At 33.5% G+C, this 121,896-nt stretch overlaps 21 protein-coding genes across 21 annotated transcripts in view; 11 read left to right on the top strand and 10 right to left on the bottom strand.

Moving 5' to 3' along the window:
* Positions 1-1,963: 1,963 nt before the first annotated feature.
* Positions 1,964-6,567, top strand: TRIADDRAFT_52457 (uncharacterized protein; the record flags this gene model as incomplete). Its single annotated transcript, XM_002108910.1, has 5 exons — positions 1,964-2,041; positions 3,839-3,925; positions 4,796-4,909; positions 6,123-6,239; positions 6,505-6,567. 5 exons carry the CDS (start codon positions 1,964-1,966, stop codon positions 6,565-6,567), a joined length of 459 nt encoding a protein of 152 aa, XP_002108946.1.
* Positions 6,568-8,686: 2,119 nt separating this feature from the next.
* On the bottom strand, positions 8,687-13,770 carry TRIADDRAFT_63553 (uncharacterized protein; the record flags this gene model as incomplete). The annotated part of the gene is made up of 20 exons (XM_002108175.1): positions 8,687-8,822; positions 9,424-9,543; positions 9,611-9,685; positions 9,758-9,834; positions 9,930-10,015; positions 10,104-10,155; positions 10,279-10,377; positions 10,517-10,620; positions 10,752-10,802; positions 10,908-11,005; positions 11,276-11,352; positions 11,457-11,510; positions 11,582-11,671; positions 11,736-11,796; positions 12,061-12,173; positions 12,261-12,344; positions 12,518-12,660; positions 12,849-12,966; positions 13,078-13,208; positions 13,728-13,770. 20 exons carry the CDS (start codon positions 13,768-13,770, stop codon positions 8,687-8,689), a joined length of 1,812 nt encoding a protein of 603 aa, XP_002108211.1.
* A 1,189-nt stretch (positions 13,771-14,959) lies between these two features.
* On the top strand, positions 14,960-19,646 carry TRIADDRAFT_20368 (uncharacterized protein; the record flags this gene model as incomplete). Its single annotated transcript, XM_002108909.1, has 21 exons — positions 14,960-15,067; positions 15,329-15,386; positions 15,468-15,542; positions 15,675-15,715; positions 16,053-16,124; positions 16,269-16,355; positions 16,428-16,590; positions 16,696-16,776; positions 17,029-17,096; positions 17,263-17,367; positions 17,463-17,576; positions 17,657-17,748; positions 17,854-17,974; positions 18,065-18,211; positions 18,317-18,406; positions 18,492-18,587; positions 18,810-18,965; positions 19,041-19,104; positions 19,190-19,241; positions 19,355-19,514; positions 19,590-19,646. 21 exons carry the CDS (start codon positions 14,960-14,962, stop codon positions 19,644-19,646), a joined length of 2,007 nt encoding a protein of 668 aa, XP_002108945.1.
* A 1,604-nt stretch (positions 19,647-21,250) lies between these two features.
* TRIADDRAFT_19042 (uncharacterized protein) lies at positions 21,251-25,143 on the bottom strand (the record flags this gene model as incomplete). Its single annotated transcript, XM_002108174.1, has 9 exons — positions 21,251-21,484; positions 21,670-21,742; positions 22,010-22,104; positions 22,224-22,288; positions 22,408-22,550; positions 22,733-22,844; positions 24,191-24,359; positions 24,703-24,797; positions 24,948-25,143. 9 exons carry the CDS (start codon positions 25,141-25,143, stop codon positions 21,251-21,253), a joined length of 1,182 nt encoding a protein of 393 aa, XP_002108210.1.
* Positions 25,144-25,806: 663 nt separating this feature from the next.
* TRIADDRAFT_52453 (uncharacterized protein) lies at positions 25,807-29,716 on the top strand (the record flags this gene model as incomplete). Its single annotated transcript, XM_002108908.1, has 14 exons — positions 25,807-25,879; positions 26,111-26,198; positions 26,839-26,900; positions 27,385-27,521; positions 27,626-27,685; positions 27,769-27,885; positions 27,950-28,019; positions 28,096-28,154; positions 28,254-28,300; positions 28,377-28,483; positions 28,568-28,675; positions 28,742-28,821; positions 29,251-29,395; positions 29,550-29,716. 14 exons carry the CDS (start codon positions 25,807-25,809, stop codon positions 29,714-29,716), a joined length of 1,320 nt encoding a protein of 439 aa, XP_002108944.1.
* Positions 29,717-31,633: 1,917 nt separating this feature from the next.
* On the bottom strand, positions 31,634-33,475 carry TRIADDRAFT_19616 (uncharacterized protein; the record flags this gene model as incomplete). Its single annotated transcript, XM_002108173.1, has 6 exons — positions 31,634-31,723; positions 31,812-31,937; positions 32,014-32,085; positions 32,389-32,498; positions 32,951-33,031; positions 33,409-33,475. 6 exons carry the CDS (start codon positions 33,473-33,475, stop codon positions 31,634-31,636), a joined length of 546 nt encoding a protein of 181 aa, XP_002108209.1.
* Positions 33,476-36,790: 3,315 nt separating this feature from the next.
* On the top strand, positions 36,791-48,122 carry TRIADDRAFT_52451 (uncharacterized protein; the record flags this gene model as incomplete). Its single annotated transcript, XM_002108907.1, has 8 exons — positions 36,791-36,984; positions 37,351-37,456; positions 37,604-38,171; positions 38,240-38,352; positions 38,460-38,643; positions 38,868-38,956; positions 39,037-39,180; positions 39,294-48,122. 8 exons carry the CDS (start codon positions 36,791-36,793, stop codon positions 48,120-48,122), a joined length of 10,227 nt encoding a protein of 3,408 aa, XP_002108943.1.
* A 2,446-nt stretch (positions 48,123-50,568) lies between these two features.
* On the top strand, positions 50,569-53,916 carry TRIADDRAFT_19905 (uncharacterized protein; the record flags this gene model as incomplete). The annotated part of the gene is made up of 5 exons (XM_002108906.1): positions 50,569-50,671; positions 52,308-52,413; positions 52,889-53,194; positions 53,275-53,445; positions 53,520-53,916. The coding sequence occupies 5 exons, from the start codon at positions 50,569-50,571 to the stop codon at positions 53,914-53,916; spliced, it is 1,083 nt and encodes a 360-aa protein (XP_002108942.1).
* A 312-nt stretch (positions 53,917-54,228) lies between these two features.
* On the bottom strand, positions 54,229-58,088 carry TRIADDRAFT_20051 (uncharacterized protein; the record flags this gene model as incomplete). The annotated part of the gene is made up of 11 exons (XM_002108172.1): positions 54,229-54,309; positions 54,516-54,598; positions 54,731-54,875; positions 54,991-55,091; positions 55,221-55,284; positions 55,401-55,454; positions 55,619-55,723; positions 55,933-56,000; positions 56,158-56,315; positions 56,957-57,122; positions 58,004-58,088. 11 exons carry the CDS (start codon positions 58,086-58,088, stop codon positions 54,229-54,231), a joined length of 1,110 nt encoding a protein of 369 aa, XP_002108208.1.
* A 1,890-nt stretch (positions 58,089-59,978) lies between these two features.
* TRIADDRAFT_52448 (uncharacterized protein) lies at positions 59,979-60,539 on the top strand (the record flags this gene model as incomplete). The annotated part of the gene is made up of 2 exons (XM_002108905.1): positions 59,979-60,059; positions 60,150-60,539. 2 exons carry the CDS (start codon positions 59,979-59,981, stop codon positions 60,537-60,539), a joined length of 471 nt encoding a protein of 156 aa, XP_002108941.1.
* Positions 60,540-60,927: 388 nt separating this feature from the next.
* TRIADDRAFT_52447 (uncharacterized protein) lies at positions 60,928-63,452 on the bottom strand (the record flags this gene model as incomplete). The annotated part of the gene is made up of 12 exons (XM_002108171.1): positions 60,928-61,113; positions 61,209-61,309; positions 61,495-61,606; positions 61,962-62,039; positions 62,190-62,347; positions 62,447-62,483; positions 62,640-62,693; positions 62,762-62,853; positions 62,937-63,039; positions 63,077-63,174; positions 63,244-63,311; positions 63,388-63,452. The coding sequence occupies 12 exons, from the start codon at positions 63,450-63,452 to the stop codon at positions 60,928-60,930; spliced, it is 1,152 nt and encodes a 383-aa protein (XP_002108207.1).
* Positions 63,453-63,637: 185 nt separating this feature from the next.
* TRIADDRAFT_52446 (uncharacterized protein) lies at positions 63,638-66,434 on the bottom strand (the record flags this gene model as incomplete). Its single annotated transcript, XM_002108170.1, has 12 exons — positions 63,638-63,760; positions 64,231-64,337; positions 64,415-64,507; positions 64,629-64,665; positions 64,735-64,854; positions 64,973-65,056; positions 65,353-65,403; positions 65,569-65,658; positions 65,729-65,789; positions 65,905-65,996; positions 66,053-66,187; positions 66,408-66,434. The coding sequence occupies 12 exons, from the start codon at positions 66,432-66,434 to the stop codon at positions 63,638-63,640; spliced, it is 1,020 nt and encodes a 339-aa protein (XP_002108206.1).
* Positions 66,435-69,281: 2,847 nt separating this feature from the next.
* Positions 69,282-72,041, bottom strand: TRIADDRAFT_52445 (uncharacterized protein; the record flags this gene model as incomplete). Its single annotated transcript, XM_002108169.1, has 5 exons — positions 69,282-69,458; positions 69,560-69,751; positions 69,871-70,212; positions 70,455-70,523; positions 71,997-72,041. 5 exons carry the CDS (start codon positions 72,039-72,041, stop codon positions 69,282-69,284), a joined length of 825 nt encoding a protein of 274 aa, XP_002108205.1.
* Positions 72,042-74,365: 2,324 nt separating this feature from the next.
* TRIADDRAFT_52444 (uncharacterized protein) lies at positions 74,366-75,599 on the top strand (the record flags this gene model as incomplete). Its single annotated transcript, XM_002108904.1, has 4 exons — positions 74,366-74,499; positions 74,954-75,167; positions 75,365-75,430; positions 75,540-75,599. The coding sequence occupies 4 exons, from the start codon at positions 74,366-74,368 to the stop codon at positions 75,597-75,599; spliced, it is 474 nt and encodes a 157-aa protein (XP_002108940.1).
* Positions 75,600-82,578: 6,979 nt separating this feature from the next.
* On the top strand, positions 82,579-83,911 carry TRIADDRAFT_52443 (uncharacterized protein; the record flags this gene model as incomplete). Its single annotated transcript, XM_002108903.1, has 4 exons — positions 82,579-83,017; positions 83,349-83,410; positions 83,554-83,736; positions 83,849-83,911. The coding sequence occupies 4 exons, from the start codon at positions 82,579-82,581 to the stop codon at positions 83,909-83,911; spliced, it is 747 nt and encodes a 248-aa protein (XP_002108939.1).
* A 2,469-nt stretch (positions 83,912-86,380) lies between these two features.
* On the bottom strand, positions 86,381-87,083 carry TRIADDRAFT_20386 (uncharacterized protein; the record flags this gene model as incomplete). The annotated part of the gene is made up of 4 exons (XM_002108168.1): positions 86,381-86,481; positions 86,592-86,616; positions 86,728-86,826; positions 86,931-87,083. The coding sequence occupies 4 exons, from the start codon at positions 87,081-87,083 to the stop codon at positions 86,381-86,383; spliced, it is 378 nt and encodes a 125-aa protein (XP_002108204.1).
* Positions 87,084-99,369: 12,286 nt separating this feature from the next.
* Positions 99,370-102,100, top strand: TRIADDRAFT_63552 (expressed hypothetical protein; the record flags this gene model as incomplete). The annotated part of the gene is made up of 4 exons (XM_002108902.1): positions 99,370-99,480; positions 100,548-100,663; positions 100,811-100,887; positions 101,862-102,100. 4 exons carry the CDS (start codon positions 99,370-99,372, stop codon positions 101,888-101,890), a joined length of 333 nt encoding a protein of 110 aa, XP_002108938.1. The 3' UTR covers positions 101,891-102,100.
* A 919-nt stretch (positions 102,101-103,019) lies between these two features.
* Positions 103,020-104,239, bottom strand: TRIADDRAFT_63551 (uncharacterized protein; the record flags this gene model as incomplete). Its single annotated transcript, XM_002108167.1, has 3 exons — positions 103,020-103,390; positions 103,561-103,701; positions 104,173-104,239. 3 exons carry the CDS (start codon positions 104,237-104,239, stop codon positions 103,143-103,145), a joined length of 456 nt encoding a protein of 151 aa, XP_002108203.1. The 3' UTR covers positions 103,020-103,142.
* Positions 104,240-106,418: 2,179 nt separating this feature from the next.
* Positions 106,419-107,270, top strand: TRIADDRAFT_20105 (Rab7 protein; the record flags this gene model as incomplete). The annotated part of the gene is made up of 4 exons (XM_002108901.1): positions 106,419-106,471; positions 106,548-106,674; positions 106,753-106,971; positions 107,052-107,270. 4 exons carry the CDS (start codon positions 106,419-106,421, stop codon positions 107,268-107,270), a joined length of 618 nt encoding a protein of 205 aa, XP_002108937.1.
* A 2,523-nt stretch (positions 107,271-109,793) lies between these two features.
* TRIADDRAFT_52438 (uncharacterized protein) lies at positions 109,794-117,214 on the top strand (the record flags this gene model as incomplete). Its single annotated transcript, XM_002108900.1, has 23 exons — positions 109,794-109,924; positions 111,329-111,413; positions 111,915-111,986; positions 112,194-112,274; positions 112,449-112,653; positions 112,768-112,823; positions 113,073-113,288; positions 113,471-113,580; positions 113,718-113,786; positions 113,890-113,955; positions 114,053-114,097; positions 114,260-114,296; positions 114,376-114,429; positions 115,106-115,141; positions 115,230-115,304; positions 115,403-115,495; positions 115,557-115,692; positions 116,188-116,304; positions 116,372-116,444; positions 116,547-116,656; positions 116,744-116,822; positions 116,939-116,984; positions 117,071-117,214. 23 exons carry the CDS (start codon positions 109,794-109,796, stop codon positions 117,212-117,214), a joined length of 2,136 nt encoding a protein of 711 aa, XP_002108936.1.
* Positions 117,215-119,042: 1,828 nt separating this feature from the next.
* The window catches only part of TRIADDRAFT_49758 (uncharacterized protein), a gene marked incomplete at both ends in the record, with an annotated part of 4,345 nt that continues 1,491 nt past the window's right edge, over positions 119,043-121,896 (bottom strand). Inside the window, 12 exons of the mRNA XM_002108166.1 lie at positions 119,043-119,113; positions 119,168-119,219; positions 119,380-119,467; positions 119,548-119,626; positions 119,743-119,762; positions 119,894-119,986; positions 120,056-120,131; positions 120,210-120,310; positions 120,397-120,419; positions 120,489-120,600; positions 120,685-120,711; positions 121,417-121,491. Coding sequence (XP_002108202.1) covers positions 119,043-119,113; positions 119,168-119,219; positions 119,380-119,467; positions 119,548-119,626; positions 119,743-119,762; positions 119,894-119,986; positions 120,056-120,131; positions 120,210-120,310; positions 120,397-120,419; positions 120,489-120,600; positions 120,685-120,711; positions 121,417-121,491 — 817 coding nt within the window. The remainder of the gene's footprint in view (positions 119,114-119,167; positions 119,220-119,379; positions 119,468-119,547; positions 119,627-119,742; positions 119,763-119,893; positions 119,987-120,055; positions 120,132-120,209; positions 120,311-120,396; positions 120,420-120,488; positions 120,601-120,684; positions 120,712-121,416; positions 121,492-121,896) is intronic.

The raw sequence follows: 121,896 nt of genomic DNA, 5'->3' as shown, positions 1-121,896 counted from the left end.
ATCTACGCCAGTAGATCAAAGGTCACAATAAAGAAAGTATATAAACTCATTATTTTAACAATAAAGTTAGTTCTTCAACTTAATTACTGGGTCTCCTTGCTGAGTGCAGATCTAGTACTTGTTACAAAATTTGGAAATTGTAGCAGCATCATTTTAGAATTAAAATACCTATCTTCCTTTTCTAAATCAACCTACCTTTATCATAACATGGCATCACTTGACCATATGAGAATATAAAAATAGATTAAATGTACTGGTACTGATCTAAATCAATGTGTTACATATTCCGAAACGTGGGAAATGCTTATTGGCCACTACTCTATATTTTGTAGACCATAAAAAGCATTACAGCTGACTATGCAGAAGGTATATGATTATTTCAAGGTAGATTAGCAACTGATATACTGTAATAAGCATTATCGTTCATATATACGCGTATATATAGATCGTGCATTTTAGCTATATGTTAGTATGAGCCGTACCTTCATGACATAAGCCCTAATCGTCTCTTCATTAGTTATACTGTTTCGAGCACCTGCTGTGCTATACTCATTCAAATAATTGACTAGCTGAAATACATATGAAGACGAAGAAGTATATACTAGACTTGCTAATACGCGTATATCTTCACATGACGTACTACAAACAATGATATGGTCAATACAGTATATAATAATATTCACTAAAAATTGTATAGTGGGTAATAAATCTTAGATAGTAAATCTTATTCATAATGGAGATTAAACATTCAAAGACATTCAGTGTATTGAAAATAAGATTACAGTTAGGAGAGAAATATAAAGAAATAACAGTGACAAACTACAATTTACTCGCGTACCATATACAACATAAGTAATTTAAATTACATTGTAATATACGAAACACAATCGTGATCGTAACGATTACGAGTATATTTTTAGACGGACTACAAAATATAACGACAAACCTAATTGATAATTTGAAAACTCCATTACGTCAAGGGGTTTACTGAATATTCACATGACTCGGCAGTATTTCATTAGGAAAGTCAAATACAGCAAATTACTATAGTATGAACTATAATTCTTTAACCGAATTAAACGAATGACCATTATCTGATACTATACAGCGTTAATATTATTCGCCAATCGAGGTACTTAGCAATGCACATACAGGACGGAACGTAGGGTACTCAGGTACTGTACATACAGCACAGAAGTATAGTAATACACAGGTATGTAGTAAAGTAGTAAAAATATTTTTCTTCGCAAAGCAAGATACGATATAACAACAATTTTACTAGTTAAGAAGCATTGAAAATATTCTAAACTTAATTAAAGGATCATAATTATAATAGCATCTGCTGAAGTCCAGACTTTTTCTTTTGTTAATTCCCCTTTAGACACATTATAAAAATTGAACTTTAAATAAATTAAATTTAATTGACTAAATCACGTGACGCCGTGAGGTATTGAATTAAATTTTGGACATTTTAAAAGAAGACTTATTGAAAAGGAACAATTCAACATATGTATAAAGGCATGAACTACATTACTACAGTATATAAATATCTTGAAATCTTGTAGACTTCACATTCAACTACTACATACGCGTACTTCTAATTCACCACCTTGAGTCATAACTATTGGAAATCGTCAGCGTAAGCGCAAGGTGATAATAGCAGTGTAATATAAAACTATCTTAATAATAATCAATAAAATTCTTGCCTTACTTAATTTAATATTTTAGGACTTTCAAAGTTAAAGTCTTACGCAGTTACTCTATTTTAATAGATCTTTAAAATTGTTGTAAATCTGTTTAAAGGTTACATTTCTTCAATCAATAAGACAAGATTACTAATGTTTTTAACTCAAAAATCTTTTGTTACGATACCATGACATTATCGAATTATCATCTCACTAATCATATCTACTTATCTACTGCAGAATCAAACTTTATAGATTATAATCATTACCGATAAACCATGCCTCGAGTTGTACCTGATCAAAAATTTAAATTTGAAAGTGACGAACTTTTTCGCAAGCTTAGCCGCGATTCAGAGGTATCGGAATAAAAATTCTTGTCTGGCATTTTGATTTATTCCAATAGTGGCAATAACAATTTATCGGACAATAAGTTGAAAAATTGTATTTCTGGCTTGATTAAATCACAAAAATTTCGAAATAAATTTCTGCTATCATGTAATTACTGGTTGATAATCTGGGTTATAAAAATATTTTAGCAATTTTGACAAAGCGGAAGTATATCATCATTTTTTATAATCAGAGGAACTGACTGACCTTATTCTTATTCCCCCCGTGTCGGTATGAATACCTTTTAATTGTAGCAAATCTTATGTTAGAAATAATATTTTGCATGGTTTATTTTAAGATTTGATTCTTTCATACTTCTAATTCTGAGATTACTTTCATTTAGTTCAATGTAATGGGGGTATGGTAGTTCAAGGTTAAACTCTTTTCTGATTCCATGTTACAAGGATAATTTATGTATATCAATTGCATTGGGCATAGTAGTTCCTTCTTTGTTTGATTTCAGATCCTATAAATTTATGGCTATTATGGTTATTTTTATTCCAAACAAACTGTATTTACTGCATCAAATGGTGTTCATTTCATAAGAACTAAATAATGTTAAATTAGGGATTACTATGGCACGACTGAGTAAGACTAAGTAGTCGTGTCTATAACCGAGCTAACGCTTATGATTGAGGTAATCTTTGTACCATGACGAATACGTATATATCGGATAGGATCACAGCTTACATTTACAATAAGTTTACAGTTTGTATGCACTAGTGTAATGTAGTGAAATCTAAAGTTTATAACCCGTCGTCGTCAAATTACAGTACTGAAATGAGTAAGCTTGCTTACTATAATGTTGCGTAGACTACGGAGTGAGACCCTTTAGGATAAGGGTATTTATTGCAATGGTAGACTACTGTATAACAATAGATCGCAGACTTCGAATAAGATATATTGTAACATATTACTGGGTTACCGATCATATTTATATTTTTGTAGTTCGTATTAGATATCATATATAGAAAACTGGTAAATTATGATGATACATCACAGAATTCAAATAAAATCACTTTAATATCTCATATTAAATTACTGTAGAGGTTTAATGAGCGTATTAAAGTGTTGTATCAGTATTTGATCACAAGCCTATTACTAGTTTTCATAGATCTCATTATTTTGTATTATCGTAAGAGTATTTTGTTATATTAGCGAAGTTATTACTTTAATATTGATTATAATATATATTCACATATTGCTCTCAAGCATTTAATCTTATTTGTCGCCTTCACTAACTAATTATGTTCGGACCGTATATTTCAAAAACAATTTCTGTATTTTTACTTATTGCCATTTTATTGTATAAAATTGATACAATTCTCTACTTACCGTACTCTGTTATTCGATAAAATGGCTATTAATCATTACCTACTGTAATTACTACCGCTTTGCTTGAGAGATGAAATAAAACTTTTTTGCAAGTAATTTCCACCGGAAGCTTATTTATTTACAGCTCATATTTTTAATTATTATCATCTTTTTATATCATACGATCGATTACTCTGTTATTTAATCGGAAGGATTAAGTAATTACTATCGTACGTATTATTATATGAAACTTATTATCTCTTCAAGAAGTAAATGAAGCTTTCCCTCAGCGATTTCTAGTAGAAGATTATTTGACTACAATGGCGCTAGTTATGCATATTCATAGCGTTGTAAAAGCAAGAGCGCTCGAAGCCATTAATCCTTCAGGAAACTGAATTACTATCCGTTATTTTACTAGTAAATCTTATTGTACAATTCTCTGCTGTAAATAGATTAAATACGCTGGTTTCCCTGATCGTTCCCATGAAGAAAGAGTCATGCGATTTCAATCGGATTGCCGAGAAGGTTATTCGATTGTGGTGAGTTTTCTTGACTGACTAAATTAGGTAATAGTAGTCTAAGCTATGATTTGATACTAGTGATAGACTTATTTCATGAAGATTGATGAAACTAATTCGTATGAAAGGATCACAGTACTGTGTTGCAATATCTTCATATGGTCCTACAGGATAATACATGATAAAAGTACATGAATGGTGTTACTGATACTGTACAATATCTTTCTTACTCATTTATTCTTCTCAAATATGATCTTTTTTATAATTATACGCTAGATTAATGATTTAGTTTTAATTTTCGTTATTAATTGGAGCACGATATCTTGCTTGATATGTGGTCATTAAGCTTTGCTTATTACTGTAGAAGTTGATGATTTTTTACGGTTTTAAAATAAGAGTATTTTAACTAGATAGGCCGCTCATGGAATATTGTTCTCTGCCGACTCACGAATACTTGTAGTTTGATAATGCACGTTAGTTATCATTATGCAAGTAAATAAATCAGGCTTCTGCAGTAATAGATTGAACCCGATTGAGGTAATTTTAAAACTAGATGTAAATCTACTACCTTACTCTTATCGGCTTTGCTAAAAACTCAATCCCTTACCACATACTTGAAATTAATCTCAAAACTTTATAAGCGAGCATGCTCCTAACATAGTACATTAGATTATGCTAGTCTTAATCAATTAAATGAAGCGATTTCATAACTGCGTTAAATCTCCAGTTTAGATATCTGGAATATGGGTCATTCTATGCATTCATGTAATATTACTAATTCTAATGCCTTAAAATTTAGCCCTTCATGTATATATACGCCTATATGTATATGCGCTGAATTACAGTATATCTAGTTGGTTTACTTAAATTAAGGAATCTATTTCTTTATAGACGTTTGTTTCTACAGGTACCAATTTGGAACTGCATTGTAAATCAGCTTATAAAGATACAGAAGATAAAATGGACAGAGATTACAACGTTGACATCGATAATAATGCTGGAAAGGTAATTTTTATTTCGATTCTATTCATACCTCCTAATTTAATATAGAATGTCCGAGGGAAGATACAGTAGTTATAATACACAGCTCATTAAAGATACAGTAAAAATTTTATGTCCGCAGATTCTGAACTATTTTTCTTTATTACAATTAAAATGACATTACCATGATGGGCTATATATTTCACAAGATAGATTAAATGGTAATAAAAGTTTGTAAAAACAAGACGATGGATTGATAGTTTGATACTGTATTGTATAGTTACTAGAGACGATTATAGAGCACCATTATTAAAATCAATTTACGCAAATTCGAGTAGAAAATACGGAATTATAGCGTAATGAGAATTTTAGATCAAGTAGCAAATATAGGTGTACACTATGACTTTAAAAAGCCAAGACATTTATAATGCTGTTGGAATGATCAATATCTAATCAATTAAAAGTGTGACAATCCTTTTTATTTCCGTATAATTTAAAGAATAAATCTGCAGTAGATTCATTTTTAATATGTGTCATCGTAATCTATTATACTACAGTATATAGTACATGAGAAAACTATATACTGTATTGTTATACCAGAGCTGTAAGCGATTACGTTTTGCCGTGAGTCGTATCCTGACTTGCTTTTTATTACAAGAGGTGGATAATGAAACATACATGTATCCATATGCTTTATCATAAAATTAATATAATTTTACTAAGAATCTTTACAAGCAAGGACTTCTAATTATGTAAGTTCACGTCTAGTATGGATTAAATTTAAGCAAAAATTTCAAATGAAGAATATTAAAATCTTTTGGATTTAAATCACAGTTCTGATATTATAGCTACTGTATGCTGCATGTTTTATCATTTTTTTGCATAGTTTCTGTTTACATTTCAAGATAAAAGTAAATATCTGTATCTTATATGTGTTTCCTAAAAAAAGAATTTCATATATACGAAGCAAAGTGCCTTGTACCTCATTAAATTCCTTCATAATGATATTCTGCACCATTTTATGGGTGTTACAATCGTTTTTTGTCATAATAATTAAGGTTAAATCGAGTAAAGTACTTAAAATTGTCATATTTATCTATAAGTGTAAGGTCTTATGGTGCGGTGACTATTGGGGGTAGTAATATCCCATACTGCGCAACCGTTATTTATCGTTGCTCAATTAATGTAAAATTTTCATTTTAAAGATATCTGCAGGTATTTTTTATTTCTAATATAGATATATTTAACAAGCTCATTTATTATGAATGGTGTGTGCGTAAAGTGGAAGGGATGGTTAGACGTTCAACGCTTGGAGGGTTTAGGATGTTTAGAATTTAACGAAGAAATGGCCAAGGTGATAAATCAGAAAGATTAATTAGTTTTAATTGTTTAGATTGATAGAAGGTGTTTAAAATATACTGCTTAACTGTGTATAGGTAGACCTCTAAAGATCCGTAATAGGATAATATGCTCGTTTATTGCACTACAATAATTTAAAATCTTTAGATATATATTCGATATTTTGGAGACCCTGCATAGTTAATATTGATTTCTTAATGTTGCATACCTTACTTATAAGTTTTATCTGAGGTGATTGTAATTACTTATTGGTATTCTAGGTGGAAGATCGGCTGTTGCGTGAGAGTTTACAATTATCAAATGATCATATATCGACTTTTTGAGTGGTGTCTATGACAGCGAACGAGTAAAAAGTATAACCTTACAATAATCTATATGATTGCGGTGGCGATATGTAGTACATGCTGTGTTTCCAAAATAAAACTTTGCCGAATACAGAACCTTATATATTTGTGACTTTTGTAAATTTTAATATCGTATCGGATATATGAGTAATGAATGCTAATTCTTATAAGCGATAGTAAGCTATTATAACGGGAAAACATATGTATTTGTGTGTACAGTATAATAAGAGTGGATTATTGCAAATGTACGTTACTACTAGTAATAGCAATGGATGGTATTTCTAATTATTAACTAATTGTCTCCAAGTTAAATGATAAAGGTTGGTCGAACTTTCTGCATACGTCTATCGTACTAGTACTATATAATTAACAGCGATTATAATAAATCTTAAAGCGATATCCATGTATACGTACTTATAAATTTTATCTATCAAAATAACTAGTTTCGTAATGCCCGTTGTAGATTATTATTATTTACTGTACGGTATAGTTAATGTTGTTCACTGACTGCAACTACATATTACACTCAGTTCTCATAATATAGTACATGCACAACAGTATAATTTACAATACTGTACTACAGTACATCAAAACCAAAAAATTACTGCATTCAACTTGCTAAAGGCACTGTAGTATACCGCAGCGTTGTTGATAATATAATAATTAATGTTATAAAGTTTTAACTGAGACCTAAAGTAACGCGTAACTAAAAAATCATGCAGTTTTAGCACAGCGTAATTTCTCCATTAACAAACTCATATTGATTATAATTAATTAATTATAAATCAAAGTTGGCGTATCTAAACTTATACGTAAAGAACTTATGACGCTTCTAAATTCTACTAGAGGTTATTATTGTCTTCAATCGAGCAATAAACTCATTAAAAATTGGTTCCTTCAGGAAACTTACTTTCGTTACCAGATATACGTACGGCGCTGGCACGTGCCACCCTAGCGTGTTTATCCTGATAAGGTAACGTAAGTACGTAAATAACTGTAATCTCTTACGCCTAATAGAGGTTATTGTTGTCATCAATCACGCAATAAACTCATTAAATTGCTTCATAGTTATCATATACACCACGCGTCACTTGCACGTAGGCTCACCCTAGTAGCCGTTTATGGGAATAATGCTATCAATAATAAATATAATTTATAAAGAAGCAAAGACAATATTCCTAGACTTTGCATGTTATACGGATCCAGATAATCCAAGAGTATTTCTATCATAGCTTCTTATAAACCTTAATAACAGAAATATTTGACATTTTAATTTGTAGAGCGGTAAATGCCATCGTCATAGTATTAGTAGAGTGGCTTCGTAAGGGTCAGTCTTAGATGCGCACGTATTCGAACCTCATATGTACTGTATGTAGAACCTTCTAGAATGCTCATTCTATGTATACAAAAATAATTACTAATAAGTTCTAGAATATTCCATGGTAGATTATATATATGAGCGTTGCTGTCATATTTTATTAGTTCGTATTTATAAGTCTTAATAAAGTTCTATACTTTGCTAATACGCTGTCTCTACATTTGCTCGAGAACTTATTGCAGCCATATTGCAATTGTTTCCGTTTATTCGGTACAACAACAGAAGCACTTGTTTTGAATTGTATCATCGTGTCTATTGTACAAACTTGATAACGTTTAAGGATCAGAAAATGTAAAAGTATAAACATATTATCAGCTAGTAATCCCTACTGCCACGCCATATTTAAGTATCAATACCCTAATATGAATAATAGATTGCTTTACGGAATCTATACAAAGAAATTTGTTTGAGGCGTATGCATTACGAGAAAGATAATGGATACAAAAAAATGAAAATGAAATATGTTTACAAAGGTCGTTGTTGAGAACAAAATATTATAAATTTACAGGTTGAACCAATACAGTACTCGGCTATTTAAAAATAGACTGGGTTTACCGTAATGAATAGTTAATTGATGCAAGTAGATAAATTCAGACTAATAAATCGTAGAAATTAAGTAATTTAGAGTCTACATTAAACATATGTAATTTGGCCAATACTAGCAGCAGCGCGTATGCAACATTATTCAGATAGAATAGGTACTTCTAAATAGTATCACTGTTAATCGATTGCTGTAGCAAAAGCTAGCTGCAGTTCACGAAAAGTTCCTCCAATCTTTCCAGAAATCATAGCTTTTTCAGAAATAACGGTCTTAATGTTAGATAGTTCTTCGTAGCAAATTCTACATTTTTCGAGCCTGTAATAAATTTTTAAACTATTAACGTAAATAGCTGATAGCTTAGCATTACGCAACATGGATAAAATAAGTTAGGACAGAAATTGCTGCATTAACCACAACGTATATTACTTAGGGTGTTCTCTGTCATAGTAATACAGAATATTGGATTTTTCATTACTTTAACTCTGCATAGAAGAAAATGATAACTCCTACATGCTCAACCCGAGTTGTGAAAGTATATATTACGGTAAAGATCTTACACTCACTAAAATTAATCGCATAATTGAGATAATATTTATATAGGGTCAAAAAATTGTTCTTCTTATGGTATATGAATATTCAGTAGCGACAAGTCTACGAGCTAAGAATAAAGTTATTTTATTGTCTCATAGTAAAATATAAGCAAGCACTTTTACGCTGAGTTAGGGTAGGTATCTACATCGATCTTTCTGAGTGGTTCAAGCATCAATTTGTGACAGTCATGTTAAAAATAGATTATCAAAAGCTTTTACGGTCGAATTTAAAAGAAAAGGCGAAGCCATCGAGAATTTATAAACTTGGATAAAATATTTAAAGAGAATACTGTATTAAGTAGCTATAAGTATAATAACTGGCTAACCTTTCTTCTCTTGTAATATCTACACCAGTTACGAAATCTGTAGATCGAAGAGTGGATTTGATTAAAGATCCAAAGTTTTTGAGGATTAACCGAAGCACTTGGCAGGCCACGCGGATATAACTGGGTAGCGTGGAGTATACGAAAGCATTAGCATATATCTAACTTCAAGTTTATCATTTAAGCTTACCACTCCCGTTTATCTTGAATTAGGGTTTTTACTTGAGGTAGCGTATAAGCACAAATATCGAGGGTCCATAATTTACTGCGCATAATCAGAAATAATAGTAAGCTTAAATAGTCTGATGCAAGGGTCTAAATTAAAAATAATCCTTACTGGTTGCGTATCAATATGTTTAATAGGTCTACTAGAACGGCAGTGTCTTGAATTTGAATGGCTTTATCAATTGAATCCTATCATGCACAAAAGGACGATTGTCATATCTTAAATTGCCTGTATCTTATGTTATAATAATCTAAAAGTAACTAAAGAAATTTTAAGTTTTTACCTTTATATTTCCGTTCATCCAGGGCTCATGGATAGCATTCAAATTCTGAATTCGATTACCGATGACTGAACAGATAACTGAATGATCTGGTTATAAATAATAGGAATCAATTCAGGAAGATGTGGTTAGGGTTATTGGTTGATAAGAGAAGTCAACAAGCGTTTCTGTATTTACCTTTTAATAATTCAAGTAGTATTTTATTTTCATCTATTTTGGAGTCTGTTTTCTGTAGTAAATATAGATTGGATTGAATTATTTATCATCATATGCACATATAATTCAAATCTTCTAAATAACAAAAACTTTTAGAACCAGCCAGATAAGTGCAAAATTATCCATTCGGACTTACTTCAGTAGGAAAAAGTGATAGGTCTATTTCCGGTGCTTTTTCTTTTAGCGTAACAGATACGGCTTCCGATGAAATAGCAGAGCTTACTCTTTTGTTATTCTAAAAATAATTGATTATTACGAATTTCAGAATACCGTGACTAGATTCTAAAAGAGCTGATTAACTTCATGGACTAAACTTGCTTAATTACAGTAGCAATACTAAATGATGCTGAAATATCAAACTATACGTTATATACCTGGCAGGACTGTAAGTCATCTGCATCGGTAGTCTTCTCAGATAAATTTTCTACTTCGCACTTTTCATTCGATTTCGACTGTTTAGTATCACCTACAGCACCAACTAAATAATTGGTTGGATCATTAAAGCATCTGTCAAAGCTGCATAAGAATGTGATGTCTGAACTCATTAATAGCAAGGGTATTGAATATAGCTAATGAAGTAGACAAATAGCTTTTAATAAATTACTATACCTTCGGTTTTGAAGGGATCTACAGGGATATCTTTAGGATTGCTATCGCGTGCTAAGAGTTAAATTACAATTAATGAGATTTATATCTAATCAAGCTGTTTTATGGTAATATTATAATTACGAATTTTAGGTCTAGAAGTAAAGGCGTCCTGGTAACCCGGAGAGGAAAGTCGCTCAACTTCGCCCATATCGGTTAAGGATTGTCGCTGTGAAGTGGGGGCTTTTTCAGAGTTTGGAATTTCAGACGTTTCCAACCTTCAGCAAGCGTATTAATTGTTAGGTCTAGTGTATATATATAATGAAACTAAAATGCGTTAATTTGCACACTTTGAAGGTTTCGTTGACGTAGTTGCAGGACGCTTCATATATTCTGGCGGTTTGCTACGTAACAGTACATTAAAATGCATCAGGGGTTGTTACTATGATAAAATATCATATGTATGTCTTGCTTATGTAGTAATACTGTTATATTTTAATTAAAACTTATTATAGACTAGACACAATTATCGTATTGAAACTTTTTACCTAGCTATGTCGACTTTCGCAGTATGATCTTGGGTGATACCCATGTGTTGTCCACTAGAGCCAGTCATGTTCAATTTCTGTAGTTAAATCGCATAGGTAGGTAAAAGTTTATTAAGATCGGTATAAAATAAAATTTACTGTAGTTTTATGGTATTACTTTAAATAATACATTTCATTTCACCTCTATATCAATAATTGAAACGGAAACGTTCGCTTGATTGAATGATGCACCGATCTAATGTAGTGAAAATAATAAGGGATTAAGACAAGTGTATGATAATATAATTATGATAGATTCGCGCATACCAACTGGTTAGAAGTAACTGTGAAATCTACAATTTTTTCCCATCCAACTTGCACAGTATCATAGCATCGTATTGGTTCCCAGTTATATACCTACAGACGGATAGACTTGATTTTAATTGCAGTGCTCCATAAAGGATCTTCGTGAATAAATTACCTTCAAAACATCTTGCAGTCCGCTAAAAATAACTGAACCATCTTCACTAAATTTAATTCTCCTAAGATTTATAGTTTAAAATAAAAATATCTTAATCATTAAGCTCTTTATAGATAGAATCTTGCATCAAATATTATTCAAGAAGGTTTTAGTGACCTAATGGCACTCGATTCCTGTTCCGTTGAAGAAACCAATTGAAACGTTTCAAGGTCCCAAAATTTTACGGTCCTAATTGGAAATTGATTTAGGAGGCGTAACTTTCATTAATTTATTACAAAACTATTGTAACTCCGACGGTATGAAAGAATAATTAAGTCTGTAATACCGATCTGAACTTCCTGTTGCAAGTAAAAATTCATTGGGATGAAATTCTATAGTGTTCACTGGTCCATTATGTGAGAATGAGTGTAATATCTTACCGGCAGTTAAATCCCATAACTATTTTGATAAATGAATGTTCAGAATCACTATAACTTGGTAATAGTGTATTCATGAAATATTATAAGAAATTGCATTCAGACCCACCCTAGCGCTACTATCTGCACTGCTAGAAACAATCCATCTCCCATCAGGGCTAAATTCAATTGCAGTAATTCCATCTGTATGACCCTGTAATCATTAAATTTATTTCAATATCTATGTGTCCAAGCCATAATTTTTAATATATGTACAGTCTTTTAGCATCTAGCATAAATCGTAGGCATAAATCGTAAGCATTATGTAGAAGTCCTACATTCTAATCGACGAGGAATAAGTCGCAGTCTAACTGACTAATTAGTAACCTTATAGGTAAATATGCAACCCTTTCTTCTGATATCCCAAAGTTTGACATTCGTGTCAAGTGAACCGGATGCCACAAAATCACCATACGGATGAAAATTGAGACTCTGAATGTTTGATTTATGACCAGTTAAAGTCCTAACAACTATATAAGTTGGTAATTATAAGTCATGTTGAAATCGTGAATTTTTTCCTATCCAGGACTGAGAGTGTTAACAATAATAGCAGATAACGGAGCCTATAGCGAATTATCTTTTTTACCAGAGGAGGCGTCTATAATCACAAATTCAGTACGGGGTCATAGAGGATTAGGTTGATATTATAATTACGTACTCTTAGCAGAATCTAGATCCCAAATTTTCAACGTTCCGGATTTCGATCCCGCCATTACTAATTCTTCAGTCGGATTAAATTTTACACACTCAACAGGTGAAGTGTGACCAGAGAGGCTCTGAAAATGCAGGTATCGAATACAGGAAAAATTACAATTTATACAGTATAAGTACAATTGTGATACCGGAAATAAGATATTCATAGATTGTGTAATAATACTTGTACATACCATGATTACATTCGGTTTACCAATAGCCCACATATTGACCTTGTTGTCTTCTCCACCAGTTACCATAACACGTCCGGATTTAGAACCCAATGATAAGCAGTTTACTGATGAAGTATGAGCAACGAATTCTTCTGCGAGGATAAAAGATAACACTGTAGTGTATCTAGACATATTTCGGATAAATTTATGTAACAAGGCAGAATATTATATACAGTACAGTAGAATAATAATAAATTTCTTATCGTATTCGCTTGTATTATGCTATACTTCAATGTACCATAAGAATAGTATTATATATAATTATTGAAATGCTGAAAATAAAATATAGAATTCGATAGTGATACATTATAATAAATATGTAATCAGCCGAGGAAATACTTAATTAATTTGGGAATATTACTGATTATATTCAATTTATATTTATAAGAGTTTGCATTGACAGGATAATAAGATGATGTAACAATATCTTGCAGAAGTACTGTTGTTAAGAAATGCTGAAGTTAACTGTAACATAATTTCGATTGATTAAAATCCAGGCTTACACATAAACAAACTGTTGCTGAGTAATCATGTAGAGATCAGTAAAATAGCTACATGGAACATGAGTCGATCGGAATGATGTTCTTAAAAGTTGAAAGTTAATTAATTACCTAGCTTCCAGGCGCGCTTGCTAGACTGAGACTGGGCAGCCATTGTTCTAGTTCGTAAAAATCGATGACAAGTTTAACTGGCTCGAGATACAGTAATAGGGATCTTCTAGCACGATTATAATACCAGGTGTAATCGCGAGATCAGTGAGATTTATTATATATCAGTAGCAAATACGTACAGCACTTGATACCTCTGCAGTTTACGATAGTGCAAGAGGGAAACTCACTCACTACGAAAGAATGGCAATAATACAAATCTTCGGTGATTTAGGTTTGGACCGTTTGGTACAGTACATTACACAGTGTACTGTACTGTACAGTACAATACAGTACAGTACAGACTGTACTGTACTGTACAGTAGTGCACTAGCATCATGTCATACTGTACAGTACAGTGTACAGGTACTGTATGATATGATGCTAGTGCTAAGTTGCTATCATCTAACTTGAGCAGGCTGATGCTTCATGGATTTAACGGCTGCTCAACTGCTCAGGTTTTAATTAAATGTCTTAGGTACAGACCAATACCTTTATGATCTATATAATTTACAGTACAACACTAGTGCAGTAATACTATGTAGACTCTACAACGTACTGTACTGTACATCTGATTACTGCGCACAAATATCACTGAGATTTTATTTCTGTAGTAATTTCATAATTCTCTAATTTGTAGCCGCGTACTAGCGCGTAATTTTTCTGGGCAGAACGGTCAGAAGACGGTGAAGCAAACCAAGAACTAGGGAGTGATAAAAAGTAGTAATTAATTTTCATTAGGATTCACTAAAAGTTGATGCAGTATTCTTATTGGAATTACGCAACTGGATAAATAATTCTGCATTTTGACCGGTTCACTTACTAAATAAATAGGTAATTTTCTGATGAATTATATAATCTTGTACCGTATGTGATCTTCATACGGAACTGTGCGAGTGATCTAGAGACTTAAGATCACTCGGCAGATATGTCGTATATTACGTAAAATGCGTTGATTAAAGTTAATGATGTCTTTACGGTACTGTGCAATATATAATAATAGTGTAAATATGAAGTTTAAATGATTAGCGTTACCGTATGGAGCACATCCACCTATCAGGGCTGCAATGAATTACCATCAAATGAATTGAGTGATAGGGCGAATGACTGTTATCTTACTTCCGTATTATTGTAGTTAAAACATTTCCAGTACTCTGTCGTAAAGGATTGCAGGATTGGCACTATTGCACATCATTATGGAGCAGCTACTGCCCGTCATTAACAAACTTCAAGAAGTTTTTATCGCTATTGGCGCCTCAAGTGATGCTATTCAGTTACCTCAGATTGTAGCTATTGGAACTCAGGTAAGGATTGTATTGTTTTAACAACATTTTAGTCGGAATGGGGTTACAGAACACTACGTGGGGCACATGAAGCATTTTGAATGCGGATTGCTACAGTATTGTAGTGAATATGTTTTTATGTTACCTATATTCAGCTTAGATTTACGAAAGTTTGCATAACAGAAGACTACTGTACACTGTACAGTATAGAGCATATGTGAATGCTTAAAATGAAGGCATGCATTCTTAGTGGTTATATTTCTCAAATTTATGAACTTATAGAGTAGCGGTAAGAGCTCTGTTCTGGAGAGTATAGTTGGAAGGGATTTTTTGCCTCGAGGTCTGTTGGTGCATGTTTGCAACTTTTGTTAGAGTAATGACTACTATAATTATCATATTTTTAACTGTGTTTCATGTGTAGGCACCGGAATTGTCACCAGAAGACCATTGATATTGCAGTTGATTCATGCTAATCCAGAAAGCGAAGAAAAAGGTTGTACTGAATATACTGTAAACTAGTACAGTATTAACGTACAGTATTGTGTCTACAAATTTAATCTCATTCGGATCAATTTTACTACAATTCAATCTTTAATCAAACTTGTATTTAATTTTCATGGAATGACAGATCAACCTGAAGAGTGGGGAAAGTTCTTACATTGTGATTCGGTTAGTTTAGCATTCTGTTTGTTGGATACTTTCTTTAATGGCCTTAATCTACCAATACTATACCATTATAATTTTGAATGATTACACAGCTACTGCATAATACGGGTACATAGGACTATTCAAAGTACATTACTTCTCTGAGTAGTTCACTAGTCATCTAACACAGTAAATTGATGGAGTTGATAGGGGCTACCGTACGGCGTTTATGGATGATATTACTGTACAGTACATGCTCTTCAGGGCGGCAGATTATACAGTATAGAGCGACAGTTAAAAATAACACTGAACGATTATTAGATTACTTGCAAAGAGTTGAAAATTCTTAAAATCCATGTAGATATTTACTGACTTTAACGATATCATGGTTGAAATTACCAAAGAAACAGAGAGAGAATTGGGCCTAGGCAAGGTGACTACTGTCGTTGATACTTTGAGCGATACGAGAGTGATAGATACACAGTGTAGCACCGTAGCAAGACAATTATGATTGATTCTTATTGTGAAAATCTAAATTTTCTTTTAAATCTACTAAAATATAAAAATTATATCGAAGGGTATATCATCGAAACCGATTCAATTAAAAATCTATTCACCTAACGTTCTTAATTTAACTTTGGTGGATCTACCTGGACTTACAAAGGTTTAACCTTGGGTGAAATGTAATACTCGTTGACAGATTCCTACTGTAGATATTCATACTTTTTAATTATAGGTGCCAGTTGGTGATCAACCTCCAGACATTGAAAAACAAATTTATGATTTGTGTTATGAGTATATCAGTAATCCCAATTCTCTTATTTTGGCTATAAGCGCTGCTAATGCTGATATGGCTACATCAGAGGCCATAAAGTTGGCTCGCGAAGTCGATCCTACAGGTTTTCCATGATTTTTTCTATAAAATATGTCATCAATTTAAACTCAAGATTGTGTGAATTTACATAATACTATCTACTGATTATAATAAATATTTATCTTGTTAGGAAAGAGGACGTTAGCTGTAGTCACGAAGCTTGATCTCATGGATGCCGGTACAGATGCGACTGATATTTTAACTGGTCGCCGTAAGTTCTGTGCTACGTATTTAATAATTTTCAGTCTAATGTAGATTCTATAGTAGAGGAATGCTTGATACTTAACGTACCCTTGGTATGTATGTAGATGTATATATTTTAAAATAGCTATCGATGTAATTCTGTATCCTTAAACCTAAATTTTAACAGTGTTATTTAATTTGCATCGATTATAACTCTGTGGCCTTAAACTTAAATTTTAACATTGTTATTTTATTGCTCTTTGATTCGCTATAACGCCAGTCATCCCCGTAAAATTAGGGATTATTGGTGTGGTAAATCGTAGTCAGCAAGATATCAACGTTAAGAAGGTAATAAATTTTTGTCATGTTTGTGAGACTAGCCAATTTAGCCCTCGGTACAGTCCAGTCCTAGACTGGACCTCCTGTTTAGGGTAGTCATGTTGTAATTTAAAATTGTATACATGAAATCCCTTAAAGATATTTGTTCTTTATTATTTGCATACTATCATTATAGTCCATTAAAATAGCCCTCGGTGATGAAGCCATATTTTTCCAGAAACGGTACCCTGGATTATCTGATAGAAATGGAATCCAGTATCTGGCAAAAACCTTAAATAAGGTATACGTAGGTTCCTAAATACAGTACATACGTACTAGTATTGTAATATGAAATTGTGTAGTATTTTTTACAATACTATGTCTTTATGGATACAGTTATTGCTGCTTCATATTCGTGATTGTTTACCGGAATTAAAGACACGGATAAATCTGAAGTTGGCATATAGCCAGCAAACACTCGCTACTCTTGGTGTACCTATAATAGAGAAGGTTTGCATATGTTTGATTAACTGATTTTCTACGATGTATGATCGTTTAATTGTGTTAGTGGTGTCTTGTTAATTTATCAGGGACCTGAGTTATTAAGGGTTATTACCAAGTTTGCTGCCGATTATTGTGCAACTATAGAAGGGACTCATGGAAATATTGAAATAGCGGAACTGTTAGCTCACAGTTATAGCCTACTATTATTGGATTTAATGTTTTCATATTAATTTAAGCACTATGTAAATGGCAGGCGATTAATTTTACATTTTATTGTTTTCAGCATTGGTGGAGCACGAATATCTCATATTTTTCACGAAGTTTACTTTAAGACCTTGGAAGGAATCGATCCTTTAGGGGGCTTATCGACAACTGATATCCTTACGGCAATAAGAAATGCTACGGTACTTTTGTATTACGCTACTACATGAAGTAGATTTATACTATGTGACAGACCGTACAGATGAATTTTCTTTCATACAATATACAATTAGGGTCCGAGACCCACGTTGTTTGTTCCAGAGTTAGCCTTCGAATTACTGGTCAAGAGACAAATCAAGCGACTTTTAGAGCCTAGTCTAAGATGTGTACAGTTAGTCCATGAAGAAATGCAGCGAATCATTCAGCATTGCATAACTCCGGTTAAATGATATCTAAAATTTGCTACAAGTGTATAATCGCAGTGTAGCGTAAGGTATTCTCACGATTTTGTAGGTAACTAGGCATACTGTATGCGTATTTAACAGGATCTTCATAGATTTTCTAAAGTTCACAATAGAATTGTCGAAGTTACGAGTGCTTTGCTTAGAGAACGCCTTGAACCTGCTAATTCGATGGTTAGTAAATTACTTTTTTATAGATTTAAGATTTTACAGGAATTTATCTATTATATTATTATTATAAGTTCCCTTCTTTCTATAGGTTGACAATCTCATCGCTATCGAATTAGCTTATATCAATACTAATCATCCTGATTTTGCATCGGGCCATGAAATTATTGCAAGGATGATGTCGGAGGTATGTTTATATATTATTCAATACCGAATGGCCTGGATTTGAGATAATAAATAAAACATTAACAGGCTGGTGAAGAGTACAAGAATAGACGTATTACCCGGGTATGATAATTGTGAAACTCAGTTATTTAACATTATACTTCTATCAGTAGTATCTTTTGATGTCATAAAATCTATTGTAAGTTAAGTTATATACCCCTGTATTTGTTAAAAGAAACCTAAGCCTAGCGTGGAAAAACCTCCGGTGGAGTTACAGACGACTTTCGAGAATAACAATGACCCGTCTAGTAAAAGAATAATTCCATTTGGTTATCTGATGAACGGAGAAAATGCAAGAAAGGATGATTCCGACGTTAGCTTCAAGTCTAAATCAACTATTGTTAAACAATTTCTATGAAGAGGTTAGCCTACAAATGGCAATGCTAACATTAGTATAAAAATAAAACCTTTGTAGGAAAATGCAGCAAGCTTCGGGCGGGATTTAACTGATCGAGAAAGAGTAGATGCTGAATTAATTAGTAAGTTTTTATATTATTTACAGCTATTTCTTAACTATGTGAATTACAAATGATGCTGTAATGTCAACTCTTGGTTCGTTCTTAGAGCGTCTCATCAGGACTTACTACGATATCGTAAAGAAAAGCATACAAGATAGGTACAGCTATTCTAAATACCTTGGATTTCATTACATTACTGCCCAGTAGATCTTGAGATACATTTAAATCTAAATCTTCACTTGGATATTAAAAAATTGTTTTAAACTGCTAGCGTACCAAAAGGGATAATGCATTTCCTAGTGAATAACGTAAAGAAGCATCTACAGAGTCTATTAGTTGAAAGGCTGTACATTAAAGAAGAAATCACTGAATTAATGGAAGAATCACCACACGTAATTGAAAAACGGAATCGGACTATACATATGATTAAGGTATTATTATTCGATTTTATATGAGGTCTATATGTATTTTGGATTCAAAATATCTGGTAATATATTATTATGCAGGCACTAGAGAAGGCGTCTCAAATAGTTAGTGACGTTCGTGAAACTCAGCTTTGGTAACAGATATTTTTTACTTATTAATATAACATTTTTGGAAATTAAAATAGAAGTGATCTGTAATGTAACCCGTACTTCCACCAGAATATTAAAAGTTTGTTGTACTTTTATAGATTAGTGTTTGTTTACTATTTTGTGTAGCCCTTCCGCAGGTGATAACAAGCATTTTAATATGCAAATCTTTGTATTTACTTGACCAGTTATCGTACTATAAAATTCCTGTATTGGAATATGCAATTTTGAATTCGAAAGATTCGATACAGCTTATAGATATCCTGTTGTAGCGCATATTATTATTGAGGTTAATAATAGCTTAATATTGAACTATTAAATTCTAACTTAAAATCGGCATTGCTTTCTGTCTGTGTGTATAGGTCGCAAGTTAATACTCATAGTAAATATATGTTATAAGTGAAAATGTAGCTATAATTTTAGTTGTCTTTGTGCCTAGTTACCGAAACTATAAATACATGTATTTGGATGTGATTTATTTCCTAAATAAGCTGACAACGAATTTTTTCACAATAGTTTATGTTCTAAATTCAATCTGTCTCTGCTACATTAGTTACAATGTGATTAGTATTTAAAACGTAAAATACTATCGGATAAGGACTGCAAGTACCGATTTAAATCTTCGTTCCACATCATTCCGTTTATGTATGCAGTATACCATGTATTAAATTTACTATTGTTACAGTTGCGTGATGGATACGAGGAATCATTAGCAAGATGTAACTTGTAACATTGGATCTTTTGCCAGATATGGTTTGATGATATTTCCTCTCTTTGCTTATAGTTATAGCTATAGACGTTGTTAGGTGTAGACTGATTCGGCTGTTCGACTACGTTAATTGGATATTCATGATATAATGAAGGAGATACGTTGTGGCTATACAGGTTCTGCAATAGGTCGTCATGGGACTTGTAAATTCGTTTTTGATAAAGCTTTGTAGACTCTATTTGTGCGTCTTCAGTTTCAGTTTCCTGAGTAGCACCAGTAACGCCAAAATCATCGTATTCAGCTTTCTGCATGTCTCTCAAATCTATTTAAAAAATATTTTGATATTTATAAGTACATAAAGTATTAATTCTTTGGAGAGCAGAGGTATTACAAAATAAAACTTTAAGCCCTTCATCGTTTAAATAGCAGCATACTATTGAAATGGTAATAGTTTTTATCCAGCTTTTCGTCGTATACATCTAGAGCAATATTCAGAAGTGGAGATTTAGTTTCATCTTTGGGTAAATGCTCGTTAATAAACGGAGTAACTCCATCGATTTTATCTGTTTGATTTTGATTTGCAGTAGATAGCTGTAGTATTGAGCGATGTTGCTCTCTTAAAAAATTTTTCTCAGTCGTACAAGTTTCAAGATTCGGTAACGCACTACCTGAGATAGAAGCTGACAGAGGGGTTAGATCTGGGATAAATGGTCAGTTTATGTTGTAAAGATCAGCATATTCATCAAAAGCAAAGTTAATATCAGTAACTGATACAGCACTTCGTTTCTTAGCTAACTATAGAAGGTATTTTATGTACTACTTACATGGGAGTTTACTAATGTCGATATCAAAAATCCTGGCAAAATAAAACAATTTTTGTCTTTCATCAGCGGTTGTAAGGGTGATGGCAATTCCGGAACTTCCTAGCGTAAATTAGATTAACGCCCGGCTTTGTTATACAGTATTTCAATTGGATATCTAACTGGAATGGGGTAAAACAATCTACTGTATTACCAAATCGACCTGCTCTTCCAACTCGATGCAGATAAGTTTCGGGATCATTTGGTAAATCCAAATTTACAACTAGGTCTATATTCTCGATATCTACTCCTCGTGCGGTCTGAAATAGGTTATAAGCATTAGAAAATACGCGCTATTGGTGCATTACTTAAATTGTATACGTTTGATTTCGTTTCTATTGATTCTAGTCATTGCATATGACAGTATGTTTGTAAAAGTAATTATAGTATACCATAACAAAATAGCTAGAGTGTTAGTGAATATTCAAATACAGTATAAACTTACCAGGTCGGATGAAATCAATACACGACAAGAAAAATCGTTCATTTTTTTTATAGCATCCATTCGATCCTTCTGGCTTTGAGCGCCTGCGCATTTAAATTCTAGAATGAGACTTAAAATCCTACTGCAAAAATGATCGCAGCTACACTTAGTTTAAGTATACGTTACATTTTTTCTCTTACCGTACCATATATATATATAGAAGGCCAGCCGCAAGCATTTAATGCTTTATTCACTTCAGTTGCTCTGATAAATTATAAATAATATAATAGAAGTTGGCAAGGATCGAATTCGAAGCATTTAATAAGATTCTATATTGCTATTTCAGAAAGATATATAAAACAGTATTGCTCGTAATACCGACACTGTTTGGTAGTTTGAAAATACGAGGCACTGATGAAAAGGGATTTTAGTTAAGATATAACTTAATTTGTCGATCTAAAAGAATGATACGTTAAATTTATGAGTGTGTTTCCGAATTTTTAGGCTACCGTGTAATGTTATCCTTAAAGGCGAGTATAAATTGAGTTAATAAATGTTGAAGTAATATATCATACCTTAAGTGAGAATATTTTATGAGAAAGTGCGTACGACGAAATCTTACAAAAATATTGCTTTACGCCTAATAATGAAGTATGTAAAGCAATATACCGAGAATTTACTTAGTTTTAAGTTTCTACAATATTTTCCTAGGTATTTCTATGCTATAAATTGATTGTATAAGTAATCTACAAACAGAACCATGAAGAACTGGTCTTTTGCTATCCAGCCTTATAACTTGTGGGTTCTTCATGCATTTAATTAATAATTTTGTCAAACATTCAGGATATGTTGCTGATAGCGCCAATATTTGCTTTGATGTCGGCAAATGCTTAAAGATTTGGCTACAATGTGACAAGTAATTTTCGACATGAAATCAGAATAGTTGAAACAATAATTATTATCTAAAGATACAATTGGTAGTAATGCTTTATCTACAGTATTTTTCTGAATTTGGAATCTATAATGTATAGTATATAATCGGTTAACGGGTAAAAATTAAAGATAAAAGTTTTATGAGTATTACTTAAGCTGTTCCGTGAAATTCTTTTCGAGTAGCTTATCAGCTTCATCTAGTACGAATAATCTAATAGATTTAGTTGCTAAAGCACCCGATTCAATCAGTTGAAGGACACGACCTGTAAAGCAAATTCTTTCAGAGTTACAAAATGTACGTTTACAAGTACGCGTATGTCGCACAGGCACAGATTTTAATACTGCAACGTAGATTTGAATGCATATTACGTATTAAACAGCAGGTAATTTTTTATATAACAATTATTAATTGTTTATAGACTGGCTTTCAATATTTGCTGGTAAAGCAACTCGTCGCATTAGCCATGGACTACTAGTAAGAAGGCCTTTTACTAGTAGGTCTTCTTCTGGTAGTTCATAGATTAGCATTACAATTAGCTTTAGCTTTTACCTACGTTTGTTCTTTATATCAGTACGATAGGATAATTCGTTTGATATTTGCTAGATTTTATCTAAGCTTAGAAAATATCGATTATATTGTACTATTTTCTAATATAGGAAGATGTGTACGCGTATAATTGGCATTGACGGTCGGATGAGCGTTTTTCGATAATTAATTAATTGCTTTGGGCTACCGTTGACACCGCTTAGTTTGATATGCTCGCACACTGGATTTAAACATGAAAGAGTACCTGTTTGAAAGCTATCTTAACGCTTCTCAGGTAGCTTGTGTTGGGATTGAGGATCAAAAGTATTATACTATGTATCGAAAGACTATGCCCTTCTTTGCTACATCTAAGTACAGCGATGTTACTAGTGCTACAGCGGCTAAAGGTCTTGCATGAACTCTTACTAAATACTCATTGTATGTACAGTGCTGTAAATCTTATAGAAAAAGACAGAGGGAGCAGCTTATCCAGGTAAACTTTCGCTAAGCACGCCGAATCTCATATAAAAAGAATCAAATGTTGATGTCTTGAAGTGCTTCGTGTTGAAGGTATTCAATTTTAGATTTTACTATTAATGTCTAAGCATACGAGTCAAAAAATTTAAGCTCCTTCTGGAAGTGCTATATACCGTATTAAACGTAGCAGTAGATAAGTGAAGCCTCATGAATTGAAATAGACTTCGTGTTGAACTAGCATTTAAAAGTTTGATAGGGTAGAGATTGATCGATAGCTACAATATGACCTCCTTGGCCTATAAATTCACCTAATAATGTAACCTCCTTTGATGTTTACTGCATGTAGACTGACAGACTGTATGAATCCATTCTTTCCCCTGTGCACTGTGCAGGCGCTGTACTATCTTTACAGTGTTGGCTTGGTTTTAGTAATGAAAACCACGAAGTTATAAACCTAAGCCGAATTATGATCAGATGTGGTCTTCGGTGGGACATAATGCATTAGCAGAGCAGTTTCAGCGAGGTGGAGGAAAAAAGTGCAATAGCTTCAGGATATACCGTACTATTACACCAATATATTATAACATTTTGCGATTTGTAAGTTACCGGGCGTTCCGACCGCTAAGTGGCAGTTTTTAGTTTTTTGATTATCCAATTTAACCGGTAAGCCTCCGATAAAGACTTGTGATGATAACCCTCCAACAAATTTACCAATAGTATTCACAACTTGGTTAATTTGTATTGCAATTTCTCGCGTCGGTGCTAGAATTAAAACCTAAATAAATATCAGAACATGTTCGTGATGCTGTTTCATAATTAATAATATATTAATTACTATATACTGTCGTTGCAAGTGGTAAACCATATCGTACATTTCTACATTTAAGCAGTACAATATGCAACATACGTACGCGTATATACGTATAGTCGTAGGTAAATACAAAAATTGTTATCGACCCACTGTTAAGTACGATACAATTTCTACAGACATTTATTATATTATAATTAATTATAAGGAAATCAATTATATTATTGAATTAAGTATATCTTATGAGACAAATACATAAGTCACTGTTGTGATATTCGAAAGGGAAATAACCTTTACTGCTGGACGTTACCTGAGGGGAACAAATAGTTAGATCAACGATTTCTAAAGCAACGACGACAAATACGCACGTCTTGCCAGTTCCAGATTTCGCTTGTGCGATTAGATCTTTATCGAATAACAAGTGACAAGGAAGTAAATATTTTGAGTGTCTCGTATTGTATTGCACCTTTAGTTACCTCAGTATGATAGTACTACGTATTTGAAAATTTAATTCACTAGCAGAAGTAAATCAGTAAGTCATACAGAAATGGTTACCTAATCCACAACGTGCGACTGGAATTGATTTTAATTGTATCGGAGATGGTTTAATATATCCAGCATCTCGTAAGCCTCGTAAAACATTTTGTGATAGCAGTAAGCTTGCAAAATCTCCGGACTCATATGTGTTGACATCAACAGTCCTTTCTCTTCCTTTGTAAAAAAAATTTTTCTTTATATTAGCCCTTGGCATTGCATAATCAGCTAGGATTTACAGCTTTTATCGATTCCGATTTGTGAGGACAACGAACATCGATCTTTAAATCATAATTATAATTAAATTTATATATACAGTATAATATATATGTTATACAGTACGAGTACTTTACTCTTTACTCTGGGAACTCTTTATTATACAGTACTGTACAGTATACTACTGTACTGTACTGTACTGTACTGTACAGTACATCTTTCGTACAACAAGTACGGTAGAAATATTACTCATACTGTACAGTACAGTACTGTACAGTGCAGTACTGTCTGTACAGTTAAGTACAGTTTAGTACTGTAGGAGTTAAAGTAGCGTCCTGTACTGTACAGTGTACAGTACCGATGATTTTCTGGCTTCAGTACAGTACAGTACTATGACTGTACAGTACTACTCATTGAGTGACAGTAATATCAGAGGCAGAGATTCGAGACAAACTTGAAAGTATTAGTACTGTACCGATTGAAGGACTAAACTAGTAAAACAGTAACAGCACAGCAATAAGAAAACTCTCGGAATCCTGCTCGCGCAATAACACGATAGCAAGCCCGAATTTACTGTGCACCTGTGCTATAGAAGTAAATTATAGACTGTATTACTCCTGTGCTTTTCCCAATAACTTCGATTGAAGCACGGCAATGAACCATCATGGCACTCTTGGATGACGCAGATTTTATTATAACACATATTCGTCACTCTTGCGTTACTAGTGACGATACTGGTTAGTTAATTCAAGCTTCGTTATACTACTATACACTATCGGAAACTATAAAATGTAACATGTAATCCTAACTACCGTAATGCCATTATGGCATTGCATAGTGCTGTAAATTATGGTGTTCTGTAGAGTTTCACTTTAACTTAATTATTGTAAAATACTACTTACTATGTTATTACGCTTTTGTTGCCGTAATATGCTAGATTAAAGATTATTAAATGATTGTATTTGCAGGTATGAGCGAATTAGTAATTGTAAATGAAGATGATGAAATAATTACAAAGAAAGCCAAAAAATGTATTACGAAATTATATAATAGTAGGTATGTCCGGCATTACTATATGGTAAATGTATAATATAATGTACTGAATTAAGTACTGGACAGTACCATGATGTTATATTGGAAGTCCATAACTAGACTATTTAGTTCAAGGGTACTGCTAAAATTTTAGTTAAGGTAGCTGTACGCGTATTTCGAATCAGTTACTAGACGATGTTGAAGAATGCGGATTAGACCTGACCTAAGATAAATTACGTACTTTAATTTCGCTTACATCTAGAGTTTGTAAATTATATTATGCCATTATATAATTATCACCCATTTAAGCTTACTTAATTATGCTGCATTTATTTATATGTTAGATAGTGATAAGTACATAACTTTTACTTCATACATTAGCGAGGATAGGATGTTTCAAAAATATTCCCAATCCTTGGATATATCCGCTACTCCGAGCCTTAGTCTAAGATCTAAATCGTTAACCAAGATTGAAAAAGACAAGAACAGGTCGTAATGTTGCTAGGGTTATGATATTACTTGTTTTAGTGTTAGCAGTACACGTACTGGATATGTTAATATGATTGAATTTAACTTAATAGTATAGAAAGGGAATTGATGATATGATCATACAGTACACCATCACTATCATTTCGATTTCTTACTATTTTAACATTTATAACAGCAAAGAACATAAATTGAAATGCCGGAATGTCACTTGGAAAGATAAACCACGTGATCTTTCAGGTTTACATTTTCATAATGCCATAATTTAATTACTTACATGTATGTCAAATTGTAGATTGGAGGCTTTATGAAGCTGACTGTAATTTACAGTAGTCGTATACTGTACACACCTAGAACTAGATAATAGCCTAATAATACCAATAATGGTTACATATAGCAGTTTGAAAGCGTCGCTGAGCCGTAATTTGAGTACTGTAGGTATTACTTTTTTGGTGCATAGATTACTAAATCCATGACTAGTGGTACCGTAGTTGCTACTAGAAGCTGTTTTACCTTAGCATGTATCAGCATACGCGCACCAGTATAGTTGTACGATGAATGTGTGAACGGACTTAAGTTTATGATCTAAATTGTGCTGTGCTGCTTAATGCTGTACCTATAATGGAATGCGAAAACGTTATTGCTGACGCTTTTTGTATCGGAAAGTGACCCCCATACATGATTTATTTTAAATTTAAGTTGTTATACTCAATGAATTTAATAGACGATGAAATGGCTGAAATGTTCAAAAAATATGACAAACCATTTAAAGCACCAAACCAGTCTATATTAGCTTTATTGTTGGAGCAAGTTGGCAATGTAGACAATCCGTTCAAGGATTACTGTAAATTTGACGGAGAGGTGATGACGTTTACATTTATGAATACGATCATAGTACATTAGAGCTTCCTTGAAAATCAATTTGTATAAACTCAATTTGAATGTTTTCACTTTGGACTATGAAGGGAAATGTTGGAGAAGCTGCTACAAAGAAGATAAATATATATTTTACGATGCTGCCTGAGGTATTCAACAAACACTAAGGATATATAAAGTAATGGATAAATTAGTGCTTGAGTTACAGCAACTAGGCAACAATTTTTATTAGGGAGAGAATGGAATACCCATGACGATCATTGTGACTGGAGACAATGCTTGCGTACAAGACGCTATTGGACTTGCCTTGTGGAAGTACACCAATGAAGGAAGAAAACCTCCTCTAAAGGTATATTAGAAATGTGAGGTTAAGTAAAGTTATATAGACAAAATTAAAATTATATTTTTTTTAGTCGAATTCTGCTCATGGATATGCTTTACACATTGCTGAGGATGATGGTGAAGTCGACATGGATTTCCCTGGTGCAGTATATAATTTTTAAATCATTTTTCTGAAAAACTTAAAAGAAGAGTAACTCTTTTTATATGCATCATACAGCGCTTGATCCAAAAGAAAGTATCTTTAGATTTGGATTTACTTCGCTTGCCTTGGTAGAGGTACAACGTGTAATATAGATATACTCTTAGATGATTTAAAAAAGTATATAATATAACTTCACACACAAAATGGTCTAATACAAATTCTGTGGAATATAGAAGGAGACTCCTGAGGAGCAGAAGAAGAAAAACATTGTTGTCAAAGTGTAAGTATTGTAGAATTATGTCTTCTTCATTGTGATTTGGTATGCTAAATGGGAATATTTACGTTCTTGTATGTAGATACTTGCCTTTTAATGGTTTTTCTAGTGTTCAAGTGGACCGGTTGGATGTACCAATGAAAGATATTTTAGATAAAATGATGAGAAAGAGAAGACTTAAAAAAACGGGTGCGACAAATAAAAGATAATACTCGTGCAATGCTGGTAGTGTTCGTATTTTGTATTTAATTTACTTCTCATTTTTTTATAAAGGTCCGGAGTATATCCTTGAGAAAAAGAGCGAACCAAGGGTAACAATCGACTTATCCAGGACTTTGGAATCAATGGGAACTCTTGAGTTTTGTTTAATAAGACAAAATAGTAAGTTACCAATTACATCATTTAATTAGCTCATTAGATAGAATCCCAAAGTACGACTTATTCTAGGTAAGCGTAGTCAAGATAAAGAGGAAGATATAGCAGGAACATCTAGTATTCAAGCCTCGTTAGCTAGTCATCAATATAAAGTACGTCTTAAAATGAGTAACTTGCTTTAGAAAACCTAAAAGTGATGCACAAATATGGCCAGTTCTAACGCCAAACTACTTTAGTCTTACAGAGTTAACATGTTTCACAAATTTCGGGCCAACACGGAAATTCAGCTGGGTGTGTAACAGTATAGGATGTTTCTCTGTTTAAGAACGTAAATTTATGCATATGAACAACAATCTACATTTTAGGATTATGAGGTACTTTCTAAAAAATAAGACAAGAAAATTTCTCTCCGTTAGGTATTTACGGTGAAAAAATTGAAATTGATCCGGTCGTTCACCAAAGAACGTCTAAATTTTGGTCGAAACAGAAACCAGTTTGTATTATGGAGTATTTTTATTATGGTGTTGCCGTCATAACCTTTACCATGATTAAAGCTAATTGTGTTTGTTTGATTGATTTAGGTGTCATTTGATATTGATTTGGTTGTCGCATGTGAAAAGATTGGAGAGCCTAATAAGCATAATAATCGACAAGCATTTCGTATTGTCAGATTTAGTGCTAATACTTATAAATATACTGATTTTGATGGTCCAACTGATATTACAGGTGAAGTTACAAACCATAATTTCTGAATAACATATTGGGGAAATACTACCCCGGTAGACATCTGCCCTATCTGGCATTAAGATACTGTTATATTGATAGCGATTTTTAGCATCACATTCGTTTCAAGTATAGTTGTCATTATTCTACATTTTAGATGAAATCGTAACAAAGATAACAAACATTATTGAATCTCGGTCTGGCATCTATAGAAAGGAATATTTAGATTTGGCTGCTGAAAGAGGGGAAAAAGCATACAAAGCAAAACGTGGTACCTCTCTATCATCACTATCTATATCATCAATTGTCAATAGCTTACAGTAAATGAGAAATATTATTACATCCGTCGACTACGATTTACTTACTCTGTAATTATTTTCTTTGAGTCAGTATTGCTAGCGTGTACATTAAGCATGTTGATAGTTAGCTATAGCAATGTACCTATATAGATTCTGTACTGGACAACAACAGCCTTCATTGTAAGCTTCAGAACGTGAATAAATTTGGTTACTTTGGTATTTCCAGTTAGGTCAGGCTGGTTGAGCTTATTTCTTTGTGCGGTGAAATGTTACCATTTTATGTAACATACCTATACTGGCACTTGTGTCCATTTTGATATACGTTTTTGTTACTTGAAGAAAAATTCTCTTTAGCATACCTTATCATCGTCTAAAGATTTTGCATTCGTACTTGTCGAAAGTGTATCACTGGTTACATTTATACGTTATTACAGTTACAAAATTTCGTTTTGGTGTATATGCTATGTTATCTGCAATCTAGAATAAAAAATATTGTCAGTAACAAATGATTTAATTTTCATTTCACGTAGGAGCCCTTAATTTATCGTTTAGATCGCCCTAATTCAATTTTCATTAATTACATGTCAATGAAAAAATCCTCAATATTAGTATGTTATAATTAATTTCTAAGTCCACAGTAATAACTAAACGAAGTCAAATCGGTGGGATTAATACGCTTGGATACAAAGTCAACAGTCAGTAAATCATCCGTTTACCATTGATTATAATTATCGATTGAATTTTGATAAAATCGTTTCTGTTGTACACATGTAGAAGTGGCCATAAATAGTTCTACTTTTCCCCAATTACTTAATCATGTGGTACGTATAGTATCACTATTAACATCCTCGTTAAGTCGTACATATTAATCATTTGTGATCCGAATACTTCATGAACATGGTATTAGTTTTTGGATCTATTTAAAGATCAGAACTTTGTTAATTATATCCCTGAACCTATCTGTCGATATTTGTAGCACAGAATTAAATTATGAGCTTAATTGTTATCATTGTAAAAATCTGGATGCAGTCCATATAATTCACTCACCAACAATCAAAATGCACCAAAGGGTTTCTTAACAGATTTTTGGTCAACTTGACCCTAAATAAGATATTATAGTTAAGCACATTTAACCTAGTAACATAACATAATGATATAAGTTAGCCCATGTAGCAAATTAAGTTAAGGGGTGAGTATATAATAGCAGTTAATCTTCCAAATAATTAATTTGTCTTTCGTTATCTTTCTCCTGTACTTGTACAATACCTACGTAGAGCTATATCATTGTGTAAAGGTAATCAAAATTGCATCTTACATCGATTTAAATTCAGCATATGAATATTAGGATTTAAACTATTTCCAGTTCACCAGTGCTCAAATTTTAAATTTCTAGTTTGGACTGTTAACAGTTCCATTCTCGGCTCATTTTTGTCAGTAAAGTAAATAAAAGGGTATCAACGCAGGAAAGCTTCTTTCGGAAATACATACGTCATGCATATTACGAATTGCATGAAATGGTAATTATGCTGTATTTTGTTACTTCAATTTCTGGATTTAGTGGAGTAATCCCAAAATTTCTGTAATAGTTTAATTGGCCAGTAAATAATGGTTACGTTTCGTATCCTGGTAACGACCCTCGGAATCTTAGTGCTTTACGCACCTAATCGAAATCATATACAGATCATGATTCTAGCATGTATCAATTCTCCTTTCATTTGTTGATTGTAGCCCGTAATTTATATTGAGATGGTAATAATAATTAAAATTCGAATCTGCCATTCGCATGTAAAAGGACTAGATAGTATTTCTATTATTTATTTATTTTGAGTGCTATTTTTAAGTACGATTTACAGAATGAATAGTGCAAAGGGGAAATTAGAGATTTATTTAGTGTTTTATTCACAAAGTAAGAAATAATTAGTGTAGCCAATAATTTTGCATATCAGTTCATTGTTGATAGTTCGTTCGATAACCAGTCTAGACCTTCGTACAAGCCTGTTCCTTGTGTACCGCACGTTGCTTGGATAAACCACTACAATGAAAATATATTATAGAGAGCTACAGTCTCCGTTTTCTAAACTTTGATAGCTCATAATGACTTCATAGTTGTTAAAGAGTACCTTTCTGGAGCGAATCTCATTCAATCCAAGCTTATCTTTCATATCACTAATATTCAAGGCATTAGGAAGGTCTTGCTTATTAGCAAAAACAAGGAGAACCGCGTCACGAAGCTCGTCTTCGGAGAGCTGGGAATCATCGGAAAATAATAGAGTTTATATAAGACCTGATATATAGATATATCGATATGCGCTATAACATTACCATTCTTGATAACTCATCGCGTGCTTCGTGTAGTCTTTCGCTATCGTTGCTATCGACAACGAAAATCAACCCCTAGAAAACGAAAATATCGGTCCGTCCGAGGAAAGCATGCACGCCAGAAAAGTATCAAGATATATATTGACATCATTAAAATGTAGCAATAAAAAATATATCAGAGGCCTTAAATATAGACACTTTTACTTTAGTTATGTATGGAAGGTTTCAAAGTATATCATACAAAGTCGTAAAATTTATATGGTGCGTTATAACATAGAGTACACCCAAAATGTAAATTAGCTAATATACGTTCGTAAAATGTAAATAAAATTCCACTAGGTCGCTAAAGAAATTGTAGCATTGCAACTTTATTTTTACCTGCGTATTCTGAAAATAATGTCTCCATAGAGGTCTTATTTTGTCCTGACCACCGACATCCCACACTGTAAAACTTATGTTTTTATATTCTACCGTCTCAACATTAAATCCTACATGAAGTTTCCATTTATTTTAAAGAAAAAGTATTATGATGTCTGCAATGGAGTGTGAGTTAGATAAGTATTAGTATTCACTGATATAACTATGTATTTACAACAGTTAAGACCTCGTGACACAGAGGGCACGCAACATTGTTACGCCATCAGAATATTATAGTAAAGTACTGTAGCTATAACAAAGAACATAGGATTTACGTATTGTCGTAAGAATTAAGAGGTTAAGGTAAACAGTAAAATCTTACTGGACTGGCAGTAATTATTGCACTGTATAATTTACAAAAGATCAGATACTTCTATTGCGTAAACTATCATGTTACATTTACATTTGCACTTTAGAATTAAAGCTTGTTACGGTAATGTAAATATCAGGTAAATCAAGATTTCCTTGACACTTTGCCAAGCGAGGTAATTGTTCTACTGTACGTTTATGATCCGGTTTATACCGATTGTAGGTATTGTAGTGACCACTTCTCCAAGTTTTAGCTTGTATAATATCGTTGTCTTGCCAGCTGCGTCCAAACCAACTGCGAAAATATAATATATCCGGAGTCAGTACACTAATACACACGCGCACTAATTATTAATTCTTACAGCATCTTATATGTAGCTTAGAATTTTCAGTTTTCTACTATTTCAGGCCGTGAAAAATTACTAGACTCTTATTGTAAGATATAAAGTTTATATTTACGAACGCTAACACCGTAAGTTGCTGTGTAGATAATACAGTACTGCAATCAAGATAGAATTTATGCTAAGGTAATACGATTCTTTTGGCGATGATTGACGCTCTGTATAGTTTCGAATAAAAGGAATACTGACGTCTTTAAGCTTATTACACCAGAACGCGTTATAGTCTGTTAAGTTTTCAAATAAATATTTTGAAATCGTGGTAAAAACTAACCCATTAAGATTCTCATTTGCTTATTTCCAAACAATCGAGTAAATAGGCTTGATAGTGTTAGTCCCATTTCGCTGCAGTATTAAGTAAATTGATAATCTGAAGTAAAAAATTTGAAATACAAATCAGACCAACATAAGCTATTTCAGCAGATTTTTTAATTGTGATCCGATTAGAATACAGTAATATAGTTTCTATAACACAACGCATACTAATTAACATCAAACAATTCTAACTTCTCCGTAAATTTATAACTCGGTTTTGTTATCCTTCGCAGATGACTTCTAGGCCGCAACCGACGTGAAAGCGCAAGAAAAGGTAACTTATTACGAACTGACTATATTATATTATTATACAGGAATAGAGTAAAAACAGTATTTTACGGTACTGTACAGTGTACAGTACTGTACGGGGACTACGTGTACAGTACAGTACAATAGTGTACAGTACAGTATAAAAACTTTGAGTACCCTACAGTACAGTACTATACAGTACAGTACAGTACAGTACAGTACTAGTGAGTGCACACCGCACAGTACAGTACAGTACTGTACGTACTGTACATTACACTACTGCGGTGGCCCAAAAGCAACAACTTTACAGAGCAGAATCTGTAGAGAGTTGTGAAAAAAGAATTTCGACACACAGTACAATGTATTGTAAACACAGTACAAACTGTACACTGTACACTGTACAGCAGTAGAGTGCAAATTCTACAGTACAGTGCAGAATTTTACAGTACACTACTGTAGAGTACTGTACAGTACAGTATACAGTACTGTACTGTACTGTACTGTACGCCCGAGAACCTGTACTACAGTGTACACTGTACTGTACTGTAGAAGCCCATGAATCGATTGACTGTAACTGATGAGCGAAAAATGATGTAATTTAATTTATTTAAAGTGAATTATATTATGAATTGTGAATTGTGAACCGTGGAGCACTGAAATCGTCGCCTGAAGTAACGGAATTAACGGTAATATCCGTCTCCAACAGTTTTTATAGACTTTAAGCCAAGATTGTAGCAAAGTAGTAGGCAATGTGCAGCTGCTACTGTTACTGATGTCTTCTCTATAACTACAGTAGGTAGAAAAGCAACTACTTGATTAGGGTTAGATAACTAATTTTCATTTACTTTCCACTATAATTATTAATTGAAATTTATCGGCGACGAAGCAGTAGGTAATAATTTACGCGTATTATGTAATGAAAATTGCGTAGCGTCAATTTATACTCTCATAGTATGAACAGTACGAAAATACTATGAAAGTATAAAGTATACGAGTCAGATGTTACTGTTGATTACAATTCTGTATAACCATATATTAGAGTCTGTTACAACTTCCAAATTTTGTAACAAGTACTAGATCTGCACTCAGCAAGGAGACCCAGTAATTAAGTTGAAGAACTAACTTTATTGTTAAAATAATGAGTTTATATACTTTCTTTATTGTGACCTTTGATCTACTGGCGTAGATCACAAGATCATCACTAAGAGAAAGGTTTCCCTAGTTTAGATATTATAAATAGGATATCATACCGAGTATGGCAACATGAGAATACATATATAGATAAGCTTAATATAGTACCATAACTACATCTATATACGCATGACGTGATAATAACATCGTGATATTTAACCATATATAGAAAGAAGGTAACATACTAATTATGTAACTATTACAGAACGTGACAGAGTCGGACTTATAAATTGCGTTAAATAGATTTCGGATTGGAGATAGAATTGGGCGTGTGAAAGAATTTCGGATTTCAGAGTAAAAATTTGATACCGTGTACTGTAAAGCATTGCTACAAGTCTATTTGTTTCTGCGTTTGCAAGTGAGCCTTGAGTTGATTGGCTACATTCATGTGCTACTATAAGAAAATAACCAGCAAAAAAAACTGACCCTCATATTTATCAATGAACGGTCATTTGCTGCCCTTCTCTTTTTAGTAGTCCCTGGTATCTAAGTCGCTGTCATGACTGAAAAACGAGACGGAATTTCTAATCTGTTTAGTCCAGTGTACAGTAGTACAGTACTGTACACAGTACACGATATGAAGTTCCTGAACCTCTGACAGGTCTACACGGTACGGTATAAAGTTACTGAACCTCTGTTAAATGAGCACATTATCGTAAACCGTCAGTAAAGCGACGGGAGTTTGCACTAGTTATGTATAATTTATCACCAATGGTATGTTGATATTGCAACCTTTATAATATCACACTAGCGCACTCCGCATTGCAAAGTAGTCAAACTTTAAGACTAAGGATTTCTTGCTAATATAGCGGGAAGTGCATAAAGCAGGCCACACCTGTCGCTGAATGGCAGAAAAAGACTTCTACTCTAAACGTGCATGCACGTATATGATGTATCAGAGTACTAGTCATACTATAAATAGCAGGTGATATCTTACATAACGAAGTTCGGAAGATGAAATCTAGTCATAAATGGTAATCATTACTTACAGAAGTCTTAGCAAATACCTGTATACTTAGCCTTGACAAAAATAAAATAAAAATAAACGGCACTATACCGTATGTTCTCGCCGTACTCTTATAGGAATTTTATTCTACTTTACCTCCGTTCTCTCCGAATATATTTGAAATCATATTTAGGGGTACATCCCAAACTGCATCGCGAATAACAGGAAGTTTATAAATAACTGCATGGTGACGTGCCAGTTGCATACAGTACTATACAAGAACAGCACTTGCTATTTCGAGCTGATTGCAAACAAATGTGGGCATTGATTGTAAATACGGTGATACCTATCAATTTACCGTTCCATAAATGGGAGAGGAAATCTTGTCCTGCCAACGTATTGGCTTTATTAAGCATACTGTACTACGTACGTATTTATGTACGTTTTAATGAAGTCAGTGTGAAATTCTGATTTTAGAATTTATTTAAAAGTAAAAGTTCTTAAAAAAAAAAGACTTTGGTACAGTCATATACTGTATACAGTACTGTAAAATCAGTCATAATACGTAAATAATGTACCATAGTAACGGTAAGTTATATAGCTATACAGACCTGGGACTAACAAAGTCACTTTGATACACCTAGTAGTCTATGAACGGTAATAGCTAACTGCATGAGCTTATCCGCTCATGATTGCTATCAAGGCGTTACTATGGTAACCTTAGCAAGTCGCTGCTACACTGCTCTTCCTACAGTCAGTATGACCGTTTCCTGCTTCAGCTCTAGTAACTTGGGCTTATTATTGTTGTCATTACGTTTCAGTCCTTCGTCGACTATGTAAATTGATTCCGTTATAGACTTCTAGTCAAAAGTATTAATATACGCTAGGAATTTAGTTATAATACGACTTGATCGCATACATACGCGAAAATTGTATGCAAATTTAGGCGATAAATATGGCAGTTCATGCAACTAAAATTGCTATAAAAAAAGCTAAGCTGCAAAATGCTGCATTTTATGGTGACGTGAGTAATCATAATCCGGTGCTATTGGCTTTCGAACAGGAGCTTGAATGTTTTCTTAAATTTTTTCGTCCAACAACTTACGATGATTCGATAACTAAGCAAGCCAACAATATACAATCCAGAAGGTTATTTCGTTATTAAATTTGTTATAATTTCACTGTAACATTGTAGAGTCATTAAAATCAGTAATTCTGGTCAAATTTTCGTTGAATACCGTTATTAAATATATATAAAATACAATATTATGTACTCTTATCTAATTACTATAAAACCTACTTTGGAACATTGTATACTGAAGTACGATACTGTTTTTCGGAGTTGAGATTCTTTTCTTTTCTTCGCTTGCTGTTTCCTTTACTATCATTATACGAGAATACTTATGCTGTATCTGTACCGATTAGTATTAAGCTGATACTTATTAATATAAGGGTTTACGTTATATTTACATATAAATTCACTCAGTATATATGTTACTACAAACAATCATATAGATATTCTGCACTATTCAAAATATGGAATAATTATGAAAATCGACTACCGCGTAACCTTTTTTACGAAAGATTGCTTGACGTTGGTGATTTCCTACTAAAAGAAAAGGTAAATAGGCGTAACTGGTTCTACTTTTCAACTGAACCGTTAATATTTTCATATGATAATGTATATATAGTATAAGACATGATGCAGTTTTGATTGGTTTTAAAGTCGTTAATAATAGTTCAACTTTGGTTCTTTCATTATTATCAGCAATACCAAATGGCATTTAGTCTCTGCTATTCGAGATACCTTAAATTACATCATAACGCAGAATTGTTCGCGAAGCGGGGAATTAGTAAAATAAATGATTTAATACAATTAGAACAGATGAGCGCGTTGGGAGTTTCTATCAGCAATGATCAAATCTTTAAGGAGGCCTTAATGAAAATGAATTTAATGATATTTCGTCGGATATGTATTGATTCACGTAGAAAATCTAAAGGTCAACTCAGGCCACGGTTGAAACAAAATTTGTCCGACATTAAGAACCAGGCCTGGCCAAGAACCTTGACGGAAAGATTAATTAATGACACATTTATCGGCAGCTCCGCTCATTTTCTTGCTGTTTTGGAAGGTTTACAATACCATTCTCATCGACGTACTTTGCATATTGGATCTGTCTCATTCGATGCTGACGAATTCGAAGTATACAATGAATTATTCTATGCTGGATTAGAACTTCTGTACCACAGTAGGGATAGAGTAGCCATCAATATCAACGTTATTGATCATAAAGATGATTCAAGGAGAGTCTCTCAGATAGATTTAGCAATAAAAGGTATGTGATCTTTCAGGATTTTTAATCTTGATAATTCATTTCTATTCTAATTAAACATGGATTTAAAGGTGGTAACGGAGTGACATTAATTGCGGCTACGAGGTTTGTCAAGGCGGCCTTCTCTTTTGAACACTGGGACACGTTTAATACTCTTTGTGACCCAATTCTTTCCTTCCTTAAGGTGATTAGGCGTATATTCGTCACAAAATCTACAGCAACATGAGATTTTCATTATTTGTAGAAATAACCTGTCACACTAAGATGTCTTTATATTATTTATACTCTTAGGATCGAAAAGATTATCACAGCCTTGCAGATTATAAAATTTTACAGTTAATGATATCATACAGAAATATAATTTTCAGTCAGACACATACGGCTAAAGCTGAAAATTCGGCTAATCAAGAAGAGGGTACGATGCCTTTTGAGGCTCTCAATGATCAAGATGCGAAGCAAGATCGATCCATTAGCGGTATTAACAGTAAATAAATAACCAATCCGAAAATGCATTTACAGTACAGTATTAAAAAACATTTCCAGGACCTGAGTACATGACGTATCTTGTTCAATTCATGGTTAAAGATACGTGCATTACTATATGATTATTACTTATTGTTACTGAAACTATTTTAATATTTACTGTACGCCTTTTCAGAATCTTTTCAAAGTTTCCTATATAAATAATCTTTATTTCAGGTATTCCACCCAATAAACATTCCTGTCTTTTAGATGATCTTTTGAGATTTGCAGATGTTATCGAAAGCTGTTTAGAGATACCCTATCAGGTAAAACAGGCACTGTCCTTAGGGTGACGAAAACACATACAGGTAGCATAAATATCGTATGTTTATTTATTTTACTTTAGGAAGCGTTAAAAATACATGACTCTGAGGTGATTGCAGATGCAGCGCTAATGCTGCGATCTCACTGTAAGTCTCATTTCAACCGTGTGGTTTCTCCTACGTATGATAATTGTCGTCATATAATTAACGATGATAATTCTATCAAGGTTAGTCGCTATAAAATATTTACGGATATTTAAATTACATTTATATTCAATGTACACCACTTTAGTTTATTGCATTTTTCTGTTTATTCATTATTATGGCCATATAAATGCAGTGGATTCGACTACTAGAAGTTTCTAATCGAATTATGAACGTCAGCAATGCCACTCTAATAGATCCAATAGGTGCGGGTGAAACAGCTTTGCGCTTAGCATTGCTTCTAGAGTGCGTGGCCGAAATGCCTTCTGCCGGTATGGTTGTAGGTTATCAAACCGTAATCACTTCAGGGAAAAATAGTGATCGATCTACTACAGGATATCAGACTTCAAGTAGTGCTGCACTTGGTAATATAAGAGTCAATTCTAATACAGCACCTACTGTAACACTAAGGGAAGCTAACAAGAGCAGTAAAATTAGTTACAACGGCGACATCCGTACAGATCGTGAAAATCTTGGTAGCAGTTCTGCATTAAGTAATCGCCATAATGACAGTTTTATAAGGGGAAGTCAAAATAAATATGAAAATAGTGTGCAGTTTGAAGGCAGCATGATTCGAAATCCTATCAAACCTACCCTAGTTGTTGAAGATGCAGATATAGAAAACGAAGCTAACCGAGAATCAGTAACAGAACTGAGTAATTTATTAGACGATGTTTCCTCGTACCCTTTAAGCTTCGATCCTACAAGTGCATATTACTGCTTGATAAAAGCTGGAAATGTTTTGGAAAATGTATTGCAAGAAATAGATAAATCAGCAGATACTTACATTGCAGCCGCAAGTCGGATGTCAGATAACGGCAATGAGGCTAAGCGACAGCATAATGAAAAAGAATCTCATGTAATTAATGGAAACAAAAATAAAAATACCCTTCACAGTTCAAAGGACAACGCTCCTCCTCTGGACAAGACTGCAACACAATATGACACAATATTATCATTGCAAGCGGAAATTTCTTTCGTTCTGTTGCGTATCCTCTTAAAATTATCTAGAATACAGATAGATGTAACGAGAAAGACAAAAGCTAAGATTCGCCGTCCTTGCAATACAACGCCGGTTAAAGAAGAGATTAACATGCCGTCATATTCAGAAGAAGACATTAAGAAAAAATATGGTAGCAACACTTTTACCAAAGCTTTATTCCTGATGCAGCTTGTTGGGCTTAATCATGAAACGGGTGCTACCCTTAGTGAGTATGAACGTCAGACCTTGGAACACAGTTACGAATTGTTATCTCAATTACAGAAAAATGAAGCAAATACGGTGATAAGTTCTAAGTACCAAGAAAAAACTGTCGAAGGCACAGTTCCACCTACACCTCAGCTACTTCATCGGTCTGGTCAAACCATGATATTCAAACCTGCACCATTTGTTCCATCTGATGGCAGTAAAATCGCTTATTACTGCTTATTTGGTCGGAATGCCAGCGGAAGCAATGTTAAAGCACGATTGGGCGATTATCAATTGTCCGGTACGGGCATCTTAATCCCAGCTGATAAAAATTCATGTGAAATTCAGGTTACCGATCTAACACCTAACGATCGCTATACTTTTGCATTTGCGGCTTACACTATTGATGGCACTCTAATTGGCAATAACGTTGGCATCTCTACCCGTCCGATTGTTGCCTCTAGTCCCGCGCAAGTAATGATGGGCTATGCTCTCCTTTGTCAGGTGGCTTATCAAGTCGGGGCATATGCGATTGCTAAATCATGTGCTACTATATTATGGGAGAACTTTGTTGAAGATATACCAACGAAACCTTCTCAATTCTACATAGAGCGAATTAGTGAAGAAGTTGTTGTAAGACTACGACGGCTTAAAAAGTTAAAAGTTATAAATTGTTCGCATATTCTTTTACGTCAGTTCTTTCAAACCATTTTTATTGACTCGGATTGTCATATTCGTGAAAAGTCGTTATATTGCAACACATTGTGCGATGACGGACCACTGTATCCAGGGCAAATAGCCCGGACACGTGAATGCGAACACATGGTAATTGCATTTGAGATTGCAGGATGGTTGAATGATTCTATTTTGATGATACAAGTGTTGGTTCAATGCTATGGGCTATTAGCACCATTTATACAGCTGCAAGTCCCATCATTTGCAGTAATTCGTATTCTTTTAAGGTGCCACTGTGTTATGCACGAGTTGCCACCGGCGACATTTCGAAGGCGCAATCCCACTACGACCGATTCACTACATCGTATGGTAGCCAGTATTGATTATTTTGTTGCCCTATGTTTACGCGTAACTAGACAAAAAAAGTTAGCTGATTCTATTAATGAGGCGACGAAGAAACTATTATCAATTGATAGCACACCGGAAACCCAGCCAACCGATAATGATCATGAAGAAACCATTAATTTGAATGAATCTGCCAATGTCGCAACTGCTTCGCAGATAATTGATAATAAATCGATTGCGTCACTTTCTAAAGTGGTTGATGGTAGGACACTTTATCCAGCAGGTGGATCATTATCTCACAATACCCTATATAAGTCAAAAAAGAAAAAGAAAAAGCAACGAAGCGGTAAAGAAAAAGAAAGTGATCCATATCCGAACGAAAAACCTAATGATGAACTGAAAGCTCTAGAAGCTCTTATGGTACATATGAACAGCTCAAAAATGCACGGGCGCGAAGAATTGACAGGTGCAGAAGATGAATCAGTTTTATACGCGTATATACAAAATTTACCTGCTCCGTTGGCTTATCGTGAAGTAACCAAGTTTCGTCGTCGTGCTCGGTTTCTTGAATTTTTTGTGCATATTGTGGTCAAAGCATCGCAAGAAGGCCATGCGGAGCTTATACTTGAATGGTCAACGGAAACATTTCATTGGCTTCAAAGGCGCAATGAAATGATACTTGTAAAAAATACAAATGTTTTACGTCAAAATGCGGGTGGTGGAAATGAGGATAGCAAACGGTATGGTGCAGCAGTTATCGAATATTCACATCATCAACAGCAAGATTCAACAATTTCACAGAAATATTTACGAAGTAATTTTGTAGACGACAAACCTGATTCTGCGCGTCAACAAAATGACTACTATGGTCGCACAGCCGTGCGACCGAGTCATTTAAGGCGACATGAGAGAAGCACAAGCAGAACTAAGGAGAGACGAGAAAGGAATGATGATGAAATGGCTGCAATTCAAATTTTAAAAAATATCTTGCCAGATTTTTGGCGTGCTGCGTGCCGCCGTCGACGGTTGCGACAAGTTAGCAGTGAGGAAATGGCTTGGAGAAGCCAGCTAAATATACAATTGGGTTTATGTAATTTTACTATTTTGATAAATCGATTGGAAGCATGGCGAAAATTAACTGACTTCGATTTCGCACTCTTAAATAACATCATTGATTACGATTGGTTAGGTTTGCTTAACATTGGAAAGGTCTTAATAGAATGGGACGGTAACCCTCTCCGATGGTTTATTGATGAGAATGATCACGAAGTCAATTCTGATGATAACACAGATAAAAGCGATAAGCATGACGATCGACCAGCAACTGTAGCTGCAACTCGAGAACCAGAAATTATCAACAACTTACAGCCCTCTCCGGAGAAAAATCTGAATGGGCGCTCTGAAGTTACTAATTCTGCGCCTATAGCTAAGAAATATCAACGAGGTCAAAGAATTGTCGATGAAGCAGAGAATGAGATGTACACTCAACAATCATTGGATCTAGTAAAAAAAATTTTTACGTGTTTTTCACGAGCAATCACTCTAGCACACCGTGGTAGGCATTGGATACTATTGCAAAATGCAGCTCGTTCAATGTGGAATTGCATTAATAGTATATATCAGCATTGTTTAGCGTACTACTGTGTATACGGAAATGAATTTTCTCCTGAGTTACCTAATGGTTCCACACCATTGCACTTTGATAGTGTTAGAAATATTCTCTGGCGGCACTGTTACCGACTTGCCGATAATATTCTTGATATGATAGAGCAGATTCAAGGCGAAGAAAAAGAATTATCTAGCCGGCGTATGATGAGACTGGATATAGTTGATACTGATCATTTAACTGGGTATTTTGGAGAACTTAAAAACGAAACGGGTGGCTCAGGTCTTTTTTTCGAGAGCCCCCTCGATGATGGAACAAAATTAGATTTGAGGTGGGTTTCGAAGGTGATATTAACTAGCATACAGCACATATACCTGGAGGGTCGATGGGAACACTTAGCTGATTTATGTATAAGATTTAACAATATAACAGGAAACAAGTACGCCAACATTATCGTTCCTCTCCAAGTTGTTGCACAGCGAAGAATTGCGGCTCGAATATTAGCTAATCATGGCCAGTTACCTGATTCTTATCGTACGACAATAAAAACAATGTATAATTCTTCTAAAAATGTAAATTCTAATACTGTAAATCAGTCAACACCTCCAACGAGATCATCCGATATGACGTTTGATCGTATAAACGTTTACGAGAATAGTAATGATGCGCTCAAAGTTACTAATATTTCACTTGACGTAGGGAGGAGTTTAGGAGTATTACGACAATATCTTAATAGCGCTAGCTACACAGCAAGATGCGTGCAACATTGTCGCCAATTATTACTTCGATATGTAGCTGGTAGAATACGATCAAGAAATGGTCACAACACTCCCTATTCAGATGGATCAGAAAATACATTTCATGATCAAGAACAAGTAATTGATTCTCCCAAAGACATTTACAACGAAAAATTTAAGAGTATGCCTAGTCTGCATTGTGTTCCCTTGAAGGAGACACAATTTAATGTTGTTTTATCTGCTTATCAAAAAACTATTGAACTCCTACAGCATCAAAAAGATAATGGCCTAATTGCGCAAATGATGCAAGAATTAGGCAATTTAATGTTTCATGCAGGTGATATAAAAATGGCCTTGAAATGGTGGTCAGGGTCTCTTGATGCCTTGTTAAAAAAGCCTGATGCTTTAGCCAACTGGCGTGGTATATTTCGAGATAAAGCAGAGTCAAGACATCATTATATTGCATTGGATCGCTGTGGAATATGGGGATGCCTTAAAGTCGGTATCATCGCAGCTGATATTGCACAATTTATTCATTCCACCGATCTTGGTATACGTCTTGACTGTTGCCTGTTAGCAGCAACTTTATTCAAAGGTTTATTTGCAACTTCACTTCCTCATCCGTCTGCTGACACTGACTACGCGTTTTATGAGATTGGAGATCATATTTCGCCTGAACTATTATCAGGTATCGATCTTTTCTCTGACTATTTTCGCTGCGATGGAAGCTCACTTCTTGGAGCCTTGCGATATGTTGCTTATGAGTTAACTAGATCAAATTATCAATTAAGAGCTTTTCCAGTGCTGATACTGTATCAGTACTTAGCAACTTACATCTGTCGTGATGCTAAAGCCGCGGTTGAGGCAAGGATACTTCGCATAATAGCATTAACAGATCTTGGCTACTACACCGAGGCGTTACTAGTATTAGGGCAAACGCTGAATGGCGAAAAAGTCCCGAAAATAGAAGACAGTCATTTTAGGCAGCCGGAGTCAACCGCTACTCTTTTGCGATTTGTTAGTGCAAGACCGTTAACGGACGAAAAGAATTATAAAATTATCTCTCAGTTACTTGAAAAACCGATATCAAGTGGTTTATCAACTTTATATGGAACTTACTTAACCAATAAATTGCGTTTGGCTCAAGCCCATTTAGCCGTTGGTATTGCAAAATCTATAACTGTTATACCAGCACAGCATTCGTCAGGTGATTCAGATTTTTATATTTCTGGTCGTGAGTCGAAAACGAAACATAGACGGCAATCATCGTTATTTAAATCCTCTGCCGTAGCTTTTACACGAAATATTCAATCAGTATTGTTTAGAAAGCAAGATGAAATTCTCCACAAGGTACCCCTCAACAAAGCTCGTTCAAACAGCTTAGCCGTTAAAACGTCTAAAACTAATACAGATACTAAACATGGGCCTATTCCGAAGCTTGAAATAATTCGACATAATATTGTAAGAAATGCAGAGAAATTACTAGTGCAGATTTACGAAGAGGTAATGGAATCAGCCAAGCAAGCGTTAAAATCAGAATTAAATGTCAATAATATTGAAATTAGTCTAGTATTAAAAAATCTTAGTGCCCTTGAACTGGATGCTTTAACGCAGGTTTATCTTTTATTTGCCGATATTGCCCTTTTAAGGAATCAGTCATTAGTCAGTGCACAGTTGACATTTGATTGCTTAAAACTGATACAAGAATCTGTTATTTTAAGTGATGAGGACTACGGAGGTAGTCAAGTGTACTCTTCACTTTCTTCTGGTATGTACGCAAAGTCGAATCGAGCTAGGAAAAGTTTTGAGGATTACTTTAGAATGTCTCACCTTGATATGAGGCTGTGGTTGAAGTGTCGCCTATGCCTTGTTGTAGCACTTAATGAATCGTTCGGTACCTACAATAAAAACAGTGTAGATCAATTATTTGGCGATTGCAAATATCACATTGAAGAAGGAATTACTGAGGCTCAAGCCTTTAACGAACATGAAGCTGCTATTCAATTTGCGACACAGGGCATAATATTTGATTTAAAGCAAGGGAAAGATAGTAAATTAATTCAGCAAGAGCTAGAGGACGTTATAAAAGTTGCTCAGAATCTTCAAGATACGTCTATTAACACCCAATTATTTTATACATTGGCTCTTGCTCAACAAACGGATTTATCTGGTATGCAAAAGAATTATTACACGTTAAATAACTTAAAAGCGCGTTTTAAGGAGTACCAAGTTGTTCACGAGATACTACTAAATCAGTTAATGAATCTTGGTATTCCAATACATAGGCATAAAACCGAATCTCATTTTTCCTCGCCTTTCTCACCGTTACCTAACATTTACCTCCCTCAGTTACTACACTTAGCTCAAATTAAGCTTAGAATCGGTCATATCATGGCCCAGATTGTTGCTGTTGAAGCAATGGAAAAAGATATTAAGCCATCATACAATGCTTGGCTGCCTGTTGCTAGTATTTTGACAACTGCCCTTGAAATATTAAGAGTATGCACTCATAGAACTCCAAATGTTGAAGCTGAGATACTGTTATCTCTTGGTCAAGTACAACGACAACTGTATAATTTACATAAGATGGATGGACAGATTGTAGCTTCTACATTTGTCGATGCAATAAAAGTTAGTTATATGGCTAATCACGATCACACTCTTATACGCCAAGCATACCTAGAGATGGCTTTAGTCTACTTAAAACGTACAGACGATGAACTAGGTGAAGAATTTGAAAATTCGGATAATGCAGAGCTCGCTCAATCAAACGTTGCAGGCACATTGACAGATAAGGGTCAACCGCTAACGAGCATATATGCAGATACTGATAGAATTTCTGCGCAATCCCAATCAACTCATCAAAAAGACACACGTTACGGAATTAGAACAAAAGGCAGAGGAAAACTGACTCGCGATCAAATACGTGCTGCTAATTTATTACATCAGTTACCCACCAAAGCTCAAAGCGAGTCGACTGACGTTAGAATAAAGCAGCAGAAGAAAGAAAATGACATAAAACTGAAAGAAGAACAGGAGAAGCAGACACAAAGAAGTGCCGAAGTTTATGCTGCTTGGAGTTCTATTCGTGCAGCGAGTTTGTCTGCCAGTGCTCGTCATTACCTTAGCAGTCTATCTAGTAACATAAGTTCTTTATCTTCATCTCGAATCCCTGTTGATGCTTACGCAACGATTCCTGATTTCGCTTTGTTGGATCTTCTAGGAGACAAAATTTTAAACCGAGATTTAGTATGCGATAATGAGTCGAATTATCTTAATTGGAGTCAAATTTTGACTTATTATACATGTCTGCAGCGCGAATGTTTTAACGCATCTACCGTTACCGTTGTTGAATCTCAACCTATTCCCGCCGATAGCGATTTAGGAGTCCAAGAGGAACTTGGTATTAATATTCATGACTCACATCTAAGTTACATTGGAGAACAGTCACGTATTAGAGTTGCAGTCATACGAACTCCAATATTCCTGAACAAGTCAGCTGCTAAAGTTGCCAGTATGCATACATTCTTACTAAACACGCTAATGCTTTATAAAGATAATTGCTGTTCGGTATATCCACCAATGATGCTCGATCTTTCACCTACTAGTCCATCAAATAATAGCATTACAACAGCCATCACTTATAAAATTCCAGGATCGATGTCACTTAATAAGGAAAATAAGTCTGTTATTGCGAATGGTCAACTTCTGCAAGGATTATCTATTACATCATCTACGTCTTTATCGGCAACAGTGAAACAAGAAGCATCAGATTCTAAATTTACTATTTCTGGATCTAATCTGGTTACAAGAGAAAGCAATGCATCCGTAGCAAGCGATAACGAAATTTGTTTTCAATGGTATAGACCACCAATACAGCGAATAAATTATCAATTGAATGGAAATTTGGAAAATAAATCAAATGTACTGGATAAGCCATGCATTATTCTATTATACGCAATTAACATGAAATCTATTCCAGCTTCTGATCCTGTTCAAGGAGCAAAAAATGTACATTGTGGTCAAATTGTTATCCCATATTCAGACGTAGTAGTAATTCATAATGGCTTGATAGAGCTAAAGCATGCTGTTGAAGCCATTATTTCATCAAAACTCCCTAAATCTCCAGATCAACAGAGTTCTCCAGGTAGAAGACGAAGATCTCTTAAACAATTGGCTGGAATTGTTACAAATCAAGAAAGTATAAAAGCACAGTTAAAACAGTGCCAGTTGGAAATCATTCGACTATTAACTTATTATAGTAATGAATCAGATATGTTGTTAAGTGATATTGATATTTCCTGTATATCAGGTTTAGAAAGCCTTTTTAATCCGAATCGAGGTCACATCTATACTGGTGGCGAACTATTTACGTGGCTATCTGCATTATTAAAGTCACCTATTTCCGAATAGCATTCAAATAACTCTATAATAAAGGAATTTATTAATGAAAGTAACTGGTAATATCAGCATTGTTAAGGTCGTCTGGCACCGAATAATTAATTCTGTTATAAATGAATTTGTATACGAATGCTACTCGTATTTTGTATAAATGGAGTTGTAATATGCGTATTGTAGTTCGAAACATAACTCTGTAATAAAAGGATTTGTTAATGAACCTAACTGGTAATATCAGTATTGTTAAAGTCGTCTGGCGCCGAATAATTAACTCTGTTATACATAAAATTGTATATGAAAGTTATTCGTATTTTGTATAAATGGAGTTGTAATATGCGTATTGTAGTTTGAAACAGTTTTCGAAGTGAACTATTGACAGGTGTAGACGTACGCAAAACTTTGAGGAAGACTAGTATGTTAGTATTGAAAGCGTTATCGGTTTTGAAATACAATATTATAACTCATTAGTTCTCTAGTCTCACAAAATAAAATTGATGACATTACTAGCATCTGGTATAAAAAGCTATATAAGTTTATTACTGCAAACCTAATAATGATGGTTAAGGTCCTTCAAATACCTCAGCCCCCGTGTACGAATAACTATTTGGTATCTAAGTATTTAGATAGATTATACATATACTGTATATCTTATATCCCACCCTACCTCTGATAATTTTGGAAGGCACTATCCAGCACGAGATTCGTGCTCACGTCGTACCGTTCTCAGTACTTCACTTATCTTATAATATCTACTATTTACTGTACGTTAGATATCATGTACATACAGTACAGTACAGTACAGTATGCACCAAATTAGCCTTGGCCCAGAACTAGTACTAAACGAGCCGTCTGTGACTGATAAAACAGATGGACATTGTTCCATCCCTCTAGTGTTATCCTTTCGCCTTTTATAAGGTTTTGAGGTTGAGGAATCGCTTACATTTTGCTAAAATTTCTGCTTAAGCATTTACGCCACGATTCTCTTACATCACTAAATACATACATTTTAAATTAGTCTGATTTTGGAATGATTTGCGATACTTGATTTTATCATACTGTACACTGTACTGTACTGTACGCGCTTTGACAAATCGCACTAAAGCGGGTGATACAGTACACGGTACTGTAAGTTAGATGACGACTAGTGACATTTTAATAAGTAAGAGGAAAACTCGAAAGTTCCCAGAACAGTATTACATAGTACTGTACTGTACAGTATGCAAGTACTGTACAGTACTAACAGACAGTAACAGTAACAAATACCAATCTCTGATTGGCTAGTTTATTGGATTGAATACTGTACAGTGTACAGTACGTACAGTACAGTACAGTAGACCACATCGGAAAAACACTGTACTGTACAGTACTGTACTGTATTGTTACAGTACTGTATGGTACAGTACTGTACTATTGCACTGTACAGTACATGCAGTCTTCGTACTGTACTAATACAGTTTAAAAATATAATATACAGTACAGTAAATATAAACTAAAAAAAATAAATTAGAAAGACTTAAAAACTGTAATAACGATACATCCGTGCTTGAGTTTGAGACTGGCTCGCCGTGGGCTAGCAGAACGAAGTCTGCAGTAAAAAGCTTGGATAAACAACGTTTCACTTCGAACGATCCTCAAATGCTACTCTTCAAAATCTGAGTAACGGGATGATATGTAACCTCCGCAGTATCACAGTATGTATCCTAACTGGGAGTGCCTTAGTATCCCTTTATTTGGCCCAAGTCACTTTTTTACAAAATAGAGAACCTGGTATCCAATTCATGGATTTAAGAGAAAGTAAATAGATACTGTATTACAGTACTTAACTGTAAAATAAAGCCTACTTATTTAAAGTGTCTCCGGTCTAGCACTTTGCCGTACTTAATTCTGTATAAAATCAGTAAGTGTGTTTAGGTACGCGAGCGCACTATTGCAGCATAGTTTAATATACGGTTTCTCTGCAATTTCTGCGAAAATGACGTAACATCGATTATAATTGTTCATATATAATTATAAATTAAACCTGGACCATGGTGACTGCAGTAAATTCGTGTATTTAAGGAAGTTTCATATTCCTAATCATTTCATAAACCTGACCTCGAAAAATATCTACAACGGTTTCTATCAAAAAAATTAATGTCTATTCTGTATGAAACTGTAGTGCAACGATTTACGTTCGTAGTACAGACTGGAAAGTACTGTAAATTGCAACCGCGTTCGCTGCATTTTTTGATTACAATGTCAAATTTGCAACTATGCATTCTGAATAGCGTACGCTAAAAAATATATTAGCAGTTTATCGAATATGTGCTGGACTTATTATAAGTATATTTTATATCCTTTTGCAATAATATAATTTTACAGTGTGCATAAGTAAGATTCAAATCGCATAATTCACTAAATGTAGTGATGACTTAACGCGTAAAATTCTTCATTTAAATATGTTACGTTGATAGGATTACAGATGATTCACGAAATTAGACTAAAGAGAAAACAGACTATACCTAACTTTGATAAAACGAATAAGACGTTAAGAAGTGTAGAAATTTGGGGAAAAGCAGCTATAGGTTTGTTATTAAGAGCATGCTACCTTTCGTAACCTGAGTTTGTATGGGTGGGCACATCGTAAAACGTATCGTACAGTATGTTGGAGTCTCTAAATTAAGTTCAGCTTTAGGTATGAATATTAGTCATCTTGACTACTATATCTCAACTGTACTAACATTATAATATGCATGATGGAACTGTGCAATGCTTAAATAAAACAGAAATAGTTATATAATTGAAAAATTTTATTGCATGATTTGTTTACGTTCCCATGATTACTATTTGTACTATAATGCATTTTGATGAGGATGTACAGTAATAGCAATCGATTAAAGTAATAGCTAGAGCATGAGGCAAAGAATTCTGATTCATTCTCATTAGTTTTATTTTTATATTATATATCAATATTACAGTAGACAGAGAGATATTATTTGCTTGCAGTGAAATACATAACAAGTTAGAGTTTTTAGTAGTAAATTATAGATCAGTAACGCACTGTATGTTTATTTCATATCTATGTAGCAGAATCATTATAATTATTACTGTACGTATATACAAGAACATATACTTGTGAGAACGGTAATCGTAGTGAAATTGGGAATGGAGCATTTGCTTTTGCATAGGATAATAATACAGCACTAAAAATATGATTAATGAGATTTTTAAGTGCTAATCCTCTGGAAAAATAATCGAACTTCAGACTTTAATATTGTATTAGGAGTTTATTAAAAGTTGATTTAAGAACCTTTTATTAGCTATTGTTTGCTAAAACTTTGCTATCGACATTTTTTACTTGCATTTAGTGAAATGTATCTCCTATTACGTATGTGTAGCCCAGTGACTGCTTGTATACTTCTTACTTGACTTGCTACGTACACATAATACAGCTGCAATTGGTAGGGGCTGTGCGGGTATAGTTATTACATTAAAAGTATCGGATCGACTGTTGTTTGGCAACCTCATGATATTCTACTGTATTAATGGAGTATAGCGTTCTGCAGTTCTTTCGTTAACTTAACTTCCTGTGACCATCATTTGTGCTTATGTGTTCTGTTGCTTAGTATAAATTAAAGACTATTGGCTAGCGATAACTTAGTAATGATTCTAAATTATTAAATAGCATTACTGGATTGCTTTCACAAGATCTTGTTCATGTTTGAAGGCTACTTACTAACGCAATTTTTCTTTAAAACGATCTAAAATGTAAGCTTCGAAAGTCTATCAGTAAAATTTTCAAGACATTAATGTTTTATAGATTCTAACTTCACTGTCGTTTGCTTTAATCATGGAGCTATAACTTCCAAATTATAATAGGCATACTATCACGTTATACAGTTTGCTACACTATCGGAAAGAGAGAATAGTGAAGCAGCCTATAAATTTACTTATCACTTATGAATTCTAATCTAATTCATTGCTGTACTTAATCAATTGCAATTGTTAGTGATGTATGTTTGTAAACTTTTGTAAAAGAGAGCATAGTATGTGGAGAAGGTACTCTATCTGTTCTACAGTTTCAAAGTTAATCTTTCTTTGTATCATCGGTGACAACGAGTCAGGTTAATTATCATACCTGGCTTGCAATGTACAGTACAATAATCTCAGGACTATTGCGCGGTGCATATCTTCATTTTTTATGATTCCTTGTACCCGTAGGGGAATATCTATGGCGCCATGTCTTTAACGAAACAATAATAAACAAGATTGATGAAAGAGGAGCAGTTTCAGTTGGAACTGATATTATCAACGATGTCGGATTTAAGTAAGATTTAAGTTACTTTGTATATTATATGAACGTGATTTGTATAATACATATTACTGAGTAGTCTCTTGACTTCCTTCGTAAAATATTGCATTGGTGTTATAAAACGATGATTTCGAACTGCAATGTAGAATAACATATTACTGAAGAGGGCTAAGCTTAAGTTCGTATTAGTATGCATATTTTCTTGGCTGTTAGTATACGTATGTGGTAAATGAGTTATCGAAGGTCGCGGTAAACTTCATTTAAACCGGTCGTTGTAATCGTGGCGTAAGTAGTATATGGTACAAATTATTGACTGAGATGCATTTGGAAGTAGTTGAGTGACCGCATAGAAACATGAAAAATTTTTTAACACCATTTTTAAAATGCGGTATGTGAACATGAATACCCATTGTAAATCGGGATTAACGTTAAGATATTTTATATTGTGGATAGATGACGTGCAAATACACTTATATCGTCCCTTCGCTAGGTTTTTATCCGGCCCTGGAATTATACAACAGAATTCGGGCAAGGATTCAGAGAATGTAATTCTGATTCTTAATGGGCGTTCGTCTGACAAAATTAAATTTGCGAAGACGTGGTTAGAGCATTTACCTTCATTAAAGAAATTACGAAATGTTGCTCTGGTAATGCTAGGTAACGAAAGGTGTGACAATAAATGGATAGATCCATATGTAAATGACAATCGCTACAAAGTAAGGATTGTCCACCTCGTTTATGATGATCCTAGAATAGACCAACAGAAATTCTATCAATGGCCCCTAGGTGTTGCGACGTTAGTAGATCTCAGTTTCTCTAAATATTATGCCGTTACTACTACTTCGACATCGGTTAAGGTACATTTCTATTCTACAGGTATCGTGGATTTCCTCTTGTTAGTTCGATGGAAGTAGATATAACAAGCCAAAGAAGGTATATCTGCAACTTTTTAGGGACAGTTTATAACAATTCGACAAGACAGAAGCTACAAGAGATTTTCTTAAAGAATTCACTTGGTGACATATGTTATTCTAACTTTCGTCCAAGGTATGACCTAACAATGTACGATCATTTTTAAGCTTAATCTTGAATAACTTTATTTGTTGTTGCTTTGACATTAGGTGGCTATCTATGGAAACTAAAGCCTCTTCGCTTTTATATCAAAAGGTTTTACGCCAAAGTGATATAACACTCTGTCCGATTGGGTTTAATAGTGAAACGTACAGAATTTATGAGGCATGCTCTTTAGGTTCTATTCCAGTGATAGAGGATGTTGTTGCACCAGGGAATTGTGACAGCAGTTTAAGTTCTAGTCCATTTCGCTTGTTGAAAAAGCTAAAGGCGCCTTTTATTTTCATAAAAGATTGGTCAGAATTGCCAGCGATAATAAGAAAGGAAAGTGCTATGTCTGAAAATGATAAGATAATAAGGAGAAAACTATTACTTCATTGGTATCACAGTTTTAAAATTTATTTGCGGAATCATTATATTAAGACTATTAAGGAGAATTTTTTTTAGCTTCCTTGATTGTTTACTGGAGATCTTTTTAAGCTTGAAGTTATAATTTTTTTCAAGTAAGGAAGCACACAAGTTGTTTGCACATTAATTTAGGCTTTCTAAGATATACACTACTGTATTTACATGTACATCCTAACATTATTCGCCCTGATGCTATGTAACAATGTTATTTATCACTGATATCTTCTCGCAATTAACTACATTTATTTTATTTTATATATGAATATGTCTTGATAGGTCGAAATTTGCAAATGGTTATATGATCAATGTGACAATTATTAAAGCAAAAACTTTACCTTACATCCTTATTTGTTAGATTTTGCTTACCATTGTATGAGACGACACTATTTGTCCTCCACCAAGGCATTCGTTTCGTGAATAGAATGCGGCAAACTTATAGAAATTTTATAAGACAGCATTACTTATCTCTAATGCAGTAAATGCATTATAGACTAATTGCTTTTTTATATAAGATATATTATTCGCGGAGAAGTTGATAACATGTTTGCAAAAATAATATTTGTTAAAAATCGAGATGTGGCAACGAATGCATAGTACTGCAATGTTGCTATTGTGATTACTAGCTGAATTATTCTTACTTGGCCGGGAGTGACAGCAAATAGTGATTGTTGAGAATTTACTTCCAAAAAGCCATTGTATTGTAATTTAATTAGGCAAGGAACTGAAAATATCAGTTAACGACTTTAGTAATTACAAATTATTTATGTGAAATTATTCTGCAATTCAGAAAATTATAATTCAATATCTGAAAATATAAACTGATGAATTATGACACGTAGATGACACATCTTACCGAGGGGTGCTAAGTGACGAATTCTGATATGGCATTCTAGTTCTTTCCTCAATGATAATTGCATTTCAGCACAGTACGAGATCCAGTTGGCATCTGCCACATAAAAGATACGACAATATAGAGCTGGATGGTTTATTCCTGGCGCCTAAAATTTTGTAGAAAATGTAGTATAAAAGTATAATTTTATGGCTATACTATTGTCATACTAAGCAAGTCCTGGGAGTAATCGAAGGTATATGGGTGTTCAGTTTATCACTTACGAGCGTTATAACCTTCCTATTTGAATCTTTAGAAACCACGTACCATCTTTCAGACATCCCACCAATTCTTGCTCTTTCACCAATTGTTGATAGGGATAAGTCTACATGCATAATAAGGTAACTAAAGTTGGAATATGTGATATATTTTATGTACAATTCGAATTATCCTCAAGTCAAATAATTTGTTAATTCATATAATGCCCATGCATACGAAATTTTATTTACTATACTTGAATGTTTTCCAAAATTTTGACCATCTATAGTATTCACGTCATATTCCTGATTCTCGATGTACTATGATTACATTGATATATGCCCAGAAAGAAATCGCAGGGGTTATTATTGGTCGAAGAAACATCACTGTAAAGTTTAATAGTTGTCCTAAAAATGCTTGATAAAGAGATACGTACCTCGCTAATGAATGTTTTAAAATTTCTTTTACCAATAAAGCATACTCCCATACTCTCATATGGTAGGTAAATAAAATATATGATGTTAAATTATTACTAAAATTAAATTCATAGAATTTATTGCATTTAAGCTTGTACTGTGATTGAAACTTAAATTAATACTGCTAGATGTTCAACGAGTAAGAGAGCAAAAGATACGTGTATAACATAATCGCTACCTCCTTTTTTGTTGCAATTTTTCGGAGCCCAATTTTTAAAGCTAAGTTTTTGACCTCCGATTTCAAAAGATTTCCAATTGGAAACATAATATTCTTTAATGAGATCTTTCAAAGTAGTAAAAGAATACTGTTATGGAAACTGATTAAGTTTAATAAATCTATGTTTAGCAAATATCGTTATCTAAAAAATAGATTTTCGTGGACATGATGTTAAGCAGAGAACGGAATTTCGGATTTTTTTGGGGGCCCGATTAACCTGCATTCGACGGGTATGTTATTGTTAGGTTACGGAATAATGATTTGTGAACCTTTACCTTTTTAACGTTCGCTAAGAAATATGTTTGGTCTTTAGCTTCATCTACTGCCTGAATAAGTTTTGGTTCTAATTAAATGATTTTAATTGAAAGAATCTTAATAGTCTATTAATGTATTGCACAGTACATTACAAGAGATACGAATACATGATGCCTGTCAACCTGGTTTGTAATTACTGTTATGATAAAGTTTATGCATGGTATTATACTTGTACTTACGTCCACTGGAATCTGTAACTAATTGAGCATAATGTCCAGTTGCTAAATTGTCTACACCCAAATTTTCGCTACAATATTGACGTAATTTATTAAATTTGATCATTCTATTGCAAGTAATGTCTGGATTTGGCGTGATGCCTTGTTTGTAGCCGTTCACAAAAGGGCTGTGGTGGAGTTCAGAACATTAAATTGTTTTGGGAACGTTAGTATTGAGTTGGTCAGTATAACTTTCAATGCATGTAATCTCGTAATATCGATGTGTTGATTAGTAACTCTTAACTTAAGTTACATTATATTTTTAAATTCTTAAAATCTGTGCTTGTAATTAAGATCTAGAGAACAACTAATCGTTCGATATAAATAGATTAAATTGCTTAAAATAAATCTCACTAGATTTTAATGCGAACATAAGATCAACATTCATTTCTGTATACAAGTTTTGCAATAAATATTATAAGGTTCGGCAGTTATTTACAATTAGATACTAAGATGTTAATACTGTATTATCATTTGAGTTATACCGCTCATAGTATATTGTACTCAGTACTAGAAATTTTTAAGTAAATTGTAGGAAGTAGTTTACGTGCCAGAGGATTTCATGCGGAATTTTCTTTTTAGAATTCTTTCATAGTAGAAAATTTTAGGATAAGGACTAAAGAACTGTGCTATGATTACACCTGTAGATGGTTTGGTTTTAAATCGCATGTAATTTATCAACCGGTAACATATTAATGTAGCGTCCATATTTACAAGAAAACTATATACAAATATGCAATAGTTGACGTATAGATTACTTTGAGCAGACCTGAAAACATGATGCCAGTAATCCTGTACAAAGTTTACTTCTTTATGAGGTATACCAAGATGATTACAAGATTTGATAAAATCTTGCATATCTTCATCTGTCTTGCAAATGCCAGTTTCTTCTGTGATATCCCAATTCTTCATAAATATTCCGACAACCTCATGACCTTTTTAAACGCAAATAAAGTACGAGTTACATAAAGCGAGAATAATATGCTGTAACACGGGGATATTAATATACACTTTGTACACATTGTATAGTCATTATTAAAATCGTGAATTTTCTCTTAAGGCTGTAGTTCTCGTTGCAGTTAAAAGTACAAATTAACTAGGACCTAAATAATAAGATCTCATAAGTTATATCTGATAATTAATATATTATACTTATATTCTGTTCTTTCTATTTATCATAAGTTCCCTAGTAAAGATTCCATCATATTCTTATCACAATTATTATACAGTTCTATATCTATATATACAAAATAATACCGTCCAACTATTTGGTTGGTTGTTATACAGTAAAGCATGCTTTATAACAATCAAGCAATTTAAATTTTAGAAAATTATTGATCTGAGTGGGGTAGCTCCTATGTGCTATAATGACTAGTTAGAAATTAAAAGACTTGTTAAAATCTAATATACTGCATACTGTATAATTTAGTAACTTATCAGCTTCACTGTCGAAAATCAAATACTGTATTGAACAGTAAATAGCTAGAAGGTGAAGGCTATAGCTGGAAGTTATAAACTGTTAAAATCATTCGTATATGCAGTACATATTTAATTACACTACATAGTTTCACATAATTTTATCAACCAACGTTACTATCGAAACTAAGGTTTGCAACCTGTCAAAATTTTGTTACTCGGGTACCTGTCTCAGACATCAATCTTGCAATATGTCGTTCTGTCATTTACGCGTACAATAATTCGTATTAGTAGTATTGTACTAGAGTGATTTTAAGATATTAGAAATGCTAAGGTATCGTTACTGCAGATGTCTGCACCATCGTTGAACAATGACTGTAATTGATATTACATTAAGCACCTTGTTTTCGCAATAAATATGCTGCAATAGTTGAATCGACTCCACCGGACATTGCAACGGCTATTACTTGGCGAGAAGATGACATTATTTTACCTCCGTGCATTGAGTATATCCTGTTCTTTGCAGTTCTAGTTACAGAGCACTAGTGCTAGCTCATTATGTGTAAAAAGGCAAATTTTAAACTTTTGAATCATTTTACTGTTAATGTCGCTATTCTATGCACGAAAAATCAATCAATAAAAATCGTACTACATATTACTTATACAGTATTGTAGTAAGCGAACTACAGTATAACGAACGAGAGAGACCTACAGTACAGTGTACTGCACTAGGAAATAAATTATAAATTACGGTATTAATTGACTTTTGTTTTACTGTACAGTGTACAATGTACAGTACAGTACAGTACAGTACGGTACATAATGTACTGTACAGTACTGTACAGTGACTTTGTGAAACGTACAGTACAGTACAGTACACACAGTACATGTACTGTAAAGGAGTCAAAAGAAAACAGTGTTCTGGAGAAGATTGATCTGTTTTAAATACAAAATAGCGACATAAACCGTCAAAATATAGAATATTTAGTTATAGCAACTGAAGATGATATCTAAAAAGTCGTCAACTGTAGAATGGGGAATGTGGGCCAACGAACAAGCTTTGACTAGTTCAGTTCGTAAGTGATACTTTACTGCGTTATTTTCCACCGTACTGTACGCGGTACGGCTTTAATAAATATTAATTTGCTATAAATATTTCACTACTGTGTCGATCATACCTTAGGCCAGACCATTGTAGTGGTCTGCCTTGGCAATCTTATCAAATGCGATGTGAGATTGTGATTAATAACGTAGATAATTATTGCCGGTATTATATAGATTAAGTTAGTTGTCGATGGTAGTCACTTTAATGTGCCTATTAAAGTCCTTAAAAATGTTTACAGCTGTATTTTTTTACCTTAAAAAAGTATTCTAAGTTTCAATGAAGCTACGTAGATTTTACGGTTTTGTTGTTACCTAGATCAACTAGTAATTTATGTTTACATGTCTCCGCATTTTGCGAACTTACATTCTTATCTATAGTATTACTAATAGGCGGAATCATAGGATTGGCTGGAGACTTTCAGAAGACAGGATTTGCAGTGTATTCATTGTATCTTTTTTTGTACAGCAATAATATGATCGCTTTAATTGCGTTTAAATCATTACAGTACTAGTACAAACTCCCGTCGCTTTGCTGACGGTTTACGATAATGTGCTCATTTAACAGATAGTATTACCATTTGATAGACCTGTCAAAGTGCAGGTATTTTTCTGGTAGTCAATGTTACTGCTTACTAAATTTACTACTCATTTGCATTTACACAGTGCAGTGTACCATATAAAAAAATATAGTATCTTACTAGATTTTCCATAACGGTGAATTTAGAATCGCTGGTGTAATTGTGTTATTTCTTGAGTATCCGCGTAGTAGGCGAAAACAGGGTAAAACCATAGAAAGAAGGTAATGTATTATATGATGCACTGTAATGCTACGCGTAAATAACGATTCTACCTCACAAACATGATGCTATATTATTTAGTATTAGGCATTACATTGCCTGAATTTATAAGGCAATAACAATAAACAATTTTTTAATATAAAATGCATGCATGAAATCTAGCTACCAAAACTTTCTGGTACCTGTTGTTAAAGTATTGGGACCCATTGGAACGAACTATTATATACGTTTCCTACTACATTTGGGGTAACTATCTGTATTTTCTTAAGATATATAGTTAGTAGTTAGTCTCGCTGCAGTATTTAATTGAATGTTTTCGGATAACCTATTAATGCTGGTGTAGATTTACTTTGCTAAAATATGAACAGTAATACGTTAGCAATTAAATCTACAACCACTGTTCTATATTTATGGAAAAGCTAAGCCACTACTGTCGAGAATGAACCATTCGTAATTATTATATTCCAACTTAGGATGAGTATTCCTGCGATCTTCTTGTTGACGACAACGTTGGCTGGTTTGTCGCTGTTATTTTCCAGTTTTATCTATCTAGCGGTGAGTCAATTTCATAATAATATTTGCAAAAGATCTAAAGTCGGATGTAAAATTTACTTTAGATTTTTTTTCCTTATTATTATCTTCAAGGCTGCTTTTGTTGGTGAGAAATGGATACCAATTAAGATTACGGACCGCGAATCTCGATCTCCAATCAAAATTTCCGAGCCTCCATCTCGGGTACCACCGAGGGGGCCAGCTGAGACTCTAAATAAGACTTCGAATGATCATTGCATAAACGATAAAAATTCTACGAATCCTACGGTTGAGGCGACCAGGAACAATGAAAGTATGAGTGTCCCTAAGCCATCGCCTAGGCCTTTACCGTCAATCCACAGCGATATTGAAGTACACAAATACGGTAATCCTATCGGTGAATCGCCTTCTCGGCCACCTCCGCGTAGGCCACCTCAAAGTCCAGACGATGCAACTATTCGTGTTGAGCAATCCATTGCTGAAATGCCCGAGAATAGGATGTAAATAGCATTAACTATTCACCAATTTCTTCTATCTGGCTGACTAGTACTTGTATTTTCATTTGCTTTATTCAATTATTTGCGAGATATTCATATAAAATATGCATTTGTAATGCCCTTTGATATTCATATTTAAATGCTGTATATCGGCTTCGTAGAAATGTTCTACACAATGCTTGTAGATAGCCAAATTAATTATTATAGTTTAACACGAAATACTATTATAGGCTATTGATGTAACGGACTATATGATTGAACCTATAGTTTTTGTATCGGTTAAAGTCAGGAGATTTTACAACGAGAAAATCTAATATACTAAACTTTTATATTAATGCAACAGACAAGATTATGGCAGTGAACTACTTTATTGTAATCAAGACCAATACACTAAATCATACATCTGTTACGAAACTTATAAGTTTGCGATGTTTGACAATATAAATTTTTTTAATAACTTTATCACGAAGCAGTTCCTGACCAATTCTGCTTTCTTTTACGTATTGTAGCAGCGCTTCTTCATTCTCAGTAGCTGTAGCTGGAATTGCAATAGTTCCTTTTCGATTGCCATTAATGATGATCTTAAGCAAATTAACATAAATTATTACGTTTAAAATTCACTCTGTCAATGTTATATATTCAGTTACACTGACAATCTCCTAAATACTGTAAATACCTGCAAATTGATATTCTCGTCTGCGAGGATGGAATCGTCATACGTAGGCCATGACTGGTAAAGAATATGAGAACTACCAATTTCACGTTTAAGGCATAAATCTATTTGTAGAACATCCGATAGCAAGACTTTGATTAGCTAAAGATTAAGCTTTACTTAATACTATACTTTGTCATACTATTTCTTCTCAAATACATATAGTACTATTATAAATATATTATTAATATATAATCCTATACGGTCATTAGTGATAAAAGTTTGTCATATATATTTTATTATTCATTACCACTCCATAATTCTGATGCAAAGTGCGGAGCTAGGGGGGATATCAATATACATAAGATTCGCAAAGATTCGACGTATTGTGTGGACTTTTGAGCAACTTCGCCAGGGATGTCCTATAAATGATGAGATAATTACAGAGTTCTGCTGTTATTTTATCGATGTAGATATCCATAACACTCTGCTAATGAGGATATACGCGCTTACAGTGATAATGTATGCTCAAACAACAGACGAATAATATATTATACGTGATAAACTATGCAATACGTGCTATTTAATAATAGAGTATAGCATGAGTTAACCTATATCCGTTTTATAACAAATATCGTAATGGAATCTACCGAATTAGTTAATCTAGAGCTGTTATATAACGAATCTCGTGTAATATAACCGAAAATAGGTTATGTAACAGTGTTCTCAACTAATCAATTATTTGATCAACATTTTCCTTTAAAGGGTATAGCTTACCTGCAAGATGTTGGACAATTTCATGCAAGCGGCTATTGCAACATTAAATGTAAAAGCCTTTTCTAGAGAGTATGTAACCTATAAATAGTGGTATACAGGTAGTGCGATATATGTGTAAATGATTGAGATAAGTTAGCCTAAACCACGGTTTTTAAAATGTTACAAAGTACCACTGCATACCGTATCTATACTATATCCAATCTGTATGTCTAATCACTCATATGCTACCTGTTTTATTGCCTGATGTGTTGCGCGAAGGAGTTTTTTATCTAACTTATTGTAGTTTATTTCAGGGACTTTTGCTCGCGTATTGTTAGGTTTTGTTGAGTCAACATCAGCTACCATCTTCCTTAGTCTGTTCAGCCAGGATGTAATTCCGATAATTGCTATTTTTAAGAAAGGTTAAATATTTGTGACAGGTAAATCACAGCTCGAAAATTATATTTATTATTATAGCTAAATAAATGACATGTTACAAATATTACTTTCTTCATCCCAATAAATGATATTATCAGGAGGTGCCTGTAAGAGATTGACGGCAATGAGTGCAAAGAACAGTTAAGTAAGCGGAATAAACTTTAAATGAATCGATGAATAAACTGCTGATATTTCGATCTGTGTTTATACGTTTGTACCCGTTCAGTAGTGCTTTAGGAATCGATAGTTATCAACACAAACCTTAAATAATAGAGACAGTCGTACAGCATCTGCTCCATATGTCTTCACTACATCCTACGATACAGAAGGTGCGAAAGAATGTTATTTTAGGGATCTTGATTACTTAGAAGTAAAAAATTTACCTGAGGATCGACACCATTATATTTTGATTTAGACATTTTTTCCCAAAACACAGCGACTTTTTCACCAGTAGTCTTTTCTATAGCTTGATTTGCTAAATGAGTAGTAAACATATAATAAAACGTATATAAAAGCTTATACTAATAAAGCTGATTTAAATTCGAAATCCGATATTACCACTAAATTCGACTTCATTTTTTTTAAGATATTTTCCGGACGAATTCGTCTTATAGGTTCGACCATGAACCATTCCCTGAAAGATTCGAATATCACTAAGTAGCTGGAACATAATATAATGACAGAATGTAACCTAATACCTGTGTTAATAAGCATGCGAAAGGTTCTTTGTTGGATATGTATCCAAAATCATTTAAGAAATGCGTTACAAACCTTGCATATAGGAGATGCAGGATAGCTAAATAAAAAAAAACTTAAAAAATTTTGTCGATACATGTGAAAAACTCTGATATTTGCACTTTCAGACCGTGTTCGACTCCACCAATGTACAGGTCAACGGGCATTGCGTAATTAACAGATGCCTTTGCAAATGGCCTATATTGAAAATTTAAATTTTTATTAATTTCCATGATCATGTTCATACTCACATAGCATTGCATCAGTTAGTCACCTGGCTTCATTATTTGGGTCTAAATATCTCAAAAAATACCATGCTGAATCTACAAAGGTATCCATGGTGTCCGTTTCTCTTCTAGCAGAGCGGCCGCAACTGTATTATATAAAAAATTTCGAATCACGCATATAATAAACTTTGTCATATCATCAAGCGCCCTTAATATGTTAAAATTTTAACATATTGATGTAATCCAGAATAAATTTTATTCTTGTAATACGATGGATGCTACACGTGTATACGGTATTTACTTAGGACATGATGTATTAAGCCATTCAGATATATTTCGCAAACTAAAACTTTTGCTCCTGCTAGCATTGTGATAATCCGGTAATCGCACCGGTAGTTCCTCATCCGGTACAGGTACTACCTATTGAGAATAAGAAAAATTTGTAAGTATTCTGCAAGGTATAAATTGATGCAAACAAGTTCCTAGAACCAGGGATGAAAGGGAATGCATGATGTTTACCCCACAGTAATCGCAATGAATAATTGGGATAGGGGTACCCCAGTATCTTTGACGTGATATCAGCCAGTCTGAGACTTTAAAAAGCTTTCTGTAGCGTCCAAAATTCATTTTCTATGCCGTTTTATTTGGATAATTAGTAAAACATTGTTTGTAATAGCATCTACAGATCTTGCTGTTACTCACTACATCGTAAGAGAAAATAGTAATTATCGACCTCGGCATATCGAACAATCGCTTTTGCAGCTTCGTTGGTGTTCATTCCTGTAAACTTTACATGATTTAGCTATTAAAAGGACTTCAGAAAGGAAGGTGCCTCAAAAAAATTGGCCAATTGAGTATTTAAGCGCAAAGATCACATATTGTAATCATACTTGATGCGAATTAACCAGGCATTCTCTACCATCAAGAACATATAATATTGGTATGTTGAATTTCATAGCAAAGCCCTTTTCGCGTTTCCCGCCATGTCCAGGGATTCCTATAGGGATCCAAAATCTCAGTCAAGCTAATACTGTGTACGTAGGATTATACCAAATGTAAACAGGCTTCGCATACCCAAAACGGCCAAAGAACCGAAATCGCTAAGTACATAATTTGCAACGTAAACTGGAATACTACACCCATTTAACGGGTTAACCACGTTAATACCTAAAGGAAATTCTGAGAAGTATTCACAGTATGTTTTTTAAAAGGACAGGCCTAAAAACTTTCTAATGCAGTTTTGCTTCACAAAAGACTGTGAGTTAAAGGAGTTTGCTTTAATGCATACCAAGCTCTTTGTTATAAATCGTGCGAGGACTATTCTCCTGAAGTAAAGTAACAACAAAATTAGACTAGGCAGCAGTACATAAACGCAGGCTTGCTTATTCTATTACCAGAACAGCGGACACGAAAGGATGATCTAGAGCAATGGCAACATAAGTTGCTCCATATACATATTGCGGTGCATCCGTGCATACGCTTAATTTGTTATATTCTCCAATACGTTGATTACCCTGCAGGAAATGAAATAAAATAAATGTAGTAATGCATAGCAATATCATATCAATTTTCATACGATAAACTATGGAGTCATGAAATATTAACAACCTCCACGTAAAATTCGAACTCTACCAGCATCTTTTTTCCTAACCATTTACGCTGTAATTGCTTTACGATTTCAGGCCATTTTAGATCATCCAATCCTGAAAGTAAGGTCTGCGGGCGATTAAATCGGAGTATAACAATATGATTAAGGTTATTTTGAGTGCAGAAGTAGTTATTTTAGAATTATATTTTATCAAATGGTAACAGTTATGAAGAATTCATTTACATCAGCGTAATACGATAGTTTAAGATACCACTGTCTTAGAAATTTCATTTCAACCACAGCTCCACTTCTCCAGGATCGTCCCTGCTCGTCGATCTGAGTGAGGTTAAAGGAAAGAATTCAACTTCGCGAATTTTCACCTTATATACGTTAATTGAACATTTAGAGAGGATATCGTTCTTACTTGTTCTTTTGCTAGTACAGTTTGATCCACAGGATCCCAGTTGACCAAAGCCTAGATTCAGATAAATCTGAATTATCAAGGACTTTGGATACATGTTTTAAGATGTATAGAATGCTTAACCGAATCATCAAATGTAAATAGCTTTAAATATGCCAGCAGTTCCCATTATTTATGTACAATTAACGACTGTTAACAGAGCATATACATTTTACTAACTTGTCTTTGGTAAGCTAAGCCAGCATCGAACATTCGTAAGAACAACCACTGTGTCCATTTATAATAATCTGGTGAGCAAGTCATAATTTCCTAATAAATTAAATTATCTTCGATTAGCATATTCAATGTTAAGATTCTACCGAATTCGAAGCTTTCGTACTTTTTCCCAATCGAAGTCAAGACCTAGATTTATCAGCTGTGTCCTCATTTGATCGATATTACTATTAATATTTAACAATTTAACATTGAAATTAATATAAAATACTGGAATAATCCGAAAGAATGAGGTCAGTAGCAGATGTACGCAAAGCTATGAACTGCTCTTGAAGTATCGACCTGTAAGTCCACGTGATGGGATCATAATCCCTTTCCAGAGCTGCATTTTCCGCTGGTAATCCAAACGCGTCCCAACCCATTGGATGGATAACCTACAATAAAAATCATTACAAGCTTCTATAATTAAGATGATTTTACAAGAACTTACGTTAAATCCTTGCATTTTCCGGAATTGAGCTATGCAATTACTCATAGCGTAGACTCTCACATGACCCATGTGTAGTGTACCAGATGGATAGGGAAACATTGGTAACACGTAGAACTTCTTTTTCTTATTCATATCCTAAGATTTTTAGTAAAATCACAAATCTGTTCTAATCTTGGAAAAAAAACGCTTCTAGTATGTAGTAGTACCGTGTGTATTGGCAAATTTAAATCCTCAGTACTATAATCTAAGATGCAATAACCACATTATGTCTTATAATTAAGCTTAAAGAGAGCTGCAAACAATATAATTAGTGATATAGTGTTCTATCCATGGTCTATAACTCCTTGGCTCCAACCTGAGTAAAATTATGCTTATTTGACATGTTGGCTACAGAGATATCAGTACACTGAGAATATCTCAAAACCACAGGATGTTATGCTATCTGTTTCGTTTTACACTTAATTGTAAAAGGCCATATGCACTGCAGTAAATGATGAACATAGATGTATTACCATACAGAGTAGCAGATTATATTTTAGATAAATATTTTGAGTACTTAAGCTTTCTCATCTCATAATTTACGGTATTGGATAACCTAAAACTCTTACTTTGAGCAAATGTTATATAAGCTTACGAATATATAGTACACTAAAAGGACATTAAATCGAAATACTGTATGTTGCAATATTGTATGATGAATTAAAGATCCGTATCGTAATGTACGTATATCGCGTTTTAAAATAAATAAAGGACTTTCAATTTGTACTAAAGCCAAGAGCAGTCGGCAGAATTATGAGTGTAAACACATAATCAATTACAAAATGTTGACTGCTTTGCAAACTCATATGCTGCATTTGAACTATATCATTTATTTACCCTTATGGATGCACGATGCATACGATTTTACATTGTGCAAGTAGCAGACAGATTTTCAGTCCTTACATCAGATTACATTTAGCCGCACCAATTATACGCAGTATAATTTGTAGTATTAATTGTTTATATAGTTAGATAGATAGATAGATAATTAATTATAAAACACGTATGAGAAAGCGAAACTTCACGGCTACACAGTAATCGCAAGGCATGAGATCTGACTTCAAAACGAAGTTTCAACTTCAAATTTGATTATTATTATTTATATGTATTCCCATACCCCTTCTTTAACAGCTCTAGTGCAGTGGACTCGGAGTAATCTTCTATATTTAGTCATCCATAGATGATTAGTGTTATTTAAAGGCAAATTAACTAAGATTTTATTATGACTTAGCGAAGCAGCTAAAACAGCCATTACAGGAGTAAATCCTGAATTCTTCAACACGTAAAAAGTAAGTACAGTACCGTATTATGAATTACAATAATTACAGTATAATTTACAGTACTGTACATTACAGTCGTGGGCAAAATCTTTTTGAGTACTGTACAGTACAGTACAGTAAAAGTATGCCAACTTTAAATTAATTAAATTGCATGTTCTCGGGTGTGGCGAGTTTGTACAGAAATACAGTACTGTACTGTACTGTACGTCAGTGCCAGTCTTCATTGATAGTATCGACGTCCCATTGTACTGTATGGTTTTAAATAAACGCGCTCTTTTTTACCCATACGCAATAATGTATTTGGTTGTTTTCTGTAGTACAGTATACTGTATATAAATGTTGACCAAGCGAAATATTGGAGTTTTTAAAGTGTAAATTAATTTTGCAAGAGTTTGACATTGTGATTTGTTGATCGCCACGACAAAAGCAAGTCGGATTCTACAGTACTCATTTGGAAACAAATCAATCTTTCGTTGTAACTGTACTTTAGTATCATACCCGAAGATATACAGTACTGTAAATTTGAGTGATGAATAGTTGTAAGGTACAGTAGATACAATATTGTGCCTTGTTAGATGTACAGTACAGTACAGTACTGTACTTTTACTGTAGTCATATCCATATGACATATCCTGAAATCCCTACTACCCACCCATGGCCGCTGAAACGGCTGTAGCCTGCAGGGGTATTTCTTCAATACATTTGTCCAGATATATCAGTCAAATTTGGACAAGTATAATGAAGGTATAGAGCCGCTGAAGCGGTACTTTTGGGTATATCATAAGGAAACGACGATAGCAGATCGTCAGTATTTAGAGTTGTCGTGCACTGTAGGTAGATGTAATGACAAACCTGACAGTAGGTTCATATAGTAATTTCTATAACAGTTTTTCCTCGTTGCTAATTGCGATTTGTAATACTACTGTACACACAGGTGAATTATTGATTATACTGTGCGCTATGACTACTCATAGGCAGAGTCGCAGCCTCACAGGTACAGCAGTGAGTATACGAGTACTACGTCACGCTAATGTGGCTGAGTCAGTACCATAGGCTGTCATAATCAGTAAGTGACCCTGGACGATCAAAAACAATGTATGTACTGTAATTTACCTCTTTAATCTGCGGAGATTGTATCAAACACTGTTAAACGTAATAACTCCCTTATTAGATGTATCGTCAGCGTAAGCAGTGCTATATATACAGTACCATTTTTTATTTTTACGTCATCTGTAAGTTAAATCGAGTGAGATCACAGGATTGCGTACTCTTTATGCATGTCCTTAACCGCTAATGCCACATCAGAGCTAAATATAAATACAGCATTTGTATCGTAAACTTTTGATTTCATATGAAACATGGACAGTAGGTAGGACTGATTATGGAACACACAGGTTAGTGTTTCAAGCAAAAGTTGAAAAGAAAATAATGAAATACTACAATATAGTTACTTTCACGCTGCAGACATGATGCTCGTACAATACTACGGCATGATGTCATGTTCTATTATTATTTCTGTATTTGAAATTGAAAATTAACTACGTAATTATGCTGTAGGTATGTAAACTGTAAATACCGATAAATATCGATTATCAGGAATACCTTGTAAAAGCTAACACTAAGCTCTAACTTATGGACGAAATTACAAATGCTGATACTACAAAATTTTACAAAAACATATTGCATAAGAATTTTTACCGTTTCAAAGCTGGAAATCTGATAACTAAATCAGATTGAATACTATACCTATATGTAAAGACATATATTACTATTCTTTAAAAGATCATATGCGGTATCGCAGTATTACATCTTGAGTAATTGATAATGGCTAAATGCAATCATTCAATTAGTGCAGACTGCTGGCTACATGATATACGCATTCCGATGAATGTCATTTCGGTTCTAAAATTTTAATATTCATCATTCATTGGAGGTTGCTGGGATGGTAAGGTAGACTGTTGGCTATCCGGGCTTGCTCCATATTTAGAGCTGCTGTTGTTATTATTCTGACCCTTGAACCATGGTGTATCTTTGTAAAGGAACCATAGATTCGCTGACCATAGAAACCAATTTAGGAATCCGAAAACCTAAATAAAGTTTTCTACATAAGATCATTTTAATCTTAAAATGAATATTTAACTAGCCACTTTATTGATTTCGGGAGTCAGAACTGGGCTTAAATCCTTACAACAGATGCGTTAGCTTTGCCGAATTCTGAGAGCTTTCTGGTATAACATTTGTAAAGATGGCATGGTCCGGCAGCTTTTTGAGCGAGTGATTTTGTAGCATCGGCCTCTAACTTTAGTTCGTTTAATGCAGCCGCCCAAGCACCAGCACCAGCAATCCAAAATATGACAAATATGACACTAATTACGAAATCCTAGGGTATCAGCAATATAAGAAAATAATGCGAATAAATATCAAATCGATATTAGTAAAGCTAAAATACGTAACAGGTAATTTTGAAATACTATGCTTCATGTACTGTAACATCCATACCACTTTAAAATATGGTTCTCTTTCTGGTGGATTAGCCGGGTCAATTTTAAAGACATAGATACCAAGAGATATTAGCGTATACAGGAAAGAAATAACGCCAACAAAGACAAAAAATTGTACACTAGCAGAGATATTGCTGCCTAGCTCTACAAATTCTGTGCGATTACTACTGCTACCGCTGCTGTTACAGGCAGGTGAGGCATACGTCAACGAACCAGAGGCGAATGGGTATGAGAACTTAAGGGTAGCAGTTTCGTTACGTACTGATCCTCCACAACTAATAGTTACTGCAGTCATTACTGAGAACGAGGTGGCAGTTCCAAATGCCAGGATGGCTACAAACTATGAATAATCCGCAGATAGAAAATTTAATAAATATAATTGTTTGATTACAAGCATTTAAGCCTTAATTAATTAATAAATGAGCTTATCTTCCTTTGCATGTTTAACGAATAGCTTAGAAAACCTGCTGTATAGATGCATAGGCGTAACTTGGTGTAACAAATTGCGTATCATATTATCCGCTATACTACTGCACTGTATGTTTAACTAGATAAGTTGTCTTTTACAGTACTCTTTCTTACCCATTGTATGATCCTCATGAAACCTTTAGGTTCCTTAAGGACTCTTCCATTTCGCGCTGAATTCCTAACCTATAATAATTGTGCAATGTACGTATGTATATGATACACGTATAATAATTATATTCATCGTAGTAATAAAAATTTATTTTCGTAGATTGAATTTTGAATTGCTACAACGATAGCGATATCGCAATCACTATTATTACTAGTACTGTACAGGACAGTACATCCAGACTCGTGCAGTACCGACATTTGGAAAGTGCTAAGATTAGTGGCTGTGATACACTGACACAGAATACAGTACTGTACTGTACTGTACATACTGTACACCTTACAGCATAAGCATGACTGTACAGTATACTGAACTGTACACTACAGTACTGTAGATTCTCCAACACTAAGTACTGTACAGTACTGTACAGTACAATCCGCCGTCGAAGCCGCGAAGGTACAGTACAGTATAAAAGCCAGGAGATTTTAACTTAAGGGAGGGTTAACCGTGAACAATATAATTGCAAGTAGACTTATGCTTGGTGGTATTAATTTACAGTTAATAAAAATGATGTAAGTCTTAAATTAAAAATAAAATTTCCACCGCTTTCACCGTGAAATAAATAAAAAATAATCGCCCTTTCAATACACACTGGTTCCTACAGTGATGTGCGCGCGCGTACGGTACGATACATACTGTACACTGTACTGTTTTTCGCAAATTAGTTGACTGAGCTTCAACCAAAAACTTTACTGCATGCATTGGATCACCAATATTTATTTATTTAATAATCTATGGCACAACTGCATTACTGTAGAGGTAAAATGAGTCACTGTATTGCTACGAAAGGATTTCACGTTTATCTAGAGAATACAGTAGATGCAGTTTGCGCCTATTTTATGTAATTTTATTACACTACTCATCATATAAAGGAATGAGTCTTACAAATAAATTAATATTTAATAGTCCCTATTGAGTAGTGAAGCTACCAACCATCATGCTATTATCATCTTCCGCCAGAGCATCGACTACATCATCCTTTTTATTATTAATACTAGTAACTCCCTCGCTCGTTATACTTCGCGTAGTTTTAGTAATCCATAGCAGCTCTACAGTAGACTATATACTGTATACGGTATTCATTTATAATTTAGAATACACTTAACATCTCATGCGCTAACAAAATTAGGAAATTCGGTAAATTTGCCTTTGACATTAATGTACGAGTAGCGAAGCTTAGACTAGTGACTGCTAGGTAAATAATCTCAATTGAACAAATCATTAATTTTCCCTAATTTAAATACTGATTATGCTGTTTATACAGTCAATAAGTAGCCAAAATTATACAAAACATGTCAAGAAGTTACTAATTCGGTTGCATTAGGTAAATTTTTATTTTTCGGATTTGACAGTGAGTAATGTTTAAACTACACTACAGTATACAGTACAGTACTGTGATAGTATTTAAATATCTTGTTTCTGATTAGATACTACTGAGGATCAATTCGACTTATATAACTAAAGCTTTTGGGGAATATGCATACGATTACCTCTAACTTTTGGAAATCAAAGAAAACTGACATCGAATAAATCATAATGGTCTAAAAGTTTAAGAATGTGTGCACTTACGCTATACACTGTACAGTACATTAAGGTGCTGCTAGCTAGAAGTCATAAAAGCATGTACCGTACGATTAAATCAGTTTACCGTTAATCAAACCTCTGACAGGTCTAGGTTAGGTTAAAGAAAATCATAAAATGCGGTATAAAATCATGAGAATTTCTAGAAAGTACTGTACAACGTCCATCGTTCGATATTGCTCTGGTTTGTCGCTACTCTAGAAAAAGCAGATCTACTATTTTGTAAATTGCAAGTATTCAGTACTGTACACTATATTCGAGTGATTGATTAAAATCAAAGCAGACTTTTTCATAGTCAAACGCGCCACTCACCAACGGAACCTGTGATGAACTATCTGCCTGCTATTGGCCAATGGTAGAGATCATCAGCATGATCATAATGTAGACTGTACTGTACAGTACAACAGTACAAGTGTACAACTGTACAGTACTGTACGTACTGTACAGTACAGTGTACAGTGTACAGTACAGTACCTTCAAAAAGACAGTTTTTAAAAATAGCACATTACAGCATTAATAAAAAAACAATTAATTAAGGGTATAGCATATTACAGTATAATAGACCTTTAATTTACTACAGTAGTGTAACCATGATGTAATTTACCTGTATCGATACTGTTTTAGATACAATAAACAACTATGAAGATCTTCATGCAGCAGCCTCTTCTAAATCTAAATAATTATAGTACAAGCATTATATATTATAAATGTAGGTTGATTTTTTCTTTTATTTCCTATTGCATTAAGACGCCTATTTTCTATTTACAGTACTGTTAGTCGCAAAGGCGGTTTTCGATTAAAGCATGCCTATATGCATATATATTATAAGCACATTTAATGATAACTATAACTTTTGGCTATTATAGAGTCAGTATGAAATTGTCTAGAGGTTTTGAACACCTAAAATCAAAAGTTAGTTACTAATAAGATCCTATCAAGATATTACTACTACTCATTGCGCACAGCAAAGTTTCTCCTGGTGAGCTAGAAGTACTGCTCATCATAATTATAGCTAATGCAAGTATGCAAGTGCTACATGCAGATATAGTACTAGTTACGGTGACCGAGGTCCGGCTCAGAAACAGTGTTAGCTGGCAGTGGGTTATAATATAACCCCGGTCAAATAACCCAGGAATTTAGTACAAAAGTACAACCCAAGTCAACAATCAGAAATCACCAATAAACCCGGTGTTTTCTATAGTGTATTACTATCTAGAGTTAATACTAACAACGGTATTGAAAGTTCGTACTACTCTCACTTAGCATGGAGACAAGAAATTGAACACGTAGTTGAAGTTATTGTAAAACTAACTACTGACCCTTACTCTCTATTTATTGTACTGTACTGTACAGTACAGTACTGTAGAACTAAAATCACTCGAGTCTACTGTACAGTACAGTACTGTACTGTACTGTACTGTAGACTGATGCATGAATCTTGAGCCTGAGTCGATCGTAGCTCTAACTTCCGACTGCCACTTGATTCGACTCGAAGCCGCCTCAAAGCTGTAAAAGTACAGTACAATACAAGTGCACCACAGAATTCTTGATACACACTTCTCTGCTGATGTACTGTAGTCTGTAGGTACGCTATACGCTGTACTATACAGTATACAGTACAGTAGAGTCCTTAAAATGGGGGTAAAAACGCAACCCGAATCAGATAAAATCCGATCAAATGGTTGATTTTCTAATCCGAAATGAGTGCAATCGCTATACAAACACTGTAATCTACGGTACAGTACAGTACGTACACTAATGAATCTACTGTTACACAAACTTGCAATTACATTGCGTTATAAGTATGAACGGCGCACCGCCCGTAAGCCGCCGTTTTTCAATACAGTAGTACTGTACTGTACACTATAGTGTACAGTATAGTAGAGTACAGTACTATACATTGTACAATAGTTCAACCACATTGAAACTTCTACTGTACTGTACACTGTACAGTACCAACATACTGTACTGTACTGCTTCTCGTTCTCAATACAGTACAGTAGGGCTACAGTAGTCCAGATTTATTTAAATAAATTACAGTACAGTACAATACAATACAGTACTGTACTGTACACTGTACAGTACAGTACAGTACTGTACAGTGCAGTGCAGTACAGTACATACAGTGTACAGTAATACTGTACATAAGGTTTATCATTATACAGTACAGTACTGTAATCTCTATGGTGGATATGAGTCGACAAGGATGATATCTCCACGATAGGCAAAGGATATTTTTATTTAGCTGTAGGTTAATAGTATCGCGTTGCCATCTAGCATGATAGGGTTACGCCGGCTTAATGAAGCTAAAAGTTACCTTGTCCTTCAAGAATTTGCCAAATGTCTAGAAGAATGTCGTGATGGTTTACTTGAATGTAACGTTTCTAACAATCTCAGCTCGGAAGCGAAAAGGTTTATTATAAATCCATAAACTACTCGATAGTCGTTATTAATAGAACATTTTCTCTTGTGAAATTTGCATTGTAGTACTAAACTCATGTTTTATTACATGTGTTGCACTTAATGCTGTATATAAGTTGTGGATATACAGCATACTATATTTATGGCTTTCTTTATAGCTTCAACATGTCCTGAGAATATCTATTTGCATTATTATTTAGAATTAAAGAAGGCCTATGTATGATATCGATTCAAGCTTATGCAGAACTCAATCAGTGGCAGCTAGTTGTTCCTTTCGTGAAAGAGCAATACAGTGATTTCTATCATCTCCCTAGGAAGTTAATACTAGTTTGGTAATTTTTCTATTTAGAATAGTACAATATACAGTATATGCATTTTAATAATCACGATACAGATCAATAGATATATAGTAATAAAAAAAAATACGTTTATTTCTCCTTTAAAGCGCCTCGTTATTTATTATGATCAATAATTTTGAACTGGCTCAAATTATGATCGAAGACTGGTTAAACTATTCTGATAATAAAGATAATCTTTCCGATTATCAAACGGTTGTGGATAACTATATTATCAACGTTTTAATGCCTACACGACAGTTCCGGAAGTTACGCCAATTCATTAAGGACAACGAAGCCTTTCTAGATCGCAATCGCGTAGAGGTAAAGTGTGCTGCAACTTGTTGGCTTTTGCATAATGAATCGTTCTAGTAATTGACACAACCTAAGATTAGTTTGTTAGTAGAAAAGCCTTGGTAAAATTAAAGTGATTCTAGAAAATTTTAGATATTGCACATAATTTCCATTGCAATATTGCTTTGGTTTAGAATATATACTGAATATTTGTATATATTAAATAGGGCTACGTAGAGACAGCAAAGAGAGCAATAAGTGAAAGTGAAACAACGGATTGTAAATATGAAGACGTCAGTAACTACATTTAAGTATTTTATTTTCTAGATATTAAAAATCTGGAGAGTTCTACATCGAATGTTGGTTTGAGACATTTTGACTAACTCACTCAATTTATTACAGTTTCGCGATGATGCTCCAATCAATGATGAGATTGTAAATTACCCTTCTACTGGTAATTAGATATATAAGAAGAGATTTTTGTAATGTGTTGATTAGCTAGGTTATGATTCCAATTAAATTGATTTATGATACAAGAAGTTAATCCTCGTATCATCATCATAACAATGTTGATTTTTAATTTACTTTGGTTATGTACTATTCTATTTCATTACAGGTAAGTTTCGAGATTTCTTAAGGATTTTTCGGGGCTCTTCTATGCTGTTATGGAAATGCCTTAGCAATATTGGCAGTACCAGTATGACTAGCAAAGTGTTATGGCTTCTTGTAGTGGCTTTTTTTGTTCGTACACGATATACAGGCTGTAAGTACGATGCGATACTAAATTTGCAATATATTTAAGGATGATATAGCAATTTTCATTTTATTTAGTTACGATGGCTTCTGTTATCTTCAAATATCTTTAAAAGTAAAGTTACAGATTAAGTTAGTTGATTTAGTGTGATTGGTTCCATCTGGAATAAGAGAATGTGATGTTATAAATTAAGGCAGTGTAGTCCTGATAAAGAAATATGATCCAAACTGTCTGTTCTTTCGGTTAAATAGGGTCTTTTACAAATTCGTTGTTAATTGAATTACTTCAAAAGATTCTGTACTCCATATACCATATATTCCGGAAATAGAATCCACACCGTAAAGTATACATGCACAATGATAGACAAAATGTCTGTATCATTCTTGAACTGCTATCAGAGGGAACATAGATAACTATCTAGAATTTACCCTTGTTTAAGATGTACGATCTTACAATTTTCTTCATTTTCTTTATCTGTGAAATGTTTTTATAAATTAAACTGTAATTATAGAATAGCAAGAGAACTGAAGCTGCTAAAATTTTATTTTACAAAATCCGCATAGCGCGAATATCAATAATTTCGTTCATGATTGGCAATATTATCTGACTCCAAAATTTTCGACACAACATGAATATACAGTATTACTTACAGGCATTAACCATACTGCATATTGTATAAGGAACTATTTTAATTTTGCTATAACCGATTTGTACAAAGATGTATGCTACGTTCAGAAATGATTTTCTGCAACAATTTCAGATTTAAGTACATAGAGTTGCAAGTTTGTTTGAATTAGGTATTAATGCAAGATGTTTTCAGGAAACACAATTGAACTGCTCTGTAAAAAATAAAATAATAAAATAGCTGAAGAAAAATCACTTTACTGTATTTATTCGTATATTGTTCCTTCATTTCCTTTTTAGATTGACAACTATCAATTCACTTGTGGAGTTGAAGGGCCTAGAATGGTGGTTTAGTACTGTACAGTGTACAGTATGTACTGTGCTTAGACCTGACGCTGTCTGTCTGTGCTTGTACTGTAATGTACAGTAATTTAAACTCAACTACAGTACAGTACTGTACAGTTACTACAGTACAATTTCTCCATAGAAACGTTGGCACTTTTGGGCCACCGTAGTACAGTACTGTACTGTACAGTGTACAGTAGTGTAGAGATTCAGAGGTCTGATACAGAGTTTCAAGATTAAGCCTAGTTACAGTACAGTACACAATGACTACTGATACAGTACGCAGTGTACTGTACAGTGTACAGTACAGTAGAGCCGACTGACGAAACTTACAGTACTGTACTGTACTGTACAGTAGAATAGAGTCGCCAGTCCATAATAAACAGTGACAGATCGACTGTTCTACAGTACTGTATACTGTAGTACTGTACAGTACTGTAAACCCTGGGCCACCGTACAGTACTGTACACTGTACAGTGTACTGTAATACTGTTCTGCGTACTGTACTATACGTTTACCGTGACACAAGATCGATTTAACGTACAGTAACTCATAGTCTCATACTGTACAGTGCAGTTGAACCGGACCTTCGAAAGGTGTAGGGTGTAGTCCATGGCAAAACATAGTAAATGAGCTCGTGTTTTAGCTAATAACTAAGTTTTAATAAATAAATAAGTAAAATGTCCGCTCATGGTACTGGCGGTAGGCAACGTAGAGGAGGAAAGATGACACTATTATCAGAAGAAGGAAAGAATGATTCAGTTGTATCCGAACTGAGGATGAACATTACCACTCTTCAAAAGTTTGATCGCACCATAACTGATATCGTTTATACGTGTAAAAGAGTGGCTCAATACCAGTTCAGTACACAAGATCACAAATGGGTAGGCACAAACATATAAATTTTGAATGCTATATACGTACGCTTTTACAAATCTGCTAGTCACTGTCAATAAATTTCAACTAATCCAATTGTAACGATAGCTAAAATTAAAATTTCAGTTACTAAAAACGCAATTAACCTTATATTGTACCATTAGCAAAAGACTGAAAGAAATGGAAGCTTGTTTGTTTACAAAAGGTAACATTAGGCGTACTGTAGAGTTGTAATAATTGTATTCGTGTATTAAAGATACAATCCTGTAGTTACTCTTCATTTTGCAGAATGCTTTTTGCCATAAGATCAGATTAAATTTATCACATATTGGTATTGTTGAAGACACAACTTACTCTTCACATACATTTTAAATTATGTATTACATATACAGTACTATAATTAAGTTGTTATGTACAAAATTGCGATAGTATGGCATGTACAATTAATTGTACGTATGCCAGCTATTCGTGATTCTTTAGTCGTTACAAAGCCCTTTAGAATAGCTCTCGAAGTACGATAATTTACTTGCTAAATTTATTAACGTCTATGCAAAATAAAGGATTAATATCTTAGCATGAGGCAAACTGGAAGATATACGTATTATCATACTTCAGTACTCGTGGATACGGAAGAGACATCATGGAATAGCCTACTGGCGACAGTGCAGTGCATGATATCTTGTCCATTAATTGTTCCTTAAAAATTTATAGTTTCTATTTAATTTTATTGTTCTGAATGCAATTTTTTTTTATCTTAAATAAATGTACAGTATATTCGCAATTCGTGTTATTTGATAGGTATTCGTATGGGAATACCTAATTAGATACGCATGTTTTGGAAGTGGAAAGAGAGTTGCAGTACTGCAGTCTAAGATTTATGAATTTATTATAGATGTGTAGCACTTCATAGAAAAGATATGAGAAACTTTCGATAGGAAGTAATTGTGATTTATAGCTAGAATTTAGAATTTAATGAGACTAGTTCTAGATTTACATGTGTACAGTACTGTATAGTGCATTAGTATTTCGCTAATCTACGTATACGCATGTGTTAAACTTTTTGTCATATACCATGGTTCTACTAGTGGACCCGTAGTGTTTATTGACGTACATTGTATAATATGATAGATGTATGCCAGTTTTTACTGTACCTAAGACGAATACTGATGCGTATTAGTCTTAGAAGTCTCTGGTACAGAGTACATTATACTGTACCTACTTTACTGTAAGTTCACAAAACTTTTTTTAAGATGCTCGTAAATATTGTTATGCATATACATAGCATATAGACAGTAATTATTTTCGGTTGAGTACGTACAGTTCGTATTAACGCAGGCATTATTCAACACTTTGACTCTTTTAAGATCCATTTTCCCATATTTTGGATTTTTTATCCTAAATCAACTCAATCAAGAAAATGTTAACGAGCTCATTACCGGAGAAACTGAATTTGAATGCAAGAAACCTTTCCTTATGTACAGAAATGAATCATGTGAGTGATGGAGCAATTGATAGTAAATTCTAGTTCTAAAGTAAGAGCAGATATTTAATTTAACAAAAGAAAGTTTATACTATACGTATTTTTATACGAGAGTAAGAAAGTATTGTCATACTGTACAGTACTTACATGATGCAGTGCATTACTTACAAAAACGCCACAGTCCAAAACGCACCGGGCTGTGAAATGCAAATGCAACAATCTCGTGAATGTCCATCAGAAATGAGTTACTACTACCTGTAAACTGGACATACTTCTGTGTGAGCGTCAATATTTATTCCTTCAGACGAAAATTTGCTCTTCACAAACTTTTTATATGTAGATCTATGATGTTTACTGAGATTTCGTTTACAGTATTTCAAGTCAGTGATCGATATTCATACCGTACCCTCTTTCAAACTAGGATTGTAATTTGAAAAATTCTACTACAAGTTGATGGTTAAGAGGATCAATATTAAACTCTGATATGAGAAAATAAAATTATTAGGTTGTATACAATGTAACTGCATAGTCATAAACGGTAAACATTAGGTGTCATGAGTATCATTAGCTGAAAGTGTGACATTTCCCTTTGTATAAGTATAATGTTACCTACATGCAATTAAACACATTGAAAATGATTCAGTGACGGAGTTCGAGACACTTCCAAGAATCATCACCAGAGATTTATTATACTTTCGTATTAATTACAATTATAATAATATTATTAGTGTTATTATTAAATAATTATTACTAGTAAATTAATTAATTAATTGAACGGGAACATAATCTGCATAAGCAATAGAAATTCACAACTACTGTACAGTACTGTACTGTACTCTACAGTACTGTAGATTATCTTAAAATACAGTACTGTACAGTACAATTTATCACTGACTCACAATTATTATCTCGTGTAGTTGTTGTCCGCCATCTGTCGTTCTTATCCATATTACTGAGTTTATGCATATTTCTTTTACCTCTATGGTTACGCTTATCAACTCGCTTCGAGCCTGATCAATCTTTAAAATGGAAAACTTTATATCTAAAATTTAAATTATTACTTTGATAATTGTGAGCGGATAAAAGACATATATTCCTGTTCATATACTTTTAAAAAGTCGTCTATCTGTTACGCTCAACCATTTTACTGATGTTAGGCTTATCGACTTTCATCGAGCGTGCTCGATATTTGAAATCGAATCTTTATACCAGTATAAGATTTTAGAAATAAATATTAGTTCGATGTTGGGACAGATACTTTTCTAATTACAATAGTTTTGTTTGTACAGGAGCAAATAGATATTATAGTAGTACGATAGCAGTTATTGGCGACTCTTTCATTCGTTGTGAGCGGAGGTGGATAGCTAGTATGTAATAATGATAATGATAAACAGTATGTTATAGATTGTTGGGAGCTCTTACTGTTCATTGTGAAAGGATAAAGATTGATGGTATAATTATAATCCTGTCATAATTTGCAAAGCAACATAAATTCATCAGTAAATGAATTAAGGTTACGTTAATCCTTATATTAATTTACTCACATTCCAATCAGTAAAGATTCGTCTTCACATATCCTTGCACTTAAAGATGTCAATATTTCCAAGTATTTCTAATGACTATCTTCGTGACCTATAGCATAGTATTTCACCCATTACAGCTAATATGATCATCTTTATTCGCAGATAAAGTAATGATAAATATCGAATTACAATATAAGATTCTTGATAATTTAATCTCTGTCTCAATTGCATTGATGACATTGTTAACGTTGCATATTCAGATATTAATGATATATTAACAAACTCTAAATAAGCAGGCTGCTTGTAAACTGTATCACTTTACGTGTACAGAGAAATAAATGTTGTGTATTGCCTGTTAATAAAAGGAATAAGTGTTGTAAAACAATGCTACAACGTCATTTACTTAGTAGTTCCTGTGATTTTGTTTATATTCTATTTGGCGAGCTACAGATAATATAAGTACTGTACTAAATGAGATGTACTGTATCACTTTAATAGCTACGTAAGTTCATAATCCACCTTTATTACACACAACAGTGCTAATTTGCAAGATATAATTCTTAAACAAGATAAATGAATAACTTATGATGCGTCTCCCTAAAATCATATTGTACATTTGACGTTCGAATTGTATAATTAAACCTACATTTTGCATTTAATCTTATTTTTAGTAGCAATATTTGCCCTTTGGTTCAGCAATGGAGCTGACTGTGAACAGATTTGGAAAATTTCCACCACGTGAGTAAATTACTTACGTTAATAATATCAATTTACTTGCTTATTCTGCATTAATACTACCCTTGTAAGCACTTGTCCAGCCAATTATTTGCAATAAGTATCTGCAATATTTTTTCGATCAGACAGCGGTTAATGTATGATTACAAAGTAAAATATATATTTTTTTAATATATTTTCTATTTCTGTGGTATTTCTAAAAGTTAATTACTTCGAATCAAATATAGAAGTAATAGAACATCTTATAACATTCTCATTTAGTTCCTATTTGGTAGTTCTTACATACGTTTTATATCCTTAGAAAAAATTAATGGTCAAACTAATTACTGTTTAAAGCACTATTTCTTAACCCCTTTTATATTAACATAAAAATTACTAAGAGGCATATGTAATGTTATTGCTTCAAGGGTAATTGATTTTTTACATATATACCAATATTCATAATAAATTTCTCGCATCATATGCAGAAATTAATCTTAATCATTTTTTATGTTAAAATTATCGCGTTGAGTTAAGTAGCGGTAAGTTCATTACGGAAATCTTGTATTAAATTAAGGTTATTGAGTGAGTGGCTATTTATCGTTACAAGCTATTCATTAAAATGCCAGATTACAAATATATGTCTCCTTACCGTGTAGGGTTAATTAATTCAGCACTTGAGTGACTAATTTCCTAACATAATAACTTTGATGTCTGAAATTTACCAATATAAGGATCCAACTTTTGATTGTTTTTCCATTACAGAATTAAAGCAAATGGAAAGTACTTTGAGTTACAGCAACCTGACAGAAGTACAAAGGAATCACAAGAATCGAAGGTTAAATCTAATATGTACAGTATATGACGTATTGATTTACGGTAGCAGCTTAGTTTTACTCTACACTTACAATCAAGCATTATGGCTTGATTAAGTTATAATAGCATATTCGTGATATTTCACTTTTGTCTCTGGAAGGAGTTATTGCTATACCGGCTATCTGCTGTAAACATTCAGCAATGTATATTTATCATAAAGAACTAATCTATAGCACAATAATGCTGCTTAAAATCATGCTTATTGTTTGCCTAAGTACTCATTTCTGTAATTAACATTTTGGTTTTCATATGGGTGTTACGAATTTTAAGAAACAATCTGATCTTTCGGATCCTGCAATCAAGAAAGCCTCTGTAGTCAGAAAATCAATTCCACAGATGCTGAAATCAGAACCAGTGACCATTCCTGAACAGTCGCCTTTATCAAGGTTATTTAAGAGGCATGGGAGTCAGTCCTTGATCCAAACTAATTCTGAGACAGGCGACACAGAAATGGATAGTATGTGTTCTAGAGATACGGTGGCCTTTAAGGACTCAATAACCTCTATGCCGAGTAACCAGCGATTTAGAAGTAGTACAGTTCCTGCTAACTTAAATCAGATGGTCTGTAAGTCGGACTACAATAAATTGTTATCGCCGAAATCTGGAGAGATAGTTAACGATCTGTGTTCACATATCGAGTATAATAATGATGGGTTAACGTTTGAAGCAATTGCACATTTAACAGAAGGTAGGCTAACCAATACTGCATGCACTATTTACGGATTACAATTTTAGTAAATACTGATAAAAAGAGCAGTATACCTACTATCGCAGTGTTATATTAAAGTAGTAACAAAAATAGTGGAAAAACTTTTTGTTACGAAAGACTTCATTCTCATGTAGATTCATGCTGGTTAATGCTTCTTCCATTTGAATAGACTACTTGTTCTTTAGTTATCTTGTTAAGCACAGTGGCGTTATCTAATTTTGAAATTTCTGCGTTGCAAATTTTCGAAATTTTAATTCATATATTGACTTATGTAGATCGATATTAAGTGATGTAATTGGCTTTATAATAGATAAAAAAAATAGTCCTGGCTCAGAAGACTTAGCAGTAGCTGAAGGTGATAGAAATGAAGAGGTTAGCGTTACTAGGAGTATAACAATGGCATGCATACATTACACGGTTTACCTGCCAGTATTGATACGTAGTTTTTCAGGATCATTTGTTTGACAGTTGTAGCTATTACTGTCTATATTGAATGTATATTTTTACCGTATCAGAGCGACGCAGCCACGGAAGGGATTAATTATCCATCCTTGCTTATGTCGCCAATGGTTTTTCAGCGGTCTTCTGTTCCCTCTGAGACCTTATCGGATGCAGCTACACCTCCCACTCAGAATTTCTCTAGTGGTATCGTCTTGACTAAGGAACAACTTAAGAATACTTTGATCGATTTGCTACAGGTAATTTTAAATTACTCTCTGAAGTTATTACTTGCAGTTTGCTCTATGTTAAGATGCAGCCTTACGCTTTAACTTTTTGCGTTATATTTGTATGTTAAATACATATATATAGAATGACGATAAATTCTTGGAGACTATAAATGCTGCTTACTTAAGGCATTTAGCAAGGGACTAAACTTTATTTCAACCGAAAGGAAATGTGTTAGTAGTATTTATGTTTCTAAGAAAACTTATTGACTTTCTAAGATAACTATATAGAGAGTGTTAATTACTACAATGTTATGTTGGAATATTCGTTCTACACTCATACGAACATCATGCACGTATATCTGATCGATTGATGTAAAGATTGTATAGTGTACATGCTAGTCTTTAGTAAATATACTACTGCAAAAGCAATGCTAGTTGTGATTCAAGGTCATACTTGAGATCTAAATTGTTAATAGATTGATTAATAGTACTCCAATATACATGTATATCTAGTTATATACTGTAAAATATTATACTATACTCTAATTTAGCGATGATTTAGCGTACAGTCTACGAATAATGACATTTTATTGAATAGTAATAAAAGATTCACTGATTACGTAATTTTAAGGATTTCTAATAATAATTGCAATTGAGTTTCCATAATTACTACTGTAGTTCTATATACAGTATAACCCGTTATGTAACTAGCGGATCGTTACCATTAACGTTATTTGTATGGCAGTTAAGTATCCACGTACTCAATTTGTATGTTACCATGACTGGAATAAAAATTAGTTTGATTCCACTAATGTTAGTGGAATGGATTGAGTTTCTACAATAAGAGAGTGGACTCATTTGTAACTAATTGTGGAGGCGTGAAGCCATCACGGTGAATGAACGGAAAATAAAAATGCTTATCATACCACCTTAGAAATGTGATGTGTTGTAGTAGAGTTTGCAATTAAATTAACGTATTATATATAGTACTACATTTAATGATTTATATTATTGTGCTACTATCAGCTCTAATCCGTCGCAAACAGCATTCTTCTGTATTCCCATGCCCGCCTGTTAACATATTCTTCACGTAAGTCATTAAAGGTGCGTCATCCCTTATATAGTCGCTGGACTACTATATTACAGTTCACAGAGGATAATAACTAAAATAATTATGTCACTATTTTCTATAAAAACAAATCATGCAAACTATTCTAAAGTACGTGAAGGTGTAGTATATCGTTACATTTTAAGTGTGATTCAAGCATGATTCATGAAATTTTAAATAAAGTAGACGTTCAGTATTCAATTTACTATCATACAAAAAGTTGACTAACGTAGTAGTGATAGTTTTGGCAAGATTGAAAACTAACTTTTAAAATATTGACACGTTTCTAGTTCAAAAATCATTTACGTATTTATCATCCGCTATACTGATACAATGATGGTAGATGGGTTGTATAAGGTATAACTTTAGTGTACTGTATGTTTTATCAGAGACTGGGGGGGGGGCGTGGGGAGAGTTTTCATGGAGTAGTCCCTGAGGGGTTTTATGCAGTCTATTAATTTATTAATTTATACAAGTACCACCACAGTAAACTGCGTTTGCAACTATGACTTGTTTGGTATAAATATAATGATGCGATTTGTCTGATGATATAATTTCGGTGAATCAGTATAATGTCACCCTGGTCATTGATTATTCATCGAACTGCGCCCAAAACTGTGAAAACGCTATGACTGGCGGAATATCCAATGGACTTCACTAGTGAACATTATCCTCTTTTCCTTCTACAATAAGAGCCTGTGTACATGTATAAATACAGTATATGCTTACACTCTTAAATACCAGACTGTAGATGCTATAACGAATGTGATAGAAGCTCGATAAGACGGTATATTGAGTAGGTAACATTGAATATTAAACCGGTTGCAGGAATGAGACTGAATTAATATAATAAACGATTCTAATTCGGTACAGTAAATCACACTTTTCGATATTTAATAGCTTAACAGAGCTGGTTGCTGTTGAAGCAGGAATAGTTTGATACGAGAAGACACTGAAGGACATCTAACAAATTTATTGTAATAGTATATAAAGTGGAAAAGTTATTGAATAATAATGTTATTATAGGATACAATATATTTTATTACACCACATAGAAGCTAGTAAAATTTATTATCTTAATCTGCTAAAAAAATATACAAAGAATTAGTAACTCACGTTTTTTTCTAATCAGTACGATCAGCTTACGTCTGGCTTAAATAAATTAATCTAAAAAACATACGACTAGTCTAAAATTTAGTGTACGTGACACAAAAATAAATTTTTTTTTAAGTAATAGAAATGTAATATGTAAGCAATAATCCTACAAAATTATAACTGGAATTGTTGTAAGCCAAGAAAGATCAAATTGATAGAATTTGATAGATGAGATTGCAAAACATTTTTAAAGTACAATAACTATAAAATAACATCGTCCAATTTATTACATGAGTATGAACTTACTAACAGTTACTATATTTCGTAAGCCGCTATAACTGCTATACCTACAGATGCTACAGAATTAATATCGACAGATTATCTTACGCCACAAGGCACTGCATGTATTATTGTAGATAAAGTTTCACAGTACTGTAAAAAACTCGCCTAAACGTAAAATATCCGCTGTTGCTATCCCGTTAAATCCTTATAGCACGCATCGCACACACGAACAGGCTTCCGCGAAAATGGTGTGCTAGCTTGTTTTGCAGAACATTCAGCACAGAAAACCTCTCTACAATTAATTAATAGACCGAATTACTTCATAAATAAAGATCGATACGGAGATGTCAACATGTATAATCTATCCTTATTATTAAAGTTCAAGTATATCAAAATATACCGTACCCACACTTTCGGCAATGATGCTGCGGCAGATTTATGTTGAAAAATATCACGTTAGGGTTAAGCAGATTTAAGCTTAGCCATAATGAAATACATTAAAAAATAAATTGCATTATAACTGATTATCTTCTTACCCTACGTATAACGACGGAAAATTGACGACTACAGTTACTGCATTCAAGAGCATCCTTATCGGGAGTCCAACGTCTGCTTTGATTTCTGATATGAGTAACCTAATGGTAATAGACATTATGAAGCCACTCCATTCAGCTTTTATTAATCTTAAAAAATTTACACAAGCAAATACTGATCTGATCATGCTGAGATTATCCTATACCTGCAAAGATTGATTCACTCGACTTAATTCAACCATAGCAGATTCAGCTTCATCTAATTTTTCCTTCAATTCTCCAGCCTTTTTTCGCAATAGCTGAATCTCATCATCATTCGCAATACATCTGTGAAAGCATAAAGAACACGATAACTGCATTATAATGTACTGTACCAGGTTTCAATAGTTTACTCGTAAAATATCAATACCAGGAGTGTAAACAAATGCTATGATTCATTCTATATACCTTTCAGAAAGGATGCGTTGTTGGTCCTGAGAATTTTGTAAAGTTGCCTCCAGAACTATAATAATACGAATGTGAAGACGTGGAAAGTTGTAATCGTATTTCACACACCATCTTTCGAACAACTGCATTAATACAGAGATCAATCAGGTCCGCTATTATATTTAAATTGTACCTGCAAGTTCACCACGCAATCCGTTAATATGCCGCTCTTTTTCTTCTATTTCTTTGTTATCCTTAGATAAAACTGTACCTAGATCAACTAATTTTCGATTTGCGGAGTCAATCTGTGTTTCATACTCAGATTCTATCAACTTAATTCTCTTTTCTGAATAACTTTTATTTTCGACCTGTCGATCAGAAAAACAGCAGTTTAAAATTGTAACAAATGAATTTCGATTATTACTAATTTGCTATCCGCGGGAGCATATGACATTCTCACCAGTTTTTCTTGGAAAAGTAATATCAGCTCTTCATAACGTATTCTAGTGTCCAGTATCAACAACTCAAACTGTTTTTGAGCATGCTGTTCCTGAATTATCATAGAATAAATCATAGAAATTGTATAGATTATGCTAAGAGATATAATGATATGTAAGCTAGATTAAGATATATACATATATATACCTCGTCAAATCGCTGTCGAATAGTTTCGAGTTTATTATCAACATTACTTTCAATGTAGAGATTATTCATTCTTCTGTCATTCACAAGTTCCTGTTCCTTTAAGAATAGGCGTAGTAGAAAGCTAGTTAAGAACTATCTGAAAAATTAGAATGTGGCTATTATTGTTATAATGTTCCAATTATTATAAACCTTTAATTTATGTTGGATTTGTGAAAGTGTAGCTAGCTCTTTCTTTTTTTCTTCGCTTTGTAAATGACATCAAAGATTAGTTCTTTGAATATGATCACACTGGTATAAATCAGAAAATGGTAATTTTTCAGTTACATTAATAGCTTCATGTTATTTACGAAGTCTGCATCTTGGATTAATTTCTTCAAACGTATCTATGAAGAAAGATAATGTCAGATAAATGAAAACTTCAAAAAGATATCCAATTAAAGTGTATGGAAATGACTATGTAATACATTCTGAGTATGAATAGTCTGCAAAATTAGTTGCTGTTCTTGTATTGCTTGATTTCTGTCTTTAGATTGCTGGTCTGAGATCGCTTCTAACTAATTATTAAAGTGAATAGCAAAGTAAACGAATACATTGCAACGAAAATGGCTGTTTTAAGTTGAGAAATGCGAGTAAGTATCTCGTGATATTTGATCTACCTTTCCAATTTCCTTAATTGTAAGATCTATTTGATAATGATTCTTACTGGCATCTTCCTTCAATAAATGATACTCTTCTTCAACACATGTTAACGCCTTTTGTGATGACTAGAATTTTTTTAGTATTCAAAAAATATACTTATTTTTAGTTCACTAACTACTGGCTTAATTCAATATCTTCGTCTAATTGGTTGTGTAAAATTGTCTCGCAGTGTCACACTGTATGCTAGAATCCTTATAATATGGATCGGCGTGCAATAAAAAGTTGTACCTCATATTTGTCACTGATTATACGAAAGTTTTCTTGCAAGACCTTACACTGGTTTTCTTTAGTCTAAAATTTAATTTTAAAAAGAAATTTGAAAAACTATGCATTCATTACAAATACAATACAAAAATTCTACCGTTAATCTGAACTAACAATACAATCATTTTCGGCACTTTTAAGATCAGCTTCCAAATCATCATAATTGCTTTGCATTGAATTTATATGCTGTATCAACTCCTATGAAGAGTGATCAATAAAAGCCACGAAATATGTTAAAAAATGTAATAGATCACAAGTATGCATGTCTCAGTCAGAGCTGATTCCTTAGTAGATAATAACATATTCTCATGAATCAAATATTTTACAACCTTATTTTTATCGTTAGCTTGAAGGATCTATGCATTAAATAAGTAAAATATATTGTTATATTGCTTTGATCAATATTTATGCACATGAAAGTGAACTATAAAATGCTATGTATACACATATATATAAATTTACTTCATTGGCCATTTTTTGCTGGACTGCAATGAGGCTCTTTTCTAAAGAACGAATCTCTTGTTGATGTTTCTGGAAGGTGGTAATAAAGTAAAATAACTAGAGCTGTTTGGGCTATCGATTTAATTTGAGTAACAAATATGTTCATAATTATATGAGATGAAATTATCGTAACAATGCAAATAAGAAAACGGTCTTACTGTTGCATCAGAATTTAGGCGACTTTCCAGATTCCCAATTTCGTCTGAACATTCTGTAATCTAAAAGAAAATTTACAGCGACAGTAGTTGTAGTGCACAGTCGAAAATGATTAATACTATCGGAATTGAAGACAAAAAGTAATCTAGGATCCTCACGTTTCGTTGCAATAGCTCTTCACGCTGAAGTGCACATTCATATTTCTCCTAATTCAAAACGTTGCGACTTTAGCAATCATACCATAATATAACATTGAAATCTAAGTGTAAACTGTATAGTATATTTTAAGATCGTAAATAGAATCCTTTCAGTAAAGAAGCATCTGATGAATCATACTTGCAGCACTGTCAAGGAGTTTTCGGAATTTTTAAACATGGCACGTAGAGATTCTATTTCAGTATTGCGTTCTTCCATTAGATTATTCGATTTCCTCTCCGAAGATATCTATACGCGTACGGTAAATCGAAATGCCGTTTTGAATTATGTATTTTACTAAAATTTTAAATTACTTTCGATACTTTACACACCACATCCTGCATACGCAGTTTTAAAGTATCAATTTCATCTTGCTTCAGTTGTGACAACTAGTAGATGTGATCAGATCATAAAAAGCAGCATTTATATTAATCATTGTATCTTACGTCTGCTATTCTCATCTATTTAAATCTAATATATACATTAAGCATACAAACCTCTTTTAAGTCTTGCAGAGATTGCTTACAGATGACTAGATCATGCTCTAATGAAGAAATCTGAAAATAATTGTATATTGTTGAGATGTAATAACTCGTGGCATCCACAAGGCATTTTATTAAATGCTTATACGACGTTGGTCAGTTAATATATTTAAAGGGCCATTTCACAGTGGAGTAAAGTTGCAATATTTATTCCAAATGTAAGTAATAAAAATGTAACTAAGCTGAATTCTCACTTAAATGTTTATTAATTAATTAATTATAATGCACACTGTAAAAAAGTGCACAGACCTTGGATAAAAATCTCTGACGATTCTGAAGCTCCTCATTGTAGGAATTCTGTAATGTATAATTTCATATAAGAGAATCAAGAATTCGACTAAGTATTCGCATGTAATGATATAATCGTGGATATTATATGTAATAGAATAATCCTCTTAAATTAAGACATACTTTACCTCTAATTTTTCGCATTTCTGAATCACGTCCTGTAACTTGGAACTTAATTCACGTTCTACGCATGCGTGTTGCTCGTCATTATATTGCACTTTCTTAAGCAGTTTTTCCTAAATTAATATGGTTACCAATGTTTACCGTATATACAGTATAATGATATACTTCGAGATAACATTGGAATTACGTTAATAAGTAATGGAAGCAGTCTCACCTCTTTTTTTGCATATTCATTAGTAATTAATGCTAGCTCAGATTTTAAGCTACTATAATTCTTTTGGCAAATATAAAATGATCAAAATCATATAGACATCCTTAAGCGTGGAGCAAATACTGTACTCTTATTATTGTTATAAGTATAGTGCTGTCATTTACTACTACTTTTAGCAAACATAGTAAAGTGAAAGAACTCACGAGTTTCTTACCTCTTGGATAGTCTCCATTCTATTAGTTAAAGAATCTTTTTCTAGAGTCACAGCGGCAAGTGCAGCAGTCATGTCGTTAAGTTCTGTACACTTTATAGAAGGAAATTAATTAGAATACAAAATTGTATCAATGGGCTAACAGATAATAAAGAAAACTATTTAAGGTACCTTTTGTTCAAGCTCGAAATGGGTAGAGCTCAGGCGCTGCTCAAGTAATAACAATTCATTTCTTCGTTTTTCGACCTCCATTGATATTTTTTCATCATATTCCATTTTTATCTACTCCATTAAAATTAACGCTGGTATCGTAAATTTCCAACTTCAACTACAATAAATTACTATCATGTAATATGTAAGAAATTTTTTATCTATTTGAGCTACAATAAATAGTTTTAATTAAAATAGCGACGGATGTCAATGATATCGCTTTAAGTCAACTTAAACTACTATGCAGTAAGGACTCACATGCACCATTCTAGTCATGACAACAGTTTAATAATTTCTAATTCGTGACATGATAGCAAAGCTAATTCTACTGAAATAATGATTATTCTCAAAATTGTTAACTAAATCAGGTCAAAAATTTCAACTTTTTGCTACCTTCAGCATTTCATCATGTTGTAATTGCAAATCCTTATCTTTCCCAAGGATCGTGTTTTGATATGATTTTTCGTTGACTTCTAGATTCGATATTTGCGATTGCGCCGTTTGTAACGAATTAGTCTATGATTTAAGAAATTTTATCGATAACAAGTAAGGAACATAAGAAATAATCTATTATTACGACATAAACTGTGGTTATTATTTACAACATGAATGCAACAATAACGACTGGAGAGTAAAAATAGTATTTAAATTGGCATAGTGGTTTTAAGTGCAGTGAGTCAGTGATAACAGATAAAGTAAAAGGTATAAGCACACTTGGTACAGTATAGCACGCGAAGTATAACGATCGAGAGATCGACTAATACTGTGCAACAATTGTATGGTATTATAAATTTATCAGTTTACTATACCTATGTTGTATACCGCATTTGCGTAATGCTTGTATCATTCAATATTTACTGTAATGTTTAGTACTGATATGCATATGCAATAAAGTACTGTTTCTGCAATTTGAATATCGTACCTAAAAGAATATACGAGCCGCATTTTTTCTTAACATTAAAACGAAGAGATTCGATATTAAGGTCGTCTTACGGTCTACGATACGTTAAAACTGAAGAACTATTAACATATGGCTCATTGATGACAGTAACTATATATATTTCTCATATAATCAACGATAAAGAATCTGAAAATAAAATTAAGAGCGAAATTACTGGTGCAGAATTGGCTATTCTGAAAGAAACCCTAACCATAGTATTGACTGCTGCATAAACTGTAGAATGTACGTAAAAACGTATATATACATCATACAGCTACGCCTGTTGAAAGGTCGGCCATAAGTCATGTATAGCTGTCAAAATAATAATACACAGTGCAGTGCATTATAATGGTGCTAACGATTCAAATGCTTTCGTCTAAGAGAATTAAATAATGAAATTATATAATCGATAATAGAACACAAATGTGCGTTCCAATTGTGTCAACACACTTTAGCGATGGCAACATAGAAATTGAATAACGTAACCGTATCACTTAGACAAGAAGAAAATAATAAGAATTTTAGCTAAAATGAAACTTTAGCTGATTATCTTTTACTATTTTTTACATTGTCGTCAAACGAAAGGAACCTAATCTGCACAAAGCCATAAATTAAAAGAAAATTTACAGCTAGATTATCTTAATATATACGAATAAAATGAGCCATATCATAATTTTCACACTATGCAGCTTACGTAATGGACTCCGACTACAACATACACAAACATCAGACATAAGATGTAAAGTACCTTCAACTCATTTTCGACCGCTAAACGGTTGCATTTATCAGTCAAATCCTTTAGTTTAGTTTCAGCTACTAAGAGGTTTTTAGATAATTCGTTTTGTTTCGTTTGAGAATTAAGGAGCAGCTCTGATAACTAGCAGAATGATCTAATATTAGCATGGAATTTTAATTCCGAAAAGAGTGTACTGCTAAGTATTGAGTCGAGGTTCATGATATCTTACGGCGAGATAATATAAAAATACAAACCTCCCTTTCCTTGCTATCCGAAATTTTTAGCTGCATCTCTAGATCTAAAACAGTAGATTGTAACTGGTTCTTTAATTCTTCAGCAGAGCATTTATAATCTTCCTCTAGGTTCGCTTTCGTATCTAAACTCTTTATTATAAGATCCTGGAAGTATATTACATTGAAAATCATCCAAAAAACCCACCACATCGTTAACTTTATATTCAACAGTTGTTGAAGTCCACGTCTAAGTCACATGTAATCTATTACGATTTAACATACCTTTCGTGTAATTTCGTTCTTAAAACTAACAAGCTCCTTTTTTATTTGTTCTTGCTCATCGCTAGACTTAGCTAACGAATGAAGCAACTCTTCCATTTCCATTTTAAGCTAGTATAAGATAAGCAATAAGTATCAATTAGGAGCAAAATTAATGCACGTCCGTAAAACATTTTCTGCAACACGCGATCTACAGTAAATAACCTACGTAGCATTAATACTATTGGTTCCGATTAATCATGGACCCTCAAAACTTTTCATTATGAAGATGCTACTTATTGCCATTACATTAAGTTTCTGATCTTGTAAAGTTCGTAATTCCGTTGAATTTTCATCAATTTGGTCTTGGTATTGTCTTATTTTGATCTGTGTCTCCTGTTGCAGCATTACTAAAGCGGAATTCTGGCACAGTGCACAGTATAATATCGAAAAGGAAACACAACTGAGTAATGTGTCTATGTTATCATCGTTAAATAACTGGCAATAGACTATTTCCGAAAGGATTTTAATGATGATACAAATTTATTCCTAAAAATCTGATACCTTAGTATTTAAGTCAGACTCCAATTTCCTACAGTACTCATTTTTATCTTCATACGCGATATTTAGATCACTCAACCTCTGCTGCAACTCATCGTTTGCTACTTTCTGGGCAGTAATTTCATCTTCACGCTAAACGTACAATAAATATTCTAAACTTTACATGCTACTAATCAAGATACAATAATTTTTTTGGATTAAATTAGATCTACATTTTCTAACTGTTCCTTCACGGTATTCATCATTTTTGTAATTTTCACAGTGTAACCTTCCATTTCGCTTCTTAAGTGATCAACTTGCGAACAAAGAGTAGCCTATATGATATTGGAGTAAATATATTTAGTTGCCAGTTGATAAGACTATTGGACATATGGTGATCATCAATAGGCAATCCAGTACCTTTTCGTTATTCAAGTCATCGATTAATGTCGCAGTCTTTCGATTAGCCTTGAATAAAAATAATAGCCTCTATAGTTTTGTTTATTGTACTGTACATATAGCTTATATTATAGCGCTGAAATATTAAAATTTATAAGAGTAGGAGATATTGTTTAGAGATGGATTACTAACGAAAGCTTCGCTCCGTTCAGATTCTAAATATGAAATATTTTCTTTTAGGCTAGATACCAAGTTTTTGGAATTCGTGATGTGTGATTTCCTGCCGATACAACGTCAGATTATTACAGTATACGGAAAAAAATTGCTAGTTAAGTACTGAAGAACATTGGTCTTACAAAATTTGCAGCTTGTCCTTTTCTGTTGCATCTTCACTTGTGTGGATTGCTTTCTCAGCTGCAAATTCCAAGGGAATTCGCTAGTAAGAGTTCGAATTGAAATTAAAAATTTTACGGCATTAATAATGATATATAATGGGTATACCGGTATCGATTCATTTAAAATTTGAGCCTTGGCACTCGGTAACAGACTTCGCGTTATAACGTCACAAACCTCTACTTTCGTTTGTTCTGTTGCAACTTCCGAATTCTGCAACACGTTGTGGGCAATATTTGGATCCTGTTTACCGTTTTAGAGGAAAGAAAACCATAAGTGTAGGAACTATTTGCACGTAACAAACGAAATCATAGTTCCCGTTATTAAATAATTAATCGGCCACTACTATAGCTATACTGTAATCCCACAATTGTAACTAAAATCTACTGTTACCATGTCATTGAAAACTTTTTCAGGTATCAAGTTTTTGAAGTGTTCCCTTAATGCTCGCAATGAATTTTCGATATCTATAAAACTTTGAACACTTTACCGATTTTCAAAACATAAATAACTTGTAAGTACATAATACGTTTGCAAATACACTGTAGGATTGAACGCATCAAATGTAGATCAATAAGAATATTCTATTATAAAACCTTTCCGTATAGCATTCGTTACTAAATAGTAAATTTCGTTCAAGGCTAATAATTCTGTATTCATATTCTTTGAACTGCGATATTGATCACATGTGAATATTAGTAAATGTAAAATAAGTCATGAAATGTAATAGAAATTTCGCTATAAATTGACTATAAAGTAGTAAATTGCTATTTAAATAGGAAAATGTGTAGACTACTTAGGAATGGATATTGTAAGTCACAGTTTACCATGCTTTGTTGTTCAGCGTTATGACTGGAAATCAACTTTCTAGATTCTTTACCGCGAATTTCTGAGTCTTCAGAGTCGTCTTTTTTTGGCTATCAGATCGTAAACTATTAATTATGTAGTCTACTTAACATTTGGCTACAGAACTAATACGGTTATATTATTATATCTTCATTCATGCTGATTTGACAAAATTCATTTTTACTCTTAAGCCTATTTCAGTTATACTTGATAAGGTGATATTTGACATTACTATAGATATGCTCATAATTGGATTGCAAATATAAGCCGGTAACATTTAGTAATAATATGTAGTTCGACAACGAATGCAATACTCAAATTATATTATATATGAATAGTCAATAATTAATTATTCATTAAGGCATATATAATAGCCAACTTTCTAACCTCAAAATCCAAAGGAAACTTGCTAGTTATAAAATTATCATTATTTAGTTTCAGATTTTCAGTGTCAGCAGTATCATCAGAAGCTTCGATTTCAGGTTTGAGAAGACTTGTAGAATTAACATCCATGACAGGTTTATCAATAATGCTTTCTGAAATGCCCTTTGTTCTTAATTCTGTATTACTAAATACACGAACACGTTCAATAATATTTAATTCTGTATCAACTGTATACCTATAACAGAGTTTAATAGTACAAACAATGCGCTGCTACAGTATATCCATTAGATAATTAACTCGATATCGCGTAAGACTCTGAAATACAGACCTTGCCAACCTTTTATTATCCTCATTTGCCTTGTATGACGAATATTTAGAACCAAAATCATCTAAGGCATTTCCATAGGTAAACTGGTTTCTTAGAGATTCTATCTCTTTCAAGTAATTAAGTCTTTCATTTGTTAAATCATTTATTTGACGCTGACAAGCATCCATGTCAAATTTGTTCTGATTATTTTCACGTTTCAGCACCTCCGACAATTGCATTTCCTCCTCTAACCTTGATTGTACCAACCCTACTCGGGCTTCCATATCACTTAATTGAGACCGTTCTTTGAGCAGTTCCGAATTTTTCTCACTCAGATCTAACTGAGCTTGAATATTTTCATTTGTTTCTTTATTTAGACTCTCTTGAAGACTCGTTATTTTTAGTGACTGAGTAAAAACTTCATCCTGTCAATGAAGAAAAGCTTTAAATAAGACCTAGCATTACTCGTATAAACAAATTTATATGGTGATGACATATTTACTTTGAAATATATTACTTTATTGAAATAAGTAATTTATTACAATGAACACGTTATATAGTCTTAAGTTGCAAAGAACGTACAGGTGCGTTTTATAACTATAGTTATTCAAAGATAAAAATGTAAGGCTACCTCTGATTCCTTCAGTTTCCGTTCAAGTTGAGTCGTTAATGTTCTTTCAGCTTTCAATTCGTTCGACAATTCTTTTATTTTGCTATCGCTTACAGAATAATCAGCCGAAATCTCAGCATTTGCTTTGATTCTTAATGTTGCTAGTTCATCTGTAAGCTTACTTATATGATCTCGAGCTTATACAAATAGAAGAATTATAGCTTACTTAGTAAAACAGCGTGACGTTGTCATAAGTGTAATATTATACAAATACCTATTCACATCACATATTATACCGTTAATTACGAACTTATTGACTGTTATACATTTACGCAGGAATACTAGATTTCTATCTGCAGTAAACCAAATAATAAACGAAGTTGCGATTATAAAGAGTAGCGGATTAACCAACCTTGGACCTTAAACAACTCAGTCAGTTCTTTTTCCTGGGTATGTTTTTCTTGTAACTGATTTAGTTGCGTTATCAGTTCTTTAATGTTTGCATTTTTCTCTAATATTTCGCTGTTTAATCTATCAACTTCCTCTTGCAAGGTTGCAGAATAACATTTCTCTTCCTGATACAGCACGAGTAATACATTAACAACATAAATAATATCAGTTAAGCCAATTAATAATACGATACCGTTTACTATCATATGGGGCATTCAGTGATCAGTTGTTAAGAAAACAAAAACACCGTATACATCGCCATATACGAGTATATTCCATCACACAAAATATTAGGTAACATTACAGTAGACGCTGGGTAATATGATCAATTATTATCTAAATTGTACCGCGTGCATACTAGTATGTTGAGCGATTCATATGTTTATAGTATTTGATTTAAGTAAAGTTGTCTGTCCTCTGTGGCTTACACAATAAGCATGACATCATTTACAGTTATGCTTACTGCATTTCGATTTACAATACCTTTAATGAAAATGTTAAATCCTTCAATTCTGCGTTGATAAGATTAATTTCTTCATGAGCGGGATATTTATAGTTTACACTTTCATCTTCCAGAGAAATTAAATTCTCAGTTTTGACATCATTGGATATATTTGTAATATCTCTTGTCACAGGTTCTACAATTGGATGATGTGTTGAGCTTTTTAGGCTCTCCTGATATTTATTTAATAGTATAGTGCAAAAAATATTACTCGAATTACCAATTAATTACATTAATTATATAATTATCAAATTTATGAGTGTGATAAAAAGTAGATAATGGAATCCGATACTAAATTAACTGTTAGTATTCGTTAAATTAGATGTCTTTTTATCTTATTATATATTAGAATATTACTTATCATTTACTAGTTAATAATAGTAATTAAACATCTGTTATAGTGCTGAGTGGACACATTAAGTTATGATAATTTACTAAAATTTAGCGATATGGTATTGAAGCAGACATGTGCAATGTCGAAAATACACGTACATTAGTAGGGATATTTACGTCACTTGCAGCCTCCAAGTTATTGCCATGTCCGTGTTCTTGTTGGTAATGAGCTTCAAGAGCTCCAGCGTCGGCGTGAGAGGACATGCATTGGGGGCAGATAAAGCCCTAAATAATAGCCCTTATGTTATATTGTTATCATCATCATAAATTCACAACGATCATGTACATTTTAGAGAAAATTAATACCAAGATATTAATCTTGGTATTAATTGTACACAGCATCTACTGTACTGTACAGTACAGATAAACTACTACTGTATGTACCAAAAGCCATGTTGAGATAATACAGCATATGCTTACTTTATTTCTGAGTTACAATAATAACTTATAATGAAGTAAATATGAAACATCATTTAACCCACTTGCTTCGAAATTTACAATATTTACGATATGCAATAGTCATTAGTCATTAAACACAACACTTACTGTAGCTTCGGCTGGTGCTGAAGGCTCGGAAACGCGCTGTGGGTTCTATCCGCCCATTTATTTATAAATGAAGCGAAATATTTCATTCATGCATTTAATCCAAAATAAAGTAATTAAATGATATAGTACAGTAAGGATTTAAAGTAATGCAAAATCAGTTATAAAGCACAAAATAACCTGCTCAAATTCTCTTTTCTTCCTGAATCTATGAAACATTTTAAAGATCAAAATAGTTAATTCGTAGTCTCCAGTAAATTCTCCAGGATAATACAGTACAGTATCTTCTACCTGTACAGTGCAATGGTACAGTACAGTACAGTACACATTAAACTGTTGCTTTACCATTATTTTAAAAAAAGTACGGTAATAATCGAGTCGGCACTAAAATACTGAATGAAACAGTACTCCTGAAAGTCATCTCATTGGAGTAGTTAGAGGTCTTTATGGTCTGGTGTACTATACAGTACTGTACACTACAGTACTGTACAGTACAGTACAGTTTCAGAAATGACTGTACCGTACAGTACGTGGCGTTCACACATGCTTTGTGCCTTCTTACAGTACTGTAAACCAAACTTCCGTAAGTAAAAGGCTCCTATCAATTTCTGACCGCTTCTTAAACTTCCAAGCATTCGCAATGGTTTTTGGAATATCAACTGTTATCAGAAAGACAAAATCTTACAACGTGCTGGTTTCCTCAGTTAGGCGCATCGCTGAGAAGCCAAATGGTTTCTTATTTAATGAGAAGGTAATATATTCTTGTAAATTATAACGTAATCGTACAATTTAAACTGTGACATGCAGAAATCCTCTTGTAGTGACAGTGGAGTTTACAGTGTACTACACTGCAGCCATACAGGGGCCTAGCTTGTAAAAATCCTCAGGAAGACATTTCGGAAACAGCTCTATATCATTGCATAGAACTACTAGAGAAAGAAGAGCATATAGAGCGGTTCAGTGATGTCTTTTTGAAGATTTTTGCAAGCTGGCAACACGGTACTACTAGAAACAGGAGAACATATAGATTATAGAGCTTTTCACCAACGTTTTTTGAAGATTTTTGCAACCTGCGGTGGGCTCACTTTTAAATATGTAAATGCATTTATGCAGTGAAATAATACAACAAAAAATCTGAAAAAGTTCAATATTCAGTCAACATTTAGGTATCAGATAATACGTATTTTTAATAATGAAAAAATTAGACCTATACTATTTACTGAATTTAAGGTAATGCTGATGTTGATCGATCTCATAAATATTATTTATTTAAACTGAGTGTAACGTGATGTACTGTACAGTACTCGTACATACTTTAAAAGCTACGATTGTAGATTAAGTGAAATCGAATTGAGTCGTTAAATTTTACTTCTAAACTTTACGGATCAATTAAAGATAATGGCACAACCACTCTCTTTACAGAATCTTTAATTAATCCAACTTAACTTTACTTGTTAAACTGTAATTATCAATTTGTAAAAGTAAAATAAAAATACTACTACTGAGAAGTAGTTATGTTTTTTATGATTACTGCGCTAATAGCCACTGATAGCACACCAGCTTGTTCCAGATTTAACAAATAACACAATGTACTATATAAGCGTTTAAGAAACTAGCGCGTATTAATTCTGCCAAATTTGTTTCCTTATTGCAAATTATTCTGTATGTCCTTACGCATTACTTTACACCAACTAGCCCGCTGCAATAACTGTAGTTAATCGCATGGTGGAACCAGTAGCTCCTCGATTATGATTATACGAGTAAAATTGCGAAATTCAACGCCTACTAATTATGGTTATAAAAATAACTTTGCTATAGCCTCGTCGCCCGGGTGAATTACGCAAAAAGGAAGACTGGGAAAATATCTGGGTATTTGGTTTAGGCCTTAGTCTTCTTCTTGGAGTAGTAGGCTATCATTATAAACCTGACACAACGTATGACGTGTTGTATAATCTACTTTCTATACTATCTTATTATATTGTGTGTACATTTTACACTTAACCGTCTCGATTGATTACATTCGTAATGATTACGGATAACTTAAAATTTAAAAATCTAATCGATAATTTTCATCTTCCTAGATTACGAAATTGGGCCAAAAACAAGGCTCTTGAACGCATTGAAACGCGCGACAAACTTAGAAAAGATCAAGAGCTAGGTTTGCTATCGTATTTTCAGCGTGTACTATAAGTAAACTTTATGATATTTCCTACTTTAGCTGTAGTAATGTAATTTTTTCGACAGAATTTCTCTTTTTGTATTCAATATTTAGTATACTGTAAGCTGTTAATAATAAGTTTTCTACTGTAGTTTATGAAAATAAGAGATAAACTCTTACATATTAGTACCATACGCTTTTACATCTCTATGTAGCTAGCTTAATTTTATGGTTAGATTGATACGAGTAAGTGTAATCAATTTTGTACAACATTTCTATTGAATAAAGAAATGTTGATAACCTAATAACATCAGATACTAGAAGTGGGTTGCTACAGTATATACCAGTGAAAAGTAGTACAGTTCATTGTGTGGCTTTCAGTTTAAAGGCAGTGTTTATACTGTGCATTTGAGATTAACATATGAACTACTTCCAACTACAGCTAAGCATAATCACTTCCTCAAATTCAAATTTATGAATTTCTTTATTGTCAAAAATCGCCTCCTAAGCTACCCTTAATTCTGTTGAGAATTTCTGCGAGAGTATATACTGTACATAGAGGTTAACATCAACTAATAAAAGTAGTATTCCTACATTCTGAGATCTAAAAATGAATAATTCTGGGCTAATATTTACAGCACTTTGCCGGTTTGTGTACTCTTGTCCAGTAATTTTATAATTCCAACATTCATTAACAACTTGTTACTAAACTTACGTACAGCAATGTCATTACAGTAAATTCCACGGCATGAGTGCCGTGTCAAGCATTTAATAGAATTTAAAAATTATGTCGCTATTATTTTATCGACGCTTAATTTTCGCCAAGCGAAATGGATTACTGTATATATATTCTGGAAAACAAATTCTATTTATTCTTTAGTTATGCTACATTTTTACCTAAAGACTGTGCAATTTAGAATCAATAGTGAACTATATTTGTTTAGTACTTAAAGCCTTATTTTATTTTTTTTCAGATATGTCTGCTTCGACGGAGTCAACTTAATATTCATTTTTATTGAAAATTGCTAAATGTTATTACCTATAAGGAGCTTGAACTTACATGATACTGGCGTAATTCATGAACTGTTAATTGGTATTGCTGTGCGACTTGGATTAATATTGCGTGTCATATACTATAAACTATAAATTACGATAATGCAGTGCTGTATTAACCATCAAAATCAAGCTTTATTCGTAAAATATAAATTTTTAACTTCTTACTGCTTACGAGTCAAACAAATTTTAGAAGACATCCTAGAAATTTGAGGTAGAAATGACGCTTGCCGAACTCGTAAATAATTATAGCTATAGTTAATGAATTTTATAATTTATTAGCATAGTATCGCCGCAAACCTATTACGTAACCTAGAAAGCGGTACTATTACATTGCTTACTGATGGAAATAACAGCTCAATTACATCTAAGCTGTTAAGATGCGTATAGAATATACAATTTGCAGCTGGATATGCTCAGGGACTAGACTTTAGTAGTCCCGATATGCTCTGGTAGGCTGATTTCAGCGCGCTATTTCACAGTATAATAGTGAATTTGATGCTAAAACTATTTAATTATACGCATAGTAGTAGTTCTCATACATTTAATTAGCTTCACGGTAATCCATCATACGTAATTGCTGGGAATGTTCCAATGCTATGGTGTAAAATGAAGCATCGTAACAATTTTCTTACGATTGCGAATTTTATGAGAGTCATCTTGCATATTCGTTATTTGATTTGATTCTATAGCTATCTTATAAAGCTGTCGAAGCATTGTCTTCGAGTCGTTATATAAAATAGGTACCAGCAGTTACGGATTGTTGAGAAAGATCATGTTAATTGTGCATCAGAGTTCATAACGAAGATAAAAAGCATCTAAAGTAATCTTGATATTGTATTACATCAGAAAGTGTAGACTGCTCGGCCCTGCGGCGTAATTTTCGTGATTATAGCATTTATAACAAAATTATTATTAAATTAATCCAATACTGACTGATACAAGGATACCCGCGTCATAGTCGGTTAATAAGGGATCACATAACTACTTCTGGATTTTTCCCAAATTGTCTTATTACATATACGTCAACTTCTAGGTAGTAAATCAATCAATTGCAGTCGTAATTAGTGTCTGCTGTAAATGACATTATAAATGTTAAGCTTTTATTAAAGTTAATACAGTACATATACTACGAATATTTCGTTGGTTACAACTAACTGTAAACTACATTTGATGATCAACAGAAGGATTGGATCTATATTCTACAGATTTTCACATTTTTCAGCCAATCCAGCCTTAGATGCGCTTCTTAAGGCTTGTATTAGATTATTCAGTGTTGCAGTCATCGAATCGCCTCTTTGTTGCCATTGTTTTAGCATTTTAGAAGCTCTGGTAAAGTGAGACGTTTCTTTATCGAACTCTTGCAAATTATTTTCGCTGAAGTTTAACGCTTCACCAAGTTTTCGCCAATCCCTACCGATCTCTTTTGAAATGATTCCAATGCACGTTCCTTATGAGTTGATTCACAAAATAATTCAAGGTGCGTAAGTTTTACTACACTATCCGATGCAATACAGCACTCTCTGTGGATCACTCCACATGCGCTACTCCAATCAAAATTTTACTGTAAGTTTAAAAGTTAATACTTCATAAAATTGATTTTCTATAGCATTAACTTACGAAGTTTAGGTTGCAGATCCATGTCAGATGCATTGCGATCATTATTTACATAAAATCCATAATATCCTAATAACGCCATACCAGTAAGGAGAAAGATACAGACAAATACTTTGTGTCTGGTTTCGTCGAAAGCGCTTTCATCTATGATTATAATTTAATATTTAAAATAAAATAGTCGAACGAGAGCAGTATACGAGTCTACAGTACAGTAGTTTGCAGAATGAGCATATCGTCTGTGTAAAAGTTAAAAATAGCAGGAACTACCAAAAGTAGGCTCCTGCAGTAGCAGTATATCATCTACCGTATATCTTCAGGCATTGTTTAAATATGCAGGGTATAAAATTCGTATTAAAATAAAACTGACAGGTTAAAGTTAAAAATTTATTTGAAATATCATGGGTCAACACTAAAAGTACTGTTAACCGTCTTTTAGTAAAAACCCACCATATTGTACAGTACTTGTGATTGTCTTACATAGTGTTTTAATATAGTCCAGTACTTGTATCGATGCTAATCCAATAACTCTTTCGCAGTAGATATTATTTTCTTTTTAAGACTGATCAGTGATCAAGGAAGGCTACTTTTCTGCTATTTATCATTATTTTGCAATACCTGGAGAAATACTACCAGCTGGTCTTTCATTTAAATGCCTTTTTCGAACACCAGATTGAGAAGCCATATCTGCCTCGTCAACGCGTGTACTGTGCTGTACCGTAGTTCTACTGTTGCACTGTACAGTACTGTATGTGTACAGTAGATTCTGTACACTCGCTCTACAGTACAGTAGAGTACTGAGCTGTACTGCCGCTGTACAGTACAGTACAGTACTAGGGACTTCTTAGACTTACTGTACTGTACAGTACACTAGTGTACACTGTACAGTACAGTACTGTAAGGTATTGGTACGGTACTGTAAATCTTTATAGAATTACCTGCAATTTTGTATATGAGTTCTAGTAAGCGAATACTGTACACTACCATCGTTTGAGACGTTTCAGCATAGGATTCTAAACATTTAGTCAAAATCTGAAGGGTCTACACTCTACAGTACTGTAAGGTATTGGTACAGTACTGTACAGTACATCTGTAGCGTGGTTACGTTGATAAGATACAGTATGTACTGTACAGTACACTGAGTGTACAGTACTGTACGGTACAGTTTGGCAACTTCTAACCATCTGTACAGTACAGTACAGTACAATATAGTACTGAACAGTGTACAGTACTGTACAGTTAAAAATTACAGTACCGTAGATCCACAAGAGCGAGGGATCGGCTAGAAAAAGTCCGCTCGCCCAGAGGGAAAAAGCTACAGTACTGTACTGTACGTACAGTACGCTGTACTGTTTTTGTACTGTATTGTACAGTATGACTACAGTACACAATACAGTACTGTACAGAATACAGTACAGTACAGTACTGTATTCCAAGTTTTTACACACGACCGTACGCCCGACCGTACGGGGTACAGTATTTCATAGTTGAAAATGGACTTCAACTCTGTGACAGCATGACAGCGAGGCTAAATTGTACAGTACAGTACAGTGTTACAGTATCGTAGAGACCCTTAGTGTACAGTACAGTGTACAGTACATACTGGTACGGTACACGTCAAAGGTTGCAGGCCAAACCAATGTACAGTACAGTCCTGTACTACGGGTAAATCCTTATACTATACTATATTACGTCATAAAAATCACGAGACCAACGTAGCGCTCTTAACCAGAGTTTAGAAGATTTGATCAATTTATTAGAGTAACGCCATTTTACTTTTGCACCTGAGTTTAAGCACTTTAAGAAGGAAAGGTTTGTACCATGTAGTGCGTATACGTGTGTTCTTTGTGTCCGTTCATCTATAGTAGCAGTAATTAACGTAATTTATGTACTTTTACTCTTGTTTATGACTTAATTTGACTGTAACGTTATCTTTCACTTATTTTGGCGTAACTCTTAAAAAGCTTTTAGTAACAACAGTACTGTACAGTACATGCATGGCTGCATGCTAACTTTCGGATTTGCAAAGGAAACACTAAACGTTCTAGTTGTGCAGTACGATGCAGCGCAGTAGACAGTTTAAAGCTTTACATAATTCATACTGTACTATATTAAATTGTTAAACACTAATTAAAATAATCACGGATTCTTTTTACTGTCCAGTGAGTGGGCACATGATTTAGCTTTATATTACGTTGAGTTCTGTACCAATGAAACTAAATCCGATAATAAGTACAGTATGATATTTTCAAAGACTGTACGCATACTGTTTTCTTTTTACATACAGCAATGGCAGTCCAATACAGTGCTCTTAATTCGTTACTCATCATGATACAGTTGCACAGACATCTTTGTAATTAATTTGATATATTGTACATAAACTGTGCGTAATATATTGTAGTGTATCTCAATATGGTTTTACACGTTCAATATTATATGGCTTAGTTCAGCAATGTTGGATGATAGTCGAAATAATTAAAGACATAGTTTTAGTGCTGTTTTGGAGTTTTGAAGTTGAACTTTACGCAGTACTGTACTGTAATAGTAGTACCTAAAAAAAGCGGCTGTACTGTACAGTACAGCACGGCGCATCAAATCGCAGCGTGAATCCATATAAGTTTTTAGACTTTTACTTTACTGTAACGTACAGTACTTCCTCCTTAGCACTTAACACTTCACTGTCGTTTTCACTGTGCGATATGTACAGTACTGTACTGTACGACTGATACGACACTAAATGTACTGTACAGTACAGTACGTACGTTGCATTACTATACAGTATGTCTATGTAACTTTCGTATACTGTGCAGTGCATTATACGAATTTATTTCGTTTTATAACCATGTTAGAGACCGCTCCGCAAGATGGCATCTAGAAAGAAAGTTCTATTAAAGGTTATCATTTTAGGCGATAGCGGGTACGTCCATCAAGAATTTTAATTAGTTGTTGCGTTTATAAAGCAATTTTCTCATCTTTTTGTTTTCATCAAATAGTGTTGGTAAAACTTCTTTGATGAATCAGTATGTCAATAAAAAGTTCAGTAATCAATATAAGGCAACAATTGGTGCAGATTTTTTAACTAAAGAAGTTATGGTTGATGATCGATTAGTGACAATGCAAGTTAGTATTACAGTTAGATTCTTTCGTGATATCAAGGTTTTAATTATTATTTCTTAAGTATATTTTCTTATCCGATAGATATGGGATACAGCTGGACAGGAAAGATTTCAGAGTCTGGGAGTGGCATTTTATCGTGGGGCTGATTGCTGCGTGTTGGTTTTCGATGTAACTGTCGCAAATTCTTTTAAATCGTTAGATGGTTGGAGGGATGAATTTCTAATTCAAGCAAGCCCTCGTGATTCCGAAAACTTTCCTTTCGTCGTGTTAGGAAACAAAGTTGACCTAGAGAATCGTGCTGTAAGACCCTCATCTCTTAAGCTGTTGACAAAACTTGGTATCTGGGTGGCTAACGAATTTCTTATAATATACTGTTCTAGGTCACAATGAAGAGAGCTCAAAATTGGTGCACATCTAAGAACAACATTCCTTATTTTGAAACAAGTGCTAAGGAAGCAATTAATGTGGAGCAAGCTTTCCAGACTATCGCTAAAAATGCCTTGGCAAGAGAATCTGATGTATCTGTGTATAACGATTTTCCCGATCCGATTAAACTTAATAACAGCGAAACTCCAAAGTCTGATGGCTGTGGCTGCTAATTCTGACACTTTTATAAACAACTTAATGTATTTTGCTAATAAAGTAAATCTTGTATCAGTGTTGTAAAGAACGCGACTCTAAATCTTTAATCTTAATATTACAGTACTATAAAGGCGGTGATCTACTGTAAAAGAATGCTTGATACTGCATATACGCGTATGTTCAGTTGTATGTTAGCTTCAAGAATTAACCGAAATTATAAATAGGTAATTGCGTACATATAGTACTATTTCGACACCAATCCACCAGTTACAATTTTATTAATAGATACTTTTATTCCGATTTTGATTAGATGATTGCTGCACTCTTAACTATGTAGCATATATATCAGTTGAAAAGTGCAATTGTGCGATGTGACTGTAATAAACACTTTTCGCAGAGTAATAATTTGGTAAGAATGATATAAGTACCGTTGTACTGTAGTTATTGTAAGCTCATGTGTTAAGCGCTAATTGATATAATTGTCTTTCGTAATCGTTAATGTTAGAGTAGTGATAAAAAGTAAAATTGTAACCTCTGTTGATACGCATGGTGAAGTAATGGTCTAAAATATGATATATTAAAACTACTGTATCTACTGTTGGATGTGTTCTTCAGTTGTTTTATTTAATTCCCCCCAAAATTAGGGTAATCAAGGTTTTAGTACTCAAGGAAATGTAGAGTAGATCTTATCAAATTTTAATTTGTTAAAGAAGCTAATGCCTCTAATTACAATCGACTTATTTGTCGGAGTAATTCTATCGCAAACTGACTTTGTTTAAAATATTCTTAATTGTAAGGTTTGTTTTATGATTTTGATTTGTGCTCACAGTATAATAATCAGAGGATATAATCTGAAAATTTCAGTGGCAATTAATCCTGAATACTGAGAAATAGAAAGTTAATAGACCAAAATTGTCTACACTACGCTGCTGTCGCCCTTGTTTGCGTTTATTTACAACTATCAAGGGGTTATCGATCGTATTTAGAATGCGTGCTTACAAAGTATATATTCACTAATCGATTACTAGTTTCGACTCGGTTTGATTTTCCTTATCGTGACTTCTACTGCACCGCCTATGCCGCAATGACTCATTAGTCAAGTTCTAAATTAATATTTTACGCTTACGAATTGAAATCGGTTTATAATCTTCATGAAAGCCGGTATCTACAGAGCACACCTATACTTTGTTGATTAAAACTTTACCTAATATCGTAATTTTGATTTCTGAAGTAAATTGCATCAGCTCATTTCGCAACCCAGATAAAAATTGTTACTAATGATAGTGCAATGCAAGCCTCTATCATTTATATATTTAAACGAATTGTATTAGTATTTAACAGTCTATAGCGAAATTTTCAGATAGCCACTGTCATTTAATTCAATACCTCATATAGTATCATCAATATGTGATTTATTGTTATGTTATCGCATGATATGATGATTCAGGTATACAGTACTGTACACTGTACAGTACAGTAGTGTAAAGTACTGTAGAATCTGTAGTTGCAGAGTACTGTACTGTACTGTACACTGTACAGTGTACACGTGCTGTAGTATGGTACGGTATCTATGTTTGATTCTGTAGGCTGTTAAGGTTAAATAGTATTGCCTTTGCTGCAATAAAAGTACCGTATACAGTACTGTACTGTATTACCCAGTTATCTCGTGATTCCTAGAGACCCTTAGATATGCGGTTGCAATAATGGTTAGGTTATTCTAATCCTGAAGCATCTCTTTACCGTGTCCGATCGTTATTTAGTTTTGGGCGTATTGTATGACTGCGTACATTACATGATAGCATTGTCCTTGCACAGTAGCCATGTACACAGCAGCGTACATTTGAAGACGAAATTCAGATTAAACTTATGCTCATTTTCCTAAATCTATCGAATGAGTAGCATTGTACTTATCTGCATGCTGAAAGTCTACACTCCCGTTGTTGAAAGCGGTGGATAACCGCAGTAGTACGGTTGATCTAACGGCATACTCAAAGTTTTTACACACGATTGTACGGCATGTTTATTTTGTTTCTCAGATGTAAAAAGGGAAAAATATTGCTGGAACTAACGTAAAAATACTATACTTTATACCAATATGTAACTTCACGGACACATTTATTAAACTTTAACCCGACCGTCCATGTAGTGCAAGAATAGTCAAAGCACGAAGTAATTATAATTACTGTGTACAGTTTTGTAGTGTACTGCAAGTGTATGGTACTGTACAGTACTGTACTGTACTGTATTGCAAATTACAGTACAGTACAGTACAGGTTCTCTGGAGTACAGTACAGTACTGTACCGAACTGCATTTCCTGCTAAATACCGTACAGCAGTGCTTAATTAAGTTGTGGCCGTATTTAGCTCGTGATTACTATCGCTACTCACTAGCAGATTAAAATTACCATTAAAATTATTTGGAAACAGTCTTTTTGCTGATTTTTCACTGTACTGTACAGTACAGTATTTAGTTACAGTTAATACTTACAGTTACACTGTAAGTTTTTATTGTTAAAAAAGAAGAAGAAAGTAATTCCGATATGGCTCTTTGGGCAGCGTCGCAAAGTTTGCGTGGTCCTGCGCTACAGCAAATGCTGCAAACTTATGAAATGCATCAATTTCATATAGAAATTAGATGCGTCTTTGCCAACTGGATAGAAAATCAGTTTTGGTAAATAAAATTCGAATCCTGTAATACTGTACGTTTGTAATCTGCAACATGCAGTACTGTATCATCGATCGCGTACTGTAAAACCAGTGTTTTTTTCATAGGGAGTCTCCGTTCACAGCTATTTAATCGACACCGTCGAAACGAAGTGATCTTAAGATAAGATAAACACAATAAGTGTACAGTATAATGCGATGATAATACTTTGTACTAGCCTGAACATTGATGTGAACCATTGTAACGATTGTAGGATACCTTATTACTATACTTTCACTATAATATAACACTGACCTGATTTTACCCATTACTCGTATTGATGACTAAAGGTATAATTTTCGAATCAAGTCAGTTTCATGAACTAAATTGACTCAATCCAATTTTTTAGATACTATACTCTATTCACTGCAAGTATCTGCATTATTTTTGTCCAACTTCAAGATTCGAACCGCGCTCCTGTACTGTACCTATAAATTAGAAATTGCCAACTACACGTAGTCAACTAGTGCATAGTTCTTCCGCAAAATCTGCAATGTACACGTAGATACAGTACAGTAATAATGTACAGTATTGTCCGGCTAAACTCATAGTAAAGTGGCATAAAAAAATGTTACATTAAAGTACCGTACTGTATTTACGATTTGGTGTGCCACATGTTTCGTATTTGTGTCGCCTTTCAATTAAAATTTTCAACGATTCAACGTTTCAGCTGTTGTAGATCGATTGCATGAATTTTCACTGTAGTACAGTAAAATAATTATATGATTTGATACTATCCAAATGTCTACGGTAGAGCAGGAACGTCAATTAACGCAATACTATTTGTTACTGTTTAATTATTGAAAATTGCCATACGTACGTGATGCAACTTGCTCTCGAATAAGTGCGCATGATAAGTAGCCCATGGAGAGTTGAGCCTGTTTACAAATTGTAGTGTACAGTACAGTGGGTTCATGTGATATCTTTCTGCATCCTGTTACTGGATGAATAAGAAACTCCTCAACATAGCATAGATCCCTTTCTTGATTCTAGAAATCTTTTAAAGCTATAGAAATTTGTTGTGAAACTGTAACGTTAAAAATCACATTAGCGAATCATGAACAGTATCGATGAGATGATTTCGTGATGTTATAGCGCGTAGAAATTTCGTCTGTACGATATTTATTCATTAAAACAGAGGATTTATATTAGAAGCTTATTTTTTTACACAGTCTAAAAACTGAGATTGGACACTTCTGCGTTTTGTAAACTAGGGCTAAACATGGGCTAAGTTTACTTGTCGTGGTTTTATCATTGTTTTTTAGTCTCGAATTTAGCAATTAAATCTTAAATTTTACGTTCCTATAAAGACTGGTACTGTACATTTTAGTGAATACGAAATTTGTAAACAAATGCTGTCACCCTCTGTAGGAGTTTAGGACAAAATCGAGATGAATTGACTGCTATTCGTGTCCGTGATGAGTTGCTGAGCCTCATGAGACAACAAACACAGCAGGTGAGACCGAATATGATGTTTGATCTAATGCATTGAATTTCAGTTTTAAACATAACTCCTCGTAACAATTATAATTATGAAATGCTCAGCTTGCAAATATAAAGTAAAGCTGGTGCACACGTTGTAGCTTTTTTTGAATTTTACGTTCCGTGCCTTGTAAGGTACTTACTGTACGAACGTCCAGACATACAGTACCTGCAATGAAATAAATTAAGGTTTCCTATGGTAGTACCATACGCGCATCTGTTGTGTTTGTAGTAATCTGTATCGCACACCCTAGGTATTTTTACACTTTAAGTCGATAATGTATTACTAGTTATTAATAGCTACAGACGTACATGTCGTTCAATTTACAATTGCAACATCTATATGCAACTGATTAAACTATCTACTGAACTCAGTACACCGTTGCTTTAGCGTGCCTTAAAGTACATGCAAGTGTTAATCAACTATTTTTATTAAACTTAAATCCGTTTTCTGGTTTATGATACCTTTTAATAGTTGGAACAAATTTCCACGCAGGATGCACTGCTGCAGTGGTCTCGTATGACCAAGTATATCGAAGATTTTAAGGTAGGTAGGTAATGAGATCTGTCTCTTATAAGATAAGACAAAGCTATGATTTACTCCATGTTTTACTGCTGATAATGACAGTTTATTATTCATTAGTACTATTGTTATCACTAAAACTGAAGACACTCTGATTAACAACAGTATCATGAGTATAACATACCTCACATGTTAAACAAAATAATGCTATATTACTATTGAAAACTACAGAATCGATTTCAACAGAATCCTATGAGACTATTGGATATTCTTCTTGATTGTCTCGAGACAGAAAGGAAATTGTGCCAAGAAGTATGTATTGTATACGTTTAAAGAAGCTAGACACCGATTTTACTTTTGGATATCCTGTTGGTTCAGTTGAGATATAGACGTTTTTATAGAAATCGCATTACCCAAACTACAGTTTGATTATCGAACTTGTTAAAATATTGTAAAGCATCATTTACTTTTATTCACATCTCGTAGGCTACAATAACCTTGAAAGGGAATGATGAGTCATCCAATTGGCCGAACGGAAATAATAATATTAGCACTGCGGCTGAAGATATTCGTAAAATCTGCAGCCAACTGCATATGATCACGATTGATGCTGAAAACGATTGGAAAAATATTCAGCAGCTGCGAGAAAATTTGAATATTTTATATCATCATTGGAATAAACTTTTAGAAGGTTAAAATTAAATTTTTATTGGATATTTAAGAAAGTATTTTACTTTAATACTGTTAATTATATAGATTAATTACTTGTGCAATTATAACTTGAACATCTTCCGTTTTACTATAGAACACCCAGAGTGTAGGTATCAGCCAGTTCCCAATTCTAAATATCCTTCCAGTCAGGTATAAGACACTTCTTCATCCCACATACTGGATGCATCGCTGTAGCTTTTCGCCAAGAGAAAAATTAAGCATATTTCTTACAATTAGATGCAAGCATTTAAGCAACGCCAGAAATTATATAACGATATTCTTAAAATCGTAAAACATCGAAAAGATACAGAAATGGTTAGAAATATTTGATTAAAAGGGTATATGTAATGATACTGTCATGCAGCTGTAGGAATGACTATTTTTTACAATTAAATTAAGGGAATTGCGGAAAAATTTGCTAAAATTGTTGAGGGAGTCAAGGTACTACACTCAAAGGTACTTGATGTCCAATTATTTGAATGGAAGCAGCGTCAGAAGGCACTAGGTGGAATTGAAAACTTGATGAACACTCATTGCGAGGAATTAAAACAAATTCAGCTATGGTGTGAAAGTAGCTTAGATACTATTTGGCAAACCAAAATTTTAGTGGAGCAGGTTGACATGTCGAAAATTTATTCATTCATAACATACAGATATGAAATTTTTTCTTTGCATAGCATACGTATTTGCGAGTTGAAGTTCAGGAAGATTTGATAGCGCGTACATTGGAAATAATGTAATAACATGCTTCAAGGGGAATGATCAAAAAATTTTAATTTATAATTTATAATTTATAGCTATTAGCAGTATGTGATAAGAACCTGCATGCAAACGATCAGGCAGTTAAGCCTACGTTGGATATTATACTTCAAGAGCTGGAAAATCTCCTCTCGGAACTTGTGAACAAGTAATTAATGGCAATATGTTTAGTACAGTATTGTTGGACAACCATTCGTACTACAAAAGTGAATCATTATATTATGAATACTTATTTATATGGTGTAACTTTTAAACGTACACATTACTGTTATATTATATTATCAGAGCATTTGTCATCATGAAGCAACCTCCTCAAATAATTAAAGTAGATACAAAGTTTGCCGCATCTGTTTGGTAAATTATGTAATTAAATAATATATTGGCTATTGCGGATAAGGATAGATAATATAACGGATTAAATTTTACACTATGAATTTATTTGCTCTCGACACATCAGCTCACTAATTGGTACAAAACTGAATGCCTTTTCTCAATTAACGGACGTTAATGCATACATTCTAAGGTATGTTAAGATAATTTATTAGCAACACTTATAGTATTTCTCTTCTTGATATATTTTGATTTATTATGTTACACTTCGATTATTACTGTATCGGCAGTGAATCTCAGGTTCGAAGTTTGCGCAGCGGAAATTTTCCGCCTGAGTAAGTAAGAATCAGGATTGTACACTATACATTGTACAAGCATATTATCATTGAGTTTAAGAGCTCAGTATGGCACTTAAAGGCTAATTTATCCTTAGTCAGTACCTGCTGCTAATCCCGACTAGAATGTAACCCTTAAATATTTATCTTTATATTTTATAGTTTAGGTGCTAGTGGTAAAATTCTTAATAGCTGCAAGGTACGTATTCAAGAAATTTATTATTTTATTAACGTAATTTGTGAATAAAAATTCTAAAATTTTGTTCAATAAAATCTAGCCAATGCAATTCGACAGTCAAACAAGAATGTGGAAAGTTGATTTAACGAATATGGTAATTTAATACTTCAGTAATAGTAATTAGTAATCGTACTCGCCTTAAACATTACGTACACGATGTCGTACAGTCTTAGAACTTGGTTTACTGATGAAGTCGGATTTTCTTACGCCTGTAGTTCCAGGCTGAATATCAACAGTACATTAATTTAAAATTATACGAGATTGCAATATGTTTACGTGAATAGTTAATGATTGCAGCGCGTGTATTATACGCTTTAACTTATAGTAACTACCACGGAAGTAAAGACTCTTTGTCGCAGTAAACGTGAGGCACTGTTTAAAATCAGTTAAGCACTAGTTAGCCAGCTAGTGTGAGAAAAAATTTCGATGCGTTTTTATGTTAAAGCGTAGGCACAGGTTAACACAGAGTATGTTCTACTGCTATTCATTACTGTTGAAGTGGTAGATACCAAGGTTTACTTACTTTATGATTCGATCACTATAGATTATCAAAGGCATTGATGTAGGAACTAAGTATTCGCGATTTGAAGCAATTTTCAACGGCAATTTCAACATTGATACGTTCATGTATAAATTAAAATATAACGATTTTAGAGTTGACTGGTTTTGATCTTTGCAACCTTTAATCATAGTAATGGTTTTTTGCAACATAAGTAGAATTTATGATATAAGAGCGATTTGTAATGAATTAAGTTGTCTTTCTTTGCTAGAAAATTGGTAGAAGAGCAACTGCAAAGGGTGATGAGGTAGATAACTAATATTCTTCTCAACCTTGAACACCAATATTAATAATATAATAAACATTTCTTGTAAAATTCGTTGTACGTACTGCAGATGGTAACAGAACTAAAGTTTGCCATCCTGTTTACATCCGAATTTACTATCCAAGCTAAGAAGATTATAGTTAGGGTATCCTAAATTTATTTCATTATGTTATAGAACATTGCCTGCGTTTACTAAGTAATTTTTGATGTCATAATGTCTTAACAAAATTCATATTTTCATAGGATGTTTCGTTGCCAACTGTTATAATTGTAAATACAAATCAGACTGCGAATGCAATGGGCACGGTCGTTTGGGATAATTATTTTTCTTCTCCGGTAATTTAAGTTTTAATTTTAGTGGTAGATTTAGCTTTCAATAAATTGCATTTTGATTTAGAATCGTGAAGGTTTCGAAGTGCCGAAAGAAGTCAAGTGGCAAAGTATTGCTCACATGCTAAACACTGAATTTTTCCATAGAGTTGGAAGTGGACTATCGGAGGAAAACCTACAATTCTTAGCTTGCAAATTAATCGGTTAGTGATTTACAGTAAATTCCAAAGTTTACTGACAGATTGAGCAGTATTTTAGCTAATACGCGTACACCTCACGTAGACACTGGTTACTGTTATAGGTGACTCACACGTGATGAAAACTGTAGACTTATCATGCACCGTGGTTACATGGCAGAAATTTATTAAGGCAATTTAATTCGCATCGATTCTTTTCAATATCCTGTCGGAAAAAATATCGAAGAAATGACGTCCTTACTGTGTACTTCACCAGATATTACTAACTTAGCTAAACTTTGCCACAAACCTACAGATTCCAGTTTCGGAATTTAATCAGCCTTTTTGGAAGTGGTTTCATACGGTTCTTGATCTGATGCAAAGTAACTCAGAGCTGAAAGCAATATGGTGTGAAGGGTGATTAAATCTTACTTTAAATCTAAGAGATTTCAATAGCCTCACTACTGTAAGCTCAGTTTGCTCAGTTTAATTCATTTTATAGACTATTCGTGGGCTTTATAGCTAAGGAAAGAGCAAAAGAAATTCTTTTAGGGTGTGAACCTGGAACATTTCTGTTACGGTTCAGTTCTGGGAAACCGAAAGCAATTAGTATATGTTTTACTCGAGTTGATCGCTCAGGTATCTTATGTGCCTTTCCAATTACAAAACGCTCTATTTATGTCACGAAGCATTTTGTACATATTAGGTCAGAAAGTAGTGGAATTTCCTGAACCTTTAGATGAGAAAAAATTTACGCTTATGAAGACTTTATCGGAATGGTAATCGGATACTTTTTGAGGATATAATATACAACTGTGATTGTCATCAATAAGATGAAGTAACACGTACTGAAAGAAATTTATGTAATTGCTTGCCTACAGTTTATTCGATATACAGCAATTTAGATATGTATACCCCAAAGGAATTTCTAAAGAAGATGCATTCCGTAGTCATTACAGCGGTAGCGGTAATCAGATAAGCTGCAGTCGAGGTTAAACTGATATGAAAGTTAAAAAAATACACGTATTGTCTGAATGGAAATTGCTCTATTGACTTGCACATGTTTATATCGCTACAGAAACTGCCGGAAGCGAAAATGGAAAAAGTAGTATATATGATAAATCAAGGCTGAAATTTAAGCTATTTTTGGATGATAGGTAAAATATCTTTTAAGAAACGTAAAACGCTACATTTCTTATGTCGTCTTGTGGTGCGACGTAATATAAGTATGAGTATGTAATAAATCGTTCAGTATCATTTACTAATATCATAGCACTGGATCTGAACCTTCGTCGACGTGTTCAACACCTCTTTCTACGGTAAAAATTCCATTATTTACATTGGTATCCGTTCCTTAATAGCAATTTTTATTGTTAATGTATATGTGATTTGATACACCGAACAGCCTCAAGCACTCACTCCATCAGTGGACCATGACTGTGAAATGGCGGGGATTAACGTATACTCAGAAATGCAAGATGTTTCAGACGATTTTGTTCGGCACCTTCTACAAGGCAATGCGGTTGACGAATCTGAGAATTTCAACTAACACTATAATTCTAACACCATATCACAGTTGAACCTGAGATGCTAATTAAAATAAGCTTATACAAAATTGGCTATAATGAAGTGATACCTTAAGAATTTTTCATGAATAGTTGGTATACTCATGTATAACTTAGGCTATAACATGCAAAGAATTTCGGACCTATAAGGATATGCTGTCAGCTACTGTCTTCTAGAATCTTCTGCACAAATTATGATTTATGCATGCATTATCCTATACAACAATGTCAATGTATTCTCATTACAACATTGATTATCCACAAATCATTATTAAAAATATTCTGCAAATTATAACGGTGTTGTTATAAACTAGCTGAAAATAATTTTACTTACCGCAGATTTGAAGTTGCTTTATACCTAATCGATTTTAAAGACTGCGAATGATTATACAATTTCTTTGATACGCGCTGCATCTGTCGAAATTTTATAAAATACCAGATTTGATGAATAATCTGGCCCGTGACAAGAAAACAATTTGTAGTTTTGTATTCATGTGTTATTTTATTCAGATAATTATTTAGAAAATAAATAGAATTGTCAAAATCTGTTATTCCGCAGAAGGCAAATAAAAATTTTTTACCATTTTTGGAATTTTGCGTAATTTTTTTTCAAATACTATTTCACATGTATTGTTAGCGATCGAAAATCAAGCCAACAAGTGATAATAACCGTGTGCAAGTCCAAGTGTCTTTTAAGTACCTAGTTACCTACCCATCAATTGTTAATAATGGGCAATAGTAAATCTTGCAGTGTAGGAATCAGGTTCGTAGGTTACTGACTTAGATTCTTAACTCTCAAGAAGTGGTGTATGAATCATAAGACTACTTGTTATGAAATATGAAACATTTGCAGCATAGCTTCTATGAGCTACCCTAACATACTTTTATAGTGCTCAAATATTTACTTAATTAAAAGGTTCTTAAATCCTGCAGTGCAAATTATACGCTGACATACTACTGCAGCAAAAATGTCCTGCTCGTGATATTTGGCTTAAGTAAGGCTGTAACTATGACTATGTGTGACATGATTTTTGCTAGCGATATGCGCTACTAGAGTTACGACCACGGTAATGTCATATAATCGTCGTCAGCGCTGCAACCGGCTTTAACTATTGTAGCGTGAAATCTGAGATATTAATCTTCAGGAATATCTATTCATACCATTGTTAGACAAAACAATATAAGTACTTTCGCTGCACATAATTCAGGTCATTTTATTTACTGAATTCCAGCATTACAATAATCCGTTATGAAATACATGTAATGGTGAATAGTTTGATATTACCGATATAAAGAATCATCAGTACTTTTGTATTTCAAAATAGTAGATGTAGTACTGACTTATGGAAAATAACACCTACAGAATTGCTAAAAGGCATGCATATTCGCCTACTCAAAATATTGCTAGATTTAAACTGTATTTAGAAAATACAATCTGGTTATTCTGATGAACGTAAAAATAATCGCAAAATAAGCTAATAAAGCTATTATTTCTTATTGTAACCATCGCATGTTAAGATATACATTCAAACGAAATATCATAGAACCTATCAGGTTTTACCGATGGCGGTGATATACTTTACCGAGATTTAAGTCACGATTGTAACGCAAACAAACTATATTCTATACAAGCCTACATATTATTTTTTAAACTGAATTACCATCTTATGTGAGTAATATAGTCATAATCCTGCCTGACATTTTCATTTTACAACTAGAGATCTATATCTCGAAATTTCTCGGACTGACAGCAAGTAACCAAGTATTCCACCTTCATGCAGACTCATCTCAACAATAGCACTGACAAATGTACTAACTTCTTCGTTGTTTAGTCTGGCCATTACTTGCATTTGAAGATGATTTAATACCAGGAGATGCAGCAACTACATCAGACTCATTATTATCTTCATCTTCCATTTTATCCGTAAATTTTTCACTTATCCCGAGCTGCTTGAGACGTCGAATAACCACAGCCGCATTATAAGCTTGCTGTTTAGTAAAATATAGTTATCATATGTATTTTAGTCATGAACAGTACAAGTATATTTAGTTTTTACATAATATTCTACCTTCAGACAATAAAACTATAAGCCAATCACACAATATGAAATATACTGTAAATACTGCCGTATTGTTGTTATTATCGTACCTTCCACTTTTTTTTTGCGAAATTTTTCTTCATCTGATTGCTAACAGATTCGTGAATATTTTTAGTCAGCGCTTCTCCTCCAGATATCCTGAAAAAGTAGCAAAGGACTGATACCGCTGAAATGCATAGGAAAATTTTTAAAATTTATTGTATACTCATATTACGAACCAAGGGTGACGAAGGGCTTGCAAACAAGAGACTCTTCTCTTTACAATTTTACACATCAATCCGTTGATGAAGTCTTTCGCTATGTGAATATATTTTAATAATTACCAATCCTGTAAGGTTAAATTACCTTCGAAAATCAAGATTACTTTAACTGTATTTATATAAGAAATTCAATACCAAATGGTTTGTGTATACCTGAATCTGAAATGTCGTCCCTTGAAAGGAAGATAATAATAGTAGCATTTATTAAGCGTTACTGCTTACTTATTTTTTATGCGCATAACACATGCTTACAAATTATAAGAATATGATTTAAAACTGAGTAGACATTAAAATAGCCTCATACCAGTAAGGAGAATCGAATTCGTATGCAGCTCTCATAATCTGAGCGAATAATTCCGTATCATCTTCATCATAAAATGGCGGGTACCCGCACAATCTTACACAGATAAAACAAATAATTATAATGAAGCATGATAAACAGTATCCTATTTGCAATTTAACGTACAAGATGTATGAAATAACGCCAATTGACCAACAGTCAACTTCCTTTCCGTAAGGTTCTTGTGCCAGAACTTCGGGAGCTAAGAAAATGTTTGTTAATACAAAACAATATTAACTCAGATACTAGATTTATGGCATGTAAATGCAAGATTTCTTACCAACGTATCCTGGTGTTCCGCATGCAGTTGCCATTGCTGTACCATCATCCATGTGAGATAGACCAAAGTCGCTGATCATAATCTTTGAATCGTCAGCTGGACTATTATAGTTACATTTACAAAGTAAAACCGTTATTGTAATACTGCAAACTGTTCAAGCGAAAGATCTAAGTATTCGTTCGCTTACCTATAATATAGCAAATTCTCCGGCTACAAAAAGACGTCAATTTTTAAAAGAATTAAAATAGTTAAGGTCAAATGCCTAAAGAAAATTTTTACCTTCAGGTCTCTATGAACAATACCAATATCATGAAGATAACCGACAGCCTCTAAAACTTGCTTTATCAAAACGGAAGCGTCTCGTTCAGTATAACTTCCCTTTTGTACAATTCTATATCAGTAAGCAAAACTTTTTGTGGCTAAAAATCCCTCTTGGATACGACACATCAATCCCATTTAAAATGCTACGGCTTACCTATCAAATAGCTCCCCACCAGTTACCCTACCAAAATGACAAAAAATTCGAATAATTTTTAATTAGCTATATTGTCTGATATAAATTTCGACTTCTGTAACTATTAGTAATGTACAGGCAATATATAAGGCTTTCGGATTTAATCGTAATTAAATAGCAATTCCTGTGCATAAATAAACAGGTATTATCTATTATTGAAAAAGAATCCATTTAATTCACAAATCGGGATTCATTCTTTTAGTAACTGACAAAATTCAATTTGTGCAATAATAACTCTTATTTAGTACTAGGACGCAACGTAACGGTACAGTAAATACAGTATTAATACAATCCGAACTACAGTGTCAGTTAATACGAACGAAAATCAACTTACGAGTAATATGTTACAATCAACATAATCAGTAATTTAGTTGTAAGAATTTAGAAACATTACGATAGAAAGTACAAGTTGGTAAGTAGCTTTAAGAATCAACCTTGTTAGCATAGTCTAATATTCGAAAAAGGAATGTTGCAACATAAAACGCTATAACAACAGTAACGAATTCACATGCAAAAGCATTACGTTGTGTATTTGTAATAACTTTCTGTAACCTGAAATCTACTTCAAATGTAATGTTAAAAAATTGCGATAATCGGTGTCATACAAACGTGCAAGAAGACATAGAATAATTTTCAGTTAATATATTTATAAGGTTATTATTAACATTATACAATAATGCTAGTCTTGCTTACAGTTCCATAATCAAATAAAGATGAGTTTTGCTGTCATAGAGTTCGATCAACTTCACAATATTTGGGTGCTCAACTCTATGGAAATTAATACAATCAGAAGGATTCATTTAATACTTCACATAAATGGATCTATATCATAATACGCAATTTTAAAGACGGTAGGTCATTATTACTTGAATAGAGTAGATATTAGATAATAATCACTTCTATTTATACATTATAAAGTATTAATTTACTGGCCATGAAGGCATATAATACACAATTGTACATGCATACAACACGTGAGGCCTTGATGTTTATAAAGAGTAAGCTGTATCACAGTATGTACAACTAGGCTTCGGCTAGTTCCGTAAACGAATGTTAAATTGACAGTGCATACTACACGCTATAGTAGAGTAATTGAATACTATTCATTTACATTTCCTAAATATGAGCACACTTACATAGCAATATCGTTATGTTGCGTAAGCGATCGCTGCC

Source organism: Trichoplax adhaerens, genomic scaffold, assembly GCF_000150275.1.
Source record: "Trichoplax adhaerens TRIADscaffold_1 genomic scaffold, whole genome shotgun sequence".
Lineage (NCBI taxonomy): Eukaryota > Metazoa > Placozoa > Uniplacotomia > Trichoplacea > Trichoplacidae > Trichoplax > Trichoplax adhaerens.
The sequence above is the reverse complement of the archived record's forward strand: the minus strand, read 5'-3'. Positions and strand labels throughout refer to the sequence as shown.